At 35.4% G+C, this 144,179-nt stretch overlaps 1 protein-coding gene across 1 annotated transcript; it reads right to left on the bottom strand.

Moving 5' to 3' along the window:
• Positions 1 to 42,950: 42,950 nt before the first annotated feature.
• LOC149822579 (DEAD-box ATP-dependent RNA helicase 53, mitochondrial-like) lies at positions 42,951 to 112,473 on the bottom strand. Its single transcript, XM_089981146.1, has 7 exons — positions 111,995 to 112,473; positions 83,581 to 83,708; positions 83,031 to 83,442; positions 82,629 to 82,727; positions 80,413 to 80,637; positions 43,952 to 44,113; positions 42,951 to 43,658 (listed from the first exon to the last, which is right to left on the bottom strand). Exons 1-7 carry the CDS (start codon positions 112,388 to 112,390, stop codon positions 43,134 to 43,136), a joined length of 1,947 nt encoding a protein of 648 aa, XP_089837272.1. The 5' UTR covers positions 112,391 to 112,473; the 3' UTR covers positions 42,951 to 43,133.
• Between the last annotated feature and the right edge of the window lie 31,706 nt (positions 112,474 to 144,179).

The following is a 144,179-nucleotide window of genomic DNA, read 5'->3' as shown; positions in this document are numbered from 1 at the left end:
TTCTTTCTTAAAACCCTTTAACTTGATTTTCAAATCAGTTTTCAACTTTCTTCAAGCGGGGCCCACTCTGTAGCGGTGCAAAATACTAATTTTCAATTTCATTTCGTTTCACATCTTTCATATTTTAAAAAATACAAAAAATATATATTAGTTAGTTTTCCTTTTGAAGGTTTTAAGAAAAATCATTTTAACCGCTTTGTTTTTAAAGTTTTAAAATCATTTTTGAAAAGTCAAGTGAGGCCCACTCTAGGTGCCTCCACATTTGAAAGAGTTAGGGTTAGCATAGGATTAGTCAGTGTTCCGGTTAGGTTAGGAGTTAGGAGAGTCAAAATTGATTTTAAAAAACCATATTTATTTTAGTGTTTTAGCCTTGCTTTATTTAAAGTTTTAAAAACCAAATGTGGGCCCACTCTAGGGGCGCCATATTTGAGATTTTCTTAACTCATTAGGAGTATTAGTTAGGTTTGATTGAGACTAATTAAATAGAGTCTTTCAAGGTTTAAACCCCTCTTAGAAAACTGCCCCTTATTTTCAAGTTTTTTTTAGCATATTTTGAAAATCAAGTGGACCAACCTAGGGGCACCACTTGTCAATTTTTATTTTGGTCAAAATTTAAATAAATCCAGCATATGCCACCTCACCTTGAGATCCTTTAGGAGTCTCCAAGAGGAGGTCAACCTCCCCTTTGATGGCTCTCATCCTTATCAAAAATCATTAAGGAAAGTTTCACTTTAGGTGAAACTCTTCTTAAAGAAATTCTATAAAAAGGATCATAGGGGGTCGACCCATGCTCTCTATCCCCTATTATTTTCTTGCTTCTTCTCTCTCCTCCAACAGCCTTCCTTCCTCCATTGGTGCAGCAACCTCCAAGGTAAGATTTATTTATCTTATTTCATGTTTTTTATTACTTTTGTTACTTTTTTTTTTCACCCTCGTCGCCCCTTGCATATGGATTTCAAGCTTAGTTTTCGTTCAAGAATCATGGAATCATTTCAAGAAAGCGATCTAATGTTGTGTGAGGGCCTTTTTCATGATTTTAAACCGTTGAAATTGTTTGAACTATCATGTTTTATGTTTAAGCCAAATAGAATATGAGATTCGCCCGTTCAATAGGTCGAATCCCTCTTTTCAAAGGCTAAATCGAATTCTAACCATATATTCCTCATTTTTTTTATTTTTTTATTATATTCATGTTTATTCTATCCATTAAAACATCAAATCCAGATTCGTGATGTTATTTGCAAGTTTTTTTATTATTTTCTATGCTTAGACTAGGATTTTTAATGCTTTATCGATAATCCATGGATTTCGATCATGGGCACCTAGAAATGACATTATTTCATGATTGATTTCCTAAAAAAAATACATTTTTTTAGGGTTAAACCGTGAACATGTTAGTGATTTTCTATAAAAAAAAATTGGATTATTTTGGGTTCTATAACCCTATCAAAAAAATAAAAAACCGAACCCTGCTTTTTGACCTATGAAAACACTACGTAGATTCAGGATCGACTTGCTGAGAAAGTATCTCCTTCATCAGAGATTTGATCGACAATCCATAAGTTGAAGTGTCTTTGTCATCATGTCTAGTATTTCTTGTAAATTTTTCAAATTTTTATATATTTGTTTGTTATTTTTCTTCTAATAGAAATCAGAATCGATTTCACAGAGCCTGATCAACTTGTATCGATTGTATCTCCCTTACCAAAAATCTGATCAATGATCCATAAAAAGGATTGTTTTCATTTGTGTATCTACTATCATCTGCTAAAAGTTTATAATTTTTTAACATAGTCTGATATATTTCTCTACACCCGAAACCGGATGTGTTTAATTCAACTCATTATTTATTCATCGAAATCAAGCGTATATTGACAGAACAATATCTCCCTAACTAGAGTTGATTTTTTTGATCTGTAAAAGAAAAAGTTAAGTTTATCTGTCTAATATATCTATGTAAAAATTTATGAATTTCCATAGTGATTTGATACCCTATTGGGGTCTGACACTGTGACAAGTATGTGCCTGCAGGCAAAATCGTGTATTTTAGGGTTTTATTCAATTTGTATATTAAAATAATATCAAAAGCATATTTTTTTGAATGAAGTTTAATTTTAGGGTTATCAAAAATATCCATATCAATTTTTACTGATTTTTAAATTCATTTTATATATTATTTGATTAAATCATGAAAATAGGGTGCCCGCGGAGTCTGGATTCGAGTAAAATACTGAAAAAAATCACTATTTTTGTGATATTTTGATTTTTTTATAAAAAGTTTTAGATTTTTAATGTTTTATCATGTTTATAATCATGCTAGGGTGCTTCATATCCGATTTGGTATTTATTTGAATTTATTTGAGCCCTAAATCCAAAGTTTTACAAAAATCTTTTCTGAAAACTCTGATTTCAAGGACAGAGTCTTGTTTTCAGGGGCATTTTGGTTATTTTTCTCAAAATTTCAAATTTCAAAAATGTTTATTTTTATTATTTATTCAATTTTATATCATATTTTATTATGTTTATCTTAGGAAAACATAGAAAAAAGTTTATATCCAGATAAATCCAATAATTTTCAGATATTATTGGATAAATCCAGAAAAGCTGACATGTTTTCATTAACAAGTTTTTTAGTTTTGCAGGGACATTCAAGAGTGTATTTTCTTTTATTTTTGTTTTTTTTATGTAAATTATAATTATAAACATTGGAATAAGAATTTAATTTCTTGCTTAGAATAAGATTGCATTACATATAGTTTACTTTTACAATAATGTTAATATGTGATGGATGATGATTCATGCATATTCAAACTCACCATGGTCTATACAAATGGAATGTGCACTAGCTTCTAAGGAGTTGATAAACATTGTGGGTTTCGTATTTATGATCATAGTTAGAATACGAACAAAACTCAGATTTATCATCTTTTTCTAAGCCACAAATGGCCTACACTCTTAGGTATCTTAAAAAATCATGGCATATTTCAAAGTTTTTCAAGCATTTTCTCATTTTAGAAACAAATGAGATATTATTCAATACATATTTGTGGCCATAGTCAGGGATATATATAGAATTTATTTCATCAAAATTCTATAAGGCACATAAATTTTTTTTCAAAAGATTTTCCTCAAATTCTTCAGAAAATACTTTCTCAAATTGCATTTATTCATTTATCTAGGTTAGATTGCATCATAAAAAAAATTTATAGGGCCACACGCCCTTCTTCTGATTTACTTCACAAATTCATCTCAGAGAAATCGAATTTCTCAAAGTTGCTAAATTTTCCTTAGAAATCAAATTTTTTTCTTCAAAAATGTTCTCTCAATATGGTTCACGATTTTCAAGGTATCTCCTTTTTCAAATATTTCCAATTATTTCAAGCAAACATCATGTTTTCAAATCTGCATTTTCTAAAATTCATAGCACATGACTGATTCTTTGTGAATTTAAGAATAGAACATCAATTTAGACAAGTTGAGCAAAGCAAAGCACATGGTTGATTCTTGGTTCAATTACTCCTGGTTATGATGCCAGGAACGACGAACCTTGTACTAACAGGCGAGTCCTATTCTTCAAAATTATCCTGCATTTTAAAACGGAGGTAAGTTATTTTCAAAATCTTTTTCAAAGGTCAGTTTGACTTGCAAAAGTAAAATTTTGCAATGATAACAGTGAACTATTTAGATCAAACAAAAATGACCTGCAATTATGTTTTTGTTGGGACCTAAAGAAAATAAGACTTGATTAGTACATGCCCTATATTTCAAGTGAAATAAACAAAAAGACTAGCTTTTCTAATGCCAAAAACAATAAAATTTTGAGATATAAAAAATGTCACATACAATTTGAAGAAAAAATAAAAATATGTTCTTTTCTCTCATCATATGCATGTAAAACAAGTTTAATGAATTAAAAATAAAAATGTCCATACAAATTTCATGAGCATGAAACCTCTTCATTCCACTTGGAAGAGCTTGAAATGTCGAAGAAGACAAGGGTACCCGCCGTCACCTGGTTTGTTAGCCAAGGTTACTTTAACCCTCCATCCCGTGGGCCAATGTTACACATTATTTGAAAAGAACAAAAAACTTAAGTTGGAACTTTATTCAAAGTAACATGGTTTCAGTCATAGTAACAAAAATTGCTAATATTTAGAAAATATGAAAATATTTTCATAGCTCCATGATATTTTCAAAGCTGGTTTGTTTCACCTAATTTACACATGAAAATGAGGGTTTACATATGAAATCTTCCATTTTCTTATGCAAGTGAAACAAACATGCCAACTCCATTTTCCTGTGAGGCCCACAGTGATCATGGATTTCTTTTCACAATGACAATACATTTTCTACGTAAATCCCCCTGAATGTTATTACATGCACATGGAATGAAACAAAAGGCTATATATTTTTACAGTTGAAATGTACTGATATTTTTACAAGAAAGATCAAATAAAAAAAAACAAATATCGTGAGAATGTCCTTTGCCAAGAAAATCCCGAAATCGAGATTTGTGACTGTGGTTTCAATCACTGTCATGAACATATAAAGGTTGAAGGCAATTGGAGTTCCATACGTCATAGTCCACTTGTACCATAAGGACACAAATGTGTACGATTGAATGATGCTTAGTGGTGGCAAAGATTCTTCACATAGCCAATAAATTTTTGTCCAGATTTAACCAAAAAAGATATGGGTCATCTGTATGGGGGTAACCCGGTAACCACATGCTACTTTATTTGAATTTTGAACTTGACAGTTTGTCAAGAATGTGACCTTAGGCGCCCCGGCACTTTTCGATGTTACTGGAGAATCCAAGATCTTCGTATCATCATATTATCAGCATTATTTTCACATCATGAAACAACCTTGTCCTATCTACAAAGAATGATCCCAAATATTTGAAAAAAAAAGATCGTGGTAGTTGGAATCTGTAAGCTTACTATAATAACAGTTTCATTATATCATAGAACATCTAGCAACAAATGAACTAAGGGATCATTTGAAAGGCCTGTTTATAGTAGGCAAGCTTTGTGTATAGGGCTCAAAATCTCAAATACTGTACCCCGTACTATCTGCCCCATTCATTGTCATGGTCGTTGTTGTATCAACTCTCTCTCTGTCTCTCTCTCTCTCTATATATATATATATATATATATATATATATATATATATATATATATATAGAGAGAGAGAGAGAGAGAGAGAGAGAGAGAGATGCTACGGTGCTCTGAGAGTACCTACTTCCACATACTAAAAATCAGGGTTGTAGGTTTATCTTCTTAATTAAACATTATAGATGTACTCAACATAGTTTATTTGATAGGAATCATGCTTTGAATAATGTTTTTTTAACATAAAAGTAAGATTTTTTAAGTTATGAAATTTTGATACATTGTGAGCTATTGATTTTTAAAAGTCTTAAAAAACATACATATATGTTATAATCACATGATCCAAGACTTGTTTTCTACTAAATAATGCTTATAGATCATATCTATGGTCTGATCAACTAAAAAACTTGAGAAATTTGACAATCTAAAGCTTCTATTAGGTGAGAGTAGGTACTTTGGGAGCACTATATCATTACTAATATTTTCTATATGAAAACCTGTATGTTCGAACAGGTTTTCCTACTAATTCAATCAAACTCGTGGCATAATGCCACACTTTTTTTTTTTGAAAAAATAACAATCAGCAACGGTTTTGAACAGCTGCTAATTCTCATTTTTTTTTGCCCTGAGATTTAGCGGCGGTCAAGACCGCCACTAAATCTCATGAAAGTACAAAATAAAATTGATGAATCGTCGTTGTTTGATCACGCACAATCAACAACAATGCTTCTTCCAACAAATCATCACACTTATACGGGTTTATATATATATATATATATATATATATATATATATATATATATATATATATATATATATATATATATATATATATATATATATATATATATATTTGTTAACTTAGTGGGCAAAAACCCTCACAGAGGAAAGTTGTTTTGACTAAATTTGACATAATTAATATGTTCAGCATGGGCAAAATAGTAGGAATTAAGTCTTCGATTATAGTTTTTTGACATAAAAACATAATTTTTTGAGGGTTGAAATTTGGTATATTATAGGCCATTGTTTTTTCAGCCCTCTTAAAATCTTACATTGAAATAACATAATCAAAACTCCCCTAACCCAAACATGTAGATCACATTGAGGGTCAAATGTAAAAAAATATTAAGAATTTTAAAATATTACAATTTTTTTACTCTACACACATATATAGCCTAATATGTTTAGTTCTTATAATATATATAGGTACATAACCACTTTCGAACATGATCATCGCATGCTCAACACAAGTTTTCATCAAAATACACCTTTAGCAGCCACAAAAGTCGCCGCTAAAGGTCACAAACCTTTAGTGTAAAAGTCTTTTTACGAAAACAATGATGCTGAAGACGCTCAGCTCAAGTTGGCATTGGTTGTTGCTTATCAATATGTCCCTTTCACGTACGTGTGATTGTCTTAAAAGCAAAGTGCCTTCATCATCACACACGTCGGTATCCAAACTAAGCTGTCAGATGGGTCACTCTCCATATGCAAAACAGACCTTGCCGAATCATTTAAAATTCTAATGTAAAACGAGTATTTGTACTTCAAAGTTAGATTGAAAACAAGTTGCAAACAGTTGCTACCTGTAAAGTTTCAAACTTCATTCTCCAAAGAGCCACCCAATCTTTTTTTTATTATCACCATGACTGTCCCTTGATATTGTATTCTTGGAAGAACCACCATGCTTGAAGCGTATCCTACACTTTTGTAGAGAATCTGCTTAACATTTTCACCACACAAATGACAATGAGCTTCATTTTGCTGACACCGTTTTCTTTCCCAATGTAATCTTTCAAAAATCTTGCTGATACAATTGTTGTGCTTTTTGTTCTTTCCAATTGACTAAGCTCACTTGCCTTACGACTCCACTCCATAGTATCAATATGGATTAATTCCATAAAGACATCTCAGATCATTTTCTATTTCCACTGGTAATAAAGTAGTTCTAACGAGAACTGATGCAGCAAGCAGATCATGTTATTTGGCCAGTTGATGTGATCAATGATGCAAGAATTGTAGGGAGAAATTTAGAATAATTCACACGAATTTGTTCTTAAGATGTTTTTTTTTTAATTGTTCTTAAGATGGCTCTTTATTCCAAGCCCTAGCATGCTTGCCACACCTTTGTGCAATTTGGATGCACCTGCTGTTTAAATAAAATGGGATTAGTTGGAATATTGCTTTAAACATCCTAGCCATTTGTCCCAACAAGTGGGTGCAACAAAGTCTAGACCTAGTAATCCACCTTTAATGCTCAATAGGTTACAGTTTCTCTCCTTACTGGCAATTCCTTGTCTGAATACCCCATGGAGACCTGGCCTGGAGACGTTATAAGCCTCATATATGGTGGTTCTCCATGATACTGTATGGTGGTATATAAAGAGGGAGAGAACCGTATGCATGTTAATGATATTAAAAAATCGAAAATCAAAACTGCTAAACCTTGAAGATAACACGAAAGAAATTACAAGGTTATTATGTTATTCATCCATTAATTAATAACACAACCATCTACAAATTAAACACTCTGTGTCAATTGCATTTGTGATGGAAAATTCTTTTAGACGTGTGTCAGTTCCTCAAATGTTTCCTTTTAATGGTTATGGACTATTGAAGTTAATACTTAAACACACTAACAAAAGAAACTACATTTAATAATCAACCACACTGTGAATGTTTCTAAGACGGTGCAGAATTCTCTAATGTCCTTTCCATAAAAGTTCCCACTTCCCTATATATTTCCAATTCAATGCAATCCACACAAGACAAACCCTATTGCTTCCTTTTAACTTTTTGACCTAAAGGCAATATTATATTTGTAATTTTGCTGATAAAGGAAAGTGGAGTGAGAAAATGTATCTTTCGCAGATTTAGGCAGGTGTGTGCCCCTTTTACTTTTCACCACTGTGCTTTTGTATTCCTTATATTAAAAACAAGATTATGTTGACTAATAATTACCTTCACAATCCCCTTGCCCAACCCCCATGGTTAGATTCTAACTAGATATTGGACCTGGTTGAGTTACAACTTGCATTTAACCACCAACTCCTTTGTTTCATGATAGCATATATACATGATAAGAAAATGTGGTCTAGTGGTAAAAAAGCAAAAAAAATGCGACAATAGGTCCTCACATATTTTAAAGGCCGATTCAACCATGGTCAAAGGGCAATGCATAGATTCGGGGACATTGTTGTCATTTTCAGATTGTTAGAGAGCCAGTAAATTAAACCCTAGATATTCAGCACACGGGTATATCCCCAAAGGTTTGGTGGGGATCCAAGTTAATCAATAGTGCATGTTGGAAAGCTTAAAACTTTAGCAAAGTGCACGTTGTCAACCCACATATTACATAATGCCGTATGGTGCAGCCGCTAGGCATGAGAGAAGGTGGTGAAATTGGATGCCAGCAGTAGTGAGATCAAACGTTTGACAATAGTCAGATCAAACTTGTGATTCCATAGAATTTGTGCTCAAAATTGCAAAACCAAATATACAACGCATAAGCAGCAAATTAACTGACTGAGGTGTGGGGCCATTTGGATCAAAAGGGATATAAGAAAATTGAACCAATCAGCATGAGGATTTTAGATCATTCACCCTACTTAGCAAACTAGTGAAGAGGAAATGAAAGAAAATCCTGCAATAACCTTTTTTTTAAAAAGATTGCCTTTTGGATAAAATCTTGAAAAAATATGTGTATCAACTGTTAACAAAATATAAATTTTTTTAAAGAGTTAACAAAATATAAATTAAAAGCTACGACAGCAACAAATAGAGAAGGCATATAATATCACCAATATATCGCGATTTAATCTTTGACATCTTGATGCAATATCTTTGGAATTGCATCGTCTTTTGAAAAAAACGTGACATTTAAAAAAGAGGGTCGACATTTATGGCCAAGTTCAACCAGGTTAACCTATTTCGAGGTATCACTCGAGACCCTGACCATATATATATATATATATATATGGGGGGGGGACCCTTTTTGCCCGATCTTGCATTAATCTGGATCCAAATCTGTTTTTTTTTCAATCCTGGATTTCATTATAAACTTGGATTCATTTTCCCGTACCTAGTTCAACTACAATTATCTAATGTAGTCCCTTTTTAACCTATTTTCACCATTAGATCTGTTTACGGGTAAAATTAAAGGTTGGCACTGACACGCCCACAGGCCGGCCATCTGTACTGGGTATGGGCCAGCATTTCGGATCCCATCCCAGCCAGTGGAAAGTGGAATATGGGCATGAGGGAATTTATAATTTCCATGTAAATTTCAAGACAACGTATTCTCTCGTGAAAACGGTTTAAATAATGTAACGAAGGAATAAAGTTGGTGAAGAGGAATTTACTTTTCTGGGAATTTTTAGTTTACGAGGAGCATGCGGGGAGAAAGGCACAGAATAAAAAAATAAAAATTATTTTTAATTAAATTAATGAAGTTAAAAAAATCCAAATGGGTTACCTTTCTTTTAATTTTTTAATTATTTTGCTGGGTGAAAAGGAACCCTGGAGTTTGACTTGACCGTTTAAAAAGCAAATGATTAGTTTTTTGATTCCTAAAAGACATGGAGAGGGTGGTTCAGGCTGTGCACAGCTTTCCATTCTCTCTCCATTCCCCTCTCACAAAACCCCACGCTGACACGGCACGTGATGCCCCCCAAATAATTAGAAAAGGAAATCAAACAATGGGACGAGCCGGCTTGAAGCGACCGAATCGGGTCCAAACATGCCGAATCGGATCTGGGGTGGGCCCTTGTGACCGATATCCGTCCCAGCACAGTGCAGCATCCAACCTGGATACAACCTGTACCAACCAGCCTGAACCCTACAGAGTCCGTCCAGATCTCACCGGGAATAATCCAGACCGATCAGGACCCACATGGGTCCGACATTCATCTGAGGGCAGTACCAACTTAGCCACAGGAGCACTGATACGGCCGACTGCCATGCCCCCCTCCCCCTCCCTGCTCTTGAAAAGCATTTGGCAGTGATGCTGCCATGCTTTTCAGAGAGGATATCTTGGGGCCTTTTCACTTGCAAAAGATTTTTGCATGCATAACCGGTTGTGTTTGGAAAACAAGCCCGGCATTTTTCTGCTACCACGTGTAGAGACGGTTTAATTTGTGTGCTGACTCTTGAAGATGCCATGTTTTCCACCAAAGGAAGTCATAGATGCAAGTATTATTTCTTCAATGATATATATATAGGGTTAATATTGCCTGCTTTTGAAGGGCACCAAATTATATAAAACTATCTAACTGAAAATCATAAGTTCAAGCTTTGTCAACTCAATATGACCACATAGATGTGGTCATAAACGTTTGTTTGCTAAGGATCAAATCTTAGATCGCATTATTTGGATCCAAAAAATATAAGTTTTTGAGTCATAAAATTTTAGTGCATTGTAGACCGTTCATTTTTTAAGCCTTTAAAAAATCTGCATAGGTGTCACAATCAGAGGCAAAGCCAGAAATTTAAGCTACTGCGGCTACAATTCCACGTTAAAAAAAAAGCATTGCTATGATAATAAACTATAGCAACAAGTTTAAAATTAGAAACCTTCTTAACATGTTTTCAGTAATAAAGAAAGTCATTTAAGGATTATAAAGTATCATAATAACATGCCTTTATACTCAAAAGTTTAGCATAAAAAATAATACTTTTCATGAATAAAGAAATATAACTAAACTCAAGTTTCAATCTTAAAAGACATTCAACAAGACGTGACAAAAAAATACAAACATCCTAAAAATAAACAATCAATTAATTAGTTAATCTTTCAAAAAATCTATAAATGACATCATAAATAATTTTAAAAAGTACAAATCACTAAAAATGAAGAGAAATATCAAACATATTTGATAAATTTTTATGTCTTTCACCAATTTAACCAATTTATCTTTATCGTAAGGTCAATAAATAAAAGCAATAATCTAATGAATAAAAGATAATAAAACTAATAGGAAAACAATATAATTCTCATATATGCTAATTGAAAAAAACACTAAAATTCTATGTTCTAACCAAAGTCAAGTATTTATTATCCATATTTAATGTTAATTAAAAAAATTAAATAAAAATCTTATTCCTAGCAAACATCATTCATAGTTTTCATACATAAGATAATTAAAACAAAAAATAACAAAAGCCTCAAATTTCAAACTAAAATCAAGCAGGTCGATAATGTATAATGTTAATCAAAAAACACAAAAAAAAATAAATTAAATATTTATCTTATTTAAAAACAAAATAAAATTTTAAATGCTATTTGAAAAAAACATAAAAGACTCTAAAACCTAATTAAATATTCATGTTATTTAAAATAAATAAACAAAAACCTCAATCTTAACAAACGATCATTCATAGTTTTCATAGATAAGATAATTGAAATAAAAAATAACAAAACCCTCAAATTTCTAACTAAAATCAAGCATGTAGATCATGTATAATATTAATTAAACACACAAAAATACCTAAAATAAATATCATCTTATTTTAAAAAATAAAAATCTAAATGCTATTAAAAAATACAAAAAATTCAAAAACCTAATTAAATATTCATGCTATGAAAAAAACAAAATGAAAACCTCAATTCTAACAAAAATCATTCATAGTTTTTATTCACAAGCTGATTGAAACAAAAAATAACAAAACCCCAAACTTTTTAACTAAAATCAAGTATATAGATCATAATTAAAAAACAACAAAAACAACTAATTAATATCCATCTCATTAAAAGCCAAAATACCAATTGAAAAAAAAACACAAAAATTCATAAACCCTAATTATTGAAATGCAACTATTTAAGAAAAAATAAATCAGAAACCTAAATCCTAATCCTAATAAATAACAATTATAGTTTTATCCATATTTAATGTTAATTAAAAAAATTAAATAAAAATCTTATTTCCAGCAAACATCATTGTGAAAAAATTAAATAAAAATCTTAACTCCGCCTGTGTATAACTGTTTAGTTATACACTGCCGGTCCCAAGCCCGGATAAAAGAGGAGGGTTGCGGTAGGCCTGTGACAGCCAACATAAAAACTTTGTCATACCCTATGAATATGAACCAATATGAGAATTTCGTTGGGGGCGTTCCCTACTGAGTGACGCGTTGTACTCTATAGGCCCAGAGGCAGTGATAAATGGGCAAGGGTTGCTAGGTCGTCGCCCGGAAGCGACGCATCACACCGGCGCCCGGGTGTGGTGTCAAATAGGCAAGGGTTCCCTCACTTTGTTGGACGGGTGGGGGTAAAGAAGTTAGTCCAAGACCATAAAATTAGGTTAGCCACTTGGAACATAGGGTCTTTAACTGGTAAGTTGGTAGAGTTAGTAGATGTTATGTGTAGGAGAAAGATTGATATTTTATGTCTACAAGAGACCAAATGGGTAGGTGAGAAAGCAAAAGTGATAGAACCTTGGGGATATAAGATTTGGTATACAGGAATAAATAGGAATAGGAATGGAGTAGGGATTGTTATGAGTCGTGAGTTTATAGATAATGTAGTTGAGGTCCGTAGGAAGGGTGATAGGATTTTACTTATTAAATTAGTATTAGGTACGGATATTATTAATATTATTAGTGTTTATGCACCTCAAGTAGGTTTAGATGATTCCACTAAGCGTCAATTTTGGGAAGATTTAGATGGAGTAGTACAAGGGATATCTTATGGAGAAAGGCTTTTCATCGGCGTTGACCTTAATGGGCATGTAGGCATTAGTAGGGATGGATTTGAGAGTATCCATGGAGGCTATGGTATAGGCGAAAGAAACAATAGTGGAGAAAGGATTTTAGATTTTGGTTTGTCCTATGATATGATCTTAGCAAACACTTGGTTTAGGAAGAGGGAGTCTCACCTAGTAACATTTAAAAGTGGGGTTAATACGAGTCAGATAGATTTTTTCCTACTTAGAAAGAGAGATAGGGGTTGTTGCATCGATTGTAAGGTTATACCGGGAGAAAGTGTAGCTACACAACATAGACTCTTAATTTTAGATCTTAGAATTAGACAATGCCGCAAAAGGGATAGACATAAGATAGATCCTAGAATTAAGTGGTGGGCACTGAAAGGAGCTAAACAAGGAATGTTTGTAGAGCGGGTAGTTAAGGAAGTTGATTGGTGTCTCGAGGAGGATTCAGAATCTATGTAGAATAAGATAACGGGTGGCATGAGAAAGGTGACTAAGGAGGTATTGGGTGAGTCTAAAGGCGGTGCACCGCTAGGTAAGGATACATCGTGGTGGAACGAGGATGTCAAATTAGTTATTAAGGTTAAAAGAGAGTGTTATAGAAATCTAAGTAAAAGTCGTGATAATGAGAATTTGGAGAAGTATATGATAGCAAAGAAGGAAGCTAAAAAAGTAGTTCGAAACACGAGGGATAAGGTATATAAGGAGGTTTATGACAAGTTGGATACCAAAAAGGGTGAGAAGGATATTTATAGGATTGCAAAAATGAGAGATAGGAAATCGAGGGATCTGGGTATGGTTAGATGTATCAAAGATGAAACGCAAAGGGTTTTAGTCAAAGATGAGGAGATTAAGGAGAGATGGAAAGATTATTTTGATAAGCTATTTAATGAAAGTCATGCTCAGGATCTTGGAGACTTTTTCATTCCTTTTCATGAGATGAATCGTGACTTTATGCGCAAGATTCAAAAGAAAGAAATTGCAGAGGCTTTGAAGAAAATGAAATCAAGAAGGGCAGTTGGCCCAGATGGTATACCTATCGAGGCTTGGAAATGCTTGGGAGAGAAAGGTTTAGAATGGTTGACAAATCTTTTTAACAAGATTTGGCGGACAAATAAGATGCCTAATGAGTGGAGGAAGAGTACTTTGGTGCCGCTATATAAGAATAAGGGTGATATACAAGATTGCACAAACTATCGTGGTATAAAACTCATGGGTCATACTATGAAACTTTGGGAGAGGGTGATTGAGTCTAGGTTGAGGAAGGTTGTCATGATATCAAAGAATCAATTTGGTTTTATGCCTGGAAGATCTACTATGGAAGCTATACATCTTCTTAGACAACTTATTGAGAGAAATAGAGAGAGGAACAAAGATTTGCATATGGTTTTTATTGATTTGGAGAAGGCTTACGATAGAGTACCTAGGGACGTTCTCTGGTGGACAATGATGAAGTAAGGTGTTTCTCTCAAGTACATTAGTATAATTAAAGATATGTATGAAGGAGTAGTAACCAATGTCCGCACTTGTGGAGGGGTGACAACCAATTTTCCTATAACAGTTGGGTTACATCAAGAATCTGCTTTAAGCCCTTTCCTATTTGCTATAGTGATGGATGAGCTTACGAGATCAATTCAAGAAAATGTGCCGTGGTGTATGTTGTTTGCTGATGATATTGTTTTGATTGATGAGTCTAAAGCTGGGGTTAATGCTAAGTTAGAATTATGGAGACAGACATTGGAAGCAAGAGGTTTTAAGTTGAGTAAGAGTAAGACAAAATACATGGAATGTCGATTTAGTAAGCAACGAAATAGAGATGGGAGTGTAGTGAAGCTTGGTGAGCAAGAAATACCGGTGGATGATTCTTTCAAATATTTGGGATCTATCATTCAAAAGTATGGAGAAATTGATGGAGATGTAAATCATAGGATAAAGGTTGGGTGGATGAAATGGAAGAGTGCAACTGGAGTGTTGTGCGATCGTAGAATGTCATTGCGGTTGAAGGGAAAGTTTTATAGGACGACTATTAGGCCCGTTGTGAACACCCCAATTTTTTCAAAGTTTTGTAAAAATGACCCTTTTGCCCCTAACCCCGTTTTCTAAGAAAATCAAGTCATTTCTTCAGACTCTCTGAATTAAATTCCATAAAGCTATATTCAAAATTAATTCCGGATCCGAATCTAGTACTTTAAATCCATATATCCTCAAAATCCGGATCCAAACCCATTTTCTGAAGAAATTTTCTCAAAATAGCTTTTAATTCTCAGAAAATTTCTCTTTTGTAAATATTTTTGCAAAAACACAAAAAATTTAGTTTTAATCTTTGATTTCTCAAGAACTTTAAGATTTTATTATAAAAATACAAAAAAAAATTAAAAAGATAATGCAAAAACCAAAAAATTAGGAAAGTTATGAAAAAAAAACAAATGGGTTTAAGCTTTTTAAAATCAATTTTGCTAAAAAAATCAATTTAAAACCGTTTTATGAAAAATCTTTTTACAGGGAGCCTCTTTTTGGAAAAATCATTTTTTTTTATAAAAGAACCCTTCTTAGGGTTTCTCTTGGGGAGACCTCGGGGAAAAGTGGTGGCCGACTCTCTTCATCGCCCCTCTCTCTTTCTCTCTCCTCCATGGTCGATCGCACGCCTTCCTCCTCCATCCATCTGTAACAACCACAAAACCCTAAACGAATCTCTCGAACCTTCTTTTCCTCCTTAAAAGGGCATGCACAAAGACCCTCTCTTCCATCGTCTTCTACCCCTCCACCTTCTTCTCCTTCACGGACCGCTTCTCACCCCCGCACCCCTCTCTTTCCTTCAATCTCCTTCATCATCTTCACTCCAATCTTCTTATTCTCTACTGGTCCTGAGAGAAATTCCACAATCGGATTCCCCTTTCATCCAAAATCCCCTGCAACAATCAGTTTGTTTTCCTAAAAGCGTGACTGTAATGGGTAATCTGAGGACGGCATGTGTCCCGAACGATTGCGGTTTCTGAGCTTGTATTCTCGTGCCATGGAGCCTAACCGAGTCTGGTAATAGCCTATAAAACCCCAGTTGAAGCTGTCATTCGGTGGCTTACAGAGACTCCAGAACTCCAGTAAATCACAATGGGTATTTTCTATTCCCCTTTCCCTCTTTGCATTTCGATTCCCGATTTTCCTTTATCTTTACTTAATTATTAAAGCACCATTGATGGTAGTGATTTGTTCATAAAAAATCAACCCACTCTGTGCGACATCAACAGAGTGCTCGCACTCCAACAAGTTTCCTTTCCTCTTTTCTATTTTTTTTTATATATAGCTTAGATCCATTTTTTTTATCCTGTTAATTTCTCTCTTCCGGTATTAACGATAGTTTCTGTTTAGATTTTTTTTATTGGGTTTTAATACTTGAATTAAGATCCTGCATATGACCCATGAGGAGCCCTTCTGGTTCAATTCGCCCCTTTTATCTTCTGGTTTTGTTTGCCTTTAATCAATCGTCCATTAATAATGAACCATATTTCAATTATTTTTACAGCAGTTGGCTCTGTTAAGTATTCCTGGAGTTTAGTCGTTTTCGTGACTTTTTTTACATTTCTGTGATTGGAAATCCATGATCATGGATCCATTATGATAATCAGCATTTCTGGATTGCATTTTTTTCAGATGGCGACTTGAGTTTATTAACTCATTTTTAGGTAAATAATGTTTTCCTGAAAGTCATGCCTTTACAGGTTATGATAGAGAAGATGTCTTTCAATTCTTCTTATTTTTTTTTTTAGATTATGATTGGCATTCGTCGTAATATAGGTTCATATCACTAATTATGCGATTAGTTGAATAAGCTTGAACATTCTCATTGAGTTTTTGAGTCCTTCATGGGCCCATTCCTGACTTGAAAGAGGGAAAATCCAATGTGATTCCGTGATAAAGCAACATGACAGGCGTGGTTGCAATCTGTGGTGGTATAGCAGCATCGATTATCCCCTGAAAATGGGAATTCTTTCGTTGGGCATATGGATGAGATCCCTATGTACATTACCCCGTAACTGGTTATTCTCAATGGTGCTTGATATTTCAGATATTTTCATCTCACTTACCGAATTACTGTGCCTATCTGTGGTTTTCTGAGTTATTCATCTGCTATTGTTGATATATGGGTGGCCTACCATGTTACCTTGAGCATTGTATGCTATGAGAATCATGCTCCTCCAGCACATGCCCTCTCCTATCAAAGCCATTTCAGATCCTGTAGAGATGACCTGAAAAGGGGTGGGTACGCAGTCATCTCTGGGCATGGTTCCTAATTTTCTGCAGCGGTAAGACAAGCCAATACTCTTCTATGGGGTGTAATTATCATCATATTGGAGACAAAAGCTGCAGCTCCTTATAAACATCATAACAATTTTATATATCCGGAAGTTCTCATTCATCCGATTGTAGGTACGAAGCAAGGACTCTCACTCTAGAAGCTGGAGCGGAGTCCATTGGTCCGAGTGATAAGCTTGGCTGCTAAGAAAGTAGCACAACACCAAAGAATTTTGCAGAGGTAAGCTTGAGTTTGTTTAATTTATCTGTTTATAAACATCTTCTACCATATGACACGAGTTGGCGGCATTACATTATTGATTTTGTTTTCCTGCCCATTCTTATATCAATATGTCTGCCTGCGTGTTCTAAAATCAGAATCGAGATATATTTTGTTTGGTTGCTTATGAAATTATTCGATTTCAAGATAGGTTAAAACATCGTCCTTAGGTTTACATTCAAATTTGAGGCATTAATGCCCAAAGTTTTGAGATATGGCTGCCATTGGATTACATTATGAAGGTAATATCTGAAGGTAACAACATCATTTACTACAGTAATGCAATTCTTTTTGCATTGACTCTTTACCTTGATGGGTGTCTATCATACAACATCCCAACCCCTGCATGACCTCAAGGCCTGTTATTTGCCCAAGTAAACCTACCTTGTTAAGTAATCCAACTAGCTTAGGGCAGCTATTCACACGTTCCAGTGGGCTCATTCGGTCACCACAGTCCCTATCACCATCTTCCCTTTTAGCATGGTTCCCCTGCTGGATCCAGCACATGCTACAACAGCCGCACTCCTTTGCCCCTTAATGTTGTGTCACATCTAGGCATATAATACTCTGTGTCTCATCCACTGTTGCTGTACGTCTTCCCTGCTGCATTAGTGTATTCACTACCCTTGCCCACCTGCATTTTCATTTGTATGACCTCACATTGTTGCTTCTACATTGGCATCCATCAGCATTCATTCACTTGTTGTTGTCACCGGCTGCAATGACACCTTCACAATGCCCAATTGAATCACTATTTGCTGTCATAATAATTCATGTATATTATTCAATATCAATCCAGCTATTAGGCATTTTTTTTATTTATTGACCTTAGCCTTGTATAAACATCAATTGCATTCATTTTCAAATACAAGCACTGCATTCCCATTTGGATAAAATCGTATATGCTTTTCCCATTTAACATAAGTATAACATTTGGGCTTTTATTCAGTACTTTTTCATATCTTGCAATCTTGTGTTGTATTAACTCTGTTTTGCAGGAAATGAAATGCTACTTTTTTTTTTTAAATTTGAATTTCGAATTCAAAAACTTGTAATAACTAGATATCGATAAGAAACTTACATTCCTTGTTTTAGATAGGATGTATGAGCATTGTACATATCATTGCTTGTTTTCATACATTTTTGCCCTTATTTCTCAAATTCTCACAATGGTGAAACACGAATGACACATGCACCATTTCGTAAGAGATAATAAATACTAAGTTGATGATCCACATCAATGGCCATAGTCAGGGTGTGGACAAAACTTAACATTTTTATCTTTTACAAAATAACACTGGATCCACATGGGATCCATTTTCAAAATCCATCATATTTTCCTTAAATATTTTTCTTCTTTTATGAGAATTTAACTTAAAATTAATTCAAAATGTATATCAATGGCCATAGTCAGGGTATATTGAGAATTAATTTCATTTTAAATTCTATAAAAGCACCAAAATGTATTTTATTCTTCACTTAAATTTAAATATAGTTATTACATAATACATCCAATGACCATAGTCAGGGATGTATTATGTCTTCAACCTCATTTTAATTCATTTAAAGAATGGGATAGCTTTTCAAAATTACAAATTCAAAATCTTTAAATTCATTTCATCATTTAGGGTAGAATTGCATCATATTCTCAAAATTCCCTTTCAAAAACCCAAGTGATTGTGAATATCTCTTCTTCAAAATTCTATTTCAAATTCCAAATCTATCTCAATTTCAAAGTCCAATTTAACTTTGGAATTTCAGAATCATTTCATATTCAAACTCCAAATTCCAAATTCAATTCAAAAATTCAATTTCAAAGTTCAATTTAACTTTGAAGTTATCTCCTGATTTCAAAATCAAGTTCATCCTCTTATCTTCAATCAAGGTTTGGATCTGAATCTCAAAACCTAAATTTAAAATCTGGGTTTTTAGAACCCAGATCCATCTTTAAAGATCCTATTTGGACTTTTCATAATCCGAATCCAAAGTAAAATCCTAATCTTAACTTGGATCCAGATTCCCAAGTATAAACTCAATTCCCCTTTGGATCTCAGATTACAGATCCAAATTTCATTTAGGATCCAGAACCCAATTCTACTTTGGATCTCAGACTTCAGATCCAAATCCATTCTAAGATCCAGAACCCAATCCTATATTGGATCTCAGACTTCAGATTCAATTCCATCTTAGGGTCCAGAGTCCAACTCTATCTTGGATCTTAGATTTCAGATCCAAAAACCATCTTGGATTCCAAACCTTGAATCCAATTCCATTCAAAATTCCAGATCCAAAATTCCACTTTAATTTCAATTCTTAAAACCAATTCTACTTCATTCCAGATTTCAAATCAAGTTCCCATTTCGGATCCTAAATCCAAAAATTCAACTCTCAACCCTATTTAGAATCCACAATCTTGGATTCAGATTTCATCTTGAAATTCCAACTCTATTCTATTTTTCAAATCTATTTTCCCCATTCTTTTTTTTTCCTAAAAATTTCAAAGATAAAATTCAATTCCATTCCAAATATTCATCCAAGTTCAAATTTCTAATTCAAAGTCCATTTATGACTTTGAAATTTCCTTTCTTCTCTTTTCCCTCAGTTTCAAGATCATTTTCCAAATCCAGATTCATATTCCCAAGCTTTTGATTATTCTAAAAACTTAGAACTTTAATCTTAAAGTTCTAAGTTAAAATCATTTCTTCACTTTATCAGATTCATCTCAGAAACACTTGGGAATTCTTCAAAATATTTCAAAAAGAGCATACATCTTTGCATTTGCACAAGCATGATTCTTTGTGCATCTATACTTAGGATAAATTCTTAGATAATTTCCTAGCAAAGCAAAAGGCATAAATTCGATCCTTGGTTCGATTACCCCTGGTAAAGGCGCCAGGAACAGTCGAACCTCGTACCGACGAGCGGATCCCGTCTCCCAGTTTTCCCGCAAAATATTTCAAAAACGGAGGCGAGTTATTTCAAAAATCTTCAAAATTAAGGTCAAGTGAGACCCGCAAAAGAGTTCCTCCCTTTCTTTTCTCGTCTTTTCTCTTCTCTCTTTATTTCTGACCTTTTCTCCCTTCAAAAAGGAGGAAAATAAGAGGTTGGAAAGGAAAAGAGAAGGAAGAAAGAGAATATTACTAGAGGAAAAATTTTGCGATGATCACACCCGCTTTACTATATGGTACAGAATGTTGGGCTGCCAAAAGACATCATATTCAAAAAATGAGTATAGCTGAGATGCGTATGCTGAGATGGATGTGTGGAAATACAATAAAATATAAGATTCGGAACGAGAAGATACGTAAGAAGGTAGGCGTTGCACCCATTGAAAATAAGACGAGAGAGAATCGTTTACGGTGGTTTAGACATATTCGACGAAGGCCTAATGATGCTCCAGTTAGAAGGATGGAGAAATGGGAAAATATATTAGTTAAAAGAGGTCGGGGTAGGCCTAGGAAGACATGGATGGAGGTGATAGGAAAGGATATGAATGCTTTGAACCTCACCGAGGACATGGCATTGGATAGAAATGAATGGAGGAGAAGGATTCATGTGGAAGATCCAGAATGATTTTCTTTGTTGGTTCATATCGCCGACCCTAATTGTTTTGGGATGATGGCGTAGTTGTTGTTGTTTGTTGTTTGTTGTTGATTCCCAGCAAACATCATTCATAGTTTTCATACATAAGATAATTAAAACAAAAAATAACAAAAGCCTCAAATTTCAAACTAAAATCAAGCAGGTCGATAATGTATAATGTTAATCAAAAAACACAAAAAAAACTAAATTAAATATTTATCTTATTTAAAAACAAAATAAAATTTTAAATGCTATTTGAAAAAAACATAAAAGACTCTAAAACCTAATTAAATATTCATGTTATTTAAAATAAATAAATAAAAACCTTAATCTTAACAAACGATCATTCATAGTTTTCATAGATAAGATAATTAAAATAAAAAATAACAAAACCCTCAAATTTCTAACTAAAATCAAGCATGTAGATCATGTATAATATTAATTAAACACACAAAAATACCTAAAATAAATATCATCTTATTTTAAAAAATAAAAATCTAAATGCTATTAAAAAATACAAAAAAATCAAAAACGTAATTAAATATTCATGCTATGAAAAAAACTAAATGAAAACCTCAATTCTAACAAAAATCATTCATAGTTTTTATTCATAAGCTAATTGAAACAAAAAATAACAAAACCCCAAACTTTTTAACTAAAATCAAGTATATGGATCATAATTAAAAAACAACAAAAACAACTAATTAATATCCATCTCATTAAAAGCCAAAATACCAATTGAAAAAAAAAACACAAAAATTCATAAACCCTAATTATTGAAATGCAACTATTTAAGAAAAAATAAATCAGAAACCTAAATCCTAATCCTAATAAATAACAATTATAATTTTATATGTTAACCATAATAAAAATATTAATTAATGTTTGAAAGAATACATAAAACCTTGTCCTATGTGCACTGCAGCAATGGTGTGCATGGTGCCAAGTAACCGAAGGCTACCTCAATGCCTCCGGATGGTGGTCGATGGGCTTGTGTCGTGTGTTCGGGCCATTAGGGGAAAGGTCACATAGAAAGGAGAGAGAGAGGTTCAGATGAGGGAATCGCGAGAGAGAGAGAGAGTGTGGGCCTGCCCTGACGACCCTTGTGGGACTATGGTTGTGTTGTTGTGGGGTGGGGGCCTTGTGTAATGCCCCAAATTTTTTAATTTGAAATAAGTGAAAATTTGCAACCAATTTTTTTTAAACATACAATCCAACTCGAATGAGAGGATCGATGCATAGCAGAAACAGTTTGGTTTTCAAATGAGACAACATTAGGCGAGTTACAAAAACTAATAACAATAACATCAAAAATCTAACTCCACAAGAATAAAAGTAAAGATATATCATTCCATCAAAGATTAAATGTATCTAAAACCATTGGACCATGTCCATACAACATATTCACAAAACCTCTCAATCTAATTGATATACAAAAAATCCTAAGATCGACAAAAAAATAGAAATAGGGTCCCTAACCTCGCCACTATATCGTGTCATCGCACCCTCATTCATTCATCACATGTATCTGCATAAAACGGGTTCCCTCTTTTGAGCAAGTAAGTTTAAACCAATAACAAAAATATTGCACATGCTAGAACATTAATCATAGTCATAATATCACAGAACAAGAATTTATCATATCATGATATAAAGAAAATAAAGAGCAAACATGAAACTCAATATTAATGTTAATAGCAACACATATCTAAACATTAATGCATATAACAATTATGCATCTCAGCAATAAAGCATAAGTAACATTTCATGAGTCAATGCATATCTTGTTCTTCTTTCTTAACATCCCCGAGTCATTCCTCATTAGATCCCCAATTAGACCCAGATCCAACTGGTCTGAATCCAACCTAGTAAGAATTAAAATAATTGATACATAACTGCATATATTTTTTATTTGATTAAATTGCATATCTAATTATGTTCTAAAAGAGTGATTAGTCATCTTAACCAATTTAATTTGATCATAAAATTAATAATTCAATTTATTTGATAATTAAAGAAATTATTCATAATTTATTTGTCAGTTGACCCATAATTGTCAATTGTTCTAAAAACAAGCCAAAAAACTTGAAATTGAATCCATAATCACTCATAAATCATAAATCAAAATTTTCTAATTGATCAAGAATTTTCAATGACGATTATTAGGGTCAACTCCCCAATCAAAGTTATTATATGCAATTAAATTTAACTCAGAAGATGAAGAAAGAAAGAGTCCCTTATTTATTGTCCCATTTATATATCTGATGATGCGAAGAACTGCACTCATGTGAACCAATATAGGGACATGTTAGAATTGATTGGCGATATAAATTGTGTGAAATATATCGGGTCTGGTGATGCTAAGATACATCAATGATCTAACCAGTTGTTTGTAAGGAGTGAGGTTATCTAGAGGAATCTCATCATCAATTCTCATCTTTGATCTAACTACCTCTGGTGTTTCACAAATTTTGTCATCAGTAATACTTGACTTGTCAATGACCTCACAAGCAAGTTTTGTTTGGGATAGGAAATATTCTCTATGAGAAAAGACAACTTCAATGCCTAAAAAATATGTCAAAAATCCTAAGTCTGACATCTCAAATTTCTCTATCAATGCATGCTTAATTCTTTTTATTCCCTTGACATCATCATCTGTAATTAACATATCATCAATATATAATAGCAAGATTACAATTCTTGCATCAGATTTCTTCACAAACAGGGTAATGTCTGTATAGCATAAAATAAATCTATTTTTTGACATTAAGTTGTTAAAACGGTTATACCAAGCCTTGGGAGCTTGTTTTAAACCATAGAGCGCTTTTCATAAATGAAGAACTTTTCTGTTAGGACAGTTAATTCCAGGAGGAGCATCCATGTAAGCTTCTTCATTTAAATTTGGATTTAAAAAAACGTTTTTAACATCCATTTGGTATATGTTTCACTTTTTAATTGACACAATGGTAATAAGACACATAACCGTAATCATTCATGCAACTGGAGCAAATGTTACAACATAGTTTATTCCATATTTTTTGCCATAACTCTTAGCAACTAGATGAGCTTTATATCACTCAAGAGTCTCATCAATCTTGGTTTTGATCTTAAAGACTCATCTACATCCTATAGTTTTCTTTCCTTTAGGAAGATTTTGAAATTTCCATATCTTAGCCTTTCTAAGGGCTCTAAGTTCAGTTTTCATAGCCTCTATCCATTCATCATTTTTTTTGCCTCTTAAAAAAAAATTTGTTCTGTGTATGAGTGAATGACACTAAGGCAGACTCTATGTTTAGGAGAGAATGAGTCATAGGATATGAACCTAGAAGGGAGTTTCCTATTTCTCTCTGTTCTTTGCGAACTTTCATTACTTGTGGTTTCATTAGGCTCATTATATTTTTCTATAGCACTTCTAAAACTGTATTTGTCTCTATGTCTATAGGTAATAGGCTCCTTGTATGTTTTATCATCAATCTCTTGATGGATGAGGAAAGTTGTTATTTTCCTCAACTTCATTATTGCTAGAGTTATTTTGAGTGGACTCATCATCACTAATGTCATCATCTCTAGATAATAGATCGAATAGGAAAGAGTAATCTACATTTTCCTCATGAGATTCATATCTTTCAAACCCACTAATATCTTTTAGAAAACTTACATTTCTAGACACATACAAGTTATTATTTTCAGCATCATAGCATCTTTGAGTTTCGTAGTATCCAAGAAAATCATATGAAATGGCCTTTGGTGAGAGTTTATTGTTCTTATCTGTAAGAACAAAACACTTGCACTCAAAAATTCTTAGTCTGCTAGATTCTCTCTTATACAAAATTTCAAAGGGTGAAACCTTATTTAAATTTTTGGATGGAAGACGATTGATGAGATAGACAAGCGCAAAAGCAGCCTCGGCCCAAAATCTTTTTGGAATGTTTTGAAAAATAAGGTTCTAGATGTCTCAATGATGTGTCTATGTTTTCTTTTGTCAAAACTGTTTTTATGAGGTATTTTGGGACATGATTTTTTATGGATTATCCCATGTTTTCAAGATAACTCTTAAATTCATTTGAGAGATATTCACCTCCGGATTTGATTCTAAAAAAAATTAAGTTTTTGTCAAATTGATTTTTAATCATCATATGATAGTTTTTAAATGTTGTGAAAACCTCATGTTTATGTTTGAGAAAGTATATTCAAGAATATCTAGAATAATCATCAACAAAGATCACATAATATACAAACCCTCCTTTTGAGATAACAGGTGTTGATCCCCAAATATCCGAATAAACAAGTTGAAATGATTTTGTAGTAAATATAAATCTTTGACAAAAGACAAACTTCTCATTTTTTCAAGAGTGCAATCATTACAAGTGAAATCATTCTTACATAGATGTTTGGCAAATGGTAAGTAAGAAATCTTGGTGACATTGGAATGCCCAAGTCTTTTGTATCATACATTAATGTATTTATGTTGCACAACATTACAAAAATGATTCTTTGAAATACGAAGAAAGTCCACGTAGTATAGATCTCCCTTCCTAGAGTCTTCTCCAATCAACTTCTCGGACCGGCGATCCTGTATCCAACATTTATTAGATGAGAATTTTACATCACATCTATGGTTCGAGAGTTAAGAGACCAAAAGCAAATTTAAATTCAATTTTGGTATAAATTTAATTTTAAGGATAACAAAATATTGTTCTTCAAATTTTCTAAATCCTTTAATTTTAAGAGAAGTGTCATCCGCAGTTGAAACAAAAGTTGGAGAAGACTTTTTTAAATATTTGAAAAAAGCACATATTTGGAGACATATGAAAAGAGGCACCCAAATTCAAAAGCCAAGTCTTACCGAGAGGAGAGAAGGTGGATGTGGCCGCTCCAAAAATTGCCCCCTTGAGAAGTGGTTGAAGTGTTTTTACAATTTGATGTAAAGAAAGAGCGATATTTGAAAAAGATGAATTTTCTTCCTTTTGAGGTTGAGATGCAGTAGCCATAGCTAACAACTTCTTCTATTTTGGGCAAACCGGTTTGATGTGTCCCAGTTTCTTACAAAAAGTGACACACAATCTTGCTACAGTCTCTTTTACCTCCTTGCCCACTTGATCCTTGATTTTGAATTTTGAAGTGGGGAGGTTTAAAAGTTCTCAAATTGTTCTTCAGTCTTAAGACAACATTTACATCATCACTTTCTTCTTGGTTGGAGGGTGTTGCAAGAATACTTGGGTTGTTTTTGCTTATACTCATACGGGTCTCTTCCCCACTCAATTTTGTAATAACATCCTCAAGAGAAGGGAAAGTAAATAAGAAAAAAAGGGAAGATCGTATTTGTTCAAATTCGGGTCTAAGCCCATTTAGAAAATTAAAAAAACGATCTTCCTTAAATTGCTTATGCCTTAGTTCAATTGCTTCACCACTCCATTTGGGTTCGAGCATGGCAAGTTCATCCCAAATGGATGATAATTTCATAAAATATTCTCTAACAGTCATTTCATTTTATTGGAGGATCAAGGCCTTTTTTTGAAGATAATACTTGAGATAAATCTCTTGAAGTATACGTCTTTTCAAGATATTGTCATGCTTGAGAAGCTTTTTTAAATTTTATGATGTTGGCATTGATCATTGTCTCAATGGATGATAAAATCCATGATAGGATTTTAAAATTTCTCATCTCATATTCCTCATGTTTCTTGGAATAGTCTTCAAGAGCTTTATTTTTTTCTTCACCTTAAAGAATTTTTATTTCTCCTTTTTGAACTGAAGTAATCTTTGGTTCTAGTTCCGGTATTAAACCTTGAACATATTATCAAATCCCTTTACCCTTGATATGGGCTTTCATATTTCTGGCCCAAACATGATAATTTGAGCCATTTAATTTGAACCCAAGAGAGAAGTGTGAATCCTTTTCCCCCATTTGAGAAGAGAAGAAAAGAGGAGAAGAAATTCTTACCACAAGATGGGTTTTTTTTAGCTTACTTGATGAAGTATGCTTCTTGATACAAAAGGCAAGAGGTCTTCACATCAAAATCCAAGAGGGAGAGGAGTACATGACTTTCAAGGTGCACGATGAAATGAAGTATCACACTATTCACTTCAATAATAACCAAGCTTTGATACCATGTAAAAATGTCTTCAAAGAGACAATATGTATACAAGCACTAAATTCTCACAAGAGATGTGCACAAAGGAACCCAAAGAACACTTGAATAATTATGCACAAAGGCATAAAAGTAACACACACATGCACAAAGGCATAAAAATAAATATCTTTATTGAAATGCAAAAAAGCTTGAGCTCTCAAGCTTAAAATGCATAAGGGAAGAACTCCTATTTAGAAGGACCAAAAGAGGGACCCTTGGAGGGGCTCCAATCTAGTCATTGGAGGGGCCCAACGACTAGATTGCCCCCCCCCCCCCCCCCCAAGGCAAGTAAAGGTACAAAATAAAAAAAAGAAAAAAAGAAAAATAAAGAAAGATAAAAAAATACAAACATATTCCTATTGAAATATGCATAAAATATAAAAAACCTAAATTACCATTTATTGAGTATTACAAATTAAGTAGATATAGATAATATATATAGGAATACATTTTAACAGTCTCCAACTGCCAAAGCGAGTTCTTGTCGTTTCTAATTGGTATAACTCTTCTGTTGACTCTGAGTCACTCACAACCCATCTCAAATCATTTGTATCAGCTAAGTGTATTGTTGCAAAACCATCAGTGATTCTATTGATTGCTCGTCAATGTCATCTCAGTAAGTTGGTGATCGACATGACCTCCCATACAAGGCCTGGAATGGACCCATTCTGATGCTCGTGTGATAGCACTTGTTGTACACAAACTCTGCTAAAATCAGGTGCACATCCCAGTCACCCTTCCAATCAAGCATATATGCTCACAACATTTTTCTTAAGTTTGTATCATCCTTTCTGACTAACCATCGGTCGGAGGGTGAAAAACGATATTGAACTTCAACTTGATACCCAAGGCTTGTTATAACTGACCCTAAAACCGAGATATGAACTGTAAATCACAGTCTGAAATGATCAAAATTGGTACTCTATGTAGTCGCATGATCTCCTTGACATACAAGTCAGCCAAACTCTCAAGAGATTGACTAACCCAAATGAGTAGAAAGGTAAGCAAACTTTATGAGTCTATCAACTATAACCCAGATTGCATCGCGTTTCTTTCGGGTCCTTGGGAGACCTACCACAAAATCTATGGTAATATCTTTCTATTTTCATTGCAAAATCTTGATTTGTTGCATCATTTTGCCTGGTCTCTAGTGCACAATCTTTATTTTTGGACAAATCAAGCACTTTCAAACGTACATTGTCACTTCTCTCTTCATGTCATTCCACCAATACATCTATTGCAGGTCCTTGAATATCTTAGTACCTTTAGGATGGATGGTGTCTTAGTCTTATAGGCTTCGTCAAGAATCTCTTTCTTCAACTCAGGGTTATCAGGCACCCAAAGTCGTCCTTCCATCTGAATGCTTTCATCATCGCCAAGACAAAAAGAAGTATTCTTTTGTTGTGCATGTGCCTTAAGCTTTTCGTATTGCGTATCCTTTCTCTGTTCTACAATAATCCTCATGAGAATTTCAAGTTGAATGGTCAAATTGGATAACTGAATAGATTCATGATCAACCGAAAAGGTGTTTTAATCGACAAAATCTTGAACAAGCTTCCAAGCTCTCACAAGACTGGCCAAAATGCTACCAGACTTACAGCTAGGTGTTTCTACTATGACATGTGCCTTTCTTGAATGATAGGATAAGGTAAATTTGCAATACTTGAACTCTAACCAACGTTATTGTCTTATATTCAACTCCTACGAGAACAAGTACTTGAGGCGCTTATGGTATGTGAAAACTTCAAACTACTCTCCATTCAAATGATGTTGTCAAAGCTTCAATGCAAACACTACTGCTACTAACTCCAAGTCATGGGTCGGATAGTTTCGCTTATGAATCTTCAACTGATGAGATACATAGGCTATCACTTTATCATTATGCATCAAAAAACAACTCAATCATGTATTAGAGGCATCTATGTACACCACGAAACCACCTCGAACAGAAGGCAAAGCCAAGATAGATGCAGTCGTGAGCATTGTCTTCAGAATCTGAAAACTTTTCTTGCATTTATCTATCCACTCGAACTTGATTCCTTTATGAAAGAGCTTTGTCATTGGCAAGGCGATCCTAGAAAAATCCTAGATGAATCACTGATAATAGTCTGTCAACCCAAGGAAACTCCCGATATAGCTAACGTTCTTCGATTGCTTCCAAGGTGTAGGGTCTGCATACCACCTCGAGGTAGAAAAGAGCAGGTAAATAAAGTTAGGGACAAAAAGAGGCAATGAAGAGAAGTGTGCTTGAAGAATCAAGAGAGCAACAGTGGCATACCTTGGAATGATCCAATGAATTTATCATTGCCCTAAGAATCGACAGTGGATGCTCTCATCCCCTCACATAAGGAACTGTCCACCAAGCTAATCTGGGACGATTAGAAGGAGGTGAAAGTCACCTTGCTAATAGGGATTCATGTGTATCCTCACAACTGAAATGTCCAAAAAGGAAAAGTCAAATGTAGTAAAAAAGGCCAAAAAAAAAAGTAACGTCCTAAAAGAAAGTAGAAGTTTGTACCTCTAGAAAAAGAGTGCAGCCCATCAGAGCGTCCACAGCACGTGGGTCCCATCGCCTGAAGGGAAAAGAACTGTGCCCATCAAGTACAAAAGGTAGACAGATCGGCAAACAAAAACAAAATAGCAAACATCATGCTCTAAGGCCGCATACTTCTTCTACAACCAGTGTATCAGGATCTTATTGTCTAAGGGAGGTGGATGTCCAAAAATCTCCTGAAAGAAGTCACCATTGGGGGTGATGGTCATCTCACCCCAAGTAAAATGAAAGGTGTTGGTCTCTCGCCCTCACCTCTCATGTAACACCTATGATTTTTTCAATAAATTCTTTGAGGAATAAAGATGAAATTCATGTTTCAATTCTTGTTTGAATTTCAATTTGAATAGTTGCAATTTTAGCACTCGAATCTAAAAAAGAATCTCAAATATTGTAACTAGGACCCACGGGTGGGACGACCCATTTGATGTTGATCCTCTTAGAATGGGGATCCAATAGAATAAGGAATCAAGTAAAGTCAAGTCAAGTTCAACCCATGGTGGGATGTCCCCACCTTCTAGGTTGCCTAAATTGTTTCCTTAACTAATTAAGAGACCTAATTAGCTAGGATTCATAGATTGTTTTCTTATTTAATTAAGAGTCCTAATTAACTAAGTTGCATAAATGGACTTCTTAATAAATTAGGAATCTTAATTATCTAGGATTCATAGATTGTTTTTTTATTTAATTAGGAGTCGCATAATTGTTTCTTTATTTAATCAAAGAACCTCCTGAGAAAGGTTATCTAAAATGAAGATTTTTTTCTCTTTCATATTTTTTTCTCTTACACCCCCTCTCACTTCTTCCTCCCTCGCACCCCTCTCTGAAAAAGATGCCTAGGGTGTGGTTGCATCTTCATTGGTTGTGCAGTTGTGAAAAGAAGTTGATCAACGGAGACAGATTTTAGGAAGGTGTGCTCGTAGGATCTAACAATTTGAGGTAGGTTCACCTTAACTATGTACGTGTGTATGGTGCTAGGATACATGAGCATGTCATGGAATGATCTTCAAATGTGTATAAGCACATATGTCAACCTAGATTCACGTAAGAACTGATATTGTTTTGTGCATGGAGAATTTACAAATAAGATTTCTTTCATAAAACGGATTTTTATTCATAGTATAGAGCAAACATGTTTTCTTTTGAAAAGTGATTGATTTTGGGTTTCATATTCATGTACGTGTTAGATTTCGGTATATGCATCATATTAAATATTTGTATGAATGTATTTGATGTGCCCTTGATGGATTTAGAAATTATTGAATAGTTTTTTCTTTAAGTTCTTTTAAAATCATGTAATTTCTTGATTGTTTCTTGTTATATTTTGTTATGTAGTAATTTGATCCAACCAATCAAAAAGATAACTTTGTTTCTCCCAAATCGTAGACCCATAAATCCTGAAATTTAGTAGAGATCTTACATACATGGAAACATTATCTTAAAACAAATTTTAGCCTCGGATGAGTTGTGGTTTGAGAGCTATGTCATCTGCAAGTCTGTACAAAAATTTTGTCTTGCTTGTGAGTCTATAGAGACAAAATATTTTGTAAAAATCATTTCCCAAAATACCTAAGATCTTTAATTAAAATTTTAGGTTGTATTAGTCTATATATGGAAGAACACATGGTTAAAATTTTAGACGTCAACTCCTCACGGTTTGAAAATAAAAATTCAAGAAAGTTTGCCTAGAATATGTAATTTTCTGGGACATGTTCTGTCAAGTAACAGAAATAGTACATATTTTGAGATTTTTATCTCCCAATTGAAATCAAATTAAATTCTAGATTTTTTTTAATCTGACATATCAATGTTAAAATGTAAACTGTAATATATATATATATATATATATATATTATTTAATATTATTATATTTTCTTTTATTATTTTCTTTTTCTATTTTTCTTTATTTTCTTTTTTAGCATCTAGTTCAATAGAAACTAGATATTTGATCCATGGAACTGTGCAAATAGCTGTTGGACTATAGTCCAATAGCTATAATAATAAATGTTGTTGGACTGTAGTCCAACAGCTATATTAAGAGACGTTGGAATCCAACGTCTCTTTTGGAGAGCTCAAAATGAGCTCTCCTCTCTCTCCCCCTTTTTTGTATATATAGGGGTGAACCCCTTCAATGTAAATTACTATGCTTCTTAAGCATTTTGTTCATGAATAAAGTATTCTTTATTTTTCAAGTGTTCTTCCTTTTATACCCTTTCAAGGGTCATGCTTGTAGTGTCTCCAATAGACACTTGTTTGTGAGTTATTTGTGCATTTGTTGAAGACCACTACCTCATTACATGGTATCAGAGCTACGAAATCCTTAGATCTTGAAGTGCTTCCGCATCGATTTTTGTGCCACATTTACAAAAGGTGTTTCATCACCTTGTTCTTGGCTCAAGAAGATTTGTTTGAAGAAAGGCAAACTTGTGCTACAAAAAAATTTGGTTTTGTATCCTCTCTTATTCCTTTGTCTACTTTTTTTCTTTTCTTTTTATTTTTTTCTCTCTCTCCTCTTATTTATTCCTCTCTTACCCTTGTAAAAGATGGATGACAATGATAAGATCACCATCATTCCTATGAAGCTAAATGATACTAACTATGTAATGTGAGCTTCGATTATGAAGCACCACATTTGGGGAAAAGGTTTATGGGGTATAGTGGATGGTTCCGATTTGGAACCTAAACTATCTCTTACCAAGAAAGAGGGTGATAAAGAGGTTCCTCTAACGGAAGAAGAGAAGAGTAAGGCATTAGCCACTTATGAAAAGAAATGGAAAGAATGGAGGATAGGGCATGCAAAAATTATGTCATGGCTCATCAATAGCATAGACATTAAAAAATGCTCTAGTCTAGCTAAGTTTGAGCATGCCGATAAGGCTTGGGAATACCTCAAAAACATGTATTCCCTTAAAGATATTGCACATGTATGCAATTTACAAGATAAAGTTCGGACAATGACTCAAAAAGATAAAACTATTCGAGAATATTATAATGAGTTGTCCGAACTTTGGGAAGAGTTGGCTCTTCTTGAGCCCAAATGGCATTGTGCCGAAGACATCGAGCTTCGCCAAAAGCAACTCGATATGAAATATTTCTATCAATTTGTGAATGGTCTAAGGCCGGAGTTTGAATCCACCAAATCGGCCCTTTTACATCGTGGAAAAATTCCTTCTATTGTTGATACTATAGAAGAGCTCACTATGGAGGAAAATAGACTTATAAAAAGTACTCCAAAAGTTGATGATGACTCTATTTTAGCTGTATCTAGATTGGGGAATCATACTCGTACTTACAAGCCGCCTCATTTTGGAAGGCAAAACGACAACTTTGATAAAAGAAAAGTTATTTGTCATCATTGTCATGAACCGGGGCACTATAGGCCTCAATGTCCAAAGTTAAAAAGAGAGAAGAGAAAAGAGTTGCATCTATTGAATCTGAGTCAAAAGATCAAGATGCACCTGTGTCTATGGCTCAACTGATGGAAATCCTTCAACCACTTCTCAAAGGGGTATCCTCCTCAACCGAAGCCTCAACTGGAGCGGCAGTTGCATCTTTCTCCGGTCCAGGTAACTTTCCTTGTCTTTTAGATTCTGGTGCTTCTTTTCATATGACCCCAAATGCTAATAGTCTATCCGAATGTCTTAAAAATAACTCAAGTGTGTCAAAGGTTTTTACAGCCGATGGCACATCTCTCGAAGTAAAAGGAATAGGATGTTTTGAAAATCTTCAAAAATCCAAAAGATTTTTTATCCCAGAAGTTAGATATATCCTTAAACTTAATTTGAATCTCTTATCTGTCTCGCAAATATCTGATTATGGATGTAATATCTCTTTCTCTTCTCATGGTTGTTGGGTACAGGATCGTCAGTCAGAGAAGCTGATTGGGAAAGGCCATAGAGAAGGAGGACTTTATTACATGAACTTTTTGGAATTACCCAAGAATGCATTTTGTTATAATATTCAGAAATTAGAATTGGATTTATGGCACAAAAGGCTTGGTCATCCTCATATGTCTAAAATTCAATATTTTCCAAGTTTGGAAAAAAATTGTAATTCTGAAATTTTTTCTTGTAAAGACTGCATTCTTGGCAAAATGAAAAGGTTACCATTTCTTAGTAGAACTTTTGTTTCCTCACGACCACTTGAGTTAATACATTCGGATGTTTGGGGCCCCGCACCAGTTATTTCCAAAGGTGGTTATACATATTATGTCATTTTTGTTGATGACTTTTCTAGACATACTTGGATTTATTTTCTTAAACATAAATCTGATGTCTTTGCTAACTTCCAAATATTTCATAAAATGGTTAAAAATAAGTTTCAAAATGATATTTCTGTTTTTCGCACTGATTCAAGAGGAGAATTTATGTCCAACAAATTCAAAGACTATCTTAATTTACATGGTATTACACATCAAAGATCATGTCCACACACTCCACAACAGAATGGCCTAGCCGAACGCAAACATCGGCACATTATGGAAACTACTAGGACATTGCTAATTGCAAATCAAGTTCCAAAAAGTTTTTGGGCTGAAGCGGTCCTAACTGTCACCTACCTCATTAATAGGATGTCATCTTCCTCATTAAAGAATACAACTCCAATAGAAAAGTTTGTTAATTTAACTCCAGATTATTCTAGATTAAGAGTCTTTGGATGCAAATGTTTTGTTTTCACCAACAGAAATGACAAACTCTCTCCTCGTGCAATCTCATGTGCCTTTTTAGGATATGCTGATAATCAAAAAGGCTATAGGTGTTTCGATTTTCAAAATGACAAATTATATGTGTCAAGAAATGTATCTTTTTTGGAAAAAGAAAGCTTCTTTGAATTTGAAAAATCCAAGGATGTCACTGAATACTCGTTTTTAATTGATCCAACTTCAAAATCCAATGAATGTGATGTTGGATGTGACATTGACAATGATCAAAGTCCTATTGTTGTTGAAAATGATGATAATGAAGAGCAAATCCATAGGGATGTTAGTCTACAATATTCAAGACGTAGAGAGCAAAATCTTCTGTGTGCATTACAAAAATACTCTGAAGTCTCACCTAGAAGAACGTCTAGAATCTCTAAACCTCCAGAAAAATTTGTGTCTTATGAATATTTTTCACCCACGTATAGGGCCACCATTACATTAATACAATCATATGTTGAACCATCATCCTATTCTCAAGCAAAAAATCATATAGAATGGATAGAAGCCATGAAAATAGAATTGGATGCACTAGAAAAGGCCAATACTTGGACGATACAAGATATTCCTCCGGGTAAGAAACCTATAGGTTGTAGGTGGGTATACAAAGTCAAAACCAAAAGTGATGGGACCTGGAAAGATATAAGGCTCGTTTAGTAGCAAAAGGATATGCCCAAGAGTATGGCATCGATTATGAAGAAACATTTGCTCCTGTGGCCCGTATGACCACTATTAGAACTTTAATAGCCTTGGCCTCCATTAGAACATGGCTTATCTTTCAATTAGATGTCAAAAATGCTTTCCTGAATGGGAATCTCGTTGAAGAAGTATACATGGAAGCCCCACCTGGTATTAGTATCCCTAAGGGTAAAGCTCTTCGTCTAGAAAAAGCTCTTTATGGTCTTAAACAGGCTTCAAAAGCCTGGTATGACCGATTTAGTCATGTTATGCTTGATATTGGTTTTCAACCTTGTTTAACTGACACTGCTTTGTTTGTTAAGAAATCTGATGCAGGCATCATTATTCTTCTTCTCTATGTGGACGATATGATCATCACCGGAGGCGACAAACAGGGAGTTGCAAATATCAAATCTCTTCTTAAAACTCACTTTGAAATGACTGACTTAGGTTTATTAAGATATTTTTTAGGCATTGAAGTTGCTTATTCCCCTCGAGGGTATTTGATATCTCAATCTAAATTTGCTCTTGATATAGTTTCCAGGTCTGGAATTACAGATGATAAGAAAGTAGACACTTCAGAAGTTGTCAATGTTAAAATAAAAAATGATGATGGAGAACTTCTTGATGATCCTACTCCTTATAGACAGCTTGTTGGAGCTCTTTCTTATCTTTCCATTACTAGGCCAGATATAACTCATGTGGTTCATACAGTCAGTCAGTTTCGGCATGCTCCCACCTCCGTGCACATGGGAGCGATTTTGCGTATTATTAGATACTTAAAATCCTCTCTTTCACGAGGACTCTTCTTGTCTGCTTCATCTTCATTAAATTTAATTGCATATACTGATGCTAACTGGGGAGGTGATCCCAATAATAGACACTCAACTACTGGTTTTTGTGTGTTCATTGGTGAAACCTTAATTTCGTGGAGGTGCAAGAAGCAACAGAAAGTCTCTCTTTCCTCCACCGAAGCTGAATACAAAGCTATGACAACCACCACTATGGAGGTTGTTTGGCTCAGACGATTACTAGCAGATATGGGAGCTAAAGCAACGCAAGCTTCAAAGATGTGTTATGACAACAAAAGTGTGATCTACATTGCAAGCCATCGGACATTCCATGAGCGCACTAAACACATTGAGATGGACTGTCACTATGTCAGAGAGGAATACTTGCATGGAACCATTGATCTGCCATATGTTACATCAGAATATCAATTAGCAGACTTCTTCACCAAGCCTCTCGCTGCTCCCAGATTTCACTTCCTCTTAGACAAACTTTCGCTCATTGTACCGTAAGTTTGAGGAGGAGTGTTAAAATGTAAATTGTAATATATATATATATATATATATATATATATATATATATATATATATATATATATATATTATTTAATATTATTATATTTTCTTTTATTATTTTCTTTTTCTATTTTTCTTTATTTTCTTTTTTAGCATCTAGTTTAATAGAAACTAGATATTTGATCCAGTCAAGTTCATGTTGGAACATGACTGTGCAAATAGCTGTTGGACTGTAGTCCAACAGCTATAATAAATGTTGTTGGACTATAGTCCAACAGCTATAATAATAAATGTTGTTGGACTGTAGTCCAACAGCTATATTAAGAGACATTGGAATCCAACGTCTCTTTTGGAGAGCTCAAAATGAGCTCTCCTCTCTCTCCCCCTTTTTTGTATATATAGGGGTGAACCCCTTCAATGTAAATTACTATGCTTCTTAAGCATTTTGTTCATGAATAAAGTATTATTTATTTTTCAAGTGTTCTTCCTTTTATACCCTTTCAAGGGTCATGCTTGTAGTGTCTCCAATAGACACTTGTTTGTGAGTTATTTGTGCATTTGTTGAAGACCACCATTTCATTATAATCAAGACACCCACAGTAAAAATTCTAGCATCTAATTCTTCCTAAACAATTTATAATGGATTTTCCTTTGAAGAGACAGAATTCAACAAGTTTGTTTGTATTGGATGATAATAGGTTGTGATGCATGAACCATGAAATGGATAGCGCATCTGCGGGTGTTGAACCATGTGTGTTTGGTTTATAGGTGTTGACCCAATGTACCTGGAGAGGTGGTGCCATATTAAGGCACAATGAGTGTGCATGTGATGGCATTCATACTCTGGTATCATGCATCCTAAATCACATATGCCATACTTGAAATTCTAACATTACAACTAATGTGATGACTCATCTTCTGTTTACTTGAGGATAATTAGGATCAAAACATAAAATCAGTTTTGGGTGATAAAGCATGCATAAAGGTCTTTAACTATGAGGCAAAGATGGTGGCTAAAGTTCATTTAATTAAGGAATGTGCATGGAGTCTAAGGCTAGTATGAGGGAGAAATACACTAGTTCGAGGACAATTCTTTTAAGGAGAGAGAATGTAACACTTGAAATTTTTTCATAATCTTTTATGAAATAAAGATAAAATTTATGTCTCAAATTTGGATTTGAATTTGAGATTTAATTTCAATTATGAATGAATTTCAATGTGAATTTTATTTAGAATTGAATTTGGATTTGGAATTTCATTTGAGATTGAATTTGAATTTAATTTGAGCTAGATTTGAAAACTTAACCCATATGGTGGGACGCCCCTTAGGTAGGTGCTTCCTAGGTCTTAGAGTCCATTATGGACTCAATCAAGTCAAGTAGCTATTAGTTTCCTTATTCTATTAAGAAACCTAGTTAGCTAATAGTTTTCTTAATTATTTTGGAGCCTTAATTAGCTAAAAATTTTAAATTAGCATCACATTTAAATAAAATAAAATTAGATAAGAATTAGTAGTGAAATTTCCTTATGGGAATAGGCAACCTCACAAGGAGGTTATAAAAAGGAAAGGATCTTGTTCTTATCTCACGCCCCCTAGTCTCTCTCTCTCTCTCTCTCTCTCTCTCTCTCTCTCTCTCTCTCTCTCATGCCCCTCTTTTTGAGAAGGGGTTGGGTGTGGCTGCTCCATTGGTGAACACGATTTTAGGAGAGTTTTTTAGATAGATATGCCAGTTTTTTGAAATAGGTACATTGTAACTTTGTACATGTGTATAGTGCTACGATACATGAGCATGTCATAGGATAATCTTCAGATACGTATCAGCACATTTATCATCCTAGATTCATGTAGGGACTGATATTATGCTATGTACGAAAGTTTTAAAACCCGAAATCCTTTTTTGAAAACCAATTTTGATTTTTATAGAGAAAATGTGTTCTCTTTTGAAAAATGTATGTTTTTTTTATGTTAGATTCATGTATGTGTTGTATTTTTTATTTACAACATGATTAAATGGTTGCATGCATGAATATGGATTTAAAAATCGTTGGATGAATTTTCTTGATGATCTTGCTGAAAGCATGAAGTTATTGGTTGATTTTTGTAATTTGTTCTTTGTATTTTAATTCAGCCAATCAGAATAATAATTTTGATTCTCTCAAACCATAAACTCGTAAATCTAGAAAAATTATGGGGGTGTTTCAGACACATGGAAGTAATCCCAATTCAAATCTCAAGCGCAAATGAGTCATGGATTAGAGATATTTCCTTTGCAAGTCAACACGGGAATCCTGTCCTGACAGTGATTATGTGAAGATAGAAAAACTTTATAAAAATCACATCTCCCAAAATACTCAGAATCTATGAATGAGATTTTAAGGTGTATTAGTCAGGATATGAAAAAATAGACAATTAAAATCTTGGAGGTTGATTATTCATGATTTGAAAATAAAAAATCATGAAAGTTGGTAAATTTCATAAACATGTTCTATCAAATAACATAAACAATAGATGCTACAAGGTTTTTAGCTCTGCTGAAAATGAATTTAACTTTAGGTTTTTGTGTGACTTAAACTAGATATATCAAGACACCATAGTAAAAATCTCAGCATCTAATTTGTTTTGTATAACTTTTTATTAAAGAGACAAAATTGGATAAGATTGTTTTGTGAATATAAAACAATGTTACATAAATTTTAATCATTGATATGTAAAGATCAAAGGTATGTGTTTTTCCTTATATACATGTAACATATGTAAGAATCCTCTCTGAAGTAAATTAGATGAACATGAGATAATTTCAAAAGTAACCAGATGGACATGTGACATACTGATGCACAGTATGTGGGCCTATTGAGGCATGGTGTGATCTCTTATAAATTCTTTTTGAATGTAAAGATATAAATTATGTCATGATGTATTGATATGCAGCAAGATGTTATGATATGCAACATGATGTTATAATGTGTAACATGATGTGATGATAATATGTTATAAGACATGAAAAGCATGCACATGTGAATACTCATGAGTGAGCAGGTGGTTTAAAAGAACTAATGTAGTGCCATAAGAACACAAATATGACTTTGTGGCATGTTGAGCAACATGTGGGTCTATTGAGCCTGTGTGCTAGTGCAAAATTTTGTGAAAAATTATATTGAATGCAAGTTTTAAATTTTCTCATGATACATATGATGAATGACACATACTTGCACATATTGGCACACAATGGGTATATTGTTGTGTCTGTGTGGAGAGATTGCCAAATCGAATGATACATGAGATGATATGCATGTTTGAGTTGGATATATAGTTCATGTGATATGAGTGCATATTGTGGATATTGTAGATCTAAAAGTATTCTATGTGAAAAAATATATGAAAAAAATTAAAGATGTGAAAAGATACTCAAACAATATGGTAATCATTTTTCCTTTTGTTGCCCTCTAAGAAGGTGAAATCCTTGGATGATTGTCACAAGGGACAAGGTGGTACTGAACTCCGTAGTATTTTCTCCGAGAACCCGATATTGAGGTTTGTGTCCTCACTATGATAGTAGAGGACCATTCCCACCATTGAGACCCAGGGAAGGTGTGGTTGCTTCAACTGTTAGCGTATTAGTCTACCAAGAATTTAACTAGGGTGATGATGCTCGATAATGCCAAGTAGTGGTGAACTAGGATGATGATGCTCTTGGTCACTTGAGGTAATGATGGCCTTGGTTGACTAGGGTGGTGATGCCTGATGGCGCCCCGAAGAACATGTGCATACTAAGTTAATAAAATACAAATTGTGTAGTAGAAAATACTCTTAGTTTTTCTTTGTACTTCGGTTTTTACCTGTGACAATACTTTAAAGGGGGGACTCAGGAGAAAACTTAAATTGATTGCAACATGTTTATGCATTCAAAAGTAAGTGTTGATAAAAAAATAAAAGAAACCTCATGCATTATGCATTGGTTTATGTATCTTGTGTCATTGCAAACATATCTAAATTGGTTTATGTACCTTAACATTCTCTAAGGTAGATGTTGGTTTGATTTATGTCATTAATAATCCAAATGATATGATGTTGCATTACACATGCTCTTAAAGATGTATGTTTCATGTATGCTTTTTTTTGTATATACATGCATTGTTATCATATTGAGTCTAACCCTATATCACAAACATATAAGATAATGAGTAATTGAGTTGAAGCGATGGAGGGATGTTGCAAGTGATGCCAAGAACCAACAATTTTTTATTTGGGTTTTTGTTTGAACAATATTATATGATTTACCAAGACTTGTTAAATTGTTTGACAATTATTTACAAAACTATTGATGGATGGTTTAAATCAGTTTATGAATTATATTGCTATTTTTATATCTCAGATTCAGATTTTGGAGTTAGAACTAATTCACGATGTATACATGAATCCAAGTTTAATACGAGAATTGGATTAAGTCTCATGCTGAGTTAACATACCTATAACCCGCACAAAATTATATTACTATTTTTATATCTCTTATTTGAATTCCTAAGTTGGAACTGATTCATGATTTGGACCTAGACTCGAGTCCAATACGAGAATTGGATTCAGACCCATGTTGAGTTAACAAATTTGTAACTCGCCTAAAATTCTAACCAAAACCAAAACTGAATGTTTCTGTTATATTTTTGTTTTGCTTTGATAAACAATTTTTTTCCTTGATTGTCTCTTTCATGAACTTATTTCTAGTGGGCTAATATACACTACTTCTTACGCACAAGTGAGCCCCCTAGTGGTTGGGGCATTGTCATAGATAAGGTCTTACATAAAAAAAATTATTGTATTTTTGGTTAAGATTTAGAGCGTTACAGAATCAAAGAGCAAGAGAGAGGGAGTGAGAAAGAAAGAGCGAATAAGAGACAGAGAAAAAGAGAGAAATTGGGTGAGAGTGTGAAACAAACATATCGAGAGTGTGAGAGACAGAGAGAGAGAGTATGAGACAAACATAGCGAGTGTGAGAGACAGAGAGAGCGAGAGTGTGAGACAAACATAGCGAGAGTGTGGGAGAAAGAGAAAAATCATGCGTACTTGAAGGCCCTGAAGAAGTATATGGTCGCGGAGGTCACCAAAAGCTGATAGAGATAATCGTCGGAGGTGGAGAACGAGAGAGAGAGAGAGAGAGAGAGAGATTGGGAAAAGTCGAAACCCTATTCGACTTTCCCTTTATAAGGGATAATGACCATTATACCCTTAAGAAAAGGGTATTTTACTACTTTTTTATTTTTTTGGTAAAAAAAATTGAGGCTAAACATGGAAGCTCGCTTCTCTATTTAAGGAAAGTGAGCTTCCCATTTAGGGGACCTCGCTTCTCAAATTAAAAGGTTGCTTCCCCTGACGTTTCGAAAGTGTGATGTTTTGCGCTTCTGAAGTGCATTTCAAAGAAGTGTGCTTCCCCATTCCTTGTAGCACTTATGGTAACCCTAATCAGAGCACTTTCTTAAGGTTAGTGAAGCATAAAAAAGGTACTTGTGATTGCGATTGCAAACAGTGAATGTTCTTACCAATGTTATGAAAAACATTGAGGCGTAGCAAAGCGCTCCACCAAATATGAATCAAGGCATAAAGAGTAAGCCTAAAAAATATTTTTTAAAACTTTAAAAAATATCTAAAAATACAAACAAATAAAAGAAATGCTTTATTTATGAAGCAACAACCAATAAATAAGAAATATCAAATAAATACCAAAAAAATGATAATAGCAAGTAAAAGCAACATGAATTCAACAACTTGATCTATCTAAGTATCTAACAAATAAAATATGAGCATTCAGAATAAAAATAACAAAATCACTAATAATTAGATTTCTCGACATCATGTCATCATCATATAATGCATATTAGAATGAACAAGCAAAAGTTTAGGAATATCTAGCCAATTTTCAATCATTAGAACACGTAATAATGCATATCTAATTATCTAGGGAAGAAGAAAAAAAAGAGAGAAGAAAAACAGAGGGTACACGAATTGATAAGGAGGAAAGATGTGGCAGTAGAGGAAAAGAAGAAAATGGAGGGAAGAAGAGACGAAGAAGAGGGAGAGAAAGATTATGAACCTGCCGCCAATGGTGGTTGCTACCAGTAGGGGCTGCTGCCACCGATGGTGAAGAGGATGGGGGCTAGGGAGCAAAAGGGAGGAGAAGAAAGGGGGTGGTGGTGTGCCCTAGGCCCCTAACACTGGGTCTCCCCGCTGTTGTTTTAATCATTTTTTTTAATTACAAATAAGGTGTGCACCTCACCACCGAGGCGTACGAGGTGCACACCTCATGGCGTGTCGCACATGGTTGCGCCTCAAGGCAAAAAGTTCCTTGTCTTGAGGCGAGCAGTGCTCTTTGCGCCTTGAGACGTGCTTTTCACAACATTGGTTCTTGCCTTGAATCTTGTGAAAGTCGGTCACAAGATTGAGATTGTGACCAACAATCACAGCTCCTACTTTCCCAGCTGTGATTATTCACCCCACCTGTGACCAAAGCAAACAAGCTCTAAGAGAAGAAGAATTCACAGCCTGGGTAAATCAAAATCCCAATCAACTTGACAATTGGAGTAAAGTTGCAGAACCTTATCAAGCTGAACTCCAATAAGAACAAATTAAGACAGTTGAATATGCTTAAATTACAAATACAAACACAAAACAAAATCCATAAGTTTAGTACAAGTCATTTCCTAGGACTTTCTTGTCATGTAAAAAGAAAATAGAAAGGGAAAAAGGATTTTCATTGTTATTTCTGTACACAATTATAAAAGTATTAAAGCATAATTTACCTTGAGATGTCAAAATGAATCCATTCCAGAACTGTGATCACCATCACCACCGAAACCACCAAATCGACTTGAACCAGACTCACCAAAACGACTTGATCCAGATTCACTGAAGCCACCTGAGCGGCTGGAACTAGAACTCCCAAAACGACCACCAAACTGGCTTGAGCCAGAGTCACCAAAATTGCCAGATTGACTGGACCTACCAAAACCACCAGAACGGCTTGAGCTTGAATCACCAAATCCTCCATATCGACCAGAGCCAGATCCACCAAAGGAACCAGAACGACCTAAACCAGCATCACCATATCCACCAAAGCGACCAGATGAACCACCAAATCTGTCAGAACGGCCAAACCCAGAACCACCATAGCTCCCTGAATGACCAAACCCTGAATTGTCATAACTACCAGAACGACCAAAGCCTGAACCACCTAGACGACCACCTCCTGAACCTCCAAAAGATGATCCATAGCGGCTGCCACCAAAGTCACCAAACATATCTTGACTCCTACCCTCCACAGCAATTCTAGGAAGCTGAATCAAAGGAAAAAGGAACTCAACAGTTAATCAGTTGTCCTGTTCTCCTACATGCACCATCATCAGAAACCCAAAGACAAACAGCTAATAAAGAGAAGCAAAAAACACCAAGGTGTAACAATGCATCATGTCTATAAGTCACTTGAATCAAACAAGCAACAATGAATAGATTCCCTATGCAGAAAATGAGAGCATGAAACAAACGCATATTGTCCCAGAAAACACTTATTTGAAGTAAAATTTACAAAAAGACATAAATATGAGACTAGTGATGCAAACATATTGCGTACCTCATTAAATTTGCCTCCTACATCTCTCTCAATAAGCCGAACAGCTCTAGTCTGCTGATCCGAATAGATTAGAATGGCACTTCCTTTCTTACCAGCACGCCCTGTGCGGCCCGATCTATGAACAAAGAGCTCAGAGGTGCTTGGTAGCTCATAATGTATCACCTGGTGAACAGTAAAGTCCCAAATTACAACAAAAAACACGTGGCTGCACAGGTAGCACCTCGTTAATTCAAAATGCCTTAAATACAAGATAAATATCAAAAGTGAAAAAGCATACATATGAAGACCAGACTTGAAATGGCACTGAACCATAAAATATCAACCTTTGGACCATGTACAAGACAAATAATAAACGTACAAAACCAAGTGCATGAAGAGCAGTAAATTGATGAACATAAAGATGGAAACAAAAAGATGAGAACAAACATTCCAATGTATGACTGGTGTATCTCTGTGCCCATCTGTATTATTTACATTAAATCTGCCAGTACCACTATGTAACATGGACTCTTCTAACAGGGCACCACACACGCACCCATGTGGGTGTTAAAATATGTGTGTGTATATATACTTATATATATATATATATATATATATATATATATATATATTATGTTTTACAATAGTTAATGCCTTATAGGAGCATTTTGGTCTTTTCACGTGTAATAATAACTGTTTATTAGAAACAGTTATTTTCTTTTTATTAATTTTAGTTTTCTTTTTTTGTAATTATCTTGGCCATTGACGGCTCTATGGTCTTTTGACTATAGAGTCGTTGGAGCTCCCCAACGGTCATAAATATGACCGTTGAGAGCTCCCAACGACTCTATGTGGGAGCTCCCAATGGCCTCCCTCCTTGTAAATGTATATGAATAAGGGTGATGTCTCCTTCTATTATTCAATGCTTGGAGCTCAAGCATATACTCAATAAAGATATTTTTTAACTCTTTTGTGTTGCCATTATTGGCTTTTGTATTTTTTTAACTCTTTTGTGTTGCCATTATTGGCTTTTGTATTGTCCCATTGTGGACATGTGCTTGTGCATGTTGTAATTGTGTTCTTGTAAGCCCTTAGAGGCCTTTTGTTTATCGGTTTCACATATTTCATTACATGGTTTCAGATCCATGGTGCTCTTGGTCTTGTGGAAAGGGACCATCAAGTGTTCGTGATTGTGGAAAAGCTTCTTCAAGTATTCATGTGCTCGTGGTGGCTCAAGTGAACGTGTTTCTACACGATCTTCTATTACTCTCTTTTTCTCTTCTACTATTCAAAAATAGAACATGAGCAAAAGATCGATCTCTCATTCAAGCCAAATGGCTCCAACTACATGGTGTGAGCATCCGCAATGGCAAATAATCTCAAAGGAAAGACCTTGGGGATATGTGATGGTCAGTATCCTAGAGCCTCAACTCAAGCTCACCAAACGAAAAGAAGACCAAGAAAAAGCCTTAGAAGGAGATGCTCGCATCAAATCTATTCAAAATCATCAATCTAAGGTAGAAGATTGAGAAAGTAACCATGCAAAGATTCTTGTATGGTTTATGAATAATGTTAAGTTAAAGATATGTGCCAACATTGCAAAATTTCGAAAAGTCAATGAGGCTTGATTCTTTTTTAAAGATATATATATCCAAAAGGACTCTGCAAGACAATTCTTCTTGCAAAAAATATGAACCATCAAACAAGGGGACACGAGTGTCCACGACTATTTTAGCACTCTAGCTCCACTATAAGATGAGTTAATACTTCTTGAACCAAAATGGGTTGCTAGTGAAGATATGGAGCTAAGAAGAGAACATATGGAAAAATAACATTTTTTTTAATTTTTACATGGGCTTCATCCCGAATTCGAGCAAGTTAGATCTTTTCTTCTCCATATATCTAAGCCTCTTCCTTTGAAAGATGCGGTTGCCGAGATATGCCAAGTATCTTTTTCCTTTCGGGAAAAAAATTTATAATGAAAAAAAGATTTAATTTGCAAATATTGTATTTTTGGAAAGATGAAATCAATTATATTTCCTAATAGAACATTTGTCTCTAAAAGACCTTTCGAATTAGTATATTCGGATGTGTGAGGACCTTCTCCGATCATATCATAAAGAGGTTATTAATATTATGTTGCATTCATTGATGATTTCACTAGATATGTGTGGATCTACTTTCTAAATTTAAAATATAATGTATTCTCTTTTTTTTTTTAATTTCATATGATTGTTAAAAACCAATTTCAAAGCAATATTTTCATCTTTAGATCAGACTTAGGTGGTGAATACTTATCCAATGGATTTCAAAATTATTTAAAACAGAATGAGATTTGTCACCAAAAATCTTGTCCTAGAACTCCTCAACAAAATGGGCTAGTCGAAAGAAAATATAAGCATATTTTGGAGACCACCAGGACCCTAGTTATCTCTAAAGACATTCCAAAAAGTTTTTGGGTCGAGGTCATTCTAACATCAACTGAATGCCCTCTTTATCTTTATAAAATGTTTCTCCATATAAAAAACTATTTGAAAAAACACCTGATTTTAAGCGTTTGCAATTTTTTTGTTGTAAGTATTTTGTTCTCTTACATAAAAAAGATAAATTGTCTCTTAAAGCCATTGAATATGCCTTCATGGGTTATGGTGAAAATAAAAAAGGCTTCAGATGTTGACTTTAATAATAACAAGCTTTATGTTTCTAAGGATTTAACCTTTTAGAAAATAAAAAAGGACTTGAAAAAACTAGGAAGAAAGAGGAAGTAGATTATACATTTTTATTTGATATCTTACCACAAAAAGAATTAACCTCTTGTGATGTTTCTTTGAATAATAACGAAGAAATTTTAGATGATAACAATGGACATTCTAATGATGAGAATGTCGAATCACTATTAAGTAATGATGATATTGTTGATAGACCCATACAAGTTTATATCCGACGTGAGCAAAGTAACCCTCCAAGTGCTTTAGAAAAATATTCATATAATTCCTCTAATAAAAGAAACCTCACTTAGAAGATCCAATCGTATCTCTATCCTACCAAGTAAGTTTGTATCTTAAGATACTTTAACACCGAACTATAGAGCATGCTTAATAGTTTTACACTCCTATCATGAACCATCATATTATAATGAAGCCAAAAACCTTCCACAATGGGTTAAAGCTATGAATATAGAACTAGATGCCCGAAAAAAGGCTAAGACTTGAAAAGTAGCTCCATTACCAACAACAACAACAACAACAACTACGCCTTCATCCCAAAACAATTGGGGTCGGCGATATGAACCAAAAAAGAAAACATTCTGGGTCTTCCACATGAATCCTTCTCCTCCAATCATTTCTATCCAATGCCATGTCCTCGGTGAGGTTCAAAGCATTCATATCCTTTCCTATCATCTCCATCCATGTCTTCCTAGGCCTACCCCGACCTCTTTTAACTAATATATTTTCTCATTTCTCCATCCTTCTAACTGGAGCATCATTAGGCCTTCGCAGAATATGTCCAAACCACCGTAAACGATTCTCTCTCATCTTATTTTCAATGGATGCAACGCCTACCTTCTTACGTATCTCCTCGTTCTGAATCTTATCTTTTATTGTATTTTCACACATCCATCTAAGCATACGCATCTCAGCTACACTCATTTTTTTAATATGATGTCTCTTGGCAGCCCAACATTCTGTACCATATAGTAAAGCGGGCCTAATAGTCGTCTTATAAAACTTTCCCTTCAACCGCAATGGCATTCTACGATCGCACAACACTCCAGTTGCACTTTTCATTTCATCCACCCAACCTTTATCCTATGATTTACATCTTCATCAATTTCTCCATACTTTTGAATGATAAATCCCAAATATTTGAAACAATCATCCACAGGTATTTCTTGCTCACCAAGCTTCACTACACTCTCATCACTACTTCGTTGCTTACTAAACCGACATTCCATATATTCTGTCTTACTCTTACTCAACTTACAACGTCTTGCTTCCAATGTCTGTCTCCATAATTCTAACTTAGCATTAACCCCAGCTCTAGACTCATCAATCAAAACAATATCATCAGCAAACAACATACACCACGGCACATTTTCTTGAATTGAGCTCGTAAGCTCATCCATCACTATAGCAAATAGGAAAGGGCTTAAAGCAGATCCTTGATGTAACCCAACCGTTATAGGAAAATTGGTTGTCACCCCTCCACAAGTGCGGACATTGGTTACTACTCCGTACATATCTTTAATTATATTAATGTACTTGAAAAGTAGCTCCATTACCCTTAGGAAAAAATATAGATGGATTTTTAAGGTTAAAACCAATAGTGATAGGACCTTAGAAAGGTATAAAACTAGGTTAATGGCCAAAGGATATTCCTAAGAATATGAAATTGACTATGACGAAACTTTTGCACCAGTGTCAGGACTCTCATAGTTGTTGCATCTATTCAAAAATGGTTCATATATCAACTTGAAGTTAAAAACACTTTTCTCAATGGTGAATTAAATGAAGAGGTTTATATGGATCCTCCGTCAGGATTTAGTATTGAAAAAGGGAAAACTCTTATACTTAAAAAGGCCTTGTATGGTCTTAAACTGAAACATAGTATAATAGATTTAGTAGTGTTATGTCTCATTTGGGTTTCATTCTTGATATACCAACACTATCTTTTTATTAAAAGTACAGGTTCTAAGGTTGTTATACTTCTACTTTATGTAGATGAGAAGTGATAAACAAGGGTTATTGATATTAAAAATGTTTAAAAAAATATTTGATATATCTGACTTGGGTTTTCTGAGATATTTTTTAGGCATTAAAGATGCTTACTCTCCAAGAGGGTATATTATTTCTCAAATGAAGCTTGTTGTTGATATTTGTACGAAGACTGTCATTTCAGATGATAAGAAAGTTGAAACCCCTGAGGTGATCAATGTTAAATTAAGACTTGAAGATAGGATCCTTCTCGAAGATCATATTATATATATATATATATGCACACATATACACGTATATGTATATATACATTACAGATATATATCCAACAGTGTGGTGTTATTTTCTATTGATGAGGAATAGCAATTGTAGATTGTTAATTTGATTTATTGCATGAATTTATGCATGATGAATTGATGATATGATAATTGTTTTTATTTCATTAGTGTTAACTTAAAATTGTTAAAAATTATATATATACCCTCCCCGCACCCCTGCACCCAAGTTTTTTTTAAAGTTCCGCATCGCCGCACCCGCATCCGCACCTATGTGACATAGGTGTACCGTTATTGGCTATTTTCAGCTAAGGTTTTTCTTAAAAGATTTTCAAAAATGTGTCTTTTCTTAGAAAGAAAGAAAAAAATTCTTGGGAGTTTTGAAAATTTTTTAAAAAGGTGATAACAAATTCTCAAAAGCAAGAGGATGAGTGTAGATGAAGAGAATAGAGGGATACAGTTCGGCTTAGGAAAGAGAGAGGGAAGAATAGTTAGTGATGAGGGAGAAGTAGTTAGAGTGGAGGGAAGGGAATCTTTAACACTTATAAAAATATTCTAAGTGGAAGAGCCAATATCCAGCTAGGAAATACCCTAACTAGAGCCCAAATTCTCACTAGTAGATTAGAGAGGCCAAGGAACTCAAGAGAGTTCTAATTCACTGTTAAAAGATGATACATCGAGCTAATAAGCCTCTATTTATAGGCTCTATGGGCTATACAAGATGTCGATCTTGCACAAGGATGTAAGTTTGCATACCCATCCTTAGTACAAAGTCCCAAATCAAGTGACAAAAGTATATTCAATTCAAGAACATAAACTGGACCTAAGGGAGCCTAAGGTAGCCTTGTATTAACTAGTTGAGACCCCAATGGCCTCTCCATTGCTGGAATTTGCCCCCAAACTCATAGTTGTCGTGGCATGAGCATGGGATAGCATAGGTCCTTGATTGTGAAAAAATGCTATTAACTAGTTGAATTTCTGATATCAGACTATCCTTAGGTAAGGAAAATGGAGAGGAAGAGGTGGGAGAGTGATGATGAAGGGTGGAAATCCCACACACTAGGGTGACTAACTAGTGTATGCGCCAATCTCTAGCTAGTTACCTAACTAGGGCAAATCCTATCTCTAGGAACTAGAGAGAGGCCAAAGAGACTCGAGAGTCTTATTGGATTCAATAATGGATGATACAAATGAGAAGGCATGGGAGTATTTATAGGCCCCATGGATCACCTAAAATGACAATGATGCCCTTCCCCAGTTGGCTAATGTCTCCCATGTGCATATGACCCAATCCCAATACAACACCAGTTAACCCCCAATAAGCCTAGATGAGCCAAGCTAGCATAGTACACTCCTTCACAAGAGTCGTCCTCCATGGAGTAGGTCACATACAATCCACCATGCTTCCAATAGCCTTGTACTCAAGGCTAGTATAGTAGGAGGAGGAGGTGGTGTTGGGCTGATCCTTATCTTCACTTTCTTTTGGTCCACTTTGGCATCCTTGACTCTTGTATGACTTCAGATCCTTCCAATGAGATGAGAGTTTCCCCCTTTACAATATTTCCTCCAACTACAAGGAATTGCCTCAACACAAATACATGAGTTTATCTTTATTAGATCATTTCTATTTATGTATTTACATGTAAGGTACTCCCATGCCTCACTTCCAAGGTGAGGAGTCAGAGCAAGGTAGACAGACTAGGAAGCAGAAGTGGGAAACGACACGGGAAGCGGAAGCGAGAAGCGATGCATTTTAAAATGTATAGGAAGCGAGAAGCAATGAATTAAAAAACAAAAAAAAAAATATAAGAATTGAATGGGAATCAAAATGAAACACAAATAAAAACTAAGATAAAAGTGACTAATATTAAATTTCATGATTTTTTAGTGTAAGAATTCAATTTGTAACAAAATCTAAAAATGATGACTGCCAATTTAGAGAAAGCACATGGAAGTGAGAGAGAAGAGTGAGAAAAAACACATAAAAAATATGAAAAGTTGAGTAAAAGAACATATAAGAAGAATAGATGAAGCGTGTGGAAAGCATAGGAGAAGCGTGGGGGAATCGAGGTTCTCATCAAGTTTCGAAAGTGAGGAGTATCGCGCTTCCAAAGTGAGTTTCTGAGAAGCGAGCTTCCCACCTATATAAGAAGCTTCTGGTATCTGAGTGAGAGTACACATCTTCCTTCTCCTATGGTGAAAATGCCTAGAATGCATGAGAGAAGACCCTCTTCTCTTCTCTTTGTACTTGATTTTGAGTGTTACCCTCCCACTTCTTAATTGCCTTGGATGAAACTTGAGAGCCATCAACCTTAGCTCTCTTTGGATTGGAGATTCTTGCTCATTAAGATCTTGCTTTGTCACCCTTGGAGATGCTTGAACCTCTACTTGATTGCCAATTGGGAACTTCCTTGACATCTTGTTAAAGTTCACAAAGATAACCTCTAGATCTTGGAGCCACTGGACCCCAGAATTCTATGGAGTTTTCGCTCCTTTACCGAACATACCACATTTGCTTCCTTCATGGGGATCACATAGAGGTCTAGCTTAAATTTTTTACCCTAATGTCTAAACATCCTTGCAAATCCCCTTAGATTGAAGGTTGTCCCTATTGCCTACCATCACCACAAATTGGGCTTGAGGTTGCACCATTTTCATCTCTTGAGAAAGGCTCTTGGCAAGTTCATGCATGTCTTAAGATGACAGTTCTTTCGTTGGTGCATTCATGGAGTTATTTAGTAATTTTTCTTGAATATCTCTCTTTCCTCTTCTTGAGAAATAAAGTCGAAAAGCTCAAGTTCTTTTGTTACACTTACTTTCAAATCTACTACTTGCCTTTCCAATTGCTCACATCTTGCACGCAATCTAGCTATCCCTTTCCTTAATTCTTCTATCATTGTATACAAATCACCTTGAGAGCTTTGGACCTTTGCCATTTTACAATCAATCTCAATATGCAAGAAATTTTCTGCTGCTGCAAACAACAGATTTTCTGTTGTAATAAGCTGACCAATTTGAAGCCTTCTTGAAGTGAAGCTTTAATTTTTTTTCTTATCATTTTCCCCAAGGTCTTGGATAGGTTCTGGGATTTTTTAGTGATTTTGAGAAGGGTCTAAGTTGATGAAATTAGGTATACTACACAGTTCAATTCTGTGACAGAATGTTACTCCAATTACAGAAAACAAAGTTTAGGAAAATAGCTATGGAACAAGGTTTGAGAGGTTTGAAACTAGACAGCTATGCAAGTTCAAGGATTTTCTTGTTTTGAGACAGTTCAAGAACAGAGTAGGCTTAGGACAGGGTTTAGTAACTCCAATGGTTCAGCAGGCAATTTCAATAATTAAAAAATCTTACAGCAACTAGACCTCTTCCGCATTCCTCATTCCAAATTTTGGGATTTTACCACAAATTTTTCCCTCTGAACTTGAATTTTGAATTCAGATCAACTTATGCTACACAGAACACAAACAGAAACTGAATCTGAATATGCGCTGACTTTGGTCACACTTCTAGAGCTATTTACAACTCCAAATTGAGCGACATAAAAATATTCTAAATTCAAGTTCAATATTTAAAGAACCTGTCCTCCAACCACACAAGATACACAACCATTTACCAGCAGCTGATCTTTTGGATGTATTTTTCTGTAATTTTCTGTTGCAAACAGGACTACTAAAACATTTACTGATCACTTTCTCGCCAGAATTTTGGTGTCATCACACTACCAGATGTGAAGCATGATAGATCTTTGAAATGAAAGATCAATCTGACCTCGTAAAGGCAAGAGAGCACTCTGGTTTACTTGGATCAATCAATAGAACAATAATTCACCAAAAAATAACAAGATATTGCTGGAATTTCAATTCAACACTTCAATTCAATAACTCAACACAATTTCTCCAATCTAAACTCTAATTTTGATCTGAGAGATGAATTTTCATATCTGATCAGGAATCTAGAGGCTGATCACATGATCCAAAGCAATTTTAGAGAAATTGGTGGCCGATCTATAGAGATCTACTCAAATTCACACCAATCTCAATTGAATTTGGCCTATGTCACAGGGACTCTCCAACTAGGTGCCACACCCGCACCCACACCCGCACCAGCACCCAATGCGGTCAACCTGACCCTGGGTACAGTCAACACACCCAGGGTCATTTATGTCCAACTCTTGGACTTTATATATATAGAATTTTTTATATTTTTGCCTCACCCCCGCAGCCCCGCACCCAAGTTTTTTGAAAGTGCCGCACCCCCGCACCCGCACCCGCACCCATGTGACTGTTAGAAAATAACATATATATGTATATACTTGAATATATATATATATATATATATATATATTTATATATATATACATACTTTTCGTAATACAAGAGTATGTATATGTATATATATATATGTATATAACTATATATTTAAAGTATATACTTATATTCTTGTAATACTTTTTTATTTATTTATTTTTGTAATTTTATTTCTTTTTTATTTTTTTGTCTTTTTGTCAAACAGTCATAATTGACTAGAGCTGTTGGGCTGTCAAAACAGCCAACAACTTTTTTGTCAGGTTCTGTCAAACAGTCAAAATGTTGACTGTTTGAATAGAGCTGTTGGGCTACTCCCAACGGCTCTAATTAGAGCTGTTGGGAGTAGCCCAACAGCTATTTTAATAGCTCCTCTCATGTAACCTCTCTATAAATAAGGGCATGCTGCCCATTGTAATTTTAATACAAAGGTAGAGGGTTTTACCTCTTACATATTCAGATTCTAAGTGCATTTATGCACTATTCTTATGTTTGTGTTGTGGAGCATTTTGTATGCTATTTTGGTTTACCATATTGGGTGAATGTATGTTTTGTCAAGTTGTTTGTAGACTTGATTGTGTGTAAGACTCTTTACATGGTATCAGAGTTTGGTGTATGATCAACCGTGCATTGGTGAGCTGCCTCGTAAAGCATGCATTCTCTCTTTCGTGATTGGTGGTTCCTTTTTTTCTTTGGATTCATCATGGGTGAATTTTTTCCGCACAATACAAGCAACTCCAACTTCATTCCGCCATTCAAACTTTAAGGAAGCAACTATAACATTTGGGCAGGACACTTGGAGACATTCATCAAGGGTCAAGGTTTGTGGGGATTTGTAAGAGGTACTATTCTTGAACCCACTCCCAAAATTACATTAGGTGAAAATGACGTTGAGACTAGTCTTGAAGAAAAAAATAAAGCCATGGAAGAATACTACAAAAAATTAGATGAATGGGAAATGAAAAATGCCAAAATTCTTTCATGGATGCTTAGTGGAGTTGAGACAAAAATTGTCTCAAACCTTGTGTTACAAAAAGGCAAATGAAGCATGGGAATATCTTAGAGGTATGTTTACCGAAAAGGATATGGCTCACAAGTATTATCTCCAAGAAAAAGTTAGAAACATTAAACAAGGAGATAAGAATATAAGAGATTATTTTATGAAGTTATCTTCCATTTGGACCCAACTTGCCCAATTTGAACCCAAATGGGAAGGAAAGTGTACAGAAATGCGGAGAGTTCAAGTTGAAGAAGAGAGACTTTTCGCTTTTCTCTATGGTTTGAGACCCGAGTTTGAACAAACAAGGGCCTCCTTGCTATCATCTTCATCACCTCCTCCTATTCATGAGATTCTCACTAAACTTAGTGGAGAAGAGACTAGGCTAAACATGAGTAAAAATGTTAGTGTGCTTGCTACTTCTAGCAATGGTCAAGAAGAGTATTGCGCACTTGCCGCATCAAAACCAGGACACTATATCAAGCCATATAAACCTCCTCATTTTAATAAGAATCGAGGAGAATCAAAAATCATTTGCCATAATTGTAATGAGCCCGGTCATATTAGGCCTCAATGTCCTAGATACAAATATAGGCCTCAAGAAAAGCGTGTTGCGGCTGCACCATCAAAACAAGATGAAGATACTTTGAATCTCAAAGACCTCACCAAATCATTATCTCAACTGACGGAGGCATTGCAACCACTGCTTAAAGGATCTACCTCAGGAGCGGCCATTGCAACCTCTTCTACTCCTGGTATGTGCTCTTGGCTTCTTGATTCAGGAGCTTCTTTTCATATGACCCCACATAGATCTATACTATCTGAATGTCAACCTAATTCAAATGCATCATTTGTTTCCACTGCCGATGGTACTGCCTTGGAAATAGAGGGTGTTGGAATTTTTAAAAATGATTTGTCAAAACATAACTTTTATATTCCGAAAATAAGACTTATACCAAAACTTCATCTTAATCTACTTTCTGTTTCTCAAATCTTGGATCATGGATGTGATGTCATTTTCTCATCAAGTAAATGTTGGGTGCAGGATCGCCAGTCCAGGAAATTGATTGGGGAAGGTTCTAGGCAAGGAGATCTCTATTATATGGATTTTCTTTGTATTCCAAAGGAATCATTTTGCAACACTGCCCAAACAAAAGACATACGGACTTGGCATCATAGACTTGGGCATCCAAATATAAGAAAATTAAATTTTGTAACTATTACCAAGAATCTTTGTAAAGATAATTTTGAATGCAAAGAATGTTTACTTGGTAAAATGACAGTCTTGCCTTATGGTCAAAGAACTTTTTACTCCTCAATGCCTTTTGAATTAGTTCATTCGGATGTATGGGGTCCTGCTCCTGTAGCCTCTAAAGGTGGATTCTCCTACTATGTTGTGTTTATTGATGACTTCACTAGATATTGTTGGATTTACTTTCTTAAGTATAAATCAGATGTATTTGCAACCTTCAAAACATTTCATAACATGATTAAAAATCAATTTGAAAGTAAACTCAAAATTCTCAAAACTGACTCTGGAGGAGAATACTTGTCAAATGAGTTTAAACAATTTTTAGAAAATGAAGGAATTTTACATCAAAGATCATGTCCTAGAACCCCGCAACAAAATGGAATTTCAGAAAGGAAACACAGACATATTATGGAAACTACAAGAACTCTTCTTATTGCTAAAAATGTTCCAAAAAATCTTTGGGCTGAAGCTGCATTAACCTCAGTATATCCTATAAATAGGATGCCTTCCAAAACTTTATCTAATGAAATTCCTTATGAAAAATTATTCAAATATCAACCTGTCTATCAAAGACTGAGAATCTTTGGTTGCCAATGTTATGTTTTGAATGATAAAGGAGATAAACTATCTTCTAAAGCTATTTCTTGTGCGTTCATTGGTTATTCAGAAACACAAAAAGGATTTAAATGTTATGATACCAAGAATGATAAACTTCTCATTTCAAGGATTGTTAATTTTGTTGAAAATGAAAGTGGATTTGAAGAAAACATGTCGGAAGACATAAACTTTGATTATTCTTTCTTGTTCAAACTATTGTCTAATGATGAAAATATTTATGTAGAACCTCTTATTGAAAATAGAACAACAGTTGAACCAATAGTATACACTAGAAGAAATCGAAATGCATTCAATGAAGGTGTAAATCAAAGTAATCATGAAGCATCAGAAATTCCTTCAGAACAAACCAATATTCGTAGATCAGAACGAACCTCAAGAATCCCAAATAAATTTGTGTCTTATGATTCATTCTCTCCTAAACATAGAGCATGTCTTATAGCTATCCACTCATATTTTTAACCCTCATGTTACAATGAAGCAAAAAATTTACCTGAATGGATAAAAGCTATGCACATAGAATTAGAAGCTCTTAAAGATGCTAATACTTGGGAAATTCTGGATTTACCTATAGGAAAGAAGACAATAGGTTGTAGATGGGTTTTTAAAGTATAAACCAAAAGTGATGGATCCTTGGAAATGCATAAAGCCAGGCTAGTTGCCAAAGGATATTCTCAAGAATACGAAGTAGATTACGAAGAAACTTTTGCTCCTGTTGCCAGGATGACCACTGTTCGAATGCTTGTAGCTATTTCAGCTATTAAAAATTGGAATATATTTCAAATGGATGTTAAAAATGCATTTTTAAATGGGAATCTCAATGAGGAAGTATATATGGATATTCCACCTGGATTAATAATTCCTTTAGGTAAAGTGCTTAAATTAAAAAAGGCATTATATGGCCTCAAACAAGCACCTAAAGCTTGGTTTGATACTTTTAACAATGTTATTACAAAGTATGGTTTTAAACCATGCTATACTGATACAGCTTTGTTTATCAAGAACTCTTCTGCTGGTATTATAATTTTATTTTTATATGTTGATGATATGTTAATTACAGGTAGTGACAAGGAGGGAATCAAGAAAGTAAAACAGTTTTTGAAAAATTCTTTTGAAATGACAAATCTTGAGTTTCTAACATACTTTCTTGGTATAGAAGTTTCATACTCTAACCGAGGATACATATTGTCACAAACAAAGTTTGCTTCAAATATTATTGACAGGTCAGGACTTGCAGATGATAAAGTTGTTGATACTCTAGAGATTGTCGGAATGAAAATGTGAGCCGATGATGGAGTTCCTTTGGACAATCCAACTCCCTTCAGGCAGCTAGTGGGATCTCTTATGTATTTAAGTATTACAAGACCAGACATAGCCCATGCTGTACATATAGCCAGTCAATTTCAACATACTCCAACATCAGCTCATATGAGCGCAGTCATGAGAATTATTAAATACATCAGAGGCACTATAAATAAGGGAGTCTTTCTGTCCTCTTCTTCCTCCTTAGATCTTATTGCATATTCTGATGCTGAATGGGGAGGGGATCCAAATAACAGGCGCTCAACAACTGATTTTTGTATATTTCTAGGTGAATCTTTGATTTCATGGAGGTGCAAGAAACAACAAAAGGTGTCATTATCATCTACAGAAGTTGAATATAGAGCAATGACAACTACTACTATGGAAGTCGTGTGGCTCAAACAACTGATTTCAGATATAGGGATTCACCTTCAGAATCCTACAAGATTGTGTTGTGATAATAAGAGTTCGATATACATTGCTCGAAATCATACGTTTCATGAAAGAACTAAGCATATAGAGATGGATTGCCATTTTGTTCGTGAAGAATATTTGAAGAAGACTATTGATCTTCCCTATGTGACATCAGAATATCAACTTGCTGACTTCTTCACCAAGGCACTATACTCACCAAGATTCAACTTTTTACTTGACAAACTTTCGATGATTTCACCATAAGTTTGAGGGAGACTGTTAGAAAATAACATATATATGTATATACTTGAATATATATATACAACAACAACAACAACTACGCCTTCATCCCAAAACAATTGGGGTCGGCGATATGAACCAACAAAGAAAATCATTATGGGTCTTCCACATGAATCCTTCTCCTCCATTCATTTTTATCCAATGCCATGTCCTCGGTGAGGTTCAAAGCATTCATATCCTTTCTTATCACCTCCATCCATGTCTTCCTAGGCCTACCCCGACCTCTTTTAACTAATATATTTTCCCATTTCTCCATGCTTCTAACTGGAGCATCATTAGGCCTTCGTCGAATATGTCCAAACCACCGTAAACGATTCTCTCTCATCTTATTTTCAATGGGTGCAACGCCTACCTTCTTACGTATCTCCTCGTTCTGAATCTTATCTTTTATTGTATTTCCACACATCCATCTCAGCATACGCATTTCAGCTACTCATTTTTTGATATATATATATATATATATATATATATATATATATATATATATATATATATATATATATATATATATATATTTATATATATATATTTATATATATATATACTTTTCGTAATACAAGAGTATGTATATGTATATATATATGTATATAACTATATATTTAAAGTATATACTTATATTCTTGTAATACTTTTTTATTTATTTATTTTTGTAATTTTATTTCTTTCTTATTTTTTTGTTTTTTTGTCAAACAGTCATAATTGACTAGAGCTGTTGGGCTGTCAAAACAGCCAACAGCCTTTTTGTCAGGTTCTGTCAAACAGTCAAAATGTTGACTCTTTGAATAGAGCTGTTGGGCTACTCCCAACGGCTCTAATTAGAGCTGTTGGGAGTAGCCTAACAGCTATCCCAACAGCTATTTTAATAGCTCCTCTCATGTAACCTCTATAAATAAGGGCATGCTGCCCATTGTAATTTTAATACAAAGGTAGAGGGTTTTACCTCTTACATATTCAGATTCAAGTGCATTTATGCACTATTCTTATGTTTGTGTTGTGGAGCATTTTGTATGCTATTTTGGTTTACCATATTGGGTGAATGTATGTTTTGTCAAGTTGTTTGTAGACTTATTGTGTGTAAGACTCTTTACAGTGACATAGAATTTGGCTGATCTACTCCCAAATTCAATCAATTCACACCACTACACTTCAGATCTACTTTAAATCAACTCCAATCTCCTGTGATTCACACGAATTTCACTCGATCTAACAAAATATAGCACAATCCATAAGAAGTCAATGGCGAAAATGAAAGATTCTCACCAATTTCACTTTAATTTCATGCCAATCTTGAAAAATTAGATTATTAGTTGTCAAAAGTGCTAGTGAGGGCTTAGGCTGAAGACCCTTAAAAGAACCAATTTAGCCTAGGCAGAACAAAAAAAAATAAGAAAAGCATAAAAATAGTTAAATTTAGTAACAAACTATTGAGACTGGGTTGTTTTATCCATGTTTATTTATTTTGTATTTATTTTGTTTGTTTACGGGTTTGGATCTGGACCCGAAATCTATGTATTAATCCTAACTCCTTTGTATTCTTTATATCGGGTCTGGCACTGATGTAATCTTGTGTAATATCCAGACCCAATCCAGTTCACAGCATGAGGGATTGTACCATCTGTTGCAGCTGCCTCTCTCTCTCTCTCACAATCTTCTCCTTCTGCATCAACGGAACGCTGGTGGACGAATTTTGACATGGTATCAGAGCGGGCTCAATTCTGATCACCGCCCGAAGTGCACGAAACTAGTTCTAGAAGGTGTGTCTTGCGAGATCCAACGCTTCAACAGGTCACTGTGATTCTTTCCTATCTCTCAACGTCAATTCTTCTCCATTCCTCTTTCTGTTTTTTACCTGTCTTCTCTGTCTTGATCTCTTATTTCAAATCAAGCCTTTTGGGTTCTTGTTTAAAACCTAATTTTTGTTGCTTTCAAAATAATCAATCTCCCCTCCTTGATCTATAAAATAATCAATATTCTTCTATATCTCTGATTTCAATTCTTCTCCCAGATTTTTATTTCTTGAAGTCATTCTTCTCCTCCAGATCTGAACGTCAATTCTTTATAACACCCGAGTACATGTGAAACAAACAGATTGAAATCTATCCATGTTGCATCAGATCTAACATTAACGTCAGATCTGTTTTCATTATCAGATGAGCACACGTGAAACAGATTGAAATCTGTCCACGCTGCATCAGATCTAGCATTAACGTCAGATCTGTTTTCATTATCAGATCTGAGTCTTCTGTTTTGCCCTTTGCCTGATCTGAATTTTTTACCCTATTCTTGACGTTACTTCTATTCTTGGAGGCCTGATCACTCTTGACGTCAGCAGCAAATCTGATTCGGTTTTAATTAAATCACATTGCTGCCCTTTTTGGCCTTTCTAGAATACTAGGCAGCATCAGCATAGTTGGGAATATTTGATTATCTGCATCTAGCTTGTCCTCATTTAAAAAAAAAAGAGGGAGACGAGTTTGGATTGCCAAAATTTCTGATACTGCTGCACCGATTGTTTCCTAGTATTGTTGCACTTGTCATTTTTTTTATTGATCTTCCTTCATATTCTTTCGTCATGGATTCTCCTTCTCTACCGTCAAGTTTTCTTGGTAAACTCATCTGTGAAAAACTAAACAATTTGAATTACTTGACCTGGAAGAGGCAAATTTTGCCTTTTATCAAGGGCTTGGATCTCTCTAGACACCTCGACGGGACAGTTCATGCACCGCCAAAGTTTGTGATGCAGGAAGAGCGAGATGATAAAGGAGAGGTTTCCAACAAATTGATTCGCAATCCAAAATTTGGGACATAGAGGAGAAAAGATCAAGCAGTTGTTGCTTACATCACCTCTACCCTTTCTCAAGAGGTATTAGTGGGCATTCCTAACGAATGCTCGGCTATGGAGTTATGGCAGAGGTTGATGCAGACTTATTCACAGATTTCAGAGGCCAGAATCCTACATTTAAAAAGAGAATTCTAGCTCTTGAAGAAAGAAAACTCGTCAGTTACAGAGTACATGAACAAAGTCAAGACCATCACCGATCAACTGGCCACGGTGGGTTGTAAAATTCCTGACAAAGAAAAGGTTCAACAGGCACTGAATGGTCTTCGATCCAATTATCACATGTTGGTCACCTCCCTCCTATGCCTCCCTTTATTGTCATGTTTTGAAGATCTTCGCGCGAAGTTATTACAGTATGAAGTTACCATTAAAGGAGAGAAGATGGCCCTGAACTCCAGCAACCATGATATATTGGTTACAGGGATGACGTCAGAAAGAGAACGTGGAGGCTTTCGAGGTAGACGTGGACAGGGAAGGAACAATCAAGGAGGCCATAGATTGTTGCCCACGCCCAACATGTCACCCAACTCCTTCCCAAGGAACCAGAGCTCCAAGAATATACCGACATGTTTTAAATGCAATAAAGGAGGGCACATCAAAGCTAATAGCTAGTACAACTCACAGAACAAAGCAAAATTTAATGGTGCAGGATCCTCTCACAGAGGAAGAATAGGAGAAGTCTCGAAGGATGATGAAAAGGATAATGTGAAGAATCTTTTGATATCTGCTCTTTCAGGGTTAAGCTTCAAGCAGAATGAGCAAGGAACTTGGTACATTGATTCTGGGGTTGCAGCACATGTGACAAGTGATGTCGGTAAGATTTTGAAACCTATTCCTTATCGTGGAAATTTTCATATTAAAACTGGAGATGGTACCCTTCACTTTATGGAAATGTTAACCTTCCACTCCCTAATTCTTCTTTAAATTTATCAAATGTCTATCATTCTCCCAGTATTGTCAAAAATATTGTTTTTATCTCTAAACTTGTTGACGATACTAATTCTTCTATCGAATTTACTCCTTATGTATGTGTCAAGGATCTTCTTACAAAAAAAATGCTCGTTGAAGGAGAACGACAGAAAAATATGTATGTTCTCAAGGAATCTTCTTCTTTTGTTCGTGGTGCTTCATCAAATTTGTCGGTCATTCAGCCAGTCCAGCTAGTGTCGTCCAAAGATTGTTTTAGCTTATCTCAATGAAATAAGCCAGAGATTTGGCATCGTCGTTTGGGTCATTGTAATGGTTCATTTATTGAGAAACTTGTGTCGAGTGGACTTGTTCCACAATCTAGTTTAAGTGTTGAGTCTGATACTTCACTTTGTTCCAATTGTCAACTATGTAAGAGTCATGTTCTTTTAATTCAATAAATCAGAGAGCTTTTGTGCCATTTGAAATTGTCTATTCTGATGTCTGGGGACCTGCCCCACAATCTTCTTTATCTGATAGCCGCTATTACGTTATTTTTATTGATAGTTATTCCAGATATACTTGGATTTATTTTATGAAACATAAATCTGAGGTGTTCAAGCTCTTTCGCTCATTTTACGCTTTAGTCTGTAATCAATTCTCGTCTAAAATTCAACATTTCCAATGTGATGGGGGGCGAGTATTTATCAAAAGAATTTACTAAATTTCTCCAAGATAATGGAATAAGTTAACATATATCTTGCCCACATACACCACAACAAAATGGTGAACCAAAAAGAAAACATCGACACATTATGGAAAGTGCCTTGAGTATGTTGCATGACACTCACATTCCCATGAGTTTGTGGACAGAAGCCTTCCACTCTACTATGTATATCATAAATCGTCTACCCATGAGATTGCTAGAGAACCAATCCCCTTATTTCGCACTTTTCGGGATTCAACCTGATTATAATGAATTACGAGTGTTTGGTTGCATATGTTATGTTCATATTGATAGCTCTCAACGTGACAAGTTTTAGAACAAGGCATGCAAGTGCAAGTTTGTTGGATATGCTGACCAATACAAAGGGTATTGATGCTATGACCCCACCATTCATCGCATCAGAGTCTCACGAAATGTTGTGTTTGATGAAACCATTGTTGAGGACTCATGGAGTATAGATGGGCACAACAGAAATGTTGAGTGGTATCAGCCATGGCTTCCTACCGAGTTACTTAACCAGATGGAGACACATGATGCTCCCTCATGCCACACATCACCCATTGAACAGAGTAAGACCGATGCAGAGCCTCAGATGGAAGGGCTAAGAAATACGCAGGCTCCTATCATGCCCACTTCAGATGCCGCAAAATTTCAAGGAGTCGTCTATGTACGACGAAACAAGAATAATGCTAAGCAAATCGATGTGCAACCTAGGAAGACTGAAAGAATCTGTCACCCTATTGAGAGATGGGTATGCTATAACAACTTCTCCACGGACCTACAATTATTCGTTTCTTAGATTGAAAAACAAGATGAACCCATCAATTTCTCGCAAGGATACATGTCAGTCAAGTGGGTTGAGGGTATGAATGAAGAGATGGGAGCTTTGCATGAATGTGGAACTTGGGAGATTGTTCCTAGACCCTCAGACAAAAATGTTGTAGGTTCTAAATGGGTCTATAAGATCAAGTATAAACTTGATGGATCCATTGAACGCTACAAGGCGAGACTTGTAGCCAAAAGCTTTACTCAAAAATATGGGCAAGACTATGATGAGACGTTTAGCCCTGTGGTCAAAATGAGAACCATTCGATTAATTTTATCTTTGTCGGTTCAGTATGGATGGACTCTCAGTCAGCTTGATGTCAAAATTGCATTTTTGCATGGCAGTCTGAAAGAAGAAGTGTATATGGAGCAACCCCCTAGTTATGCAGAATACAGTCCCAACATCCATGTCTGTAAATTACGAAGAGTCATCTATGGGCTAAAGCAAGCCCCTTGTTCTTGGTTTGATAGCTTCTCTGTTAAAGTTCAACGACATGGGTTCATTCAATCTCACCTCGATCACTCTCTATTTATCTTTTGAGATCGTCAGGTCATTATTTTACTTCTCATATATGTGGATGATATTATCATTACTGGGAATTCTGATGAACATATAGATGCTACAAAAGATCTCCTAAGTCGAAAGTTTAAGATGAAAGATTTGAGGGTTCTACGTTATTTCTTGGGGGTTGAGGTGGACCGACGGGATAGATCTCTTTCATTAACTCAACACAAATATACCTTAGATTTATTGGATAAGGCAGGTATGAAGGATTACAAACCACTATCCACTCCCAGTGTATTGAATCATAAGCTCGGTGCTCAGGATGAAAATGCATATGGAGATCCCAGGCAATATCGTAGCCTTGTGGGTATGCTTCAATATCTCACTTTCACTAGACCAGACATTTTGTATGCAGTGAATAAAGTCTCGCAATTCATGCATGATCCGTGCACAGAGCATACGAATGTTGTCAAGAGAATCCTTCGATACTTAAAGGGAACTCTTGGGGATGGCTTAGTCTATCATCAATCTAAGACTAAAGGGGAGCAACATCAACTAGTTGTATATGTATATGTTGATTGGGTTGAAGATCCAGATGACAGAAGGTCAGTTTCTGCGTATTGTGTTTTTATTGATGGGAACTTAATAACATGGAGTAGCAAGAAACAATGTGCAGTTGCACGATCTAGTACTGAGGTCGAGTATCGGTATATGCAGCAGCTATAGCAGAGGATACATGGTTGAGGCATCTTTTGATGAAAATAGGAAAAACTATTCTACCCACTACTCTTTTATGTGATAATCAGAGTGCCCTTCAGATTACTTTCAACCCCATTCATCACAGTCGTACAAAACATATAGAGATTGATCAGCACTTTATTCGGCAAAATGTAGAAGACAGAGAAGTTGAACCAGCCTACATTCTAACGGTTGATCAGGTGGCGGATTTGTTCACTAAAGGTCTTACCAACATACGATTTTGGTTCTTGAAGAGCAAGTTGTCCATGGTGCACGACCATGCACAACTTGAGAAAGGGTATTCAGACTGGGTTGTTTTTGTAATGAGATATACGGAAAAACAAAGGGTGCGATAAGCACTTACAACATCCACCAATGGACAAACAAAAGGGATAACACCCAAATCCACAAAGAGACAACACAACATAAAAATATAAATGTCTCTTATTGAAAAAAGAGAGAGCTCTCAAGAGTGAAAAATATAAGAGGGGTTCACCCCTATATATACACAAAAAAGGAGAGTAGGGATGGCCTTATGGCCTTAAAAGAAGAGCCACATAGGGGGCTCCCCATGGAGTCGTTGGGAGCCCCCAACAGTCACAAATGTGACCATTGGGGGCCCCATTGATTCCATGGTGGGGCCCCTTATGTGAGTAAAAAACAAAAAATAAAAAAAGGGAAAAAATAAAGTGCAAAAATAAATACAAAAGAAAAGGGAAAATAACATGTACCCCTATCAGGTACTTGTGAAATGACTAAAATGCCCCTATTGGGTATATTGGGTATTTTAGATAATATATATATATATATATACTATGTCACATGGGTGCGGGTGCGGGTGCGGGTGCGGGGATTCGGCACTTCCAAAAAACCCGGGTGCGGGGGTGCGGCAGGGGCAAAAATGTCAATATATATATAGGGGGTCGGGGTTCCCCTCGATTTTTTTTTTAAAAAAGCAGCTGTCTGCTGCTTTTTTTTTAAAAAAATAGAGCAGCTGTCAGCTGCTGCTGTCAGCAGCTGTCTGTCAGCTGCTGACAGACAGCTGTTGTCAGCCAGCTGACAGAGTTGCTTTTTAAAAAAAAGAATCCAGCTGCTGTCAGCTGGCTGACAGAGCTGCTTTTTAAAAAAAAGAATAGCAGCTGACAGCTGTTGTCACAGCTGTTGTCAGCCAGCTGACAGCTGCTGTCACAGCTGACAGACAGCTGCTGTCAACAGTTTCTTTTTAAAAAAAAAAATCGCAGCATAGGTGATAAGGCAAATTTTTTAAAAAAAAAATCCAAAAAAAAAAATGGACTTAAATGATCCTGGGTGCGGTCAACGCACCCAGGATCATTTGACCGCACCCGGTACCGCACCCGCACTTGCACCCGCGTCGAGTCGCGTCGACGCGGGTGCGGCACCCTGCTAGCCGAATCCCTGTGACATAGTATATATATTACATGTATTTTAACACTCTCCCTCAAGCTTTACGGGGATATAACCGAAAGCTGGTTAAGGAGAAACAAAAAACGAGGAACAGCAAGGGCTTTAGTGAAGAAGTCAGCCAACTGGTACTTGGATGTGACGTAAGGTAGTGTTATGGTTCCTCTTAGGTATTCATCACGTACGTAATGGCAGTCCATCTCGATGTGCTTAGTACGCTCATGGAATGTGTGATTGCTTGCAATATAAATTGCGCTTTTGTTGTTACAACACATCTTCGAAGGAGTAGAGATGACAATGCCCATATCACTGAGGAGACTTCTTAGCCATACAAGTTCCATGGTTGTAGTAGCCATAGCACGATATTCCGCTTCCGTTGAGGACAAGGATACTTTGTGTTGTTTCTTGCATCTCCAAGAAATCATAGTCACTTAAGAAAACACAAAAACCCGTAGTTGAGACTCTGTCATTGGGATTTACTCCCCAATCAGCATCAGTATAAGCAATTAAATCAAGTGATGAAGAGGAGGAAAAAAAACTCCCTTAGTTATGGTGTTTTTGATGTATCTGACGATCCTTAAGACTGTACTCATGTGCACGGTTGTAGGTGCATGTTGAAACTGACTAACAGAGTGGACAACATGAGCTATGTCTGGCAGAGTGATGGATAAGTAGGTTAGAGACCCAACAAGTTGACGGTAGAGAGTTGGATCCTCGAGAGGTGTTCCATCTTCCAATCTTAACTTTGCATTGATGACTTCAGGGGTTTCTGTCTTCTTATCATCGGAGATACCAGACTTGGAACAAATGTCAGCAGCAAGTTTCATCTGAGAGAGAATGTACCCTCGAGAAGAGTACGCCACTTCAATTCCTAAAAAATATCTTAAGAAACCAAGGTCAAACATGTCAAAATTTTCTTTTAAAACTTTTTTAATATCATTAATTCCTTGCTCATCACTTCCAGTGATGATCATATCATCAACATACAGTAGTAGAATAACTACTGAATACCCTGCACTTTTCACAACCAAAGTAGTGTCAGTATAACATGAACGAAAATTCAAACTTGTCATTACATTACTAAATATATCATGTCAAGCCTTTGGGGCTTGTTTCAAATCATATAATGCCTTTTTAAGTTTGAAAATTTTATTTTTACCAATACATACTCCTGGTGGAGGATCCATGTAAACCTTTTCATTTAATTCACCATTTAGGAATGCATTCTTAACATCTAGTTGATAGATAGGTCATTTTTTAACTGACGCAACGACGATAAGAGTCCTAACACTAGTCTTCCTAGCTACGGGTGCGAAAGTTTCTTCATAGTCTATACCGTATTCTTGAGCATATCCTTTTGCTACTAATTTGGCTTTATAGCGTTCTAATGAACCATCACTTTTAGTTTTAATTTTGAAGACCCATCTACATCCAATCAATCTCTTTCTAGTAAGTAATGAAATTTTTTCCCAAGTTTTTGCCTTTTCAAGGGCAGTAAGCTCTAAGTTCATGGCTTCAACCCATTGGGGAATGTTCTTGGCTTCATTATAATGTGAAGGTTCATGAAATGAGTGTAACGCAATTAGACACGCTCTATACCTTGGAGTTAGAGAATCATAGGAAACAAACCTATTAGGAGGATTGGAGATTCGGCTGGATCTCCTTAAAGAGGTTTCTTCTATGTTGGACCCTTGAGAGTATTTTTCTAAGGCGCTCATTTGAGCTTGTTGACCACGCCTAACATAGGTTTGGATTGGTCTATCACTTTCATTTTCAACATTGTTAAGAGGAATATCCTCTAGGTCATTCAACAACTCATTAGAGATTTCCTCTTCTTGAGGAGTCTCATCTTCTTGGGAGAGAAGATCAAATAAGAAAGCATATTCACTTTCATCAATATCTTTAGTTTTCATAAAACCATTTTCATTTTCCAAAAAATGTTACATCTTTGGATACATAGAGTTTGTTATTTTTCAAGTCAAAACATCTAAAACCCTTTTTATTTTCTCCATATCCTAGGAAAACACATTCAATAGCTTTAGGAGATAGTTTGTCTCTTTTATGTATAAGGACAAAACATTTACACCCAAAAATTCTTAATCTATTGAAATCAGGTGTTCTTTCAAATAGTTTTTCATATGGAGATGTATTTTGCAAGGATGAAGATATCATTCTATTTATCAAGTAAGTTGAGGTTAAGGCGGCTTCGGCCCAAAAACTCTTTGGAATTTCCTTGGAAATAAGGAGTGTCCTAGTGGTTTCCATGATGTGTCTATGCTTTCTTTCGGCTAAACCATTTTGTTGAGGAGTCCTAGGACACGATCTTTGATGACAAATTTCATTTATTTCTAAATAATTTTGAAATTCATTTGATAGATATCCTCCACCTAAATCGGATCTAAGAGTAGAGATATTACTTGAAAATTGATTTTTGACTATCGTATGAAATTTCTTGAAGAAGTCAAAGACTTCGGATTTTAAATTGAGAAAGTAGATCCACACATACCTAGTGTAGTCATCAATGAAAGTAACGTAATAGGAATATCCTCCTTTAGACATGACCGGAGAAGAACCCCAAACGTCTGAATGGACTAACTCAAATGGTCTTTTGGACACAAAAGTTCGATTTGGAAAACGAGTGGATTTCATTTTGCCAAAAATACAACTCATGCAAACAAAATGTTTCTCATTACAAAATTTCTTTCCAAATGGAAAGGAGTACATTTTTGAGAAACTTGGATGTCCAAGTCTTTGATGCCAAATTTCAATATTTTTATCTTGAGTATGGTTACAAAAAGAGTTAGTGGAAAGTTTCAAGTTGCTCATGTAATAGAGATCTCCCCTCCTATGGCCTTGCCCAATCCGCTTTCCGGACCGGAGATCTTGTATAGAGCAATCCTTAGTTGAGAAGGAGATTTCACATCCATGATCACATATTTGAGCAACAGAGAGGAGATTTAAATTAAGTTGAGGTACCACTCTCACGTTTGGCACAAAGAAATTTTTGGAAAAGTTTAAAGTTCCAAAACTTTTTACTTGTAAAGATGTACCATCGGCAGTTGAAACATAGTAGTTTTTAGAGTTATTACACAAATCGGAAAGCTCATTTTCAAGAGGGGTCATATGAAAGGAAGCTCCAGAATCAAAGATCTAAGAAGACATACCTGGATGAGAGGAAGAAGCTATGGCGACACTCGAGGTTGATGGTATCTTGAGTAGAGTTTGAAGTGCTTCCGATAGTTGAGCAAGAGAAAAAGACTCCTTCCCTTTGATAGTTTCCTCCTTTTGAGTAGCTTCTTCAACAGAGGCAACCTTATTTTTAGGTGCTTCGTTCAACTTAGGGCAATTGGGTCTTATATGACCCGGCTCTTGGTAATGATGGCAAATGGCTTTTCTATAGTTGTCATTATAATTAGTTTGCCTTCCAAAGTGTGGAGGCTTATAGGCTTTCACATGGTTGCCGGGTTTAGATACGGCCAAAACGTCATCTCCCCCTTTAATCATGCCAAGACGAGTTTTTTCTTGGCATATTTCGGCTATGGCATCTTCCAAAGGAAGAGGCTTAGATCTATGAATAACGGAAGATCTAACTTGTTCATATTCGGGCCTAAGCCCATGTAGAAATTGGAAAAAGTGTTCTTTGTCCATTTGTTCTCTTCTTAGTTCCACATTCACACTAGAAACCCACTTTGGTTTTAGTAAAGATAGCTCATCCCATAAGGGTCCAAGAGTGCTAAAGTAATCCCTTACACTCATTTCTCCTTGCTTGATAGTCCGGATTTTTTCTTGGAGGAAGAATTAAAGAGCAAGGTCTTTTTGAGTAAACATACATTTCATAAAGAACCATTTGCAGATGTCGTGGGAATTTGGTGGAGGAATTCATCGATTGGAAACCATTTGCAGATGTCGTGGGAAGTATCAAGTTATCTAATTTGTCTGCCCATCCGGAGATCCTTACAAAGATTATTGAAGGTCAGAAAGAGGATCTCCAGTATGAGAAACTGAAGTCACTAGCCCAACAAGAAAATTCACACTTCTCACTCAAAGAAGATGGTAGTATCTGGATGCAGAAGCGACTTTGGGTCCCTAGTGACCCCAAGTTGAAAGAAGAACTATTGGGAGAAGCACATAAGTCCAAATACACCATACACCCGAGGAGTACAAAAATGTTTAAAGACTTACAACGAGGGTATTGGTGGAATGGAATGAAGCGTGAAGTCGCAAATTATGTCTCCAAATGTCTGACTTGTCAGCAAGTCAAGATTGAACATTAGAAGTCTGGTGGTATGATGCAACAAATGGAGATTCCACAATGAAAATGGGAAGAAATCACCATGGATTTCGTGGTGGGTTTGCCCAAAACACGGAAACAACATGACGCTATATGGGTAATAGTGGATCGACTGACCAAATCGGCTCACTTTCTACCCATACAAATAAATCAATCCCTCGAGAGTTTGGCAGACTTATACATCAAAGAGATTGTTAGACTGCATGGAGTACCAGTCTCTATTATATCAGATCGAGATCCTCGCTTTACTTCTCGGTTTTGGGGTCAGTTGCAACAGGCCTTCGGTACAAAACTGAAGTTGAGTACCGCTTTTCATCCCCAGACTGACGGACAATCGGAGAGGACTATCCAGACACTAGAAGATATGTTGCGAGCATGTATGCTGGATTGGAAAGGTGAGTAGGACAAGCATGTTGTTTTAGCCGAATATGCTTACAATAATAATTACCATGCGAGTATCAGCATGGCTCCTTTCGAAGCTCTGTACGGAAGACCCTGTAGATCACCTGTGTATTGGGATGAAATTGGTGAATGGTCGGTAGAATCACCAATCGTGTTACAACATTATACCCAACAGATCAAGATGATAAGAGATAGACTCCTCACAGCCCAGATTCGACAAAAGAGTTATGTAGATCAGAGGCACAGGGAGATCACTTTTGATGTGGAGGATCGGGTCTTTGTGAAGGTATCACCCACCAAAAGTGTGTTTCGTTTTGGTAAGAAAGAAAAATTGAGGCGCAGATATGTCGGACCTTTTGAGATTCTGGAACGGATTGGAGAAACGGCCTATCGTATAGCCCTACCTCCTCAGTATGCGCAGATTCATAACGTAATCCATGTATCTATGTTAAGAAAATATCTTCAAGATCTGTCGCATGTCATCCAGTATAAGGATGTAGATATAAGGGAAGACCTAACAATGGAAGAAAAACCAGTGGAAATATTGGAACGAAGCGAGCGAGTCTTAAGATCAAAGACCATTCCTCTCGTCAAGGTGAGATGGCAGCATCATGGCATTGATGAAAGCACGTGGGAACCTGAGGCTAATATGCGCGAGAAGTACCCCAATCTGTTCGAGTAAGCACTTGCAGGTAAATTTCGAGGATGAAATTCTTTTAGGGGAAAAGGATGTAAAACCCACGTTATTCCTTCATTCTAATCAAATTTTGATGTGAAATTCTTAATTTAGATCGGGGGATCCCAGTTTTGGATCCGGGAACCATAAAAGGATCCAAATAAAATATCACACACACACACACACACACATACATATATATATATATATATATATATATATATATATATATTATAGTACGTAAATGAAAGCTAATGTGTGGATCCGCGTTGGATCCAACCTGCGGACCCACTTCAGTAAGCCAGCCCGGATTTAACTCAAAGGGGCTTTCGGATTTCGGGTCTGGGCTGCGCCCCGTGAAACACGAAAAAAAAAAGGGCCCAATAAGAGGGCTACCCGATAAAACCCTGCTAGGGTTCTTTCAGTACCCTAGCGGGAGTCCACGACGCTGCTGGGATGGGGGAGTGTTGCGCAGCCGCCGGGAAGGTAGGGTTCCTTCCTTTTCAAAAGGCCACCATCCTACAAAGGGGGACCCCCGAACCCCTCTTTCTCACTCTCTTACTATCACATTCTCTCTCTCACTCCCCTCTACCTCTCTAACCTTCGAATCGCCCTCCGATCTCCGGCCTGCAGCTCGAAGCCTTGCCAGAAAAAGCCAACCTCTCTAGTGGTGGTGCTGTCCAGGTCGACCGACCTTCTCTCGTGGCTGCCGCAACCTCCTCGCCGGATAATGGTAGGTTATTGTGCTTTTCTTTCTGTAGGTATTTCATGTTTCGAAATGTGTGTGTGTGTGTGTGGTGGGGGGGGGGGGAATGGTAGCTACGTCATTGATTTGGGTATTTTTCCATCAATCCTCTACAAAAAAAAAAACCAAATCAACTGATTGGGGGTTTACACTGGATACAACCATGATTAGGGGTTTTCGTGTTTTACCCTATTCGAGGAGAGGATGGGGATTTATGACCACGGGGAGACCCTTTTAACCGATTGGGTGTTTGCTTGAAGATTCATTCCTCTTTCTCTGATTGGTTATTTTGTCTGAAATGTATATGGAAAATCTATGTCCCTTCCAATCGAAAACCCTAGTTTGAGTGGGGTTTCTTCTTGACCTTGGTATTGAAAACTTTAACTAAGATTCTGTGTTTCTTTTGCGATCTTTTCAAGTCTGGTTTTTTTTTACTGTTTTCCAATAAGGTCTGATATTGTATGAATCATCACTATAATTGTTTTGGATACTTAAATGATGAATATATCATACCTTCAAATAATCGTTTATTTATGTTTATCATTTCTGTGTTATTACCGTGTGTACCTGATATACTTATGGGTGGTTATTGACCCTACGATTTAACCTGTGGAAGAACATAACAGGTAGTTGCTTTCGTTTTTTTGTTCAGCCGAGTTATCTTGATCACACCATAGGTTCGGAATGAATGTCTAGTTGTTGTTTTTATTCTGTATAACACAACATGGTGTTTGATACTTAACAATACAAAAAAATGGAGTAGAATGGCTGAAACCATTGTTTGATGTATAGGCTGTATGGTGGTTGAACTGAAAAAAAAAGGGAGTGTTCAGTTCATGCGGCTGAATGAATTCTGGTTCTTTCTTTTATTTTTCTGTGTAACCCAGCGTGTTGTGCATCACTTAGTTAATTTGTGGGATACAGTAGAATGGCTGAGTGGTTCATGTTGGATTTTTAGAATTTCAGTATGCTAGCTGAATAATACCTAGTTGTCACTTCTCTTGTGCACGGAATTTCTTGTGTTTGTATAACTGAAATAGGCTGAATGGGTTTACAGTTTCTGTTATTTTTGGCTTAGATTCCACATAAAACTGCAAGTTCTATTACATTCCAACTTCTACCTTAGAGCAGGAGTTGTACACCAATGATAGTTTTAAATTCTTAAGATAAATCCTTGATTTCTTCATGTAGAAAATGAGTGAGACATATCAAAGAGATGTTATGTATTGACATTGTATATTGCACGTACTCAGAGTATGTGAATTTCTATTCCTTGAGGCATTATGAATTGAAAGGAAATAATATCGTGGTAACCTAAATGGGTAAATGATTAAGTCATGGTTATCCCCTTCTGCTAGGGGGTTGTTTGGGAAACCTTGCTCAATGGGCGATGCGGGTTAAGTACCCACTGTAGGTACGTGGTCTGGTTCAATTATATTGGTAAAAAAATTAAATATTAACTTTTGTGCTTGACTGGTTTAAAGGCACCAGAGCACTCTGAGTGAGTTTATGAAAACAATATGGAAAATGATGGGGTTGATTCATACACTTTGGTAAAATGACTAAGGTTGGAAATCTACTACTATGGTAGAAGCAGGTTTGGGGGAAAATGCCCCTACACCCTAAAAGGTTAACTAAATGAAAAGATTTACCCACTCAGATTCGGGCTTACTTTGGAGAGGGTAAGTGGTACAAAACTCCGGGGACATAATTAGTAGTTTCGAGGTAAAATGACTCGTTGGTCACCAGTTCTCGAAGTTGGGGGACCCGGACTACCAATATGTCCTAGGTGGTAGCTCTTTGTTCTTCTGCAGAAGTTAGGATGCATCCTGTTTTGGTTTTGGCCTTTGGGAGTTTCTCTCGGTCACTGGCCGCTCTCTTGGGATTTCAGTCACAGTTAGAATGTTCGGGTTAATAAAACAATTTTGAATAATATACCCCCGAACGTTCTCTTCTGTGATGGTTGTTTCGGCCCGTTTGTACCCGCGGGATAAGAAAAGATAAACATCAATTAGAACATTTCAGGTATCACAGTGAGTGGTGTTCTAGGGAGACATGTTTATATTTTTCCAGCATGTTCTGGGTTTGTGTCCTGAAATGTATAGATATGAGATAATCAAATTCATATTGTGATTGTTACATGAATGTTATGCACGATTGTTATTATCGTTGCAAAATATGCTTTAATTGCTTAATGTCTTACTTGCTTAATTGTTGTCTTTGCATAAAATGCTTTAATTGCTTAATTATAATTGTTGCATAAGATGTTGCTTGCCTAGTTATATGTCCATATGTCTGTTACTGCTGCTACATAGTCTTAATTGTGTGATTCTTAATAGGCTGAAAATTCATACACGACAACCACGTCACATACTAGATTCATGACATACCTGCATTAAGAGTACAATCTTTCCTACTTAGACGTGGTAGTCTAATTCCTATAATTTTTATCATTTTCAGGCACAGAGTAGTTCTATGAGCGACGTGGGATGAGGCGCTGACCAAGACTTGATCTACTTGTTCCCTGGCGGTCCTACTTTCTTTCGGATAGGAAATTTTATTTTGAGACTCATAATGTGAAAACTCTGATGTTGGATTCTATTATTATTGAAATAAAAATAAATGGTGTGGTTTGCTTTTACCTTCCTGTATCGTTCTGAAATGCTTAACCCTGGAATTATTAGTTGTTTCCGCTTTATAAAAGAAAAAAAAATCCTCAAAAAAAATCTGGGTTAAAATTTCGGGGCGTTACATAGCTAGCTGGTGCATGCCGCTATTGCTTCGACGGATTACAGTGACCACCACGCACTTTGACACCAGGTCTGAACGTGCTCCGATACCAAAAATGAAACTAGATTCCCAAAATGAGGATGATTATGAATGCATATGAAGAGAATTGAGCTAAGTCATAGGGACTCGACAAAGCAGGTGCCGCACCCACGTCGACGCGACGCGGGTGCGCGTGCGGCACCGAGTGTGGTCAACACGACCCTGGATGCGGTCAACACATCCAAGGTCATTTTTGTCCATGTTTCGAACGTTTAAAAAAAAACAATGAAAAGGAGGATTAGGGCCAAAAAAAATTGCCCTAATCTCTCCTCTCCTCTCCTGCGCAGCTCAGCTCAAGCTCTCTCCTCCTGATGCCACCTCCTAGGCTCCTCTCCCTAGTCGCAGGTACGTACCCTCTGGCTCCCTCCGATCTCTTCTTGTGTCAGCAATGGAGGGGTCGAGCCCCCCCTGCGCCCTCTCACTCTCTTATTGGGTCGGCAGGGGAGGGGCCGAGCCCCCCCACCCCCCCTCTCTCACTCTCTTGTTGGGTCAGCAGAGGAGGGGTTGAGCTCCCCTGCTCCCTCTGTTTTCGGCAGGGGAGGGGCCGAGCCCCCCACCCTGCTCCCTTTGATTTCAGGGGAGGGCCGAGCCCCCCCTCTCGCTCTCTTGTTGGGTCGACAAGGTTCGGCAGGGGAGGGGGTCGAGCCCCCGTCCCTACTCCCTCTTATTTCAGGGGAGTGGCTGAGTCCCTCCCTGTTTTTGGCAGGGGAGGGGCAAGTCCCCCTCCTTGAGCCTAATTTTATTATATATATATATATATATAATATATATTATATATATTTTTATATTAAGATAATGTTTATATAATTGATTTGAAATTTTGAATGTATTTTTTTTGTGTTTTCAGGATAAAAATGATGGATAAGGGGAAAGGACTTGCGTCATCCTCATCCCAACATGTGAGTTATGCTGCTAGTTTTGCTGATAGTTGTAGTGGGATTGATGATGTGGGGCCCCTATGGGTACATGTAGATAAACTTGCAAAAACTAGAGAATGAGGTAGTGGAAACCAGAGATTTCGATGCAAGCTCTGCGAAAGAGATTTTGTTGGGTATTACACAAGAGTGAAAGCTCATTTGTTGAAGATACCAGGACATGGCATCTCAGGATGCAGAAAAGTTGATGAGGCAATGCGAAAACAATACAATAAAATACAAGAAGAATATGAGAAGAGAAAGACAATGGCCGATTCTTGTGCAGTTAGTGTGTCATTTGCAAGCCACCAAGAAGATGCTAGAAAAAAAAAGTCAATGTAGGAGGTAGAGAAACGATACAAGCAGCATTCAATACATATGGAGGAAAAGAATTTGATAGAAAAGTTAGGAGGTATTTTTATTCTACTTCACTCTTATTTAATGCGGCTAGAAATCCATATTGGAAGGATTTAGTAACATCCTTGACAAATTGTAATTTGAGTGGCTTTGTGCCTCTAAGTTCAGAAAAAATACGAACCACACTTCTTGCAGAAGAGAGGGCAAATGTGGAGAGGTTGCTGAAGATTAAAAAATATTCATGGGAGCAAAATGGAATTTCTATTGTATCTGATGGATGGACAGATATTCAAAGGCGTCCACTGATTAATTTCATTGTTTGTTCGCTTAGTGGCTCAATATTCTTGAAAGCAGCTGATGCATTTGGGGAATATAAAAATGTAAAGTATTTGAAGAGATTATTTATAAAAGTCATAAAAGAAGTGGGTGATCAGAAAGTAGTATAAATTATTACAGACAACGCTCTAGTTTGTAAAAGTGCAACGTTGAGTTTGGAGAGTGAGTACCCTCATATTTTTTTAACTCTCTGTATAGCACACAACTTAAATCTGACCCTAAAGGGCATCTGCAACCCCAAAAAAGAAGAAAATTCACAAGCATATACTTTATGTTCATGGATTGAAGATTTAGAAAGAAATGTCAAAAGCATTAAGAATTTTTTTGTTAACCACCATCGTGCTAAAGCTATATTTAATAGGCATTCTGACCTGAAATTGTTGAAAGTCGTTGAAACACGTTTTGCATCCATCATTGTGATGGTGAAGAGGATTAAAGCAAGGTTGTTAAATGCGATGAGGCGAAGCGAGGCGTTGAGCCTGCGCTTCGCCTCTGAGGCGTACGCCTCAGGTACTGAGGCGTACGCCTCTCACAACTGGTATGAAAGTGAAGCGGTGGGAGGGGAGGCAGGGAGCGGCAGTGGAGCAGCTGGCCGGCACCTGGCGGTGGATCCACCGGCACTTGGGGTTAGCACAGCCGACAAATCGGGCGGAGGAGGAAGACTTGGGATGAAGGGAGGCTTCAGTAGGTGGATCCACCGGCAATTTGCGCATCACAGCACGCCTCAGTACCTTGAGCATACGCCTCGCCTCTGAGGCGTACGCTTCAGGTACTGAGGCGTACGCTTCAGGTACTGAGGCGTACGCTTCAGGTACTGAGGCGTACGCTTCAGGTACTGAGGCGTACGCCTCTCACAACACTGGATTAAAGAGTGAAGAATGCTTTGATTAACATGGTGACTGATGAAAATTGGATATTCTATCGTGTTGATGATGATATCAAGGCTGAAGAAATTAAAAAACACATTCTTAATGATGAGTTTTGGGACAGAGTGGTATACTTCCTTCAATTTACGCAACCTATGTGGGAGATGTTAAGAGAAGTTGATAAGGATGAGCTCATGCTTCACAGAGTTTATGAAATGTGGGATAATATGATTGAAAAAATACAAGCTATAGTTTTCAAGCATGAATAAAAAAAATCCTGCATTGGATGATTCAGAATTTTTTAATCATATTCATTCAATTTTAGTGAGAAGATGTGATAAGAGCAACACTCTTTTGTATTGCATGGCACATTCTCTTAATCCAAAATATTATGCAAATAAGTGGCGGGCTGGTGGTATTGGTCATGTCCCTCCAAATTTAGACCCAGAGCTATAAAGACATAGAAATATGTGTATGACAAGACTTTTTCCAGAAGCATATCTTCTACATCAAGTCACACAAGAGTTTGAAAATTTTTCATTTTCGAGATTATATAGACTGGCATTATTCGCGAGAGAAGAGGATAATATAGATCCTATCACATGGTGGTCAACATTTGGATCAGAAACATCTCTTCTTCAACGTCTTGCATTAAGATTGATATCGCAGTCTGCTAGTTCATCTTGTTGTAAAAGAAATTGGAGCACATATTCTCAAATCCACAACATGAAGAGAAACAAACACACCAGCAAGCGTATAGAGGATTTAGTATATGTTTATTCAAATCTTCGATTACTTTCGCGAACCAATGATGAATACAGGTACTAATTTGCTCTCTTAGTTATTTGATTATTTCTTAGTTTTTCATTTAAATATACTTGTATTGCATTTAACATTTTCAAATTGGGTTTGTAACGCAGACAAGGAACATCCAAATTTTGGGATGTAAACCCAGAAGAGTGTGACTTCGAGAGAGAGCATGATTTCAACATAACAAACATGGATTTAGCTTAGCCCAGTATTCCTTCTAATGATGCAGTTGATGATGAAGAAGAAAATTATTAAGATTCATTACTTTATCGGGATATACTTTGGCATGTAATTTAGTTCTTTTTTGCTTTACTTATTTGATTGATATTTAGGTTGATTTATGTAATTGCTTTACTTATTTGATTGATATTTAGGTTGATATATTGCATGCATGATGAATGATATTATGACAATGTCAACTGTTAAATGTTAATTGTTAAAACTTCAAAATTATATATATATATATATATATATATATATTACATTTTTTCCCTGTCGCACCCCCACACCCAAGGTTTTTGAAAGTGTCGCACCCCCGCACCCGCACCCATGTGACATAGGAATTGAGAAAGAATAGAGGGATGGGGTTCGACTTAGGAAAGAGTGAAGGTAATTGGAGAGGGAAGAGTAGTTAGTGAGGAAGGATAAGTTGTTAGTAGAGGAAAGGAATCTCGAAAACTTAGAAAAATATTCTAAGTGGAAGAGCCAATGTCCAGCTAGGAAGTCCCCTGACTAGAGCCCAAATCCTCACCAGTAAACTAGAGAGACCAAGGAACACATGAGAATTCCAATTCATTGCCAAAAAAAGATATAATGAGCTAATGAGCCTCTATTTATAGGCTCTATGGGCCATACAAAACGTTAATCTTGCCCATAGATAAAGTATGCATACCCATCCCCAATACAAAGACCCAAATCAAGTGACAAAGTTAGATCCAATACCAAGAAGTTAAACCGAGCCCAAGGGAGGGCTTGTATCAAAAAAGAGAAAACTAAACAAAAACCGCAAAGATTTTTCATTCCCCTGTTCCTTCCCCTTCTTTCTCCCTTTCTTCTTGTTCCCCAGTTCCTCTTCTTTTTGCTTTTCCTTCTCTTTTCATCTTTCTCCTCTTTCGTCTTCTCTCATATGATCAAGCCCCCTCTTCCTCCCACTCTCCTTCATAAACTGCTATTGTTGAAGACCTAGGATAAGTCATAGTTAGTATAAAATTTTTCCAAAAAATATCTCTTTGTTTTTTAGTAACTCTAAAAGTTTCTAATACTTTCAAAATACTGAAAATGTCCCTGACTCCAAAGAAAACCCTTAACAATACCCGGTAGTACAAGATTTGGGGATTTTCAAAAATATTTTCCAGAATGCATTCATTATCCAAGAGTTTTGGATAATGATATTATTTTTATTAAAGAACAATACCAATTATTCTTTCAATTTTTTTGAAATCTTTATTCTAGAAATATTTTGAAATCAAAATGAGTTTAAAAAAGAAACCCAAATCTAACAAAAATATACTCAATTTGATTTAGTTGTTAAATCAAATCAAGTGAAAATTTGTGGGCTGGTTGTTTTTTTAGAAAAATACCTTGAAATCAGTCTTTTTAAAATCTTAAAAACGAAACAATCTGAAGGTAAGGTATTTTGTGATAAATTGATACTATTTGAATGTTTTCATAGCTAGCATTAAATCCCCATAAAAAAATGATATTTTCAATTATGGACGAGATTGGTGACTATGGTGTACTACATCTTCATGCACACTTATAATACACGATGAAACAAAGACCACTAGATCATGCACAAGTTACTAGATAAACAACCATTGATAAAACACAAATGAACATCATTAGTGAAAATTGTCATTGTTTCATTTATAGAACATTTTCATAGTCTGGAACATATTGAAAAAAAATTGATAATGACATAATAGGCAGAAACAAAAAAAGAAGTAAATGTGCACTCCTTGTGCTAGTGACATTACGTAAACAAACATATGGATAAAAATGATAATGACAAAATAGCTGGAAACGAAATAGATGCAAACATGCATCTCTTGTGCTAGTGATATCAAGTAAACAAACATAAATATGAGAACAATGGCAATAAGAGGAGAAGTTATTACCAGATCAACATTTGGTATATCCAGTCCACGGGCAGCAACATCAGTTGCAACTAATATATTGAAGCGACCATCTCGAAATCCTGAAAGTGTCCTTTCCCTCTGGTTTTGTGATATGTCACCATGCAAAGCTTCACATTTAAAATTGCGAGCCATAAAATATGCGAGCCTGTCTGCATCACGCTTTGTTTGGGTAAAGACAATGCATTTCCCATCTTTTGCGTGCTCCTAATAGGTAAAAAAGCATAAGCAAGATGCATAGAGAGAAAGGTGGAACGTAGTAATCTTTTTAAGCAGTTTATTGCAAAGAGAAAAATAAGCAAGGTTTGCAACTATGGTCACATAGCAGCTGTTCAAATTCATTTTCAACAAATAGGCTTGGCTCAAATTTGCAGGTTAAATAGTTTATGGTACAGCATAAAACAAAATAAACTAAAGAAGCAACATAAGTAAAAAGTGTTTCTTAGACAAGTTAATGTATCATTTTAGAAATTTTTTCAATTATTTCATGTAGCAATATCCACATGAGTATCTCTGCCCTCTTTCGTTATTTACACCAAAAAATACTAGTGAACAAAGTGGCATTCATAAAGGAACCATAATATGTTCTCCATGTCTTCACTAACCAGCAAAATGGGCACAACCAATGCCGAGGGGAACAGACACTAGTGGAGTGCATCAGCCAGATATGACTTCCTAATCTTGGCAATATAACATTAGAAAAGGATGATGATGAGATACTCTACCAAGGGTAAACCAATTAGGTGTAGCTAATGCCACATCATTGATAATAAGCATATTATGAAAGCCTGGGGAATCATCAAGCAACCTCCTTGATGACTAGACTGCACATATCTAGCTTCATGTAAATGATTTTTTAGGTTTTAAATACACATGATCAGCATCATATGTGAGAATTATGATAGTACAGATGGAGTTTTATTTGGTGTATCTGTACATGAACCTATTCTCATGTCAGTTTTCATTACAATGCAGTCTTCTAGCTTTTTCTATAACCAGGTCAAGGGAAAAAACACCCATCACCAACTGCACAATGGCATGCATCCGGTAAGCACAACCATAGGCAGGAAGGAGAAGTCTTCTAGCTATTCTAATTAATTTTTACTATAGATTTGTGTTGTTTTTACATTAAAAGACAGGATTACTCTATGAATATCACAAAGTTCACAACTAAGTCTCTTTGTGACAATTGATTGATAAATTGGACAGTTTATACACCGTAGTAATTATCTGATGGTGATGCTTGATATACTAGCTTAATGACTCATAAATATGATGAATTACATTAAGTAGTTCATATTTTTTGATACTTGGATATTGGTTATATCACCAAATGTTACCTAATTGTTCCTCATATTATGTTTTAACCAGAGTTACAGGAAGCTTCTTAGATAGGTGGGAAACTCGCTTCGGAAGCGCGATATTCCTCGCTTCTGAACTTGATGAGAACCATGATTCCCCCACGCTTCTCCTATGCTTTCCACATGCTTCATCTATTTTTCTTATATGTTCTCTTACTCAACTTTTCATATTTTTTATGTGTTTTCTCTCACTCTTCTCACTCACTTCCATGTGTTTTCTCTAAATTGGTAGTCATAATTTTTAGATTTTGTTAAAAATTTAATTCTTACACTAAAAAATCATGAAATTTAATATTAGTCACTTTTATTTTAGTTTTTGTTTGTGTTTCATTCTGATTCTCATTCAATTCTTATATTTCTTTTTTTTATTCTCCGTTTCCCACTTCCTATACATTTTAGCAGCCTTGGTTTTAACACTTGTATACAAAATTTTCTGTTCATATCTTATGTACAAAATGACAACCAAATATCTAGGTTGACTCAGCCAAGTCTTGAGTCAAGACCAAACAAGTTAAGCCACAATTCATTGGGCCTTCAAGCCTTGATAACAAGGCATGTGTTTGGTTTAGACCGTCCTTTTACAAACACATAAGATAATTATGATGCTGGCCACATTTCTCACAATGCAGGACATTCTTATAAAAATCATATACCTGGAACAAGGAGGTAACCTTTAATTTCTTCAGAAAAAGGAAAATGCTGTCATTTTACTGGAAAAGTGGCAAAAACTAACGCTAAACAGAAAGTACTTTGTGATCAAACAACCTATAAGTAACAAAATGATTGAAATATAACAAATCACTTAAAAGTGTACCAAAACAAAACCAAAATGCATACTGTAATCAAATGTCCAAGAACTGATGGCTTTGAATACATGTCTGATGCAATGGAATATAGACTGATTCCATCAGCCAACTTTTGATCAGAATCACCAACCTGCAGGAAAAATTGACACCTAGTAAGTCCACACAGGAAACATCATACAGCTCCCCATACACGTGGACACATCATACAGCTCCCCATTCACGTGAAATATGAATATGCACATACAAGACACTGGACAGCTCTTCAAAAGAATCCTAGTTTCCAGAGCCAAAACACTAATTCTTGGACCCAATATGTAAACTTAAAAAGAAAGCACACTTTAATGTTAAAGGTATAGGCAGAGAAGAGGCATCACGAGAAGTTCAATGATAATAGAAGGATAATCAGAATAAAAAGGGGCAAACTACCACTTACAAGATCAATGACAACTGGATTCTTCAGATACTTCTGGGACAGCTTTCTTATCCAACTCGGCATTGTAGCAGAAAACATCATGCTTTGACGGTTCTGGGGCAATTTTTCCAAAATTATCTCTACATCTTCATCAAACCCCACTGCAAGCATCTGATCAGCCTCATCCAAGACAACAAATTGTACTTCTGACAAGTTCAGTGCACCTCTCTTGAGTAAATCAATAATGCGTCCTGGGGTCCCAACAACAACATCCACACCATAATCAAGAGTCCTCATCTGAGAAGATATGGGAACACCTCCATAAACACATATTGCATCCAAGATAGGTGCAGACTCCCTGAATTCTTTTTCAACCTGGCGAGCAAGCTCCCTTGTTGGAGCCATAACCAAGGCCAGGGGATTTCGTCCACGCCTGGAGATCAGCAAATAGGGGAAAAAAGGAAAAGAGCATCTCAGTAACTAATAGTAACAGCAAGAATTAGCAACAGTATCTAAAATCAGTGATGGAAGCTATGAAAAATATAATGTGATATTGATTAAAGGAACAGACCCATGTTTTGCATTGAACTGTATGATCCTGTCCATGATTGGGATTCCAAAAGCCAATGTCTTCCCTGTTCCAGTTCTGGCACGACCAATCATGTCACGCCCTTGCATTCCTGGTTCCAAAACAGCTCTCTGGTGCACACATAGATGGCCAACATCAACAGAAAAGAAAAGATGATGAACTTGGATTGAAAAGTATGACACACACAGAACCATAATTGTAATCCCCTATTCTATAAAGACATGTCCCCAAATGGCTAGCAACTCTATCTTACATCAACAAATTTTTATCAGTAAGAAATATAACTACTTACCACAATTCCAAAACCAGTGGGCAGCTATATCGCATGGATATCGATGTGGGAATGGGACATGGAGCAGATACGCTCGGTACGACACAGCACTTCTAAAAAATTAGGACACATGGACATAGCTGTCAAGACCTACATACTTGTTCAAGAGTTTGCACCCAAGATGGCAATCACGTTTTATTGCTTTAGGTTAAGAACTCCATATATATATATATATATGTGTGTGTGTGTGTGTGTGTGTGTGTGTGTGTGTGTGTATTAAGATGATATTCACGTTTTATTGATTTAGGTTAAGAATTGTATATATATGCATGTGTATGTGTGTAAAATTGTTAATCTAAATCAATAAAACATGAATATCATCTCAAGCACGAACTCTTGAACAATATCACTAAATTACTATGATTGAAAACATTGAATAATAAAACTAAAACATCGAATAATAAAATTAAGTTAAAATCAAAATGTAATGTAATCGATGATAACTTTTGAAAGATAAGAAACATAAGTGAATAAAAACTAAGTAATCAAGATCATAAAAGGAAATAGCACTGGGTCCAATGAAGTATCCTGGTGCGTCTGAGTGTCATGGCCCCATGAGATATGCACGCTAAGTGAAGTGTCTGTGTGACGTGAGACTGGACAAAGAATGAAGTTATGTTAGTTCTTCATCATTCGGTAATGATATGGTACACTAATTTTCCCAATATCCACTATGACTTGTAAGTGTTTCCTTATTTTCATTATACATAGAGAGAGACGCACACACACAGATATAGTAAATAGACCACTTTGACTTATAGTTTTTCTATAGTGTACATTGCTTACCAAATTTTTTTTCTAAAGAGCATTGATAAACAAGAGTGCCTATCTTATCAAAAGCGGTACTAGGCAGCTGATTGGTCGCCTAGTTAGCCTCGGCACAAACTCAACACCGAGGCCAGAGGTGGTGAGGAAAGTTATGCATTTTTTTTATTTAGTATGAAGGGTGGCAATGGCATAAATCCCTAACACCCCCTTGCATCTCCTTCCCTCCCTTTGTTATATATATATATATATATAACTCCGCCTGTGTAGTTATACACTGCCGGTCCCAAGCCCGGATAAAGGAGGAGGGTTGCGGTAGGCCTGTGACAGCCAGCATAAAAACTTTGTCATATCCTATGAAAATGAACCAATATGAGAATTTCGTTGGGGCGTTCCCTACTGAGCGACGCGTTGTACTCTCTAGGCCCGGAGGCAGTGATAAATGTGCAAGGGTTGCTAGGTCGTCGCCCAGAAGCGACGCGTCACACCGGCGCCCGGGTGTGGTGTCAAATAGGCAAGGGTTCCCTCACTTTGTTGGACGGGTGGGGGGTAAAGAAGTTAGTCCAAGACCATAAAATTAGGTTAGCCACTTGGAACATAGGGTCTTTAACTGGTAAGTTGGTAGAGTTAGTAGATGTTATGTGTAGGAGAAAGATTGATATTTTATGTCTTCAAGAGACCAAATGGGTAGGTGAGAAAGCTAAAGTGATAGAACCTTGGGGATATAAGATTTGGTATACAGGAATAAATAGGAATAGGAATGGAGTAGGGATTGTTATGAGTCGTCAGTTTATAGATAATGTAGTTGAGGTCCGTAGGAAGGGTGATAGAATTTTACTTATTAAATTAGTATTAGGTACGGATATTATTAATATTATTAGTGTTTATGCACCTCAAGTAGGTTTAGATGATTCCATTAAGCATCAATTTTGGGAAGATTTAGATGGAGTAGTACAAGAGACATCTTATGGAGAAAAGCTTTTCATCGGCGGTGACCTTAATGGACATGTAGGCATTAGTAGGGATGGATTTGAGAATATCCATGGAGGCTATGGTATAGGAGAAAGAAATGAAAGTGGAGAAAGGATTTTAGATTTTTGTTTGTCCTATGATATGATCTTAGCAAACACTTGATTTAGGAAGAGGGAGTCTCACCTAGTAACATTTAAAAGTGGGGTTAATACGAGTCAGATAGATTTTTTCCTACTTAGAAAGAGAGATAGGGGTTGTTGCATCGATTGTAAGGTTATACCAGGAGAAAGTGTAGCTACACAACATAGAGTCTTAATTTTAGATCTTAGAATTAGACAATGCCGCAAAAGGGATAGACATAGGATAGATCCTAGAATTAAGTGGTGGGCACTGAAAGGAGCTAAACAAGGAATGTTTGTAGAGCAGGTAGTTAAGGAAGTTGATTGGTGTCTCGAGGAGGATTCAGAATCAATGTGGAATAAGATAGCGGGTGGTATGAGAAAAGTAGCTAAAGAGGTATTGGGTGAGTCTAAAGGCGGTGCACCACTAGGTAAGGATACATCATGGTGGAACGAGGATGTCAAATTAGCTATTAAGGTTAAAAGAGAGTGTTATAGAAATCTAAGTAAGAGTCGTGATAATGAGAATTTGGAGAAGTATATGATAGCAAAGAAGGAAGCTAAAAAAGTTATTCGAAACGCGAGGGCTAAGGTATATAAGGAAGTTTATGACAAGTTGAATACCAAAGATGGCGAGAAGGATATTTATAGGCTTGCAAAGATGAGAGATAGGAAATCGAAGGATTTGGGTATGGTTAGATGTATCAAAGATGAAACGCAAAGGGTTTTAGTCAAAGATGAGGAGATTAAGGAGAGATGGAAAGATTATTTTGATAAGCTATTTAATGATAGTCATGCTCAAGATCTTGGAGACTTCTCCATTCCTTTTCATGAGATAAATCGTGACTTCATGCGCAAGATTCAAAAGAAAGAAATTGCAGAGGCTTTGAAGAAAATGAAATCAAGAAGGGCAGTTGGCCCAGATGGTATACCTATCGAGGCTTGGAAATGCTTGGGAGAGAAAGGTTTAGAATGGTTGACAAATCTTTTTAACTTGATTTGGCGAACAAATAAGATGCCTAATGAGTGGAGGAATAGTACTTTGGTGCCTTTATATAAGAATAAGGGTGATATACAAGATTGCACAAACTATCGTGGTATAAAACTCATGAGTCATACTATGAAACTTTGGGAGAGGGTGATTGAGTCTAGGTTGAGGAAGGTTGTCATGATATCGGAGAATCAATTTGGTTTTATGCCTGGAAGATCAACTATGGAAGCTATACATCTTCTTAGACAACTTAGTGAAAGATATAGAGAGAGGAACAAAGATTTGCATATGGTTTTTATTGATTTAGAGAAGGCATACGATAGAGTACCTAGGGACGTTCTCTGGTGGACAATGATGAAGAAAGGTGTTTCTCTCAAGTACATTAGTATAATTAAAGATATGTATGAAGGAGTAGTAACCAATGTCCGCACTTGTGGAGGGGTGACAACCAATTTTCCGATAACGGTTGGGTTACATCAAGGATCTGCTTTAAGCCCTTTCCTATTTGCGATAGTGATGGATGAGCTTACGAGATCAATTCAAGAAAATGTACCGTGGTGTATGTTGTTTGCTGATGATATTGTTTTGATTGATGAGTCTAGAGCTGGGGTTAATGCTAAGTTAGAATTATGGAGACAGACATTGGAAGCTAGAGGTTTTAAGTTGAGTAAGAGTAAGACTGAATATATGGAATGTCGGTTTAGTAAGCAACGAAGTAGTGATGGGAGTGTAGTGAAGCTTGGTGAGCAAGATATACCGGTGAATGATTATTTCAAATATTTGGGATCCATCATTCAAAAGTATGGAGAAATTGATGGAGATGTAAATCATAGGATAAAGGTTGGGTGGATGAAATGGAAAAGTGCTACTGGAGTGTTGTGCGATCGTAGAATGCCATTGCGGTTGAAGGGAAAGTTTTATAGGACGACTATTAGACCCGCTTTACTATATGGTACGGAATGTTGGGCTGCCAAGAGACATCATATTCAAAAAATGAGTGTAGCTGAGATGCGGATGTTTAGATGGATGTGTGGAAATACAATAAAAGATAAGATTCGGAACGAAGAGATACGTAAGAAGGTAGGTGTTGCACCCATTGAAAATAAGATGCGAGAGAATCGTTTACGGTGGTTTGGACATATTCGGCGAAGGCCTAATGATGCTCTAGTTAGAAGGTTGGAGAAATGGGAAAATATATTAGTTAAAAGAGGTCGGGGTAGGCCTAGGAAGACTTGGATGGAGATGATAGGAAAGGATATGAATGCTTTGAACCTCACCGAGGACATGGCGTTGGATAGAAATGATTGGAGGAAAAGGATTCATGTGGAAGACCCAAAATGAATTTCTTTTTTGGTTCATATCGCTGACCCCAATTGTTTTTGGATGAAGGCGTAGTTGTTGTTGTTGTTGTTGTATATATATATATATATATATATATATATATATATATATACACACACACTTTTTGCACATATATCTATAATTATATAGAAAGTATATGATGGTTTTGTACCATGATACTGTTAAAATGTGTCTCCTAAAAATCATTATTGTAAATATAAATATATATATTTATATACATAGAGATACATTTACATATAATATATTATATGTACATATATCTCTATATATATAAATATATATATTTATATATTTTTACCCAAAAAAGGTATTCTTGTAATTTCACTGTTTTGCGCATATTCCATTTGGAATATGTTGTAAATTTTTCTTTTTATTTTCTTGTAATTCTTTTTACTTTTTCTTTTTTATTTTTTATTTATTAAAGTGCATTGGGGGTCCCCCAATAGAGTCGTTCCCTTTTGGCACTTGTATAAATAGGGGTGTTCCCCCTTGTAATCTCCAAGCTTGAGAGTCTCAAGCATTTTGTTCTTTCTATAAAATACATGTCATAGAGCATGTTTATTATTTTTACGCTTTTGCGTACTTTGTTCAAGTGTTGTGAGAGCGCCTTCGTGCACATCTTTACTAAAGTATTTGTGCTCGTATGCGTATTGTCTTGTCCTAGACAATTTTACATGGTATCAGAGCAAGGTTGATTATTGAAGATCGTGGGATTCTCATTTTTTCGAGTGCCTCGAAAAACGTGCCTTCCTATCTTTGAAGTTTGAAGTGGTGGATCTTTCTTCTCAAATATTTTAGAAGAATCTTGTGCAAAGTTGGTGTTGGAAATATTGTGTTGGTACGCCTTTCTCTCTCCCTCTTTACTCTCTAATAGGCAAAAAAGAGTCTCATTTTGCTCTTGGGTTCAAATTAAATGGGTCCAACTATCATGTTTGGGTCGGAAATATGAAGGCTCATATAAAAGGGAAGGGCCTATGGGGATATGTACTTGGCACAATTCCGGAACCAGAACCCAAGATTACCGTGGTAAATGGAAGCGAAATCAAGATTCTTGAGGGACAAGAAAGAACCAAAGCCCTTGAAGAATACTCCAAGAAGCACGATGAATGGAAAATGAAGAATTTCAAGATTCTTTCATGGTTTTTCTCATCCGTGGAAACCAAGATTAATGCCAACATTATTAAATTCAAAAAGGCATCGGAAGCTTAGCATTATCTTGAAAAAATGTACACATCAAGGGATCTATCTCATAAGTATTATCTTCAAAAGAAGGCTATCTCTCTTACTCAAGGTGAAATGACGATTAGGGAATACTTTGTCGATCTTTCCTCTATTTGGGATGAGCTTGCAATGCCTGAACCAAAATGGAGTGGAGAGGCAATTGAGCTCTGTCACAAGCAACTTGAAGAAGATCGGTTCTTCAACTTTTTGAATGGGCTAAGGCCCGAATTTGAGCAAATAAGGTCATCTCTTCTTTCCTCTTTTTCTCCCCCTTCTCTTGAAGATGTTCTCACCAAATTAAGTGGTGAAGACTCGTATGAATTTATGTAAACAAGGACCAAATGTTCTTGCGGTCCCTTGTAATATTGAAGAAAATAGTGAGGTCAATGCCGTATCAAGACCCGGAAACAATGTAAGAACCTATCATCCCCCTCACTTTAAATTTCAAAATCAAGGTGAAAATGGTGGTCAAAGAGGAAAAAGGGACTATAGCAAAACTATTTGTTATTTTTGTAAAGAACCAGGGCATATCAAACCCGTATGTCCCAAATGGAAGAAGCTCCTAGCCATGGCTACCACTGGTGTACCGCAAAAGGAGGAGGCATCTTCGAGTGGGACCCTCTCTATAAATCAAATAGTGGAAGCTCTTCAACCTCTCCTCAAGGGATCTACCTCCGGTGCGGCCGTATCCACTTCTTCCTCTCCAGGTAAAATCTCTTGGCTTTTAGATGCCGGTGCATCCTTTCATATGTCCCCAAACATTTTCTCACTTTCCGATTACTCGAAAAATGGTTTCACATCTTATGTCTCCACTGCGGATGGAACCTCTCTTGAAATTAAAGGAATAGGTAATTTTGAAACTCAAGAGTTTTTTATTCCAAAAATCAGATTTATACCTAAGCTAAACTTAAATCTCCTCTTTGTTTCTCAACTCACGGACCATGGCTGCGATATTAAATTCTCTTGTGATAAATGTTTAATACAGGATCGTCAGTCCGGAAAATTGATTAGGGAAGGCTTTAGAAGAGGAGATTTATACTATATGGAATCTCTTCAAGTTCCAAAAGTTTTGTGTAATGTTGCCCGACATAAAGATATAAATGTGTGGCACAAAAGACTTGGTCATCCTAATATCACCAAGTTATCATATTTACATTTTGCAAAAGACCTATGTAAAAGCTCTTTTTCTTGTAATGATTGTATTCTCGGAAAAATGCGAAGTTTACCTTTTGAGCAAAGAACTATGTTCTCTTCTAAAACTTTCGAAATTGTTCATTCAGATGTTTGGGAACCTGCACCTGTTGTTTCAAAAGGAGGTTTTTCTTATTACGTAATATTTGTGGATGATTTTTCCAGATATTCGTGGATATATTTTCTTAAGTTTAAACATGAAGTGTTTTTGTGTTTTAAAAATTTTCATTCAATGATTAAGAATAAATTCAACAGTAACATAAAGATTTTTAGAAGTGACTCTGGGGGAGAATATCTCTCCAATCAATTTAAGGTATATCTTGAGGATCATGGAATTGTTCACCAAAGGTCTTGTCCTAAAACGCCTCAACAGAATGGGTTGGCTGAAAGAAAACATAGGCACATTATTGAGACCACTAGGACCCTTCTTATATCTCAAAATATTCCTAAAAACTTTTGAGCTGAAGCAGCTCTTGCTTCTGTTTATTTGATAAATCGCTTACCATCTAGGATATTAGGAAAAATATCTCCCTTTGAGGTATTACATAAGCTTGAACCTGATTATAATAAGTTAAGAGTCTTTGGATGTAAGTGTTTCATACTTACGGATAAGAATGACAAGCTCTCTCCCAAGGCTATTCCTTGTGCCTTTCTTGGTTATTCCGAAACTCAAAAAGGTTTTCGTTGTTATGACCTTCGAGATGATAAGCTATATGTCTCTAGAAATGTAACTTTTTTAGAAAATGAGAGTGGTTTTGAAAAAAATGTTTCTCAACAAGAAAATTTTGATTACTCTTTCTTATTCGACTTATTGTCTAGTAATGATGATATATCTAGTGATGATGATGTATCATTAAACCATGATGAGGAAAATGATGAAGATATTGGTGAACTTACTCACTCAATGAACAAGAAAGTAGAGTTCCAAGTGAGCCAATAACCTACTCTCGTAGAAACCAAGACACCTTTAGAAGTGCTATTGATCAATATAGTGAGCTTACTCCTATTCTTGACCATAGAAGATCTGAAAGGAATAAAAGACCTCCAACTCGTTTTGTCTCTTTTGATTCTTTTTCACCCCGATATAGGGTTTGTCTTAGTGTCATTCACTCTTATTTTGAACCAAGAAATTTTGAAGAAGCTAAAAAATGTATAGAATGGCAAGAAGCCATGCAAAGTGAACTTAATGCCCTTAAAAGGGCAGCTACTTGGGATTTCCAAACTCTACCTATAGGAAAGAAAACTATAGGTTGTCGATGGGTCTTTAAAGTTAAAACTAAGAGCAACGGTTCTCTAGAAAGGTATAAAGTTCGTTTAGTTGCAAAAGGGTATAAGCAAGAGTATGGAATTGATTACGAAAAAACCTTTGCCCCTGTAGCCGTATAGTTACAGTTAGGTGTCTTATTACTATTGCATCTATTAAAAATTGAAACATTTTTCAAATGGATGTTAAAAATGCCTTCTTAAATGGTGATCTTAACGAAGAAGTGTATATGGATGCCCCACCAGGCATGATAATTCCTAAAGATAAAGTTCTTCGTCTTCGAAAGGCCCTCTATGGTTTAAAGCAGGCCCCCAAAGCCTGGTATGATAGGTTTACCAGTGTAATGCTGGAAAATGGTTTTTCCTCATGTTATACTGACACTGCTTTGTTTACTAGAAAATCTAATGCAGGGATTGTAATTTTGTTGTTCTACGTTGATGATATGCTAATAACAGGTGATGATGTTCAAGGAGTAAAGGGTATTAAGTCCGTTTTGACTTCAAAATTTGAAATGTCAGACTTGGGTTTTCTGACATATTTTCTTGGAATTGAGGTTGCCTATTCGCAACGTGGTTATTTTCTATCTCAGTCGAAACTTGCTTGCGAGATTATTGACAGGTCAGGAATTTCTGATGACAAAATATGCGAAACTCCTGAAGTTGTGGGAGCAAAAATGAAGATTGACGACGGTGTTCCTCTAACCGATCCTACTCCTTACAGGCAGTTGGTAGGTTCTTTAATGTATCTTAGCATTACCCGACCTGATTTGTCACATGTTATACACATCGTCAGTCAGTTTCAGCATGCTCCTACAACCGTTCATATGAGTGTTGTGCTTCGCATCATCAGATATTTGAAGGGAACTGTGAATAAGGGAGTATTTTTATCTTCTTCTTCTGAATTGAAATTACTTGCTTAGACTGACTCAGATTGGGGAGGTGACCCTAGTAACCGTCACTTCACCACTGGTTTTTGTATTTTCTTAGGAGAATCTTTGATCTCATGGCGATGTAAAAAGCAACAGAAGGTCTCTTTGTCATCCACTGAAACCGAATATAGAGTCATGGCATCTACCACCATAGAAATTGTATGGATTCGACGTCTTTTGGAAGATATGGGAGTGGTTGTCAAAGAACCAACAAAGTTATGCTGTGACAATAAAAGTGCAATCTACATTGCCAAGAACCACACCTTTCACGAGTGAACAAAGCATATAGAGATGGATTGTCATTATGTCAGAGAAGAATACTTGAAGAAGGTCATTGATCTACCATATGTGACATCTGAATATCAACTTGCCGACTTCTTCACAAAAGCTCTATGTTCGCCCAGATTTCATTTCCTTCTTGACAAACTTTCGGTTATCACACCGTAAGTTTGAGGGGGGGTGTTAAAATGTGTCTCCTAAAAATCATTATTGTAAATATAAATATATATATTTATATACATAGAGATACATTTACATATAATATATTATATGTACATATATCTCTATATATATAAATATATATATATTTATATATATTTACCCGAAAAGGGTATTCTTGTAATTTCACTGTTTTGCGCATATTCCATTTGGAATATGTTGTAAATTTTTCTTTTTATTTTCTTGTAATTCTTTTTACTTTTTCTTTTTTATTTTTTATTTATTAAAGTGCATTGGGGGTCCCCCAATAGAGTCGTTGGGGGCTCCCAACGACTCTTTTGGGAGCCCCCCCTTTTGCACCTTTTGGCACTTGTATAAATAGGGGTGTTCCCCCTTGTAATCTCCAAGCTTGAGAGTCTCAAGCATTTTGTTCTTTCTATAAAATAATGCCATAGTGCATGTTTATTATTTTTACGCTTTTGCGTACTTTGTTCAAGTGTTGTGAGAGTGCCTTCGTGCACATCTTTACTAAAGTATTTGTGCTCGTATGTGTATTGTCTTGTCATAGACAATTTTACAGATACCATATGGTGTTGCACAATCATTTATATGGATGTAGCCACAAAATGTTAGGTCTAACCGTACAGACGTGTTCAGCATAGTTTATTCATGCCTAATACACCACAAGATTGAATTTCTGAGATGTTGAAATGTCAACAGTTCACTATTCATGAAATTAAGGGTGGTTCACAAATGGTACAAAACATCATTGTTGGAATCAATTTTAATGCACGAAAATAGTAAATTGAACATGCTAAACACGATCCAAAGATTTGATTTTTTTTTGGAGATTACATAAATGAAAATCCAGTGAGCACCACCCTATGTTATGGTGCTTAAATACCACAATAGAAGCACCTGTAATTATATATCTATCTTTTATGCATATATATACATATATATAGGGCTTATATTTGGTAGTAATGAAGGCATGGAACTATTGAGCGAGAACTCATAGATGCAAGCTGTATCACCACAATCTGACCACATAGATATGTTAAGCACGGTGAGTTTAATCAAGATTGAAGCTTGGATCATGCCTTTTCAATGTAAAAATATGACGCTTTGGGTTGCGAAATTTTGGTACATTATGGGCCATTGATTTTTCAAGCCCTAGAAAAACTTGGTTACACGTCACAATCATATGATTCAAAACCCATTTCCTACTAAACAAACATTGTAGATCACATCCATAAGGTTCGAACTATAAAAAAGTCCAAAAAATATGAAATAAAGGTGATTTCTAGTAAATAGTTTCCTACCTTCATTAGTACATGATATTTACCCATACATACATATGTACATTATACATACATATATACATGTTTTTACATATATATATTTACATGTTAAAATATAAATATAAATGCATATATAGAGAGTAATGTGTTCCTTAGGCCCCCTTTTTCGTGAGGTCTTGTTAGGCTCCTTCAAAAATCATAGTCTTAAGTATTTTTTTCTAACGTCTAACACCATAGATGTGATCTATAGGTTTTGTTTAGTGGGAACCGGCTTTTGGATCACCAGAATCTGACCTGTATACAAGGTTTTTTGGTGATCCAAAATCAATGGCTATGAAGGTACCAGTTGTTTCCGGCACAGAAAAATATGCTTTTTATGTTAAAATATGTTATATATAGAGAGATTATGACACATACATATATATGCCTATGTGTCTATCTACATATATAAATATATATATATATATATTTCTTTTGTAATACCCAATAGGGGCAAATTAGTCTTTTCACATTGTACATGCATATCCTAAAAGATATGCTCTTTTTCTCTTCTCTTTTCTTTTATTTTTCCTTTTTCTTTTTACTTTTTTCTTTCTTTATTTATTGGTTGAGAGGGGTCCACAAAGAGTCGTTGGACCCCTCCAACGGTCATAAATCTGACCGTTGGAGGGTCTCCAACGACTCTATGGGAGCCCCTCCTTGGGTCCCTTTGTGTGTATAAATAAAGGGCTTGGCCCCATGTATTCTTTATGCTTTTAGTGAAGCCGCATGTGAGTGGAATATATTTTTTCACCTTATTTTGTGTGTTTTACCACTTTTGTGATTTATTGCAATTTTGCCCATTAGTGGCTTCTTGTGTATGTGCATGCACTCGTGCTTGCTCTTGAAGATATCGCCTCACTCATTTGGTACTTCATTACATGGTATCAGAGCCTTGGTTGAGAAATCTTCATTGGATCCTCTCTTGACAAGTAATATATCTCCACTTTCTTGCTCTCAAACTCTTTTTCTATAAATGGCCAACAAGGATGCAAAAATCGACCTCTCATTCAAATTGAATGGGAGCAATTACCGAATGTGGGCGGCCGCTATGGAAAATAACCTCAAAGGTAAAAAAAACTTTGGGGTTATGTGTGTGAAACCATTTGGGAACCAAAATTGAAGTTAACTAAGTTTGAAGGAAATAAGGAAAGAGCATTAAACGAAGAAAAAAAGAGAAGGTCATTCTTGACTTCTCTTCAAAAATGGAAGATTGGAAAAGTGAGCATGCTAAAATTCTAGCATGGTTCATGAATAATGTCGAATTAAAAATTTGTACAAATCTTGCAAAGTTCAAGAAGGCTAATGAAGCTTGGTTCTTTATGAAAGGCATGTACACTCAAAGAGACCTTGCTAGGCATTTCTTTCTACAAGAAAATGTAAGAGAAACCAAGCAAGGTGATATGAGTATTAGGGACTATTATAGTGCCCTATCTTCTTTATGAGATGAACTTGTTCTTCTCGAACCTCAATGAGAAGGTAGTGTTATTGCCATGAGGCAAGAGCAAATGGAAAAGGAAAGGGTTTTTCAATTTATTCATGGACTTCGTACCAAATTTGAGCAAATTAGAGGTTCCCTTCTTCATAGGGCTTCTACTCCTCTAAGTGACATTTTGGCCGACTTATGTCAAGAAGAAACTCGTTTGGCCTTGAAAAGAGATATTGATGAAGTTCATGTTGTGTCTAGACCCGACAACAATGTAAGATCATACAAACCACCTCATTTTTAGAAGAATAATAGTGGTGGAGGAAGAAAAATCATTTGTCATAATTGTAATGAATCGGGCCATATTCGTCCGGATTGCCCCAAATTCAAGAAGAAAGTGGCTTCCGTTGGTGAAATTCCTCCAAACACAAATGAAGATTCAAAGAAGGATGGGGACATAAAGAAGTCCATCACTCATCTAATCGAAACTCTTCAACAATTTATAAAGATAAACTCCTCTACATCATCATCCTCACCCTCCACTTCCGGTGCCACCATTTCCTCTTTTCCAAGTATGACCTCTTGGATTCTTGACTCGGGTGCCTCCTTTCATATAACTCCAAATGCATCACTTTTGTCAAAACCAAGTCTCAATAAATTCAAATCATATATTTCCACCGCCAATGGAACATCCTTGGATGTTGAAGGCATAGGAAACCTTGAGAAAACTTATGACCAAAACAAAGATTTTTTTGTTCCTGAAATCTGAATTATTCCAAAACTTAATTTAAATCTTTTTTCCGTTTCTCAAATTACCGATTTTGAATGCAATGTCTCTTTTTCACCAACCCATTGTTATGTGCAGGATCTCCGGTCCGGGAAGCGGATTGGGCAAGGCCATAGAAGAGGGGATCTTTATTATATGAATTTTTTGTCTTTGCCATCCAAATCATTTTGTAATCATGTTCAATCTAAAGATATTGAGACTTGGCATAAGAAGCTTGGACATCCTAGTATTTCCAAGTTGTATATCTTTCCTTTCTTGGAAAAATTTTGTAATTCAAGTACATTTACATGCAATGATTGTATTCTTGGAAAGATTCATTCGCTTTTGTATTCGCATAGTAATTTTGTGTCAAAAAGACCTTTTGAACTTGTGCATTCCGATGTATGGGGGTCGGCACCCATTATGTCTAGAGGAGGATATTCCTACTATGTTACTTTTATTGATGACTTTACTAGATATACATGGGTATACATTATCGAAAACAAATCTGATGTCTTGACTAATTTTAAAGAATTTCATGTTCTTATTCAAAATCAAATTCAAAACAATATAGCTATATTTAGATCCGATTCTGGAGGTGAGTATATGTCTAAAGATTTTCAAAATTATTTCAAAATAAATAAAATTTTGCACCAACGATCTTATCCTAAAACTCCGCAACAAAATGGTCTTACGGAAAGGAAACATAGACATTTAATTGAAACTACAAGAACACTCCTTGTCTCTAAAAATGTTCCTAAAAACTTTTGGGCCGAAGCTCTTCTTACCACAACATATCTTATCAATCGTATGCCCTCTTCTTCTTTAAAAAATATATCACCTTTTGAAAAATTATTTAAAATTACTCCAGATTTTAATAGACTAAGGATCTTTGGATGTAAATGTTTTGTGTTTGTTCAAGGACAAGATAAATTATCACCCAAATCTCTTGAATGTGTATTCATTGGCTATGGTGAAAATCAAAAAGGTTATAGATGTTATGATATTCGAAACAATAAACTCTATGTGTCAAGAAATGTAAACTTTCTTGAGGAACAAAATGGTTTTGATATTCACACATCTAAAGAAGACATTGATTATTCATTCCTATTTGACTTAGCTCCTAGAATTGAGTCTCCAGAGTCAATTATTTGTGATAATACTTGTGATGGCATTTTACATCATAATGATATACCACAACATAGTAATGTTTCTCAAAATGAGAACCTTAATTATATAAATGTACATACCCAGCAATTTGGAAATGAACGTTAACCTACCCTTGAAAGATATTCTCAAGACTTCTCTTTAGAAGAACCTATTAATGACAATCAACCTAGGAGATCTTCTCGTAATAGTAGGCCACCACAAAAATTTGTGTCTTATGAATCTTTTTCACCTAATTATAGGACTTGTCTCATGTTGATACATTTGTATCGTGAGCCTACTTCATTTAAAGAAGCTAAAGATTATCCACATTGGATTGAAGTCATGAAAATTGAATTAGAGGCTCTTAACAAAGCCCAAACTTGGAGCATTATTCATCAACCATTAGGAAAAAAGGCAATTGGGAGTAGATGGGTATATAAAATCAAAACCAAATGTGATGGATCTCTAGAAAGATACAAAGCGCGTTTGGTTGCAAAAGGCTACGCCCAAGAATATGGGATTGATTATGAAGAGACCTTTGCTCCAGTCGCTAGAATGACTAGTGTGCGAACATTAATTGCCTTAGCTTCTATTAAGCAATGGCCGATATATCAACTTGATGTTAAAAATGCGTTTTTAAATGGAACTCTATGTGAAGAAGTTCTTATGGATCCTCCGCCAGGTCTTGAAATTGGTAAAAGAAATATTCTAAAGTTAAATAAAGCTTTCTATGGTCTTAAACCAGAGTTACCGGAAGCACCCCTATAGAAGGGGAAGCGCGCTTCCCCGATACGCGCTTCAGAAGCGCAAAACGCCGGGCTTCCGAAATGCGTGGGGAAGCGCACATTTCAATTGGGAAGCGCATATCCCTTTAATGGGGTACGGGCACCCCATTAAAGGGGTGTGTGGGGTACGCGCACCCCCATTAAAGGGGTACGAAGGGGCGATTTTACAGATTTGTCTTTTTTTTAACTTTTTTTCCAAAAAAAATTAAAAGAACGAGTTTTTTAAAAGGGGCAAAAAAGAGATTTTGAAAAACCCGTGAAAACAAAACCCGAAAGGGCTTTAGGGTTTTTTCACGCAGCTCAATTCGAGTCTCCTCCCTTCTTCTCTCCTCTCTCTGGCAACCGATCGGCGGAACCCAGAATCCGACGACCTCCACGGCGATGAATCCATTCAGGTACGTACTCTCCTCTCTCCATCTCTTCTCTCCGTATCTCCCACGACCTCTCTCTTTCCATCTCTTCCCTCCATCTCTGTTCTCCCTTTCGTTTTCAGGGAACAAGCAATCCTTCTGCAGTCTTACAATATGACATTTAGGTTATGAATAGCATGACAAAATGGGAATATGTTTTACTCTTTGTCTGTTCTGCAGAATTGCTTATTCATGTGCATGTTGTTGGAAACAATTTATTCTATCTATGTTTATCATTATTTATTGGGTTGCTTATAGCTTATCGTTGCCTTGTAACCGTAACCTTGATCTTCTGAAAACGGAAACCTTATCAGTTTTATTTTCTGAAAGTTTTGGTCCTTGGAGATCCGATTCTCTACCTAAGGTTTGGGACATCATTGTCTAACTTAATTTTATTTTGGTGCACTTTCTAGAAATCTGAGATTTTTGTGGCTACTCAGAGGGCAGTAAGGTGGGGAAATAAGGTCAGTCAATGAGTTTAGACTTTAGACCTGTTTCGACCCATCCAAATTGTTTCCCCCAACGGGTGGGCCCGTATTTCGCATTGATGAAGAGTTTTCAAGTGATATAGGGTTGGTGTCTGACCTGTGTGAGGTTCAACTCGTGAGTAGAGTTTTGTGTTGCAGGTTTGATCCCTTCATTCTCTCTAGAAGGTACATTTAGAGAATAGGGGATTGTTAGAGACTATTTGTTTCATTTTCCTGTTGCAATAACATGGTGGTCTTTATCTTTTGTGTTATCAATATGATGGTGATTTATATTCTTATGTGAGTCCCATGAAAGAAAAGAACAGTATATTGGTTGAGAAGCATTTCACATTTTGTGTTTTAAGTTTTAACTGAGTCTATTTGGTCATCTTTCTTATTTCATATGGAAGCGGCACGAAATCTAATGGTATAGTTGTATGACTAGTAGGGATCTGAGTCCACACGCAGTGGTACTTTGAAGTTCAAAAAAAAATCTGTTTTAATATTTGGGTTTATTACATGGTATAAGTAGTCCCATGCTTCCCGCTTCCTAAAATTTTGAAAGTGCCTCGCTTCCCGCTCCTGCTTCCCGTATCGCTTCTCGCTCCCGCTTCCTCAACTGGCAACCCTGTCTTAAACAAGACCCAAAAGCTTTGTATGATCTTTTTAGCAAAGTAATTCTCGATAGTGGCTTTTCCTCATGTTATACTGATATTGCTTTGTTTGTTAAAACTTCTAATAAGTACATAACAACTTTGTTGTTATATGTTGATGACATGATTATCACAGGTAATGATAAAAAGGGTATTGACTTTATTAAAAATATTCTCAAAGAAAATTTTGATATGTTTGACCTTGGTTTTCTAAGGTATTTTTTAGGAATTGAAGTTGCATACTCCCCCAAGGGGCATGTTCTCTCTCAGATGAAGCTTGCCTCCGACATTATTGCCCGGTCTGGGATGACAGATAACAAGAAGGTGGAGACTCCAGAAGTGATCAACGCCAAGATGAGAGCCAGTGATGGCACTCCTTTAGCAGATCTCACGCCTTATCGTCAATTGATTGGGTCACTAACATATTTATCTATCACCAAGCCCGATATTTCTCATGTGGTTCATAGTGCAAGCCAATTTGAGACTGCTCCTTCTAACATTCACATGGCCGCAGTCATGAGGATTATCAGATATTTGAAAAGCACCATAACTAAAGGATTATTCTTACCCTCTTCTTCACCTCTTACGTTACTTGCCTATACTGATTCTGATTGCCCCAATGATCGTATTTTCACCACAGGTTATTGTGTATTTCTTGGAAAGTCACTTATTTCATGGAGGTGTAAAAAGCAACAAAAAGTTTCTCTCTCTTCTACAGAAGCAGAATATCGTGCGATGGCCACTACTACCACTGAGATTGTATGGTTAAGAAGTTTGCTTAAAGATATGGGCGTCTCATTCTCAACTCCTTCGAAGTTGTGCTGCGACAACAAGAGTTCTATCTACATTGCCAGCAATCACACTTTTCATGAACGAACAAAGCACATCGAGATGGACTGTCATTATGTTCGTGATGAGTTCTTACGGGGCATCATTCAACTGCCATATGTTTCTACTGAGTATCAGTTGGCGGACTTCACCAAAGCTTTGTCATTGTCTCGTTTCTACTTTCTCCTTAGCAAACTCTTGGTGATCTCACCATGTGTTTGAGGGGGAGTATTAAAATATGTTATATATATATAGAGAGAGAGAGAGAGAGATTATGACACATACACATATATATTACATATATATGTCTGTGTCTATCTACATATATAAATCTATATTTCTTTTGTAATACCCAATAGGGGCAAATTAGTCTTTCCACATTGTACATGCATATCCTAAAAGATATGCCCTTTTTCTCTTTTCTTTTTTTTTCTTTTTCTTTTTACTTTTTCCTTTCTTTCTTTATTGGTTGAGAGGGGTCCACAAAGAGTCGTTGGACCCCTCCAACGGTCATAAATATGACTGTTGGAGGGGCTCCAACGACTCTATGGGAGCCCCTCCTTGGGTCCCTTTGTATGTATAAATAAAGGGCTTGGCCCCATGTATTCTTTATGCTTTTAGTGAAGCCTCATGTGAGTGGAATATATTTTTTCACCTTATTTTGTGTGTTTTACCACTTTTGTGATTTATTGCAATCTTGCCCATTAGTGGCTTCTTGTGTATGTGCGTGCGCTCGTGCTTGCTCTTGGAGATATCGCCTCACTCATTTGGCACTTCATTACATTTTGGTCAGTTTTTTCTAGCTCAGAAAAACATGTTTTTTGTTCAAAAAAACATGTTTTTTGTTCAAAAAAACATGTTTTTTGTTCAAAAAAACATGATCCAAGAGTCGATTCGCACTAAATCGAGCACGCTAAACACATCTAACAGTTCAGATCTATCATAAAACACTTAAAATCTGTGGGGCAGAACAGGGCAAAATGAGAAATGGGGCCTAATATGTTCAGTTCTCATATATATATATATATATATATATATATATTTTTATAAGACAGTTACGTGAATGTATATATGTATAATATATATATAGGTATATATATATATATATATGTTTTTTACTTCTTTACATATGTATCATATGTATATATATAACACCTATGCAGTGTTATCAAAAATGCGCCTTGAGGCGCAAAAGGCGTGCCTCGCCTTGAGGCGCGGCCCTTTGTGCCTAAAGGCGCAAGTCTGAGGCACAAACTTTTTTTTACAACAAGACTTCTGAGACATAATCAAAAAGATTTTGGTAGGTTAATCTCATATATTTTCCAGTTATTTCAGTTATGTAATAAGTTTCTTAGTATATTACTATATTTTAACTTTATCTTGTATATTTTTCAGTTATTTCAGTCATGTAATTAGTTTCTTAATATATTTTAACTTTTGTTGGTTAATCTCATATATTTTTCAGTTATGTAATCAGTTTTTTAGTTACTTTTATATGTTAATCTCATATTTTTTAGAATAATCTCATATATTTTTCAGTTATTTCAGTTATGTAATCAGTTTCTTAGTATATTTTAACTTTTGTTGGTTAATCTCATATATTTTCCAGGTATGTAATCAGTTTTTAGTTACTTTTATATGTTAGTCTCATATTTTTTAGAATAATCTCATATATTTTAACTTTTGTAGGTTAATCTCATATATTTTCCAGTTATTTCAGTTATGTAATTAGTTTATTAGTATATTTTAACTTTTGTTGGTTAATCTCATATATTTTACAGTTATGTAATCAGTTTTTAGTTACTTTTATATGTTAATCTCATATTTTTTAGAATAATCTCATATATTTTAACTTTTGTTCGTTAATCTCAAATATTTTTCAGTTATGTAAACAGTTTCTTAGTATATTTTTTCTTTTATTGGTTAATCTCATATATTTTTTAGTTATGTATTCATTTTTTTAGTTACTTTTATATGTTAATCTCATATTTTTTAGAATAATCTCATATATTTTAACTTTTGTTCGTTAATCTCAAATATTTTTCAGTTATGTAAACAGTTTCTTAGTATATTTTTTCTTTTATTGGTTAATCTCATATATTTTTTAGTTATGTATTCATTTTTTTAGTTACTTTTATATGTTAATCTCATATTTTTTAGAATAATCTCATATATTTTAACTTTTGTAGGTTAATCTCATATGTTTTCCAGTTATTTTAGTTATGTAATAAGTTTCTTAGTATATTTTAACTTTTTTTGGTTAACCTCATATATTTTCCAATTATATAATCAGTTTGTAGTTACTTTTATATGTTAATCTCATATTTTTTAGTACTTATTTGAGGTTTTTTATTTCTTATTGGTTGTTATTTCATCAATAAAGCATTTCTTTATTTATTTGTATTTTAGATATTTTTTTATAATTTTTTTAAAGTTTAAAAAAAATTGAGGCTTACGCTTCGCCTCGGTTTTTTGTGGAGCGCCTCGCTACGCCTCAACGCTTTGCACAACATTGCACCTATGTCATTGAAGGTATTTTCTCGGCGAGCTTATTTCTTAGGGAGATTTTCAAAAGTTGAAAATTTTTGGGAGTTTAAAAATATTAAAAAATATAAATAATAAGAAAACAGTAGCCTTACATAATTTTTCTTGCAAAAATATAAAAAATAAGTTTTAGAAGGTTTTAAAATATAAAAGAAACAACAAAAATAGAAAGTGTATGCTTAAAATATTACAAAATGAGTTTATTCCCAAAAATATCGTGATATTATCGCGATAATAATAATATCACAATATTTTATGTATTGGCAATATTTTGAAAATATCGCAATAAATTGGAGATAATATCGACTGACTTGATATCGCCAATATTATCACGATATTTTCAAAATATCAATGATATAGGTGACACTGATATATATATATATATATATATCAATGTTGTGAAAAGAATGCCTCAAGAAGCAAAAAAGTGCGCTTCGCCGCAAGGCGAGGACCCTTGGGCCTTGAGGGGCGCTGAATAAACACCTTGAAGCTATGTCACATAGGTGCGGGTGCGGGTGCGGGTGCGGGTGTGGCGATGCAGCACTTTCAAAAAACTTGGATGTGGGGGTGCGGAGAGGGTATATATATAATTTTTAACAATTTTAAGTTAACACTACGTGCATGTGTGTGCATTTATGTATTTATATATATATATATAGATAGATAAAAATGGACTTGATTAGGGTTAACTGAATCTACTTTTAGATAGAAATAGACCTCGATATGGTTGACTTCACCTAACACAAAGGAAGTTGTGTCTAAGTGTCGCACCCGCCTAGGTGCGGGTGCGGTGCCCTGTTAGAAGAGTCCGTGTGACATAGCCTTAAAGTGTTCACCTAGGCGGGCCTTAGGGAGCCCCCATTTAACCCAAATGAGGGGATGCCCAACAGTTTAGGGCTCTCTCTCTCTCTCTCTCTCTCTCTCTCTCTCTCTCTCTCTCTTTGAATTGCTTTATTTACTTGTGGGAACTGTTAATAGTTATGACACTTTGGCACAAACAACTGATTTTTTGGAGACTATTTTTGTGAAATTGAGTGTTGAGGAAGGTACCTAGTTGCTATGTAGTCAAAAGCCCAAACTAGACACCGACTATTCCATTGCCATTTGTGAAATATGTTAAACACCCAAACAAAGCTTAGTTGTCTAACACAAATAATCCACATGATCATTTTAAGGATGACAAAGCTATTCAGCAAAGACTTATTTCCTGGATGCTCCACTTCCATAAATATACCAGATCTTTCTCCCTTGCATACACTACCATGTGATATTCATTACACCATAAAAACCTCCAGCAACTAGTATTATGCAGTAAGGATACATATAACAACCAAATATAAATACATCAACAAATTTACTGAAAGGAAAAGGCAAAAAGTTACAAATTACTGAAGGGAAAAGATGAAAGCTATTATTGTATTACTTCATGTTAAGCTATCACATAGGTGTTCAAGTTGTTAAATTAAAGAGGAAATTCTAACAGAAAACAAGAATTACACAAAGCCTTGTTATCTAGAAGAGAGAACGGAAGAGGAGAGGGCATTGTTACTCAATCACAATAAATGATGCAAACTCTGGTCTCAGATGACAAGACACGATGCATGTGAGATGATTCCATTTTCTTTGGCCTGTAAGTCTGAAATGGATTGAACTCTAGATTTTAGAAGGCCGAGCTAATCCTCATCCAATATGTATTTTGAACCATACAAAGTCAGCAACAAGGTAAGACGATGTTATTAGTATCATATTGTCCGATATGATGCAGTGTATCGTAGTATTGCTAGCCCATGAGATATGATATACCCCTTGAAACAAAAAATGTGGTGTATCGGACCATATTGCACCGTATCGTGTCGTATCGTACGACACATGCCGTATCGTAGGATATGACTATTTTTTGTATTTTTTGTTGAAATTTTTCAGATAATTTATTTTGGATCCTTTTCACTTTTAGTAACAACTTTTTACATAAATAAGGCTTTACTAGAGTCCTATTCACTTATTTCATAAGCTATGGGAACAAAAAAATAGAAATTCCTTCTTAATTTATTGTGATTAGTGGAGACAAGAAAGAAGAGAAGTATTATTATAGAAGAGCACACATTATTCAAATTTTTCGCTTAATGTAATTAAGGAATGACATTATGAAACTTCTTTGTTTTAATGCTTACAACTTATAAAATGACCTATTACTTTCTTTCTTTTTTACTTTTTAATGTTTAATTTCATACTCTTTGATAATATATAATGGATACATTGTTATAACATCAATCTTATAGCTTTTGTGATAGTTGTTACATATTTATTCATGCTCAATTTATTTCATAATTAAGTTTACTTGATATTGTAGTTTGACTACTTAAATGTGTTTTATCACTTTGTGGTTATTTTTAAATTTTGTTTAGTTATTTTAAATTTTATTTGATTTTTGAATTATGTGATTGTTATAATCAAGGTTGTATGTATTGTGTTGTACGTTTATGATAAGATACACACTCGTATCACGATATGAGTGTGTATCGTACTCGTATCGGGTGTATCCTACGATACACCCGTGTATCGTACGATAAGATACACACTCATATCGGGTGCACTTAAAAAGACCCAAAAGTCCTTTTTTTCAATTTGGGTTTAAAAATTCTCTTGAGGGCCGAGTTCTCCATACGTCTAGAGGTTGTTAGAAGAGAACCCACGCACCCTAGGTTCTGTGAGATCAATTTGGGGGCTTTTGCGATTTTCTCAAGAATGCATTTTCACCCATTAGTTAAGGTAAAAAATCTTTATTCTTTGCTTGTTATTGAGTCTTTGGGGGGAAGATGGCATCCAAAGATCCGGCATCGCAATGGTGCACTCAAGTAACGAGTTAAAACCGATTAAAAATCAAATGCAACTATTGCCAAAATAGTTTTTCGGGTGGTATCTCTCGGTTGAAACATCATTTAGCCGGAACACATCATAATGTGCATGCATGTCAAGAAAATTGTCGAATGTCGTAAAATGGCAATGCCGGCAATTACTTAATGATCTGAGAAAAAAAAGACAAGAAAGAGAGATGAATGAGGCAGAAATGGGATATGCAGAGCTATAGGAGGATATGTATTACGAAGATAAGCTCTCTACTTCTGATCCTATAGCCCATAGCATAGGATCAGAAGTAGAAAGTTCTACAGCGAAGGAAAAAGGTGTGGTTGGTGTCAATAATAGTGACACGGTTGCCGCCACAGGCACAAAAAGAATAAGAGAAAGAAGAGGAGAAGGAACGAGTTCTTCGAGAAGAGGATCAGGAGGTAGAGCTAGAGGCTCTATTAGGAGTGTTTTCCCTCCTAGGAGTGTTGTTGGGGTGCAGCCCGACATTCGTACTGCTATGAATCCTCAGCATTTAGTCGAGCAAGCGGATGTCACAGTTGGAAGATGGTTCTATGATGTCTGCATTCCTTTCAATGCAGCAAATTCCTTTCATTTTCAGGTCATAGTGGATGTCATAACCAGTATCAAGCCTGGATATAAAATGCCTTCATATCATGCTTTGAGAGGAAAAGTTTTAGATGCTAACATGAAAGAAGTGAAGGTATGTTATGATAAGATGAGGCAATTATGGGGAGAAACTGAGTTTAACATCATAGCAGATGAATGGACAGACAAAAAGGCAAGGATTTTGATAAATTTTCTTATCTATTGCCCAAAGGAACAATGTTTTTGAAATCAATTGATTTGTCTGATACGCCCAAGACGACAGATATATTGCGGAGGGTTTTTTATCAAGTTGTGAAAGAAATTCAGCCTTAAAACATTATTCAGTTTATTAATGATAATGCAGCAAATTATAAGGCAGCAGGTAAAGAATTGACAGTAAATTTTGGGTCATTCTTTTGGACCTTGTGTGCTGCCCATTGTATAGACCAAGGTTTTAAAACCCGTGAGTCGGAACTCGACTCGTTCTTTATTGATTCGTGACTCGGTGACTCGGACCGGGTTTTGTTAACTTTTGATTTTAAAAGAAAAACAATATATAATTTGTCTGAAACCATGTTTTTGAGTAAACATAGTCTCCAAATGTCTGTAAGAATATAAAAACAACTGCAAAGAGCTATAGAGGTTTGCTTGAATAATTGAATTTGATATCTATACAAGCACTTTGACTAATTCATGACTTGAATTAGAGGATTTGGTCACCATGAGTTCGGTCTGCTACTACCTAAGGTTCTTAAAATGGCCAATCATATATGCTAGCTTGTTTTGAAAGTTTTAATTCCCTCTCTAACAAATCCATAAATGTAAAACAGGGATATATGTGCATATTGAAAGTTTACAGAATGCCCAATATCAACATAAATAAGCAATTTTCTCATGTATAAAACTATGCAGGAAATATATTAATGGCACAATTATAAAAAGACTACTAATATTTGAATATGTACAATGCTTGTTCACATAACAAATGGATGATGAAACCTAAATGTGACTTCCCATAGGCACAGTTGATCCGCCATATATAGTGAGAATCATTTCTTTAAAATATTTTGCTAGAATAAGTTGATAACACAGGGTGAACAGTAGTTCAAACAACATGGCGATTTTATTCTATGGATTTAAATGCTTTTTTAACTTTAAATGATTTTTATTTTCTTTTTTATAAAAAATCTGGGGGTAACCCTTGTTAAAATATATGTACTTATATATTTCGAAACTGTAATTTGAAACTCAAAAAACAAATTTCAAACATCCCAAAACTCGCCCGAGCCAGGCCGAGTTTTGGCAAACCGAGTTTGCCTTGCCGGGTTGACTCGCTGGAGGGGCGAGCCGAGCCAAGTCAGCCGAGTCAACGAGTTGACTCGGCGAGTTTTAAAACACTGGTATAGACCTCATGCTTGAGGACATCGACAACATGGATGAAATACATCAGACAGCTGAATGATGCCAAGAAATTACTAAATTTGTTTATAATCATGCATGGGTTTTGAGCCTAATGAGAAAGTATACTGGTGGTGCTGAGTTGATTCATACTGTTATTACTAGATTTGCTATGAATTTTTTTACAGTGCAAAGTCTAGTAAATAATAGAGCTACACTAGAAAATTTATTTTCATCAGGTGAGTGAAATGTATATCCCCATGCATAAAAAAGTATATTGTATTCAGAAGTGAATTATGGGATTCATGCGTCAAGTTGTTGAGAATAACTATACCCCTAGTGAAGGTGCTTTGATTAGTTGACACTGAAGACAAACCAACAAAAGGTTATCTCTAATGAGGTCATGGATAAGGCAAAAGAGACCATTAGAGATAATTTGGAGAAGAAAAAATTATACATAACTATATGGAACATCATTGATCATAAGTGGAGTGGGAAACTTCATCAACCTCTTCATGTTGCAGTATATTATTTAAATCTTGCATTTAGATACTCTCTTATGTTTAAAATGGATAGGGAAGCCAACAAGAAACTTTTGGATTGCATCGAAAGGTTGAACCCTGATTATAACATTCAAGATCAAATTCATAAGAAAATGAAAACTTATGATAATGCATTGTATGATATGGGGAGACTTGCAACAACGTGAAACCATGCCATGATACGTCCAGGTAATTTATTTTGTCTATTTCTATTTCAATTTAAATTTAAATTTGTTATTTAGTTATGATGTTTTGTATGATTGTATTTGTTATTGTCATTGATTTCTCATTTTCTTGATTTTTTTCAGACGTGGTGGGCCAAGTTTGAAAGAAATGTTCCAAATTTGAAAGCTTTTGTTATTCGCATTCTTAGCCAAATATATAGTGCAAGTGGATGCAAGAGAAACTGAAATGTCTTTGAGCAAATTCATACCAAAAGAAGAAATATATTGGAGCACAAAAGGCTCAATAACCTCATCTACGTCCGTTACAACTTATAAATGAGGTAGAGGTATATAAAATTATAAAGTTTATTTGTCATTTTCATTCAAACCCCAACTAGTTTTAATTTTTTCATGTCATCTTTTTAGGAAAATCGAAAAGTTATCAGCAAGAAAGCACAAAGAGCAATTCGATCTCATCAAGTTGGAATATGTTGATGAATTGAATGCATGGGTTGAAGAAGCAGAGATTTTTTTGAACGAAGAGGGCATTCAATGGATTAACATGGAAGAAGTGCAAGAGGTAGATGATGAAGACCCCACGTATCTTGGAGATGATGTGGATGTCGAAAAAGGAGAAGAAGAAGATAATGATGATGACGATGATTATGATTATTGATATATCATGTTTTATTAAAAAACTTGTTCATGTGAGATGTTGTTGTTTATGTAATATGAAAGTATGAGACTTGTACTATGTTCTTAATTGCAAGATATTTAATATTAGTTGATGTTTGATGATGTCTAATGTGGCTCGTAGAGACATAAATGCTTCATATGTGATTTATGGTTGTATTATGTGCAATTCATCATTATTTCATGTGATATGCTTTTTTTTTAATTTTACAAAATTTTTCTGATTTTCTTGATTTGTTTGAATTTTTTTATTAAAAATTTATGATACGTTTACAATATGATATGATACAATGTTACTATTGGGCCGACCGATACGAATAACAATACGCTACTTAGAACCTTGGTTATAGTTTGTTTACTCAAAACTTTTTCCTTTTGTTTTTTATCTAATGTGACTCTTTAATAGTAAACATTTTGTTTTGTTAGTTGTTAGTTGTTAGTTTGTTACAATATTGTTTCACATATTATAATAGTACATGTGTATAATTTTTCATAACGCTTAAATTTACAACAACAACTACGCCTTCATCCCAAAACAATTGGGGTCGGCAATAACGCTTAAATTTAATTTCTTTTTAATTTTTTGGAATTTTTTTTTATTTTTGGTTTATTTTTATTTTTTAGAATTTTTAAAATGGGTTTTTTTTGTATCTTGTGATACAATACAATACAATACAATACAATACACCTGTATCAGCAGCCCTTCCAATACGGGTTCCAATACGATAATTATACCATTGGGTAAGAGGATCATCATCTCCAATGCATGCTTCTATCTCTACTTTAAGGTTCACTCTCCTAGTAAGTAGCCAATATTTCAAGCTTAATCTTCTTGGCATCTAAGAAAGAAAAAAGGCACAAAGGAAGTTTAATTTCTGAATATATGAAAGAAAACCCTTAAAAGAGGTGCATATATGTATCAAAAGGACAATTCTTTTCCTTTCCCATTTGCTTGTTCAATGTACCTAGAGGGTTGTGGTGGCTTGCCCAGAAGGGACTCGTTCTAACACCCAAAACGGTCACCCTGAAAACTGGCTCCTTGATCTGAGTCGTGCCTGAGAGTGTGTAGGTTCTCCATCCGATCGACCAGGGTTGAGACAACTCTCCCGATACGCTCAAGTTTAGTGTTCATCTTTGTGGTCTTCTGTCGTTGTTGAAAAAGCTCAGCCTCTATTCACTCAAAAAGAGTTTGAGCTGCTTCCGCATGCTTGCGAGCTTCCTCGATCTTCTCAAACCATGATGGTTATGGTATATCCTTCTAAAACTTTTTGCTCTAATACCAACTTGTTGCACCTTCCTCAAACTCTCGTGAAATCGGTTCAAAGTTTGGACATGAAGGGAGCGTCAGGCTAGCATCAGACAAGTACTCCAGTCTGAGCCCGAGAGAAGCGAGAGGATCGTGCCTATAGTTCTTAGCCCTCTTAGGTTGGTGTGGACATGTCTAGAATCTTGACTCATCATTGGCTACTAGAGGTGTAACGGTAACAGTGGTTTAGGTTTTAGGTGGTTCTGGGAAAATAAACAAGGGTATTCCTACTAATAAGATTGTTCGAATCATTAAGAGAAGCACATAAATCAACAAAAACCACAGAACTTATATCCATATATGAATAGCAGAGCAACCAGCAAACAGCCATGTCATAGTACTCAAAAAGAAAAAAATCATTCACAAACTAAAGGCATAATCTACAACCACCTTCAAATTAAATGCTTAAATTTCTTTGCATATCACCACTAATTCATGATCTGGCATGTCCAGAATGAAAAAAATCATTCTCCGTTCTATGACAATTTTAAAAGATTGTTATTAAAACTTGACTATGTAGCAACCTTCAGGTTGAACACAATACTTGGCTATGCTTTCTCATTTGATGACCATCCTGCTCCCACTTTTTTCCGTTGTTGGCATTCTATAACAGTGAATTAGTACGATTTGCGCAGGCATGTAAATTATAACAAAAACTCCACCTTGAAGAACAAAAATTAGAAACATAAAAGCATATTTTTTTTCATTAAAAGCTTAACTGGTAAACAGTATCTCAATAAAAAAAGAAGATTTTTTAACTTGAGCACCAACTAGTAGCTATTATATCTCGTATCAAATGGACAACTTCGATTCATTAGTACCAACAGATATCCTCAAACACTATCTTAGGCGCATAGTCTATTGCATAAAAAAATCCAGGATTTACGCACCTGAATGGGGAACAGCTTGGTGATCCCCTTCTTCGCCAGCGCGGACACGATATCCTGCGAGATCCCCAGCTTCGCGATCTCCAGCCCTTCATCTCCCTTCCTCCCGCTCGACCTCTCCTCGTCAGAGAGGTCGTCCACGGCGTACTCGGCGGAAGCAGGCACCGACGCCCGGAAATTCAGAACCTCCGGGCAGGTCCGGAACCCGCGGTAACCGAGAGTATCGGATGCCGTACAACGAGAGAAGCTCGCAACTCCGATAGGGTTCGGAGAAGTGGCAACGGGAGGCGGGAAAGGGTCTAAGGAGGGGCCGAGAGAGATGAGAGAGGCTAGGGTTTTGCTCAGGAGGGACCCCGAGAAGGAAGGTTTGAGGGTTCTCCTGAGGAGGAGGGCGTTCATCGTCTTCTTCGGCTCCCTCGTAGACGTTCCTGTAAAGCCCTAGAGATGGAGGGAGCGGGTGGGAGTGCTGAACCAGTGAAAGAGAGGGCGGTTTAAAGATGAAATTACTGATGTACCCTTGCATGTAGCGAGCCTGAGTTTTTAATGGATCTGGATTTCACGACCCGAATATGGATCCAGTCAAACATGAGCCTCGGATGCATCTGCTATATCAATGCGGGGAAACGCTCTAACAAGTAAAATGGACAGTGGGGCCGAGATGCAAACAGATCGAATCCAGAACTGCCAAATAGATACATGGAACTGCCAAATCTGGATGGCGTTGGAACAGCCAAAAATCACAAAACCTCTGGTGCCTAAGGAACGATTTTTGAGGGCAGGGGTAGGCTCGGTTGGGTTCAGCCAAGGTTCAAGTAGGCTAACTCGGGTAGACTGAGTATGGTTGCTGACAGGTTAGGAGAGAAAAAACAGAATTTTCAAAAGATGCCACAAAAAATCCAAATTTGAAGGTATGATTCTAGACACCCTAAACTAGGTTCGATTAAAATTTCAGATGAGATATGAATTTTGGAAGTTCAGGAAATTCGAGACAGGACTAGGTGAGACTAGGTTTTCGGTCAGACAAGCCTGACCTGTAAATTTCAGTGTTCCGTACAGAGAGCTCAATAAATTGTGAAACTCGGACAATTGGTTAAAGACACCCTGAAGAACACTGGGTACAAAGTTCATATCCAGATTTCTCATGGTTTGGGATAGATGAATTTTAGAAGTTTGATGGGTTTTCTGGGTTATGCAAGATTTAGGTAGACTGAGTTGAGTTCAAGTAAGTTTACACTTAGGTTTAGGATAGGAAACGGACTGGGCTGACTTACTTGGTCCAGGGAAACCCATATGGGGTCTTCTACAGAGGCTGGACTGAGCTGGTTCTGGTAGGATCCACCAGTTTTTGGCTTAGATAGGTGATGACTGCGACGGGTTGGCACAAACTTGGAATGTTTGGACCTTGAGGTGTAGCCTAAGCTCCAGCTTAGTGGACTCAACCTACTAGAGGTCAATTCACCAACGTAAGAGACTGAGAGGTGCATAGAGAGCTGGAGAGAGAGATCCTTAGAGAGAGGGTCGATCTTGGGAATAGACAGAGGGAAGATTGAGATTCAATTCATTTGATTTTGATGTCTTAAACAAGGAAGTACATTGCCTATATATAGGTCAAGAGGGCTTCATAAAGCCTTAAACCATTCACAAAACATTTCTTAAATAAAAACTTAAATCTAGATAAAACCTAAATTGATTAAAGCTAATTCTAGTTAAACCTTGGTTGACTAGTCTCTTTTTAACCCTAAAAAAATAGACCAGTCCTTGGTCCTTCATCTCCGAACCATCATAAACCCACTTACGCATTCTTCTATTGAGCTCCATAAATAGGAGAGGACGCCCCCCACCTCTCAGCTTGGGTCCCACCAAACTCCTTCCCTATTCTTAGCATCCCTACAATTAGGGCCTCTGAAAATAGGATACTCTACTTTTAAATTTACTAGAAATAGGCATGAGCTAATTGTAGCTTCTCCTCTTTTAGAACCTCGAGAAATAGACCTAGGCCAAGAATAGGTTCTCCAAAAATAACCTAGGTCACAAATAGGGTTTTTCATTTTAGTCAAGTCCATAAATAGCTTCAACCAAAATTAAGACCTCAAGAATTAGCTTGCTCTACTTTTAGGAGATCCAATTTTAGATTGGGCCAGAAATAGAGGAAAACCAGCCATCTATTATAGACCGAATGGATTTTAGATTCAAGTTAAATCGATCTACATCATCTCCTTTCTCTTAAGATCTATCTAGTCCACTAGGCACGATTCTAATAGAATGCTTTAAAAGGGTGTACTCGATCTCCAAGGTTGGTGCACCTCTTCGTATTATTTGTCCAACTGTCTTCTAGTTTTTAGCACCACACGGTACCCATGTATCCTTTCAACACACGAGCCATTTACATATTCAAGCTTTTAGAAGAGGGTGCGCACTTTGTTGGTGGTGGATTGGTGTGAGTTTTATAAAATAGATTCTTAAAACAATATTTTATGTAAAAACAGTGTAAAATACAAACACCAAATAAATAAAAACTTGCTCGCACGAGTGATGGAGTCCAGGTCAATCTGAGGTAATAGAAAAAATATCTTGTATTTCACAAAAAAGCTAAACTACTCTTTATTGCCTTAAAAATAAAAATTAATTAACTAAATAAATGGGTGTGCGACCCTCTACGAAGGGCTTAAACAAATAAAAATAATAAGTGTCTTATTACAAACTCAAATTGAATTGAATTGAATAAAAAAAAAACTAAAAGAAAAGGTTTTCAATGCCTTAAGCTTTAGTCCCTTCCTTTCATTTGGTTTTCTTTTAGTCTTTTTTATATTGTTTCTAATTTCTGAGGGTTCCCTGAGGGGCTCTTTGAGGGTCTGGAAAGCCTTCTGAGGGGACCTCAGAGGGCTATTTGATGGCTTGAAAGAGGGCTCACAGCATGTCTAAATGCTTTCTCGCAAAAATTAAAATATGAAATACAAAATAATACACAAAAACTTACAGAAATTTGATGTTAGTTTTAGCTAAAAATCATAAAAACATGAATTAAACTAACATGAAATAAACTAACTACTTGTAACAAAAGATTAACTAACTTGTAACAAACTAAAGTGCTAAAAGATAAAATAGTAAAACTAACTATGAAGAAACAAGAATCCAATTTGTAATAACTAACTATAACTTAATCAAGAAACTAAGTTAACCAAAAATCAAGAAAGACGTCAACCCAATATGGTTGACTAACTAATTAACTAATCTAACCTTACTAAGTAGAAAAACTAACAAGAACTAAATTATAAAAATGCTAACTAACAAAAAAAAACTTAACTAAATTGCACTAATCACTAAAACAAAAGCTAGCTATTAAACAAAATCTAAGCTTAATGATTACTAGCAAACAAATGACCAGTAAGAAAACATGTTGTACAAAAATTTTAAACTGATTAATTTAAAAAAACAAAATAATCCACTAGCTAAATGAAAAAGTATTAAATGAATAGACCAAGCAAAATTGGCTATTGCTACTTATTTTTCTTAAACGAACGAATCTCCTAAAATTGAAATAATCATTAAACTAAGTTAAGTTGGTTGAGTCAAATATTAAGGTTGTAATAATGGTGGGGATATGTAACTCTGCTAAAAAAAATGATAATGTAAGAAACAATTAGTTCGGCTACTATTTATCAAAACCTACCCGATTTAGGCTAACGTTAAACTAGGAATTGAATCTGGAAGTAAACTAACGTGATTTCCTTTCATCTAAGCTACCTAATTAGCTTGACATTTACTACTGACAATAAAAAGAAAATATTAAACTACACTACTCGGTTGGATACAAAAAAATATTCAAATTACTACTATTGATTTCACCAATTATTCTATTTTACCCTACTACTTGAATAAAACTAATTTTAAATAACTAACAAACCTCAAGTATACTAATTAAACCTTAAATAAACTAATATTGGTACCAAAAATAACATGATTAATGAAAATAATCTAACTACACACTGACTCGATTAAAAAATTATTAGGCATGAAAATCAATAAAATCAGCTAAAACTAAACTAAGCTATTATATATATATATATATAAAAATAATATTTTCATATGTTGAATCTAAACTAATCTAATCTAAATATGATGAATATGCAATAATCAACAAAACTACATGCATTGATATGATTTATGATATATAAAAACACAAATCTACAAACTTACAGAGAAAAAGAGGAAGAAGAAGCAAACTGTGTGATTTACCTCTGATGGATGGGTTGAGAAGAAGAAGGTGATCTTTCCTGTTAAAACCAAACAAACTCCGCTTTCTCTTCGACAGAGGTGATGAGAAGAACCAGTGATGACAAGGTTTAGAAGAATGAGTGAAAAGCATAAGAAGCAAGAAGAAGGAAGTAGGCAACCAGACGATCGAACAAGGGAGAGAAAGAAAGAAGGGGAGGCAGAGAGGGGAAAGAGAGAGAGAGGGGCTTAGACTATAAAGAGATAAACACCCCTCTCTTCTTGAACAAGACTATTTATAGTCTTCTAATTAGGTTTTCATAAAATCTTTCAAAAAAAGTCTATAAAATTTTCAATATTTCAAAATACCTCTCTTTCTAAAAGACATTTTCTAAAAACTTAATTAGTTTTCCCAAATTACTCCAAGAAGTCTCAATTTGCTCAAATTATAATTTGATCGAAAACTATAAAAACCTTCGCAAACAAGCATTTTTAAGCATTTATCTCACATGATCATGCCTGAAAATGTATGAAATTATCATAAAAATTATGCATGATCAAATTCTCTCATACTTACCGTTTGCTAGTCCTCGAGCAAACTAAAGCAAAAAGCAAAAATAACAACTAACCAAAACAGAAATCTAACTCACTTTCATAGAAATAATAGTTGTATTTGCCATATGCAACAAGCTATTCAAACCCTTGAGTTACCCTAGTGAACGAATAAGGTCTCGTGAGGGTTTACAATTATGCTACCCACAAACATCTCTGTCATGTATACATAAAAATTTAACTTCAAGAAGCATTAGCCAACTAAGAAGTTTATTTTCATGAATATTTCATGTCATTACACTTTCAAAACATAATTAGAGTCTTCTACATGCCACCACAGAGTAAAACTTTTTCGTCTACTTTTCTAAATATCACAATCATTTATGTTTTATTCTCAGAAAATTAAATATATACATGTCATTATTTATGTCTTCTCACTTATATATTTTTTGCACAGGTTTTCTCAAAACTTTTTTCTAAGTAGTGAACTTTTTTCTTTTATACTCTTTCTTTTCTTTCTTTTTTTTTGTCTTTTTTCATATTTTCAATTTTTCTATACTTTTTCTTTCTTTTGTTGAGCACTATATCAAATTTTCAGTTTTTGTGACCCATGTAACATGCTTTGGGTCAATGACTCCCAGGACAGACGATTTTAGGACACCAGATACAAAGTATCCCTCAGACTTAATTGCTCGAGTCACTAGACCTTTCATTTTTATAGTTTACGTATAACTTACTTTTTATCATGTGCAATGTCAACATCTATTAGCCGCTCTATAAAATCCTTATAACGGGCTTGCGAACTGGTGGCTCCCAAACCTGACGATTTTAGGGTACCCGGTATAAACACCCACCAAGCTCTACTTGCTTGAATAAAATAGACTACATATATTAACTTAGACAAAGAAGTGACTTCTTTTATTATCCTTTTCGACATGGAACTCAAATACTTCGACTTGTATTTGAGCTTGGCTACTAGGGAATAACAACTAAACATATGCTCTTTTTTATTTTTTGAGCTCTTATTTTCAATGTTCATTTGTTTAGTTTTCAAAAATAAAATTTGTGCATATTCATACTTGTGATTCAAAATAAAACTCTAACATGCATCTATTGCTATTTTTTTAAAATCCACATAAATAACCATGTTTTTCTATATCAGTGTCGGAAAATTTTTTCTTGGGGCTTAAAATTTTTCTAAAAGCATTAGATTATGTAAAGCATTCATATAAGATCAAACTCATTCCTTAAAAGCTCATTTTTTATGACTTTTGAATAATGTGCAAGTACAACGACAAAAAAAACTTTGGGTGTGCAAACTACACCCTACCCCATGCTTGAATGACATTGTCCTCAGTGACACTCTCCATGCTTGCATGAAACTTAATGAATGCATATGAGAAACAAAATAATTAAAAGGAAAGTAGTAAAAGTCACCTTATCCACACTATGAAATTTTACCTGATATTGCCCAATACTGGCTTTGCAAAGATTTCACCTGTCTCAATAAATATAATTCATAAAAAATGTATAAAATGCAATGTATATAGGATCCGACACTCATGCTCATGAACAAGGAAATAAACAAATACATCCTAAGAAAACTATAAAAGAACCAAAAAAATCTAATCCCTAAAAATACAACATACACAGCATGTGCACTGCCTCACTCAACAACGAGGTCAATGACCTTGATGTCCTAACTAACCATGACATCAAAAATATATGGCTTCAACCGTTGCCCGTTGCTCATTGACATTGAACATGTCACCCGTTCAAGGGTCCAAAATCTCAATAGCACCATGCAAAAAAAACTCTTTGGACTATGAACAGGACATCCCACCTTGACTTTAGTTTCTCTGAAAAGAGATGGAGTCACGAATTATAAAGCCAAACCCTCTGCTCAAGCTCAAACGGTTTTTCCTCTATGTGCTTATCATGAAAATGATTGGTTCTGGCCTTGTAGATTTTTGTGCTCTCATACGCATCATTTCACACCTCCTCGAGCTCACTCATCTGTAATCTCCTCTCTGCGTTAGCTTAGGCCATATCAAAATTGAACTTTTTGATAGCCCAATACACCTTATGCTCGAGATGACATGGTTTTCTAAAAGTCAATCGGTAAGGGGACATGACAATTGAGGTCTTAAAAGTAGTTCAATATGCCCATAATGCGTCGTCAAGGTGCTGGGACCAATCCTTGCGGTCTGGCCGAACTATCTTTTCAAGAATCTGCTTGATTTTCCTGTTGGAGACCTCAACTTGTCCACTCGTATGTGAATGGTATGGTGTAGCAACCTGGTGATGCACATAATACTTCCTAAGTAAGGAAGCAACATGCACATTATGAAAATATATACCGCCATCACTAATCATCGCTCTCAAAACACCAAGCCTACTAAATATATTATGCTTGATAAATCGAAGCACCTCTTTATGATCATTGGTCTGGGTGGCTACGACCTTGACCTACTTGGAGACATAATCAACCACCACTAAGATGTATGCAAAACCAAACGATGGCGGGAAGGGGCCCATAAAATTGATGCCCCAGACATCAAAAATCTCTACGATAAGAATGGGTGAAAGGGGCATCATATCGTGCTTGGAAATGCTACTTGTCTGCTGACAATGTAGGCATCTCCTACAAAAATCATGAGCATCTCTATAAAGTGTCAGCCACCAAAAATCCAAACTAGAGAACTTTCACAACGGTCTTCCAACTAGAAAAGTAGCCTCCATAGGCTAGGTAATGACAAAAAGCTAAAATGGAATTGTACTCCTCCTCAGCAACACACCTCTGAATCACCTGATCGGAACATATCGAAACAATTCTGGATCCTCTCATAAATAAGGTTTCACCTGCACCAAAAAATAATCGTGCTCATTCTTAGCCCAATGTGTAGGGAATTATCTAGTCACCAAATAGTTGATGATATCCACAAACCAAGGTAAATACCTAACATAAAGAAGTTGCTCATCCAGAATCATCAATCCGTCTTTGATTAGTGGATGTCTCCACCGCCAATTTGGACAAATGATTTGCTACAAGGTTCTCATATCCACTCTTATCTCGAATCTCGAGATCAAATTCTTGTAGCAAAATAATTCAATGGATGAGGCACGACTTAGCATCATTTTTACTCATCAAATACCGCAAGGGTGCATGATCGGAGTAAACGATGACTTTGGAGCCCAACACATATGAATGAAACTTCTCAAGCACAAATACTACAACTAACAGTTCCTTCTCCGTGGTCGTATAATTCATTTGAACATTGGACAGGGTCCTGCTGGCGTAATAAATGATATGAGATCATTGTTCGATCTTCTAGCCAAGAATGGCTTCAACCTCGTAATTGGAAGCGTCGCACATGATCTCAAATGACACTGACCAATCAGGAGAATATAGGATGAGCGCTTTGGTTAGGGCCTCCTTAAAAGATAAAAATGCCTTCAGATAGGCATCATAAAAAATAAACAGCTGGTCTTTCGATAGTAGGTTACATAACAGCCTCGAGATTTTGCTGAAATCCTTGATGAACCATCGATAAAAACCTACATGCCTTATGAATGATCACACTTGCCGTGTTGAGGTCAGTGGAGATAATTTGGCAATGGATTCCACTTTGGCCTTATTGATTCTTCTCTCGGACACAATGTGTCCAAGAATAATCCTCTATTGTACCATAAAATGACTCTTCTCTCAGCTAAGCACAAGATTGAAATTTCACTAGAGGGGGGGTGAATAGTGAAATATGAAAAAGATCGATAATTTAAAAGATATAGGCAATAAGGCACAACACATAAAACACAAGATTTATACTAGTTTGGTCGAGTCACTGACCTACATCCAGTCCCCAAGCAAAATACTTGAGCCTTTCACTATAACATCTGAGTTACCGGATAAATAGAACAATCACCCTCTTTCACAGAGGTCTACTTCTGTCAACAGAGAAGGGAACACCCTCTTTCACAGAGGTCTACTTCTCTCAACAGAGAAGGGATACAGTGAATAACAGAAAGTTACAATACTTTCTATAGAACCTTCAGGATGATATAAATGCACAAATGAAGGATTCTCAGTATATTCTATTCTTTTCACTCAGATAATACTCTTTGTCAAAGAGCTATTCTTGACTTTTTCTCTTTCTTTTCTCTTTCTTTTCTCTTTCTTTTTCTAGGCTCTCTTTTTTAAATATCAAACAGAAATTTTTCTCGTTGTAAGCTCACATGTCTTTTGTTTAAAAGCTATTTTGTTTGTGTTTATATAGCCTTCAAAAAATAATCGCCTTTTTGAAATGATTGTCCTTTTGGGATGTAAGATGTCAAGTCATTTCAAAAACAACTTTGTGTAAAAAGATGTGTATATTCGAAAAAGTCTTTTTTCTATAAATGTAGTATTTGGGGTACACTTTTTGTTGTAGTATTTTAGGTGTGATATATTTTGTAAAAAGTCTATTCTCATAATAAATGATTTGTAGTACATTGAACGTTGAATTGTAAATCATCATGTAGTTTTGTCTTTATTCAATTTAATGATTTGTAGTATATTAGTATTTTTATTATACATCGTCACTTCTTTACTTAAATGTATATAAGTACAATAAATGCTTTGCTGAGTACTTTATTTATAAATGGTCATATCTCAAAATGCTTTATGAGGTGTTATTTAATGTCTACGGAAAGAATGATGACTTTAAGTAAGTCGACATTCTTGAGTGGGGATTAAATAAATAGTCATTTCTTAAATGCTTTTAAGGTGGTATTTAATGTTTATAGAAAGAATGATGACTTTAAGTAAGTCGACATTCTTGAGTTGTATAAAGTAACTAAGGTCTTTTCCAAACACAATATAATAATATTACTTTTCTTATATTGTCAATTCAAGGTAGACGATTTTGTATTATGACTTAAATTCATTTTGTCTTTTTTTTTCATACTTGAAATCATTAGTTTTTATTTCTTTTCAAGTTGTCTTATTCATAAATGCCTGTTAGAAGGTACAATTAATGCTTTTGAAATCATGAGCTATTATATCTTGTCAAAATACCTTTTTCATAAAACTTTGTAAGAAAGTATAATGATTAGTTTTCAAAAAGGTGCTTTTTGAAATATCGTATGCTTTTATGAAACATAGCTTTTGTAAATAGATGACTTTGTATGATAAAGCATGCAATATGAAATATGCACTATGCATCCTTCTAAAGGTTCTGGTACATATGACTCTAAAGAAGAAAAAAGTCTTCATCTTGAAGTAGCCAATCTCCTAGGATGATCTTTAAGAATGAATGACCCATTAAGCTTTTTCTTCAGAGAGTATGATTGCACCAAAAATTGTACTTGAGCAGGAGGTCTCCATCCTTTTTTGGTGAAATAACCTTGCATCAAATACTCGTTAAATACATGACAAATCATATCCAGTCATAATATAACATTATTCATGACGGCATATTATCATATCATATTAAAGCTTATATGACAGTATATCATATTATGTGTCATCAAAACCTAGTTTCTCAACATTCTCTCCCTTTTTGATGATGACAAAATATGCTCCCCTTGTCAAAAAGCCATATGCATAATAATAATGATATTATAAAAATGCATAAAACATAAGCATAAAACATAAAAGTTTAAGTTAAAAAATCATAATAGTTTTCTCCATCATAGGAGACATGTTTTTCTCCCCCTTTGTCATAGACAAAAAGAAGGGGTTCAGAGTAAAAAAAATTATTACAGACAAAATATAAAAAGTTCATTCTGAGTCAGATGTGGGATTTAACTTCTTGAGTAAAGCATCTTGGCCGATCTTCAAAGATTCAAAGGCACGGTGCAGAGAAGCTTGATTTCTTAGAAGGAGATCTTGAGTATTCTGGACGTCGACAATGGCTGAAAAGATGTCTAGTTCAAAAGTTGATGTTGGATTTGCTTCACCGTGACCTTCGTCGTCAGAGAGGTGTTGAGGTGACCCTTCCTCAGGGAGGTAGGAGTCATCAAAGGCATGAATCGAATAGGAGACGACATAAGATTGAAGAGGCACTTGGAAGTATTGAAGAATGTGGGTGATGAAATACCCGAAAGGAAGAGAGCGGAAGGAGCGAAAATTAATCATGTTGTTGAAGATGATACTGGACCAATTTATGGGAAAAACACAGAAAATCGCGTAAAGGAGAAGAGAGATTTCATTTGCAATGAATCCTCTGGATGGCGGTTTAGGAAAGACATTAGATGATAGGATCTGTGACAACAACAAAGCATGAGGTTTCAAATTGTTTGTATGCCACGGAAAGTGGGTTGAATGAGTAGAGCAGAGGACTTTCTTAAACACAGTACGATCTATGGGAACTATGTTTGGAAGTTCAATGCCATAAGCGGAAATGTTAAGAATACGGCCTAATAGAGGAATGTCGAAAGAGATAATTTTTCCATGAACCATGGATGTAATGGTTGACTGGTCAAGGGTGACTGAAAGGGTTGTGTAGAAAATTTTGATTAGTTGAGGATAAATGGTCATAGGGTTGGAAGAGCCTAAGATATAAACAAAATCTGAGAGAGAGGTTTGGAGATCGAAGAAGGGAAAGGCTTCAAAGTGAATCAGCCTACCAGTTTGAATCGTCATAGAGTTAATGGAGTTGTAGAGGTGAATGAGATCTGGAAATCTCAATTCAGTGGCTTCAATCATGTTGACATCAGAGGATGTTGAAGAGGATGTCATTTCAAGTACTCTTGAGAGAATAGGAAGTTTTGGAGGAAATAAGAACTTGGAGAGAGTAATAGCTTGAAGGATGATAGAAGTATTTGAACGAATTGGTGATGAAAGAATCATTTCATTAAATAGAGAGAAGAAAATTATTATGATAAGAAGTGAATGACACTTGAAGTGAATGAAATTTAGATTTTAGTTGAAAGGAGAATTCGTGAGTTGTAACTTAAGGGCTCTTGTGAATGATAAATCAAATCATTCTTTGGAAGATAGTGTTGATGAGAGTATATTATATTAGGGAAGATGACAACAAAATTTTCTATATAAGGAGATTTTTGATAGAGGAGAGTCCATCGAATTGTGAAGTGTAATAAAAATATGATAGAAGAATAGAGTTAAAGAGGTGTGTTTCACGATGTGAATTATGATCCATAGATTTTATAGATTTTCATGTGAAGATGTGATGAGATGAAAAATTTGTGAAAGGAGGGTGTGTAAGAGTGTTAGCATGTGAGATGAATAATGGCCTAATAAAACAAACAACTTTAAACAATATTTTTACTTTATGAGAATAAATTCTATATTCATGAGAGATGAATTTAGAAGAAGACAAAAAAAAATTATGAGTGAATAGTAATGATTGCTTATATAAGAAGTAGTTTTTATGGATATGAGTGGAAGGAGTAAGAGTAGACATAAAGAAAATGTGGTCATATATGGATTTTCGAGTAGGATAGGAATGAAAAAAATGCATGACTGATATGGGATGAATGACATAAAGTAAAGTTATGATTGACATAAATTAATGTTTATTTGATAGACATAGTTTTTGAGAAACTCGATATGAAGGAGTTCATAGTTTTAGAGAAAAAAAGAGGTTTTCGAAACTTATAAAGGGGCCAAATCCGTGGTTTTTGGGATGATAGAAGAGTGGACTCAAATTTCGTAGGAGAGAGAGAGAGAGAGAGAGATAGGACCAAAAAAGAACACAAAGAAATATATGAGGAAGGACATGTTTGTCGATAATGAATCTTCATATGGATTTTTATAGAAAAGTGTGAAAGATAATACGACATAAAATAGATTGTACTTTGAGAGATATGATATAAAAGATGACATAAAGCATTAAAAAAAAACTTTGTGATGTACGTGAAATATGAAAGACTCTTTTTCACTTTTAAAAAAGGCGGTAAATGAAATGATGTCAAAATATAAAAAAATAGTAAGAAATACAAACACTCGATTGTAAAAAATAATTTGTAAATGAAAACAAGATTTGACATAAAGTGTTTTTATCATTCTTATTTGTTAAACTTTGGTTAAGATGACTTTTGTCAAGTAAAGATTATATTTTAATATTTTGTAAAGGTGAACTCGAGTAGACTAATCTTTCTATATTTTAATTAGTCATACGAATTGATTTTATAAGTCACTTAATTTACATATTCCTAATTCTCTCCTAATTCTTATAAAGTCTTCATTTTTTAAAGGTTTAGTGAAAATGTCTGCTAATTGTTTATTAGTGGGTATAAATTTCAGTTTGATTATATTGTTTAGGACTTGTTCTCTTAAAAAGTAGTGTCTAATTTGAATGTTTTTAGTTCGAAAATGTAAAACAGGATTTTTAGACAAATTTATAGCACTTGTGTTATCACATAAAATAGTTGTATTTTCAAATTTTAAACCAAAATCTTTTAAAGTTTGTTTCATCCAGATGACCTGTGTACATGCTAGGCTTGCAGCTATGTATTCAACTTCAGTAGTTGATAATGATACACAGTTTTGTTTCTTACTGAACCATGAAACTAGTGAGTGCCCTAGCATATGACATGTTCCACTTGTGCTTTTTCTGTCAGATTTACTTCCAGCGAAGTCAGCATCACTGTATGAGATTAAGTCAAATGTAGATGATTTTGAATAAAATAACCCAAAATCATCTGTGCCTTTTAGATATCTCATTATTCTTTTTACAGCTTTAAGATGTGATTCTTTTGGATTTGACTGAAATCTAGCACACAAGCAAACACTGAACATGATATCTGGACGGCTAGCAGTTAAATAAAGTAGTGATCCTATCATACCTCTGTATAACTTTGTATCCACAGTCTTACCATCTTCATCTTTGTCCAATACAGTTGTTGTGCTCATAGGAGTATTCTTTGAAACAGTTGAGTTCATGTTGAACCTTTTAAGAAGTTCATGAGCATACTTAGACTGATTAATGAAGACTCCATCCTTGGTTTGCTTAATATGCAGTCCAAGAAAGTAGGTGAGTTCTCCCATCATACTCATTTCAAATTCATTCTGCATGGACTTAGAAAACTCTTCACAAAGACTGTTGTTAGTAGATCCAAAGATGATATCATCCACCTAAATTTGAACTATTAGGGTATGATCATTCACTATTTTTATAAATAAGGTTGAATCTGCTTTGCTCATAGAAAATCCAGTTTTTAATAAAAAGGTTTTAAGTCTGTCATACCAAGCACGAGGTGCTTGTTTTAGTTCATATAAAGCACGTTTTAGTTTGAAAACATGATCTGAAAATTATTCATTTTCAAATCCTGGAGGTTGTTTTACATAAACTTTTTCATTTAGAAAAGCACTTTTATATCTATTTGATATAGTTTGAAATCCATATAGCTTGCATATGCTAAAAGCATTCTTATAGATTCAAGTCTAGCAACAGGAGCAAATGTTTCGTCAAAATCAATACCTTCCTCCTGATTGTATCCTTGAGCTACTAGCCTTGCCTTGTTTCTTATAACCTTACCTTTTTCATCCAGCTTGTCCCAATAATTTGATGATCTTTTGGTCTTGGTACAAGATCCCAAACATCATTTCTTTGAAATTGATTCAGTTCTTCAGTCATGGCTAGCATCCAGAACTCATCGATGATGGTTTCATCAATCTTTTTTTTGTTCAAGTTGAGAAATGAATGTCATGTTTACAATCCGTTCCAGCTGAGCTCTAGTTTGAACCCCCTTGGTCAGGTCTCCCAAAATCTGCTTTTGAGGATGATCTCTGATTTCAGCAAATGTTCTTTGAAGATCATCTTTATTAGGATTAGCTGTGTTATCTAAGAAAAAATCTGTACTTTCAACATCATCATCGTTAGTATGCTTATGAACAGATTGATCAATAGATTCACAGAAACTGACATGCATAGATTCTTCAATAGTATTTGAACTCTTATTAAAAACTTTGTATGCTTTACTATGACTTGAATATCCTAAGAATATGCCTTCAACAGATTTAGCGTCAAATTTATCAAGGCTATCTTTTGTGTTAAGGATAAAGCATTTACACCCAAAGACTTTAAAGTAGTCTAACCTTGGAGTTCTGTCATAGAATAATTCATAAAGAGTTTTATTTAATAAGGGCCTGATAAGATTAACAACATCTGCCCAAAAATATTTAGCAAGGTTATTATGTTGGAGCATAGTTCTAGCAGATTCCTAAAGGGTTCTATTCTTTCTTTCTATTACACCATTTTGAGGTGCATCTCTAGGAAAGACAAAGTTTTGTGAAATACCATGCAAGTTACAAAAATTTACAAAAAGATCATTATCAAATTCTCCTCCATGGTCACTACGTATTTTGATAATAGAAGATGATTTTTCATTTTGTAACTTTTTACATAAAATTTCAAATTCATAAAACGTATCACTTTTATTTTTCAAAAATATTACCCAAGTAAATCTTGAGTAATCATCTACAATGACAAAAGCATATTTATTATGATTAAGACTAGCTACTCTAGAAGGACCAAAAAGATCCAGGTGGAGAAGCTCTAAAGGTCTTTTACTTGAAACAATATTTTTTGATTTGAAAGATGATTTTGACAATTTTCCTAATTGACATTCATCACAAAAATAGTCTTTTTTAAATGATATTTTAGGTAAACCATATACTAAATTATTTTTAGCTAATTTAGACATGTATTTTGAGTTGACATGACCCATTCTCATGTGTCATAAATTTTGAGTGTCATTATTAGCTATAAGGCAGTGTTCAATAATATTCTCTAGGTATAATTCATATATATTATTTCTTCTTATACCTTTTAAAATGATATTTTCGTTGGTGTCTGCTATAAGGCATGCATCATGTTTAAAGCTAACATTATAACTTGTGCCACACATTTGACTTTTACTTAAGAGGTTATGTTTTAAGCCTTTAACAAGAAGAACATCTTTGATAAGAGGTTTATCGATATTACCAATATTACCAATACCAATTATCAAACCTTTGTTGTTATCTCCAAAGGTGACGGTACCCCCTTCTTTATGATGAAGAACAACAAAAAGATCTGGATGTCCTGTCATATGTTTTGAACATCCACTGTCTAATATCCATATGTTCTTCTTTGGAGCTTGCAAGACATCAAGTAAAAATTCTTTTTGGTACCCAATCGGGTCCCTTTTTGTTAGACTTTGGAACCCATATCCATTTTGATTTGGGTTTATCTATAATCTTAGAGGAGTACAAGGAATTAAAATTAAGATTATAATACTCATTTTCAGGTTCAGAAGAACCTTTGACAAAAGTGGCCTTTTGATTCATACAAGAAGGTTTGCTGAAATGAGAATAACCAATATCATTCTTGTAAAAAGAGAATTTTTGAGAGGATAGGAGTTTATCCAGGTTCTCTTTTCCTTTGGTAAACTTGAAAACTGTTTTCATAAGGTTTTCAGTTTTACTTTTTAATTCTGAAATTTCTACTTGAAGATTTTTAGTCTTGGAGCTAGTAGAAGAGATTTCAGAAGTAAGCATAAAATTTTTCTTTTTCAACTCAGAATTTTCAATGCTGAGTTTTTCATTTTTCTGAGAAAGCTTTAAATTTTCAGATTTCAAACTTTTGTTTTTGAGAATCGTTTTTCTTGATTTTTCAAAGAGTTCTTGAAAAGCATTTTGAAGTTCTTCAAAAGAAAAATCAAGGGATTCACTTACAGAGCTTTCTGCCATGAAACACATGTTGGCGGTTTCAGCTTCATCATCACTTGACTCTTCACTTGAGGATGGTTCTGAATCATCCCATTGAGCATGCTGCGCCTTTTTCTTGAAAAACATTTTCTTTGGTTCCTCGATTTTGGGTTTTCTTTTAAGAAGAGGACAATCACGTCTTATGTGACCTGGCTTATTACATTGATAGCACATGGAATCTTCTTTAGAATCTTTCTCTTCCTTGTGCTTATTTGATAACCTGTTCTTTCTCATGAAGCGCTGAAATTTTCGAGTAAACAGCGCGATTTCAGATTCCTTTTCAGAGTCCTCATTTTCAGAAAGGGATGGAAAGGCTAGAGTTTTCTTTGTAGGTTGTTCTTCTTCCCTTCTTTCCTTCATATGGACTTCATAGGCCATAAGATTGCCTATTAAGTCATCCAGTGTAAGCTTGGATAAATCTTGAGCTTCTTCAATAACAATTGTCCTTTTCTCCCAATCAGTTGTGAGCGATCTCAAGATTTTCTTCACCTTATCAGTCTGGGAATAGGTTTCTCCCAGAGATTTAAGGTCGTTGGTGATGTTTGTGAATCTTGTAAACATCTCTGTGATGGGTTCATCTTTGTTTATTTTGAACAACTCATATTTTTGAACCAGAGATGAGATATTGACTTCTTTTACTTTGTTGGTTCCTTCATAAATGACCTCCAGAGAATGCCAAATATCATAAGCAGATTCACAAATAGATATTCTGTTGAATTTGTTCTGATCAATGGTACAATACAAGGCATTCATAGCCTTTGCATTTAGATTGACCATCTTCTTTTCTTCATCAGACCGTCTGCAGATGGAGATGTGTATGGATGTTTAACAATTTTCCATACTGCAAAATCTATGGACTTTAGAAATATAGCCATTCTGCATTTCCAGTATCCATAGTTGGAGCCGTTGAAGAAATGAGGGCGAGATGCGTGTTGACCTTCAATATCACGAGCATAAGAAGTTGATGTCATTTGTGCTGGAAGACTTGTTATGTCGAAACCAGTAAACCTGCTCTGATACCAAATGAAATTCCACTAGAGGGGGGATGAATAGTGAAATATGAAAAAGATCGATAATTTAAAAGATATAGGCAATAAGACACAACACATAAAACATAAGATTTATACTGGTTCAATCGAGTTACTAACCTACATCCAGTCCCCAAGCAAAATACTTAAGCCTTTCACTATAACATCCGAGTTACCGGATAAATAGTATAATCACCCTCTTTCCCAGAGGTCTACTTCTCTCAACAGAGAAGGGAACACCCTCTTTCACAGAGGTTTACTTCTCTCAACAGAGAAGGGAACACCCTCTTTCACAAAGGTCTACTTATCTCAACAGAGAAGGGATACAGTGAATAACAAAAAGTTACAATACTTCCTATAGAACCTTTAGGATGATATGAATGCACAAATGAAGGATTCTCAGAATGTTCTGTTCTTTTCACTCAGATAATAATCTTTGTCAAAGAGCTATTCTTGACTTTTTCTCTTTCTTTTCTCTTTTTTTTTCTAGGCTCTCTTTTTTAAATATCAAATAAGAATTTTTTTCGTTGTAAGCTCACATGTCTTTTGTTTAAAAACTATTTTGTTTGTGTTTATATAGCCTTCAGAAAATAGTCGTTGCCTTTTTGAAATGATTTTCTTTTTGGGATATAAGATGTCAAGTCATTTAAAAAACAACTTTGTGTAAAAAGATGTGTATATTCGAAAAAGTCTTCTTTCTATAAATGTAGTATTTGGGGTACACTCTTTGTTGTAGTATTTTAGGTGTGATATATTTTGTAAAAAGTCTATTCTCATAATAAATGATTTGTAGTACATTGAACGTTGAATTGTAAATCATCATGTAGTTTTGTCTTTATTCAATTTAATGATTTGTAGTATATTAGTATTTTTATTATACATCGTCACTTCTTTACTTAAATGTATATAAGTACAATAAATGCTTTGCTGAGTACTTTATTTATAAATGGTCATATCTCAAAATGCTTTATGAGGTGTTATTTAATGTCTACGAAAAGAATGATGACTTTAAGTAAGTCGACATTCTTGAGTGGGGATTAAATAAATAGTCATTTCTTAAATGCTTTTAAGGTGGTATTTAATGTTTATAGAAAGAATGATGACTTTAAGTAAGTCGACATTCTTGAGTTGTATAAAGTAACTAAGGTCTTTTCCAAACACAATATAATAATATTACTTTTCTTATATTGTCAATTCAAGGTAGACGATTTTGTATTATGACTTAAATTCATTTTGTCTTTTTTTTTCATACTTGAAATCATTAGTTTTTATTTCTTTTCAAGTTGTCTTATTCATAAATGCCTGTTAGAAGGTACAATTAATGCTTTTGAAATCATGAGCTATTATATCTTGTCAAAATACCTTTTTCATAAAACTTTGTAAGAAAGTACAATGATTAGTTTTCAAAAAGGTGCTTTTTGAAATATCGTATGCTTTTATGAAACATAGCTTTTGTAAATAGATGGCTTTGTATGATAAAGCATGCAATATGAAATATGCACTATGCATCCTTCTAAAGGTTCTGGTACATATGACTCTAAAGAAGAAAAAAGTCTTCATCTTGAAGTAGCCAATCTCCTATGATGATCTTTAAGAATGAATGGCTCATCAAGTTTTTTCTTGAGAGAGTATGATTGCACCAAAGATTATACTTGAGCAGGAGGTCTCCATCCTTTTTGAGTGAAATAACCTTGCATCAAATACTCGTTAAATACATGACAAATCATATCCAGTCATAATATAACATTATTCATGAAGGCATATTATCATATCATATTAAAGCCTATATGACAATATATCATATTATGTGTCATCAAAACCTAGTTTCTCAACAAAGATTTGTCTTCATAAAACGTTTAAGCACTCACGATAATTTCTAGAGACAATCATCAAATGAAGAGCCATAGACCGGAAAGTTGTCCATAAAAATCTCAAGGACATTATCAACCATCTAGGAAAAAATCGCCATCATGCACCGCTGAAATGTTGCTGAGGCATTGTAGAGCCCAAACGACATTATCCTAAATGCAAAAGTGTCATATAGGCAGGTGAACATTGTCTTCTCTTGGTCCTCGGGGTGAACGACCACTTGATTGTATCCTGAATAACCATCCAAGAAGCAAAAATAATGTTGGCTTGTGAGTCTCCAAAATCTGATCGATAAACAGAACAAAAAATGATCCTTCCACATTATACTGTTCAACTTTCTATAATCAATGCATACTCGCCACCATGTGGTAGTCCTCATGAGGACGCTCTCGTCCTTCTCATTCAGTGCAACAGTGAGCCTAGACTTCTTGGGGACAACCTAGGTGGGGCTCACCCACTGACTATCGAAGATGGGATAAATGATCTATGCATCCAACCATTTGACTACCTCCTTCTTCACCACCTCCTTCATGTGGGAATTCAACCTCAATTGTATCTCTCTTGAGGGCTTGGCACCCTCATCCATGATAATTTGGTGCATGCAAAAGGAGAAATCTATCCCCCTCAGATCTGCCGCCGACCATCCAATTGCCTCCTTATGCTCATAGAGGGACTATAGAAGCTGACACTTCTAAGTGTCAGTCAAGTCTGCAAAAATAATGATGAGGAGAGTCTTATCCTTGCCTAAAAAGGCATACTTAAGCGAAGCCGGTAAGAGCTTTAACTAAAGTTCGAACGGATTCTCAATAGAAGGTCGGACATGCTTCTCTATCAACTCAAGGAGTGGTTTAAAGTGTCAGGTACAATTCAGCTCACCTAACCATCTATCAATCAATTCAAGGCAGTCTCCCTCGAGTGATTCATCCTCCTCCTCTTGAGGTGGATCACTCAACGTGCAAATGTGCTTCGCTTTTATGAGGTCTTGAATGAGATCGACCTCGAAAGAAGCTACATCATTTGCAGAGCCCATCGCGACATAGAAAATGTTCAGCCTCATCTTCCTATTACCGAATAAAATATCCATTGCGCCTATGCGGCAATTGATGCATGCATTGGCGCTGGCTAGGAATGGGCAACCTAAAATAATGGGGGTCTACCTCATATCGTCTACTCTCTCTATATCCAAGATGATAAAGTCAACCGGGAAGTAGAAGTCATCCACCTTGACTAGAACATCTTCAAGAATCCTCCGCGAGACCTTGATCAATCTGCCTGCCAACTATAGAGTCATAGGTGTCGATTTTGTCTCCTTTAGTCTGAATTTATCATAAAAGAAACCTGACAAGATATTCACACTTCTCCCAAGGTCGAGCAAGACACGCTCAACAGTGATGTCTCCTATGACACGCGAAATAATGGGAGTCTCTGAGTCTTTGAGCTTTGGTGGGGTTTGGTGCTATAGCACTGCACTCACCTGCTGAGTCAGATAAATCTTCTTTGGCACATGAGACCTCAACTTCCTCTTATGCATATAAAGCTCCTTCAGGAACTTTGTGTATATAGGGACTTGTTGGATGGCATCAAGCAAGGACATGTTTATCTGAACGTACTCAAAAACTTCAAGCATCTCTTGTATGTTCACTCTGAGCATGCCGAATGACTTTGATCTCTCTAACGCCTCAGGAAAGGGGGCTTTGGGGATATAGGACTTGGAAGGCTCAGATGGGAAAGTTTTTCACTTTCCTAAGGTATGACAGTAGGGACTAAATGTTTTTTACTCGATCTCTCACTTTCTTCTATAGCCTTCCTCGCTCTATATTGCTTCCCGCTCTTAAAGGTTATAACCGTTTGAGCTTGCTCTTAATGAGCATCTGTCATGTACAGGCCATGCATCGGCTCCTTACCCCTAGGGTTAACCAACGACTGACTAGGTAACGCCTCCTCGCTTCGCATGCTAAGCGCCTCTGCGAGCTACCCCATCTGCATGTCTGCTTTCATAATAAAGTGTGTGTGGGAACTCAAGTTTGCCTTAAGGTTCGAGAAGACCTGCAACATCTTGTCCTTAAAGAAATAGCTCGAAGCAGGCTCCTAGGATGGAGACTGACAATAGGAAGGCTGGGCTGGGGGGTAGCTAGATCTTTGAAAACCAGACACATAACTGCCTTGTATGGGTTGGTTCTATGAAGGGATGGGGGGTTGGACTTGTGGATTTATCTATAAAAAATTGGGATGGTTATGCCAACCCAAATTATAGGTGTTGAAAAGTGGGTTGGGTGTGGGTTTGGCGAAACCTTGCACCATCTGAGCTTGATCATGGACAAACTCAAGGTACTGTGGCGCCACAGGACACTCAAAGAAATGGTGTGCTAGGCTAGCATATAACGCACACACCTGCATGACTTGGGAGGGATTCAATAACAGTTGATCCAATTTTTGGGTCAGCAGGTCGACCTTGTTATGCAACTCAAGATTTATCCTTAATTTGAAGATACCGGCCTTCTTGGCTCTAAGAGGGGTAGGTGTAGCCCGCTCAGATCGTGAGGCTGAAGCATGGTGCATTGAATTCTCAATCAGGGTCTCAAACATGGCTCATGCCTCATCCTCACTCTTTAGCATGAAAGTGACCTCACAGGCAGCATCAACCATTTGACGGTTCTTCTCGATCAGTCCATCATAAAAATATTGCACCAGTTGCCAACGGGGCACCTGGTAGTGGAGACACTTTCAAAAAAGATCTTTCATCCTCTCCCATGTCTCATGAAACATTTCTTTCTTAATTTATGAAAATCTGGTGATGGATTTTTGATATAGGTTCATCTTACTGATCAGAAAGTATTTCTTGAGGAACTCTCTTTGCATGTGTTCCCAAGTCGTAATCCGAACTGTATCTAGAGCCTTCAGCCAGTGCTTAACTTTGTCCTTAAGGGAGAAAGTAAACAACATTAACCTTAACACGTCATCCCCGAAACTATTGATTTGCATTATAGAGCAGGTCTCGAGAAATTCATCGAGATAATGGTAGGGGTCTTCGTTACTCAGGCCATAGAAGGATGGTAGCATTTGAATGACACTTGCCTTGATTTCAGAATGATTGGCTCATACATCAGGTCTCGTGATGCAGGAGGCAGAAGTGTAAACATTGGAAATAAAGTACTGCCTGAGAGGATGAGTCAATTGTTGATCCACAGCCATGGGGTCAGGTCTGTGAACTCTCCTAACGAGGGACTCAGGGTCCTCTAAAGTCTCCACAAGCTCGGGGTCAAGCGAGCATCGCCCTTGCATGCGCCTGAGGGCAGACCGATGCAACAATCATCCTAAGGAACTGGTTTTCTATCTACCTAACGTGCAGAGCGGCCAAACCACAACAAACCACAAAGCAGGTAAAGAAAAAGAAAACTAAAAAACAGTAAACACAACACTACATACTTGCACCCAACATATATTTTACGAAAATAAACTAAGATCATGGTACCAATCATGCACAATCACCTCCTAGGGGTAGCCTAATAGGTGGGTCATGCAAGAAAAGTAACCTGGTATCTAGGGTTTGCAAACACGTGGTTCTAGATCCTAAGTACTAAAAGAAACTAGCAAACCTAAATAATTAAACAGGAAAAAAAGAAACTAGCAATCCTAAACAAAGAACAGAAAGGAAACTAGCAACCTAAGTAAACGAGAACACATAATGGCAATAAAGTGAATACTCATATTTTAATCATCGTTCCCCGATAATGATGCCAAAAATTTAGTGTGAGCTTTATGAAATAGATTTTTAAAACAATATTTTATGTAAAAATAGTGTGAAAGTCAGACACCAAATAAATAAAAACCGGCTCGCGCAAGTAGTAGAGTTCGAGTCGATCTCAGGAAATGGGAAAAATACTTAGTATTTCACAGAAAAGCTAAACTACTCTTTATTGCCTTGAAAATAAAAATTAATTAACTAAATAAATGCGAGTGCGGCCCTCTACGGAGGGCTTAAACAAATAAAAATAATAAGTGCCTTATTACAAACCCAAATTGAATTGAATAAAATAAAATAAAAGCCTAAGCTAAAAAGAAAAGAAAAGAAAAGGTCTTTAGTGCTTTGAGCTTTAGTCCCTTCCTTTCATTTGATTTTCTTTGCCTTTTTGAGATTGTTTCTAATTTTTGAGGGCTCCTTGAGGGGCTCTTTGAGGGCCTGAAGGGCCTTTTGAGGTAACCATTTGGGGACCTCAGAGAGCTCTTCGATGGCTTGAAAGAGGGCTCACAACATATCTAAACGCTTCCCTACAAAACACAAAACACAAAACATAAAACACAAAACAAAACACAAAAACTCATAAAAATTTGATGTTGGTTTCAGCTAAAAATCACAAAAACATGAATTAAACTAACATGAAATAAATTAACTACCTGTAACAAAAGATGAACTAACTTGTAACAAACTAAAGTGCTACAAGACAAAATAGCAAAACTAACTATGAACAAGCAAGAATCTAATTTGTAACAACTAACTATAACTTAAGCAAGAAATCAAGAAACTAAGTTAACCAAAAATTAAGAAAGACATTAGCTTAATATAGCTAACTAACTAATTAACTAATCTAACCTTACTAAGTAGAAAAACTAACAAGAACTAAAGCACAAAAATCTTAACTAACAAAAAAAAACCTTAACTAAATTACACTAATCACTAAAACAAAAACCAGCTATTAAACGAAATCTAAGCTTAATGATTACTAGCAAACAAATGACCAATAAGAAAACATGCTGTATGAAAAATTTAAACTGATTAATTAAAGAAAAATAGAATAATTAACTAGCTAAACAAAAATGTATTAAATGAATAGACCAAACAAAATCGACTATTGCTACTTATTTTTCTTAAACTAATGAATCTCCCAAATTTGAAATAATCATTAAACTAAGTCAACCTGGCTGAGTCAAATATTAAGGTTGTAACAATGGTGGGGAAACGTAACTCTGCTAAAAGAAAATGATAATGGTTGAAACAATTAGTTTAGCTACTATTTATCAAAACTTACCCGATTTAGGCTAACGTTAAACTAGGAATTGAATTGGAAACTAAACTAACGTGATTTCCTTTAATCTGAGCTAACTAATTAGCTTGACATTGACTGCTGACAATAAAAAGAAAACATTAAACTACACTACTCTGCTAGATAAAAAAAATCAAATGACTACTATTGATTTCATCGATTATTCTATTTTACACTACTACTTGAATAAAACTAATTTTAAATAACTAACAAACCTCAAGAATACTAATTAAACCTTAAATAAACCAATATGATATTGAAAATAACATGATTAATGAAAAGACTCTAACTACACGTACCGACTCGATTAAAAAAATATTAGGCATAAAAATCAATGAAATCTACTAAAACTAAACTAAGCTATTATATATATTATATTTTTAGATGCAGAATTTAAGCTAATCTAATCTAAATATGATGAATATACAATGATCAACAAAACTACATGCAATGATATGATTTCTGATATATAAAAACACAAATCTACAAACCTAGAGAGAAAAAAGGAAAGAAGAAACAAACCGTGCAATTTCCCTCCGACTGATGGGTTAAGAAGAAGAAGGTGGTCTTTCCTGTTGCAATCGAACAAACTTCGCTCTCTATCCTAGAGAGGGGGATGAGAAGAACCGACAATGATGAGGTTTAGAAAAAGGAGTGAAAAGCATAAGAAGCAAGAAGAAGGAGGTAGGCAACCAGTCGATCGAACAAGGAAGAAAAAGAAAGAAGGGGGGAGAGAGAGAGAGGGGCTTAGACTACAAAAAGATAAACACCCCTCTCTTCTTGAACAAGACTATTTATAGTCTTTTAATTAGGTTTTCATAAAATCTTTCAAAAAAAGTCTGTAAAATTTTCAATATTTCAAAAGACCTCTCTTTCTAAAAAACATTTTCTAAAAACTTAATTAGTTTCCCCAAATTACTCTAAAAAGGCTCAACTTGCTCAAATTACAATTTGATGAAAAACTATAAAAAACTTCACAAACAAGCATTTTAAAGCATTTATTGCACATGATCATGCATGAAAATGTATGAAATTAAGCATAAAAATTTGCATGATCATGGATTTGTTGTTGGTTTTCACTAGGATAAAAAAGAGCAAAGTAGACTACTCCAAACATCTTATATTTCACTCTCACGATCTTTCCCACAATCCAGATGACCTTCTCAATGTCGGTACTTTCATTGAGATTTAAACTCAAGCCTTCATTTGTATGGTTGTTAACCACATCCGAAATCACCTTGATTCCAGCATTATGCAAAGCCCTCACCATCTTTTTACCCTCAGTAGCTGCAACACAACGGCCTCCACCTCCACAAGCATATTTACTTATTGGAGAGAAGAAATTCATATTTGAATAGCCCCACGAATTTATCATGTGATCCCTAGAATTTAGCCATCACTGTAACTCAAATCCATCCAACTAAAAAATGGGTAGCAACTTTACTACATTGACACCAAACTCCAAAAGATATGGAACCTTGTCAATGACACCCATGTAGCATCTACGTATGTGTGTGCCCAACACAATAGATGCATCAGCAACATTTGTCACCATAGCATGGTTGAGGGTGACAAATTCAGCAAATGTCACACACACATATATTATCACTGCATGATGCACCACACTCGACCTTTCAGGTCCCTTCTTTGCGTAGAATGATGACAATGTCACAACTTGGATTTTCTACAATAACAGAGAAGGGATTGCTAGAGTAGGACCTCGACTAACTTGAATGTCTAACAACAGTTGTACCTTGGTGGCCCTGCATCTATGAAAGTTAATAGCAGATGGGATTATGAACTACAAAATGAGAGGTTGTGTGATTACTGAACAACAAGCCTCAATGGTGAGCTGCGGTGTGGGATCATTGCTCATCAAAGTAGGTAGCCACAGAAGTGATGTGCGGCAACAAATGTGAACATTCTCAACATGAGATTGCTAGTCTAAGGTGCAGATGTGAGTGCACACAATAGAGGGATATGCACTGGGTTGTAGCTCATTATAGACAAAGTGTGTGTTGTTGCAATGTGGGACAACTTCTCTAATTTTCTCTCATTCTACTTTATATTACTAACACTCACATTCTATGCACCACCACCAATGCAATGATGAACACAGGCAAAAGTGTGTACCTCATAGGTATTGCAGTAAATCATTAATAGGTCAATAGCCTCAATCAAAAGCTCCATCTTTCTAGGACCCAATCAATCGGATGTGACCAGACCTGGTATAATGACCCCAAATTCACCCCCAAACATACACAATTTTTTTTAAGTGAATGACGCCAGGACTGATCTATAGTCCTACTCCAACCAGACTAAATTCTAGGGAGTTAGATTGTGCACAACTACTAGCATTTAATAGCTCACTAGAACTAAGTTCCCAAAAGAGACACTAAAAACAAGATCCCTTTGTCAAGAAAAATACAATACCATTTTTTTTAATGTGAAACATATCCCATAGATTTTGGGCATATCACAGATTCACGTTTTAACACAATCATACATTTCAAACCATAATTTAAAATGAAATAGTTCAAACCATAATTGAACTTAATAAACTTTAACTTTAAGTTCACAAAGTTTAAATCAATCTTATAACATTTAGAAACCCATCCACCATCATAAATTATGGCATCTCCAACAAGCTAGTTGTGTCATCACCTGCTCAGTTAAAATTGAGCCTCAACATCTAAAAAATATTAAATAACAGGTAAGAAGTTGCAGTTCTTATACAGAACAACAAACAACAACAACAACTACGCCTTCATCCCAAAACAATTGGGGTCAGCGATATGAACCAAAAAAGAAATTCATTTTGGGTCTTCCACATGAATCCTTTTCCTCCAATCATTTCTATCCAATGCCATGTCCTCGGTGAGGTTCAAAGCATTCATATCCTTTCCTATCATCTCCATCCAAGTCTTCCTAGGCCTACCCCGACCTCTTTTACCTAATATATTTTCCCATTTCTCCAACCTTCTAACTGAAGCATCATTAGGCCCTCGCCGAATATGTCCAAACCACCGTAAATGATTCTCTCGCATCTTATTTTCAATGGGTGCAACACCTACCTTCTTACGTATCTCCTCATTCCGAATCTTATCTTTTATTGTATTTCCACACATCCATCTAAGCATCCGCATCTCAGCTACACTCATTTTTTGAATATGATGTCTCTTGGCAGCCCAACATTCTGTACCATATAGTAAAGCGGGTCTAATAGTTGTCCTATAAAACTTTCCCTTCAACCACAATGGCATTCTACGATCGCACAACACTCCAGTTGAACTTTTCCATTTCATCCACCCAACTTTTATCCTATGATTTACATCTCCATCAATTTCTCCATACTTTTGAATGATGGATCCCAAATATTTGAAATAATCATTCACCGGTATTTCTTGCTCACCAAGCTTCACTACACTCCCATCACTACTTCGTTGCTTACTAAACCGACATTCCATATATTCAGTCTTACTCTTACTCAACTTAAAACCTCTAGCTTCCAATGTCTGTCTCCATAATTCTAACTTAGCATTAACCGCAGCTCTAGACTCATCAATCAAAACAATATCATCAGCAAACAACATACACCACGGTACATTTTCTTGAATTGATCTCGTAAGCTCATCCATCACTATCGCAAATAGGAAAGGGCTTAAAGCAGATCCTTGATGTAACCCAACCGTTATCGGAAAATTGGTTGTCACCCCTCCACAAGTGCGGACATTGGTTACTACTTCTTCATACATATCTTTAACTATACTAATGTACTTGAGAGAAACACCTTTCTTCATCATTGTCCACTAGAGAACGTCCCTAGGTACTCTATCGTATGCCTTCTCTAAATCAATAAAAACCATATGCAAATCTTTGTTCCTCTCGCTATATCTTTCAATAAGTTGTCTAAGAAGATGTATAGCTTCCATAGTTGCAGTTCTTATACAGAATCTCACATTATTCAATAGTAAAGAATAAAGCATAAATCCACCAAACATCAAGTTTATAAAACATTTATGCACACACAACAATGAACTTTGCCAATAATAACCCCACTAGATGGGTATTCTATGTGAAACAATACTTCAAGATTGTTGAAACACTAGAGAAAGATCATGTCACCTTTTCCTCAATCCATATGTAAGACGAGGCCATTTGTTGGCACCACTGACTTGAGACGTAAATGAATACACTTCCTTGGGAGGCCTTCTCCTGAGTCTTGGTAATTCAGTTTATCCCCTCTGCCTATGCCAACCACCATGTTACGTTGTCTCAGATCTACTAAGAAGGTAGCATCATATTGTACTAGACAGATTTTGAGTGGGAGTCCTTTATCAGTAGGTTCACAGCTAGGCTCAAGCTGAACCTTCAGATCGAGGTCCAAGCCATGAGGCCCACCTCCTTGACTCAAGCATTTGAGTTAGCATGAGTGGCCAAGGAGAAGTTGTCCTGACAAAGCTCGTGTTGGGCCAATGATTGAGGGATATCTGGTTAGAGATACATGTCTTAAGGGAACAAACCCCTAGCAGGGCAGCCTCTGAGGCAACATGGGAGACCATTGCAAATCGAGCCAGGGACAAATACCCTCACAAGGGCATAAGCCAAAAGATTAGACCCCAATGCAGGTGAAGCAACTCACCCATGAGCAGATAGAGGAGCCTCACCAAAAGGGCCTTTGCTATAACTGTGATGAAGTATGGGTGGGCCACCGGTGCAAGGCCCTCAACCTGTATTTGTGTGATAGTGAGCCCAAAGGCAGCGAGGCTAAGTTGGAAGATGCAGGTGTGATCGTTCTATTGGAGGTCCTAGAGATCTCATATCATGCCTAAGCTGGCATTGAGGTAGCACAAACAATGCAAGTACTTGGGAGAATCAACAAGCTGAGTATCTCGGTTCTAATAGCCATGGGGTCATCACACAACTTCTTGTGTGCTCAGACTACCAAGAGGGACAAGTGTAGGATGACACCCCAACATCCCTTTGAGGTGGTAGTTTGGAACAAACGCAAGCTAAGGTGCACTACCTGTTGCCCTGGAAGTTGGCTCAAGATCCATGGATTGGTTTTGACTACAGACATATATGTGCTTCCCTCAAGATCTGACATACTGATACACACACATCTTAAAGTTAGAGATCGAGCATCTGGTGAGGGAGATGCTTAAGGACAAAATCATTTAGGCTAACAAGAGTTTGTACTCTTCTCTGGTTCTGTTGGTGAAGAAGAAGGATAGATCTTGGTGGTTCTGCATCGATTATAGGATTCTTAATCAGATTACGGTTAATGACAAGTACATGATCCCTATGCTTGATGAGTTGTTGGACAAGTTACATGGGGCACACTATTTTTTAAAGTTAGATTTGAGGTTTGGCTATCATCAAATATGGATGGCCTCAAAGGACATCTAGAAGATGACGTTCCGGACCCCAAAACAAACAATATGAGTTCTTTGTGATGCCCTTCAGCCTCACCAATGCCCCACCACATTCCAGGGTCTCATAAACGACATCTTTTGACCTCTATCTTCGTCAGTTCATATTGATCTTCTTCAATAATATTCTGGTCTATATTCCTACTTGGGAAGATGTTTCCATGCAAAATTTTCATCTTTTTTGCATTTCAACATTTTTATATAAATTCTTTTTGAAAAATAGTTTTAAAACTAAATTGCCTCTATTTTTTAAAATGCGGGAAAATGGATTCGCTCGTCGGTACGAGGTTCAACCATTCCTGGTGCCTTTACCAGGGGTAATTGAACCAAGAATCAAATTTATGCCTTTGCTTTGCCCAAATCTGTGTAAGAAATTATCCTAAATCCTAATTGCATATAGAATCATGTTTGCACTATGAATTTTCAAAAAATGTAGATTTGAAAACATGATGCATGCTTTAGGAATCATTTTGTTTTGAAAGTACTTAGAAAATATTTCAAAATTGAGTTCCAAGTGAATTTCAAGATTGACTTAGAAAATATTTAGAAAAAACCTTGTGAAAATGTTTTGAAATTGACTTAGAAATTTTCGAAATTATTTTAAAAAATCACTTTGAAAATGAATTCAAAAATTACTCTGAAATTGCTTTGAAAATGTTGAAAAATGAATTGAAAGTAACTTGAAAAAATGATTAAAAATAATTGAAAATGAATTTAAAAATTGTATGAAAATTGAATGAAATAGTTCATAATATTTCAAAATTGAATTAACTTTGAAAATAACTTGAAGTTACATTGAAATAACTTGGAAAATATTTTGAAAATGCTTTGAATTGAAAATAATTTTGAAAACACTTTAAATTTGCAAATGATTTTGAATTTGAAAATGATTTTGAAAAATAACTTTGAAATTGATTTTAAAAAATAACTTTAAGTTCACTTTGAAAATTATTTTTTTGAAAATGGATTGAAATAGATTTCGAAAATCACTTAGAAAACACTTTGAAATTGATAATATTTTGAAAATGGAAAATAATGAAATGATGCAATTCTACCCTAAGTGATGAATGCATTATTTTATAAAAGTTTTAAAGGAATTTTATTAAAAATTCCTTTTATTTATAATTTTATTTTGAAAGATAAAATTTTTGTTCCTTTATAGAATTAAAACAAAGTTAAATTTTCATTTATCCGGGACTATGGTCACAAATATAGTTTAATTTAACTTTTATTTGAATTCTAATAAAGAAAAGAAAGAAAATTGATTTTTGAAAATTGATGATTTTTAAAAATGACCTAAGAGTGTAGGTCAAATTTCTTTTAATAAAGAATAGTAATTCTAAGTATTATTTTTATTATGACTATGACCATAAATATGTATTTTACTTAGTTTTATTATCCTCTATTAAAGTGGTGTACATGCCATTTGTGTTTCACCATGGTGTAATTGAAAAAAAATAAAAATGAAACAATTAATCATGAAAATCAAAATTAAATTATATGCTTATTCATTCTTAAACTAAGCATAAAGTAAAATTCTTATTAATTAATTAATTATAACCCTTTGCATTAATACAACAATTGATAAAATAGCAAAATGATTTTTTTTTGCAACATTAGCAAACTTGTTAGAAATAAATGTAAGCTTTTATGGATTTCTCTTAAATTATTAGAAAATTAAAGAAAATAGCCAAAATTAGTCTTTTATGCTCCACAAATAAAGAAAAATAAAACAAAATAAATGTAAATGATGCATGACTTTACAAAAGCATATGAAAATGTGTTTTGGAGTTTCACTTTTTGAAATTAAGTTTGAAAATACCAAATTTTACTTTAAAATTTGAATTCAAAGTTAATATAACTTTGAAATTCAAGATTTTATGAAAAAAATATTAATTGTTTTTTGAAATAAAGATCAAATGAACTCCAAAATTTGCTAAAATCAAGATAAGGCATTCTAAGATGCTAAAAACCATTTTCAAACTATAAAATGATATGAATTATATTTGAAATTTGAGTTTTAAAATGTTAAAATGCCTAATTTATCTTTATTTTAATAAAAATATGTTTTTTTATAAAACCGATTTTGAAAAATGCAATGAATGAAAGGTCAAATGACCATAAAAATTTATGAAAATTGATATGGAGACCCATAACAATCTTAAAAACACTCTAGAATTGAAAAATTCAAGAAAAACATTGAAGAAAAACTCAAATTAGGGTTCTTTACCAAATCAAAATAGGAATTTACAGAATCGAGATTTACAGGAAAACCTGTCAGAGCATTTCAAGTGAATGAAAGTCTAAAATAACTCAAATCAAGCTCAAAATAAATTCATGAATTCAGAACACATAAAAAAA

This window comes from Nuphar pumila, chromosome 11, assembly GCF_984573655.1.
Source record: "Nuphar pumila chromosome 11, dmNupPumi1.hap1.1, whole genome shotgun sequence".
Classification (NCBI taxonomy): domain Eukaryota; kingdom Viridiplantae; phylum Streptophyta; class Magnoliopsida; order Nymphaeales; family Nymphaeaceae; genus Nuphar; species Nuphar pumila.
This window is presented reverse-complemented; position numbering and strand designations above follow the sequence as displayed.

Bases quoted from the DNA above. Each gene is read 5' to 3' on its own strand.
- LOC149822579 (XM_089981146.1), bottom strand. From the start codon at position 112,390: ATGAACGCCCTCCTCCTCAGGAGAACCCTCAAACCTTCCTTCTCGGGG. The intron at 83,709-111,994 runs GTGCGTAAATCC...TGTGTGCACCAG, and splicing joins CCAAGCTGTTCCCCATTCAG to AGAGCTGTTTTGGAACCAGG. The intron at 80,638-82,628 runs GTATGCATTTTG...TTTACCTATTAG, and splicing joins TTCTTGGACATTTGATTACA to GAGCACGCAAAAGATGGGAA.